General features: G+C 40.3%; 11 protein-coding genes across 22 annotated transcripts in view; 4 read left to right on the top strand and 7 right to left on the bottom strand.

Moving 5' to 3' along the window:
• The window catches only part of kcnip1a (Kv channel interacting protein 1 a), a 36,782-nt gene extending 6,260 nt beyond the window's left edge, over positions 1-30,522 (bottom strand). The window contains exon 1 of one of the 2 annotated variants that reach the window (XM_077532568.1): positions 30,311-30,522. In XM_077532568.1, coding sequence (XP_077388694.1) covers positions 30,311-30,398 — 88 coding nt within the window. In that variant the 5' untranslated portion in view covers positions 30,399-30,522. Of the gene's footprint in view, positions 1-19,049; positions 19,365-30,310 lie in introns of those variants that run through there. The other variant, XM_077532569.1, reaches the window with a different exon arrangement.
• A 6,585-nt stretch (positions 30,523-37,107) lies between these two features.
• Positions 37,108-65,815, bottom strand: LOC144025511 (janus kinase and microtubule-interacting protein 1-like). Of its 6 annotated transcripts, none has more exons than XM_077531634.1 (25): positions 65,406-65,815; positions 60,640-60,942; positions 58,466-58,798; positions 58,111-58,272; positions 57,495-57,707; positions 57,151-57,306; positions 56,807-56,953; positions 56,457-56,621; positions 56,018-56,077; positions 55,090-55,218; positions 54,834-54,962; positions 54,328-54,411; positions 53,393-53,455; positions 52,895-52,993; positions 52,006-52,107; positions 51,855-51,908; positions 51,704-51,769; positions 51,512-51,580; positions 50,428-50,505; positions 49,553-49,762; positions 48,896-48,961; positions 48,683-48,759; positions 48,095-48,602; positions 47,583-47,781; positions 47,306-47,423 (listed from the first exon to the last, which is right to left on the bottom strand). In XM_077531634.1, the coding sequence occupies exons 2-22, from the start codon at positions 60,724-60,726 to the stop codon at positions 48,709-48,711; spliced, it is 2,523 nt and encodes an 840-aa protein (XP_077387760.1). In that variant the 5' UTR covers positions 60,727-60,942; positions 65,406-65,815; the 3' UTR covers positions 47,306-47,423; positions 47,583-47,781; positions 48,095-48,602; positions 48,683-48,708. The 6 variants fall into 6 exon arrangements, with proteins under 6 accessions (XP_077387759.1, XP_077387760.1, XP_077387763.1 ...); XM_077531637.1 differs by having other exon boundaries at positions 60,640-60,901; XM_077531635.1 differs by lacking the exon at positions 65,406-65,815 and adding an exon at positions 61,617-61,890.
• Positions 65,816-69,977: 4,162 nt separating this feature from the next.
• Positions 69,978-76,287, top strand: wfs1b (Wolfram syndrome 1b (wolframin)). The gene is made up of 10 exons (XM_077532141.1): positions 69,978-70,191; positions 70,804-71,091; positions 71,322-71,398; positions 71,504-71,648; positions 71,722-71,895; positions 72,766-72,846; positions 72,943-73,100; positions 73,174-73,410; positions 73,506-73,624; positions 74,068-76,287. Exons 2-10 carry the CDS (start codon positions 70,806-70,808, stop codon positions 75,602-75,604), a joined length of 2,814 nt encoding a protein of 937 aa, XP_077388267.1. The 5' UTR covers positions 69,978-70,191; positions 70,804-70,805; the 3' UTR covers positions 75,605-76,287.
• A 110-nt stretch (positions 76,288-76,397) lies between these two features.
• On the bottom strand, positions 76,398-94,648 carry LOC144025809 (serine/threonine-protein phosphatase 2A 55 kDa regulatory subunit B gamma isoform). 2 transcript variants are annotated; one of them, XM_077532147.1, is made up of 11 exons: positions 94,442-94,648; positions 93,846-94,168; positions 90,280-90,427; positions 84,996-85,093; positions 84,603-84,768; positions 83,896-84,008; positions 83,267-83,444; positions 82,555-82,719; positions 81,185-81,354; positions 79,040-79,131; positions 76,398-77,846 (listed from the first exon to the last, which is right to left on the bottom strand). In XM_077532147.1, the coding sequence occupies exons 3-11, from the start codon at positions 90,359-90,361 to the stop codon at positions 77,549-77,551; spliced, it is 1,362 nt and encodes a 453-aa protein (XP_077388273.1). In that variant the 5' UTR covers positions 90,362-90,427; positions 93,846-94,168; positions 94,442-94,648; the 3' UTR covers positions 76,398-77,548. The 2 variants fall into 2 exon arrangements, with proteins under 2 accessions (XP_077388273.1, XP_077388274.1); XM_077532148.1 differs by lacking the exon at positions 90,280-90,427.
• Positions 94,649-100,476: 5,828 nt separating this feature from the next.
• LOC144025807 (uncharacterized) lies at positions 100,477-104,130 on the bottom strand. 2 transcript variants are annotated; one of them, XM_077532145.1, is made up of 5 exons: positions 104,035-104,130; positions 102,853-103,144; positions 102,682-102,764; positions 101,827-101,917; positions 100,477-101,722 (listed from the first exon to the last, which is right to left on the bottom strand). In XM_077532145.1, exons 1-5 carry the CDS (start codon positions 104,113-104,115, stop codon positions 100,800-100,802), a joined length of 1,470 nt encoding a protein of 489 aa, XP_077388271.1. In that variant the 5' UTR covers positions 104,116-104,130; the 3' UTR covers positions 100,477-100,799. The 2 variants fall into 2 exon arrangements, with proteins under 2 accessions (XP_077388271.1, XP_077388272.1); XM_077532146.1 differs by lacking the exon at positions 104,035-104,130 and adding an exon at positions 103,409-103,522.
• Positions 104,131-104,903: 773 nt separating this feature from the next.
• mif (macrophage migration inhibitory factor) lies at positions 104,904-107,196 on the bottom strand. The gene is made up of 3 exons (XM_077532154.1): positions 106,974-107,196; positions 105,259-105,431; positions 104,904-105,156 (listed from the first exon to the last, which is right to left on the bottom strand). The coding sequence occupies exons 1-3, from the start codon at positions 107,079-107,081 to the stop codon at positions 105,090-105,092; spliced, it is 348 nt and encodes a 115-aa protein (XP_077388280.1). The 5' UTR covers positions 107,082-107,196; the 3' UTR covers positions 104,904-105,089.
• Positions 107,197-108,332: 1,136 nt separating this feature from the next.
• LOC144025805 (uncharacterized) lies at positions 108,333-113,456 on the top strand. 2 transcript variants are annotated; one of them, XM_077532143.1, is made up of 5 exons: positions 108,333-108,536; positions 109,513-109,831; positions 110,707-110,966; positions 111,356-111,467; positions 112,080-113,456. In XM_077532143.1, the coding sequence occupies exons 2-5, from the start codon at positions 109,540-109,542 to the stop codon at positions 113,111-113,113; spliced, it is 1,698 nt and encodes a 565-aa protein (XP_077388269.1). In that variant the 5' UTR covers positions 108,333-108,536; positions 109,513-109,539; the 3' UTR covers positions 113,114-113,456. The 2 variants fall into 2 exon arrangements, with proteins under 2 accessions (XP_077388269.1, XP_077388268.1); XM_077532142.1 differs by having other exon boundaries at positions 110,704-110,966.
• Positions 113,457-113,937: 481 nt separating this feature from the next.
• On the bottom strand, positions 113,938-138,069 carry LOC144025810 (endonuclease domain-containing 1 protein-like). Its single transcript, XM_077532149.1, has 7 exons — positions 137,751-138,069; positions 137,427-137,478; positions 123,335-123,482; positions 121,911-121,989; positions 118,163-118,538; positions 115,671-116,123; positions 113,938-114,955 (listed from the first exon to the last, which is right to left on the bottom strand). The coding sequence occupies exons 6-7, from the start codon at positions 115,974-115,976 to the stop codon at positions 114,350-114,352; spliced, it is 912 nt and encodes a 303-aa protein (XP_077388275.1). The 5' UTR covers positions 115,977-116,123; positions 118,163-118,538; positions 121,911-121,989; positions 123,335-123,482; positions 137,427-137,478; positions 137,751-138,069; the 3' UTR covers positions 113,938-114,349.
• On the top strand, positions 117,927-124,266 carry LOC144025806 (E3 ubiquitin-protein ligase TRIM39-like). The gene is made up of 6 exons (XM_077532144.1): positions 117,927-118,691; positions 119,700-119,795; positions 121,789-122,022; positions 122,128-122,150; positions 123,399-123,514; positions 123,598-124,266. Exons 1-6 carry the CDS (start codon positions 118,119-118,121, stop codon positions 124,164-124,166), a joined length of 1,611 nt encoding a protein of 536 aa, XP_077388270.1. The 5' UTR covers positions 117,927-118,118; the 3' UTR covers positions 124,167-124,266.
• Positions 128,075-138,534, top strand: cabp2b (calcium binding protein 2b). Of its 3 annotated transcripts, none has more exons than XM_077532151.1 (7): positions 128,075-128,158; positions 129,956-130,234; positions 136,603-136,633; positions 136,740-136,874; positions 136,964-137,073; positions 138,102-138,249; positions 138,335-138,534. In XM_077532151.1, the coding sequence occupies exons 1-7, from the start codon at positions 128,075-128,077 to the stop codon at positions 138,358-138,360; spliced, it is 813 nt and encodes a 270-aa protein (XP_077388277.1). In that variant the 3' UTR covers positions 138,361-138,534. The 3 variants fall into 3 exon arrangements, with proteins under 3 accessions (XP_077388277.1, XP_077388278.1, XP_077388279.1); XM_077532152.1 differs by lacking the exons at positions 128,075-128,158; positions 129,956-130,234 and adding exons at positions 133,009-133,404; positions 134,547-134,750; XM_077532153.1 differs by lacking the exons at positions 128,075-128,158; positions 129,956-130,234 and adding an exon at positions 133,013-133,404.
• A 1,054-nt stretch (positions 138,535-139,588) lies between these two features.
• crybb1l1 (crystallin, beta B1, like 1) lies at positions 139,589-141,218 on the bottom strand. Its single transcript, XM_077532451.1, has 6 exons — positions 141,136-141,218; positions 140,943-141,037; positions 140,749-140,867; positions 140,530-140,662; positions 140,299-140,441; positions 139,589-140,228 (listed from the first exon to the last, which is right to left on the bottom strand). The coding sequence occupies exons 2-6, from the start codon at positions 141,030-141,032 to the stop codon at positions 140,057-140,059; spliced, it is 657 nt and encodes a 218-aa protein (XP_077388577.1). The 5' UTR covers positions 141,033-141,037; positions 141,136-141,218; the 3' UTR covers positions 139,589-140,056.
• Between the last annotated feature and the right edge of the window lie 532 nt (positions 141,219-141,750).

Below are 141,750 nucleotides of genomic sequence, written 5' to 3'. Positions count from 1 at the left end.
GCAAGCATTATTTACTATTTACTATCGAAGTCAAAGTTGTGTGATTGTACTTTTTGTTTCATGTTTACTTTGACCGTAAACATTAGTGTCATGAAACAGCTTGAAAGCCATGAGATAGCGGAATGAGCGATGCAAGTGCACAGAGGTTGAGGTCAGCTGAATGGCTCCTCCTCTTATTGGTCCACTATTAACGAGTCATTACACTCATCGCTGCAGGGGAGGCGAGAGAGGACACATCACCACTGACTCGGACTAAAAACACACACAGCGTGGTGGTCCTTTGTACTAAGGGTTGATTTATATTAATCTATCTAAGAATCAATGACAATCTTCTAGACTGTTCTCTCACCAGTGCGAAGTCGAGTCACATTGCTCAGCACATTACAACGGCGAGTCGTTAAAGCATCTCCCTGTTCTGCTTCACTTGAGGGTCACGAGAAGACAAAGTTCATTTTGCACTTTCCGCTCCAGAGACAATTTCATCTGTACAGCAGTTTCATTAACAAGCCTGTCAAATGCCCTTACATTCGTACACTTTTTTTTTTTTTTTTGCTGATTTGATCTTTTTAAATATAACTCTGTTGAGTTTTTAACCATTTCATTGAAAGACCCTAATCATCTTTTAATGTAAAATATAAAATAACCACATTTTTTTATGCCTCCCACATGATAACTGATCTTTATTATCCTTGTCAATACACTATCTGATATACCACAATAGAGATGACAATGTTTCAAGTGCATAACGTAAGAAAACAGGCAACATACCGTACATTCGTTTGGTGTCAAATGAAATGTTCAATGTCTGCTTATTCTACAGTAATATGAAAGAATATATCAGAATCTCTGCACTGAGAAAGTACTTGCGCTCAACTTTATCGGCTTGATAAGGCTAAAAAGTGGTCTATGTTGACTCACCTTCCACAGAAATGACTCCTAAAAGGTGCAACATCTTGATTAGCCCACAGCACAGCAGAATGATGGCTATGGCTTGTAAACTGTTCTCACGCTGCTCCTCTTTCTCCATGTCTGACACTTTCCACCCAAGAATTTCCTTACATCGTCTTCTCCGCCTGCTGTTGATGCTCTCCGTGTCCAACCTACTTCTCACTACATGTAACTTCTTTCTGACTTAGTTGAATTTTCTCCTCCTCTCTCAGAAGGTGAGATCACCTGGCTCCCTCCATCTCTGTCGTTTTATGCCCCATCCCATTACAGCACTCCTCGGGGCATGTCCCGCTCCTATATGCCGACCTTGGTTCTATCCTGGTGAGTCCCACTCCGTGTCCCCCCCTCCCCTCTCGATTTCAGTCCCGGTGTCCTTCACTCTTTGGGAACATGGCTGTAACTCGAGGGCCCAAGCTGGACAAACTGTAACAATAACTAAATCACCTTGTGCTGGGATGTGTCTGCGCAATGTGCATGTGTGTGTTGGAAGGCAGCTCACCGCTTGATAAATTGTTCCCATTAAGCCTCATATTTACCCCTGGAAAACAACCACAAAGTGACTCTTTACTAACCAGTAGCCAAGAACACACGCACTGAGACAACTTCTCAGCTGTACTTTGTAGACTTCATTGTGCAATGGAGAACTATGCAGTCTGCTATGACAATTAAATGCCAGTAGAGGGCGGCACAACACAACATAAACTCTGCCACATTTTAAGGAGGATTTTTTATTTTTTATTTTTGGGGTTGTTGATATTGAGCCAATTGAGCCAAGAAAAAAATATGTATTCTTAACATCTTAATTATTTGTGATGGCATCATCGTTTCTCAGTGACATCAAATTCAGCCAAAAGAGTAAAACTGTGTAGCATGTTGAGGCCAAGTGAGCCCCCCCCCCCCTTTTTTTTTTTTTTTTTTTTTGGGACAAAGAAGACTTTTGAACGTATTACTTTCTTTTGCCCCCACAAACGCTCCCACCCCAGTTGCAAGAAAAGATATGATGTTCATGTACTGTTTTTTTTGTTTTGTTTTGTTTGTTTTTTAGCCACAATGGGTTTGATCATTCATAGTACTCCCCAACAACTAAAAAAAAAATGGTGCGCACATTTACTCAAAACTGAAATGCCTGGTGTCCTTCAGGCACATTTTTATTTTTTCTTATCCTCTTCTCATCAATAACATGCAATGCCAAGTTTTTCAGAATGTCCTTGTAGGTTAAAACATATTTTTACGACTGTACCATGTCCCGTTTCTAGGGAAGGAGTGTTCATTTTCACAGGTACTTATTTACTGCAAACAATGCATATTAAATGTTCTTCCAGTATATGGCAGAAGGTAGAATTAAGATGCCATTTAGTAAACATGATAGAATATATATATATATATATATATATATATATATATATATATATATATATATATATATATATATATATATATATATATATATATATATATATATATTTTGATATATGTTGGAAAACACTGATAGTGGGTAGACAAGCTTCGGTGTGTCCAAGTAGCGTCAACAGGGGGCTCTGTTGCATCAGGAGCTTTCCCCAAGTGTTGTCAATGGATGCTTTACTTCATTTATAGTGGCTGCACTGTCTACAGTTTAATGTTGCATCAAGGGCAGCATTTAATTTAATTTGATAAGCATTCAAACCGCGGTCTGTCATATAAATACCTTTTAATAAGGATGGTTAAATGCATTCACGGTTAGCGCCAATAATCATTTGCCTCTTGTTGTGACCAATGTGCAACATCTCTCTGCTGATTTCATGAACGGTGTGTGGCATGACTGCTTTAATGCACAAGCCTAAGAAAACAGTGGGATTGCTTTAGTGTGAATTGGAAAGAAATGCATCAGTGTGAATCAATTTGGGGGCTAATGTGCTTTTACGGAGGTGATGGATTGAGAGATTGTATAGTACATTGGGGAATTTAGCTGCATGGGAAAATCGAATGGAATTGGAAAGGTGAACTATTCAGCTAGCAGGGCACAACAATTCAACAATATGTAGCTTCCTTTGCAATAGAACTGTACTGCATCATACTGTTACTGTATGTGTATTATTTTTGGGTAGCTTCATGAGAGAGATCACTAGAAACCACAACAACAAAAACATTGAGCTTAATTTTCTTTGCAAATATGTTGCAGATGTCATCACTGGATCATGCAGGCAAAACTTTATAGCGGCTGATAAATGCAGACGCCAAAGTACTTAAACTTTCAGACATTAATCATCAAGTCAGAAATGAATTACAATGTCACCAAGCTCACAATACTTCCTTTCTTGTTTTGTTTGGCTGCCAATTTAAAATTCAATGGCCTATGATGCAATGTGAGGAAAGCAACACATTGGCCATTTATCTTCTTTCTACAGTGTAAGAGATGAATAATTGCAGTGCTTATATCAGGAGATTCAGCGCAATCACGAACTCATTCATGGATACTGAGTGGCAAATGCAGCACTAGTAATAGTGAATAATTTGGAATGTGATCAAGCTTTTGCTACAGCGCCATCTTGTCATCAGAGACATGAAAGCAAACATATTGCACATGCTTCTTTCCTGTCTCTTTAGATCCAACCTCCAGAAAGGACTCGGAAACAAACTAAAGCTGCTCTTTGCTGCAAAAGACAATATAAGATGCTAAGTTTACACTGTGACTGAAATTCTGAATTCCTTTCATTTGGCACCCGTTGGAGGGATTAAAGCGGTGACTTGAACGTCAGCAGAGAAAAGCCCGCCTGTCACTTCCCCAGCACAGCCGGAAGACACACCAAAGAAGATCAACACAAAATTTTGATCCATCTCAGCCACAACTTTCGGAACATTTTCCATACTGCTTGTCCTCATCGTTGTTTTTGTTTTGTTTTGTTTTGTTTTAAGTTTGTTGTTTTTCTTTGTCTTTTTTATGAATTAATATCTGATATATTGCTGATATTGATACAGTAATATGTAAATGAAAATATTTACATCAGTGTAGATTGATGTGTATGTATGTACAATGTATATATAGTTGTATATATACATTTATATATAAAATAATTATTTTTGATTTCGTTTATAATGAAAAATATATTGGGGTAGGATAAAATAATTATTTTACTTCTTTCTACTCCTTATTCAATATATTAATGAGAGATATATTTTTATTTTTATTTTTGCCCTCATTTATTTAATTCATTATTATTATTACTTGGTATTGTTTTGATTTTGTTGTGTGTTTTATGTTTTTATTTTAAAAATAAATATTTCAATCAATCAATCAATCAATCAATCAATGTAAAAAAAAAAAAAAAGAGGTTGGCTCCTTGAAAAGTTGGGCAAATTTTTTTTTTTTTTAAATGAGCATTTGTTGTCAATTGCGACTTCAAAACAATTATGTCTTTTTTTTCTAACATGCAAACTCCACATGGGAAGGCCTGAAATGAGATTCAAACCCAGAAGCTCCCAACTGTGAAGCAGACATGCTAACAACTTCAACACTAGTGCTCGCTACATTTATCTCTTTATCTTCTCCATCATCTCTTCATTTCACCTCCAAAAATCTCCACCATTTTCTTCCCTCACTGCCCACTTACTTCTTCTGACATTTGCATGAAGGGAATTAGCGTAATCTGCAGCACGAGCAGGGATGGAAACGGTTTGCTCTCACTTGTAATGGTTGGAGAAGAGAAGTGAAGAATGTATCTTAAAAATAGACTTCAGCTGCCACAGCCCTAATTACAGAATGTAAAAGCTGCGAACGCAATAACGTTTTACAGCGTGATTTTAGGATCTCATCCACAGTTTGGATGTTTACAGTTCCACTGTTGCAGGAGGCTAATTGACCACCGGCCATTCAAATATATTGTGTAGGAAAGACAGCCACTTGCTTGTGGTCACTCATCCTCAAAGGTGACCAAGTACACTATTTCAAGGGTCATAAAAACATCAAATAAAGCAGCCATGTGGATGAAATCATCTGTACGTTCAGGTCTAAGAAGAATGTATAGTACATCATGACTTGATTATCATTGCAATATGTCCTTGCAACAAAAATGGCATATGCCGAAAAACAGTTTAAAACAGCGTCAATAGATAGCGACTGTATAATGCCTTCAAGCAGATAATTAGCACTGATTCCCCAGTGACTCCTAATTTTCTATTTCCAAAAGTTATGGAATAGACACACTCAATGCCTGGTACACTATACTGTATAATAGCAGGAGACGGTGAGCACAATTATACAAAATAATTAGACGCAAAAATAATGAGTCTACAGGAAGGCAAACCTCCCCAGCAACAGAGAAAGCGGGAAAGAGTGCAAGCAGTGATGTCATCGAAACTGCTGGATGCCGTAGAACTGCACCACATCACACTGAGAGCTGTTTCTAATCGTATTTTAATCTCCACAAAGGATTTGCAGGGCTGTCATAATGTGCATTGAATAGATTCTTGTGCCACTATCCACTGCGATTTTCAACCTCGTACTTCAGTGGCACTTACGAGTTTCTTTCATTCTGTGACCACGCTCGTAACTCAAAACATTCATATCTCAAATTTCCCTGTTGAAATTAATTGAAATACAATCGCCTGAAATTCCTTTCAGCCCTGGATTGTGCTCGTTCTTGTGTGTCTTGGCCACCAGGGGGGAGTGTAATTCAGACATACACACAGAAAAAAAAAGAGTTTCACTAATGATTCTAGGCTGCTGTAATATTAGCTGATTTTCACAGAGGATAACAAATATAAGACAGCGTGTACTGTAATTGTCTGTCTACATGAGTTGCTGCATCGTTTGTATTCAAACATCTATTGCACTAGGAGTTAGAACACCATTCCATTGATGTTGTTAGCCTGTCTATGGCATTTTGCATTGTTTGATAGCATTAAGGTACTTTCCTGTAATTATCTATCTCTGTAACATTTAGTTTGACACTACACTTCAACTGTGAGTTGCATTAATCAGCATGAACTCTCGTTTTAAAGAATTTGTCACTATCTGCTGAATGGCTGCTTGTTGGGAAGTGAGTTGAGATGAGTTTACTATTGCTTAGTCCTCCAAAGTCTAACTAAAAAAATGGCAGAGCGCCTGGTCACCCATAAGTCAAGGTACCACTATACATCTGTCTCTGATGTCTCTTACTTGGGTGCCATCAAAGATGAAGGTCACTATCACATGCAGTTAATGAGGGGCAAGTCAAAATGAGCCCACTCGCAACGCCCATATGACTTTAGCACCGCACATCTTTGCTCAGCATGACTCTGCACGACCTTCTGATAGACTGACGTGACTGATGTGGGTGCTGTGTGGAAAAAAAGACATTCTGAGATGAATTATTCCATCCCTGCTGAGCTAAAGTCTGTTCACTACACATACTATATATATATATATATATATATATATATATATATATATATATATATATATATATATATATATATATATATATATATATATATATATATATATATAACACTCTAGGGCCAATTTTCAAGACTGCTTCCAAAATGGATTTGGCAAACCACCAGGTAATAAACAGGAAGGGGACACCCAGCTTAGCTCAGCCTGTGCACAACACCTCTGGACTGTGTTTGACCTTGACTGTTTAAAAAAAATAATAATAATGACAGTCAGAAGAGGAACTTCTAATTCCTGAGGCGAACGACAGGGGAAACTCCCCTTTATAACTCTAGTGACTGTCACATATGAAACTTCCTCTGGAACACATCAGGCATAGGAGATAAAAAAGAAGTTACTAATGACTCCAATGGGCTTGTGTTTGTTTGGGGTTTATACACATGGACTAAGCTATAGAAAAGAAAAGCTTCAGTTTTATAAAACTTGTCCAGGAATATCTATCTATCTATCTATCTATCTATCTATCAATTAAATGTAAACTCGGGGGACCATATCTCATAGAAAAACCCTCTAGGAATAATCAATGGCTCCATGATTGTAAGGCACGTGAATGCATTTTTACATCCATCACACAAAGGCTGTAAGCCAAGGGGAGGGCAATGACGTGATGACTTAATAAGCACTCAGAGCAGCTAATGGGAGCGTGGGTGATGAAGAAAGGGAGCAAATGAGAGAAAGAATTGAGGCCTATTCTGAGAAGTCGATAGAAAGGTAAGAATGTGATGATGGTGGATTGTGGAGTTGGCATATGAAAGGAAACACGGTGGAAAGGAGAGGAAAGGGTTGAGGGGAAAAATAGGAGGGAAGTGGAAGTCCAGAAGGCAGTGCAGAGAGTTGAAAGGTCGTGGAGGAAACAGAGTAAAATAAAGGTGTGACAGAAGAAAGCAAATGGAGCACCGCTTCGGGGAGAAACATGACAAAAGAAGTGGGGAAAAAATCACCAAGGAGACGTGAAGTGTCGCAAGGCTGCTCAGACAGATGGCAGACAAGAAGCAGGTAGAAGAAAATTGGTTTGTCAGACAAGCAGGAACAACAAGTCACAAAGAGGATGATGACACATAGTTCAGAGCACAATGATCCTCTAGCAGAGGATCCATCATGGAGGAATCTAATCTCACAATATTACAGCTGTGTTCTGTTTGTTGTAAAGCCGGATAACAAGTTATCTCCAGACAGCACGCACCACCGCAGACACACAAACCGGAAAACCGTGTTACACGAAGCCAGAAACAATCGTGCCAGCAGTTACAAATACTGCTGTATTTAAATGCCTTTTCCATTTGTCATCCCCCCCCCAAAAAAATATAATAATTCTGATAAAGAAAAATAGCACTGCATTATCAAATAAGAAAAGAGAATCTAAATCAATAAACAGGTTATATAAAGTGTAATCAATTCAAGTGTGTGGGCAGAAATGGAAGCAATGTGACCCCCTATGTTAAAAAAATATATATTTAAAATGGTTTTAATCGCGCTAGAATTGCTCTTGATAAACATTAGTGTTTATATGGGGAATTTGCACAACCGTTGTGAAGGTGCCCTCTATCAAAGTGCCGCAAGTGTTCCGAATGAGGCTGATGTTGAACCATCGATTTATTCTGGGTGTGATTTTTTTATTCCGTACTACTGAGCTAAAATAATTCACAGCAACCCCAAACATTATTAGTTCCAATATGCAGCCTATTTGGACAAATGTTGAGGTTTCTTCTTGTTCAAAATAAACTCAGCTGAACGTCACTGATTTCCCTTCAATCACAGAAAGAACACATCACATGTTGGTATGAATCTGGATCAAAGTGCAGGTTAGGGTTAAAACTAGACTGACTAGTTGACGCAAATGTGATGATAGTTGATTCAATGTGGAATAATAATTATTTTTATTTGTTTCCAGTTGTGTCTTAGTGTGATTTGTGATTGGATGGGTGAGTCAGAGGTGGGGTAACTAACTGGAAGGAAGAAGAGCATTTTTTTTCATGTGTCATTTACACAATAAATAACTAATCAACCACCATTTATCTTTGTTTCATTGTCTACATGATACAGAGTATGTTCAATTAAGAACAGACAATATACTGCACTCAATTGTCTATTGTTTACTGTTACATGTGAGCATTTGGTGAATTTTGCTGACAGCCAACATGAGGATTTAGACTGTTCGTGAGCTAACAATTGCTGTGCCGACTGACCACCTGCTGATTTTGGCGAGGCGTCCATGTTGTGAAAGCCAAAACACATGAAAGGTCAATTGATCGACTTCAAACTTATAATTGTGATTACGCATGTATTCAGATCCAGAATTTTCTTCCACTGTTAGTATCTTACCTTTGCACCTTTATCAATTCATCCATTTCTATAACCCTTGTCCTCATTAGGACCACACTACCGTTGTTCAAATAAAATACTGCAACAATCAATTATTATAATAATAATGTTATATTTCTATCTGTTTCTGTTTTTCAGAAATTGGTATTATAATACAGCTAAGTTTCATCATTATTCACAAATCTGTTTCAAACTGTGGGGAAAACAGCTTGTTGCAGCAGGGAACTGGTTGAGCTCTTATACTCTGCAGCCACCTGCTGGCCGTTTTTGTAATCACTACCATTGCTTCAACCGTTCTCTTCAGTTCAGAGTCTGCATCAAAGCCTTCTGTATGCTCTAGCATAAAAAAAAACAACAACAACATAAAAACGTATAAATATGTCGTTGAGACACTGGTAATATTTAAAATAGAACGTATGTATAAGTTTTTGGGAAAAATAATAGTTTAAAAAGTCTGTGTTCAGGAAACTTAAGTGATTTTCTCCACTTTTGTACAATTCTATGCTTGTACGTATCCAACTTTATAGCACCAGTTTTGGTGGACAAATGTAGACATGCTCCAGCATTTTGTCGAAAGTTTTCCCAGAGAGGCGTGGAAGCCATTATAGCCGCAAAGGGCGGACCAGACCCATTTTTCTTCAGCTTTCACTTCCTGTGAATAATGACCCAATCTATTTGTCCATATACAGCAGTTCTTTCACAGGTAAACTGCTTGTTATCACATTGAAAGGGGAGTCAGATTTCCACAATATGTTTGCACCTTACTGCCACCTCATTATTCCAAACAGCAACACATTTATGCTCTGCCTTTGTTAACACCCATGGGAAAGGTGTTTACACGAGTAGGAGTGAGAATATTCTAAAAGATGGAAGCAGCCATATGCACTCACTTGGAAAATGTCCTGCATGTGCTAATTTGCACGAGAAAAAAAAAAAAATGCTAAAAGCCCGCCTCAACCAATAACGATAAACAAGTGAATGCAATCAATGGACAGTATTTCCTTGCTCGGTGTGCTGCACTGGAGCACTCTTACATTTTGGATTTCTTTTCATTTTTCCACATGAATGGGCTTCACCGCATTTCACAAGACGCAACACATTCCCACCAGGCAACAGGTCCTCTTAACATTTCAGCCTCACTCATCAGCACATACAGGAATACCCCCATCGCATCGAGAGCCCCGACCCCTCCCGCCCCTCCAAAACTGACATCTTTTGTTGCCATGGCGACCGTGCTTCCAAGGTAACTGCAAGACGGAAAAGTGGTGTGTGAGCGGAGTGACAAATACCTTCGACGTGCGCGTGTTTACCAGCGCTGCCGGCGGCACGCAGCCACCAGACGGACCGAGTGACACGAACGCCTCTGCTGAAGCTGAAAACAAACGCGCGGGCGCTCTCGCTGCACATAATACACACACAGTTGTAAAACTTTATGGCATGATAAAAGGAATTGGAAAACCTGTTGGTCTATTCTGGCTAGCTCGCTCTCTCTGTCTCAGACAACTGCAACACAAAGCACCAATTGAAACATCCTTATAGTAATCTAAAACTGTTTGAGCATGTTTGTGCTGAAGCCATCCAAAGCAGCAAGTAGGCAATTAAAATTCCCATTAGTAAAAGTTTTATTGTCTTAGATGATGCTTGCCTCTCTGTAATAATGTGTGAGGTCATGCTTTCATGTGTATGCGTGTGTCTGCATGTCTTTAATAAAACGACAACGCATGCACACGTGTATACATTCTAAAACCCGAAAAGTTGACATTTGTACAAGTTTGACTGCCTTTTTCAAACATGTGTCAGGGAATGAATGACAGAGTGCGTGTCTGCGTGTGAGTGTGGTCCCTCACCCCTGGATGGCCTCCTCGTCTTGGTCTGCATGGTCAGCGTGCCCACCACAGCCCCCATGTTTGAAACGTCGTCGTGGAAACGAGTGTCTGTCCGTATGTGGCGAAGTCTGGATGCACACACACGTACACAACCAAAACACACGTACTCCTTCACCCTCTCATCTTACCTCCCCCTTTTCTCCCTCTTCCTACAGTATCTCTCCTCTCAGCACAAAACCTTTTCTAACACCCCTCCTTCTCATCATGCTTTCTCACCCCATCTCCCCATGCACGCTCCTCCTCTTTTTTTCCTCTCTCACCACTCTGCTCCCCTCATTCTCACTCGCCTGCACCCCTATTTGGGGGTCTCTCCCCTCTCGCTTCTCCCATCACAACAAGCCAGAGCTCGGCATTGGCGATTCAGAGTGAAATCACCAGGATTTTTATTCACTGAATTATTTAATTGCAGTGTTTTCGATTCTTAGAAGGCAACACTCAATGAATCACCGGGAGGCAAAAAGTTTTGTTTCACACTAACGTGACGGATATGCAGATGAGTAAAGACTTGAATAATGTGCAAATAAATTATGCAGCGTGTGTCTGTGACAAGAATTAGGAGCAGCCCCCATGCATCACTTCCTGTTTTGTACCAGCAACACTTTTTCTTTAAGGAAAAGTCACTTTCATCCATCAACATGTTACTTCGCTCCATCCATCAAGAAGGCATAGTGGGAAAACAAAATGGACGGAGAGTTTGCAAGATTAGCTCTCATGGAATAGAAGTAAGGATGGAAAATTGCCAGCCAGTAGGAGAGCATATAAAACAGGAGCTTATAGTCGAGGGGTGGCGACTGGGAGGGATTAAAAGAGGCGAGGGATTGAGAAGGAGTGAAATATTTAATGGAGTAGTAATATAGGGATGAAGACAAGTGTCAGATAAAAGTGCAAAGTGTGTGGAGAGGGTGTGCTCCTGTCTGCACCGATGAAAGTGTGACTCATTTACAAGCAAATCAATACAAACAAGGTGCCATGTTGAGGAAGATAAATCGGATGGAGGGTGGGTGGTTAAATGAAACAAGTCAGTACAAGAGGTATAAAATGCAGTCCTGAGCCATGATTGGTCGTTACTTGCACCCTGAACAACTGTGGTGATGTCATGTTAAAGGGATACTGACTCATTAAGCTATTTTCAACTGAAAGAAGATATTTTGTCTATAATTAATGTGATAAAAATATTTTTTTTCACTTTCTGTCCACTAACAAAGACATCACCTGTGCTGAGGAAACAGGTAATGACCAATCATGGCTCAATTTGCTGACCAAATCCAGAAAACAAGTGAGCCATGACTGGTCGTTACCCATTTCCTCAGCACAGGTGATGTCATCATCAGTCGACAGCAGGTGGAAAAATTTGTTTTTAAAAGTGTTAATTGTGCATGAACAAGAAAATGAAGTTATCATATTAATTCTGGACTATAACACAACATAGCATCCGGTGGAGCAAGCCAGCTAAAATTACTGCAGGTCCCAAAAAAAGACAGATAGGGAGGTTTGGAGTCAGGAAAGGCATCCATCTGTAAAACTTGTTCTCAATTTATTTAATTTTATTTATTTTTTTCACTAAGTACTTCCTTAAAAAAAAAAAAAAAAAAAAAAAAAAAAAAAAAAAAAAACACTTAGCTCCCCTATTACAATCATGATGTCTGATGTGACTAGCACTAAAATTAAAAACAGTGGCGTAACTAAGTCAAGAGTGACAAATAGGAAAAAAAAGAACAAAAAAAACATTTTAATAGAGCATTATTGGCACCAACTGAGTTTGTGAAGTTTAACAAGAAAACAAAAAATCAGTCAAGTGCTGATGTGTACCGAAAGGCAAAACTTGAGTGAGAAAAAAAGAAAAAAAAAAAAAAAAAAAGTAACAGCCTTTTTGACCCTGAAAATGAAAAAACTTGTAAGAATCAGGAAATCATGCAAATGTATTGTGATATGAACCTAATTACTTGTCACGAAAGCATTAAAAGAAATAAACTACCAATATCAATAATGTTTAAGTTCTCAGATCATTCAACCTACTGCAGTCTTAAGCTCGATTGAATACGTACCACTGGAAAAGCCACAAATACCGCCCCGCCCCTCCAACCCATAAAAAAAAGCAACACACGTACAGTTAACAGTTTGATTTTCTGAGAACTGAGCTCTCTCAAGATTTGCTGAGGGTGACAGAATCCTCCAATGTTAAAAACGACTTGCTGGCATTTTCCGCATCCAGCAGCCTGCAGACGTGACCCAGTTTACAACAGGTAGCAAATTGGAATCATCTGCTGCAAATCAACCGCAGGACGTAAACATGTTGACGCATCCCTCTATACTGCAACAAAACAGACAATTTAATAGACTTCCAACAGCTTTGGTAGGCAAAATGTCTCTTTTGACAGTTTAAAGATAGAATTCGGGAAGAAAGAGGGTAGTTTTATTGTCAAGCCACTTGCCATAATAATAACAACATCCTTGAGAGTTGGAATCTGACTTATTTTCTCTTCTTTTCCTAACCCTAAAAAATACATATAGCAAAATTTCTAGTAGGAACAATTAAGTTTGATAAGAGAAATCTATAATAATAATTACTATCTGTAAAGGCAGAATTTTCCATACAACTTTTGCATTGGAAGGTGTACCTAATATTATGGCTCGTGAGTGGCTATTTACTCACAAAGTAGGAGGAGAATGGCTTAGAAAACTCATCTGAGCAGCTTACACACATGTGGACACACGTTTCATCTTATATAAAAGGATTGTACCTCAAGGAATTCACAGGCCATCAAAATGATTTCTAACCCGCCGCCAACGTTCCTGACTTCATCCTGAGTTTCCGTCCATCTCTCTCCCCACTCCCTTATCTGGGAATTTGTCTCCCGGCATCCAGCCACTGCCGCTAACCTTTTATTTTTGCCATCTCCTCCTATAAATCTTCGCTCACAGTCTTGCTGTCATTTGGAATCCGCAAGCCAATCTTACGTCTTAATCCATTTCTGTGGCGGTATAGTCGGCCGGTGACAGGCCTGTGTCCACGTATCTCCCTTTTAATAATCTGTTTGTAGTGAGAGGTGTTGGTATTTAAGTGTGAGTGACAGATTTAAGGAAAGCGAGGGGAAAATGGGACAACGAGGAGAGTGGGAAGACACGTGGAACATATGGAGGATGAGGAAAGTAACGTTTTTTTTTTGGCAAACGAAGAAGAAGCGCAAGAAGAAAGGAGAAGGAAAGAGGCCAGGAAAGCTTCCAGGGGGAGATTAGACTGAGATGCAGGCGTGAAGAAAAAGAAACGCATGAAAAGAGCCAGAATGAAGTCAAAATAAAGCGCAATTGGGACATGTTAACATTTTATTTCTGGGGCGAAAGAATAAACGGAATTAGGGAAAGTCAGAAAATGAACATTCAAAGCTTCTAAGGACCTACCAGTTAACATGTGAGCTAACAGTTCAACATATTGCCCTTCCACATGTGCACATATAATCACACATCTGTCTATGTCACGAATATCAATATCCGCTCTACTCCTCCGTCACGTCTCTGTATCTTTATTAGGATGTGCCTCACGTACCCATCATATTATTAAAAAGGGAATAATTAATGGAAGCTCTGCTATTGATCTCTCATCACACAGAAAAGGGCAGCGAGAATGGCGAGCAGACAGAGATGAAGGAGGAGACAAAGTTTATGTCTGAGCCGACTGGTGAGCTTGCTCTCATTTTGGAGGATTTCATACAGAATGTGTGCAATCAAGTGCAACCGACAAAAAAAAAAAAAAACTGGCATGCGCTCATTGAGCGGTTTTAATTATTGAATATTACGACTTAATACACCCCAAGCCATGGTCGGCATTGGAATATGGAAATTACTGAGTCTTTTGGGTTCAATACTTTTTCGGCTAAACTGTTTCTGTGGACTCATTCCATTTTGGTGCAGGGATTTTTATGAAAATTATTCACGTTGCTGAGAAACTATTAAATTTGGAGACACAATATAATGGCTCCAGCTTTATATCATGTTATCATAAAATAATAGGGGAAAATGGAGTGGAGTTGAACTTGTGAGGGCAATGCGTGTGAATCAATCAATCAACCTTAAACAAGCTACAGCATAGGACGAAGGAAGTCATCCTCTTCATCATCACCCTACCGGCTGGATGTCTGGCAGCTATGTAAGGTGTGCCAACCCCTGGGGGCACCAGTGGATTTCAGGGGACAGGCAGCAGCTTGATACAAACTGAGAGAAATATGGGGAGTTTTGAGGCACACAATAATATGGTATTGGACATCATGGTTGTTGTTTTTTCAACATCATATTATGCTGAATGAGTGTAATTATACAGCCAGCATCAGGATACGAAATTGAATCTGCCCATCTTGCTTTTCTGTCTCCCTCCTTCCCAACCCAACACCTTTATTTCTCTAGTTTAGATGTTCATTTATATAAAGGTAAGCCAATACATTTGGTGTTGTTTATATTTAATTCATGTTAGGAAAAAAAATATACAGTATATATCGCCAGCTACTGTAAAATGTAGGAACAAAGTACTTCATTACATCATTACACTCATTTCTTTATTTGCTTTAACTTTCTACCCCTCAACTCCCACAACTTTGAGTTTTATTTCCTGTGAGCGTATGTTACAAATGTGACACGTTGCTGTATGTGACTCACTTCAATTGTCTTACTGAATTAGTTGGCAAAATCCATGCACGCAGGTTAAAGCAACAAAACAAAACAAAAAAAAAAGTCGAAACTCATCTGCTTTTCTGTCATCAGCTCTGGTTGAACAAAGGGGCCTTATGGCAAGCACAGGCTGAGCTGTCTACAGAGATAAATCACGTAGAAAACGTTGTTGATCTAGGATAAACCCAGCAAAGAATTTGTCTGAAAGTATTATGCAAATATGTAGTGGGTGGCATACTGATTTTTTTTGCATTTAATTTAAATGTGAGTTTCATGTTGCTTTGGTAATGGCAAAAAAGAAAACACTGATGTTTTTCCACAAATGATTAAATCAAATTGATGCTTCCTAAAGCACTACACACACAGTGCAGATAGAATTATCCAAAGCAACATGCTTTTAATGTTGTCATGCATCTACTAAAACTCCTTTGCTACCCTAATTGGTCCTTTTGGTGCACTTCTTTTGATGTTCGGGGACCAGAGAGAATGGTGGATACTATAAAGCTCCATTAACAATCCATAATTTCAACTCTTTAACCCTGCAGCAGTCCAACACACCGCAACACTCACCCCAAAAACACCCGTATAGGCACATTGTGCTCAGGCTGAGGCTTCAAACAGAAAGATGTTAGATTATATCCTCTGCACTTGAGTCAGAGAGGCTCCGAGAGAATCAAAGAGACAAGAGATAAACAGAGCCCAGAAGAAAATTGAATCGTCAAAGATCAAGCCAAGAGCAGCTCAGAGAAGATAAATGCAAAATCTTGAAGGGAGAACTCTCTTGTAAATGTGAGCGAGACACAGTGAGAGTGTTAAAAATCCACTTGGCAGAGAGATAGGTGAGCATGGAAACAAGACAAGGGGTAAAAAAAAAATAGTCACAAAGGTACAGGGAGAAAAGGTGTCGACAAAGGGCAGCGTTTGTTGTTTACAGCACAATTACAAGGGAGAAATGTTTCTGGCGCATGGCTTTTTTTTCACCACCACTTCCTAAACTACAAAGGAACTAGTCTATAACTATTACAAGGCTTGTGATGGCGAACGCACAGCACTTCAAAAAACACCATTTTTGACCAAATTAATTGTTAATTCATCTGTTTATACCAAAAATGCTAGATTTGGTTAAATTCCTATTTGGCTTTCTCTCCCACAAGGGGTCGTCTTCCTATTTTTTCCAAGCTTTTTTTAGGGGATGATTGCAACAGCCTACAACCACACAACAAACCATGTTGCCAAAAAACATCCATCCATTTTCTTAACTGCTTAAAACACTTGATTTTACAGAGATGCATTAAATAACACTGATTAAAATGTGACTGAAAACTGTTCAGTAAAGTTCATCTCTGGGTGTCTCCAATCATCTCAGATTCGCCATCTGTACAGTCGCTTGTCCAAGTATGTGTTTTTAACACTATAAAGCGTTGAATATCAGTCATATACAATGACTATTTTAATCAATGTATATGACTGATGCGTTTAGTAATGGATCAATGGGGACGGGTTTCTAATAAGCCATCGGCTTCTACCCATCAGTTTCGGCTTCTTCCGGATGTCAATGTTGCAAATCAAGTGATGTGATCGATGTAACCTGTAATGTGTCCAAAAGGAAAACATGAATAAAGCAAAACAAACAACACATTATCCATGTTGTTGGAGGACATAACTTCAAGCAAACTGCCAACAGTTATGGTGAAAAAAATTCAATTGCTGTTGGTTGTGCACTTTTGAGATCCGTGTTGATAGTGGTGACATGGCTGATATAGCGTCTCTAAGCAAACTGGGCAGACAGGTTTGCGTTTAAATTTGCTAAACATACAATCCACATCTTTTCTTTTTTTTTTTTTTTTTTTTTCAATCCACATCTTTTCTGACCTGAACGACATCTTTCTTGACCTCGTTTCACTTGGTCTTGGCATTGGTTACCACCATGACACTCTCCCTCTTAGTAAACGGAAAAGTACAGTCTGCCAGTCAGGAAGTGATGTCTGCCATCTAGTGGTGAACACTGTTATTACAATTTAAAATCAAATTAGATACAGTAAAGTATTTTTTGTTTTAATAATGTTCTATGCATCTTTTGGAATGTGGGAGGACGCGGCAGCACCTGGAGAACGTCCACGAAAGCACAGGAAGAACATAGACTCGGAAAGCTGGTGCTGATATTCGTATTTCGAACCCAGAACAACTTGGCTGTGAGGCAGACGTACCAACCACTAATTCATCGCACTGCTAGTAAGAATAAACTCACAATACATCTCAACATCATGGTTGAGTTAATTGCTCTATGTCATTCTAATGGGTTTTTGGCAGAATACAGATCACGTGACTGCACATGTGAGTCAGAATGATTATTAATGTCCATAAATTGCAAAAGTTTCCTTTTGGGTCTATCCCAGCTGGTCGTTGGGCTCTGATCAAGAAAGGTCCAGGCATGCAAAATGACGGTTGCCCTGCTTTCCATTCGGCCACTTTTTTTTGTAACAGCGCAGCAGATGGTGAAACACACACACACACACACACACACACACGTTCACGCGCATATACACACATGCACGTTCACTGACACTCAGCGAGCAGCCCCCCCCCCCGAGGAGCAACCTTGCCTCCTCTCTCAACTTTTCTCCATTTTTTCCTCCTTGACTCATCCCTCGCCTTGATCCAGCACATCGCCTCGCAGTGGCAACTTCAAACGTACGTGCTGTTTGGAGGTTGACACAGCCAGTGGAGAGATTCCACACAAATACACACACAAAAAAAAAAAAAATACCCAAAATACATCTTTATTTTGCTTTGCAAGCATGAGCGCGGCACGGAACAACACGGCCCACTTTCCCTTCAACGCCGTGTTGCTTCATTTATCTTCTTGTGGCTCTCACTTTGTTTTTTCTCCGTGAAAAAAAAACATCCACCTTGAAAATGAGCCTCGAGTGGCTCGTTCGACAGCCATCTGAAGCATCTGCTGAGAGCTGTTGCCATGCAATGAAATGAGGCGCAGGATGGAAATTAAAATAAACAACCCACGCAGGAAGCTATATATGCCTGTATTTCACTCAAGCGTTTATAAGGTCGGTAAAAATTTCATTTTTTTTCCCCCCCTTCTGTCTCACATTGTGTAGTCTGCCAATGTTTTGACAGACACAACACGGTAAATATGGATCACATGAAAGGAAATCTCATAAGGGACTTCTATAACATTCACAGCCTGTCACACTGGCGTGTTGCTGCACTGCATTTTGGGATACGCTCGATGAAACACGATCTGCCAAGTGACAAACATGAGGTTGGAGGTCAACAGATGTGAGGCGGAACGCCGGCAAATGCCAGCGGATCACGTGCACGCACGCTCACAGCGCATCGTCTAAAACTGGTTGCGGGTTTCAGGACTATGCATTGCTCAGGCAAATATTTTCACATTTTCAGTGTATGAAGTCAACACATCAGAGCCTCTGCCAGTTTTCCCTTGTCAAACAGGAGCAGAAGCGACAGGAAACAGGTTGGCTTGGAGAGCATAGGGAGGTAAATACTATCACCTTTTATAGACATGCCCAATGGCACGGCTCTTCCATTTCGCACACACAAGCGCACACTCCCAAATCCACAGTTCAAACAGAGGACAGATGGTCCCGTGAGGGCTTTGCCATAAACCAATAATGAATGACTATTTTTTGTCAACTTTACCACTACACATCCAAGTCACTCCCCATAATGCACTGCTTGTGCAATATGCATGAGCGCAAAGACGCACAACTTTAACCAGAAGCTACAAAAAGACACAACATGATCCGTAAAGCAAACATTGAAATATTCCAATCAAATCTTACCTCTGTGGTAGCTGACTTGCTTGGACTGCATGGAGAAGGTCCCCATCACAAGACCCATGATGACAGCTGGTCACAGAGAGGTTGCAATGTGTTTGTGTGTGCAAGTGTGTGTATGTCTGTAATCAAGGCGTGTGTCTTCAGTGGATGCGTGCGCTGTAATTAAGTTAGTCCATTAGCCAGCTGCATGTGTGCAAGTAACAGCTATCACTTCTCATGCCGCCTCCTCGCACCCACACAGCCTAGCATCTTCCGCTCGGGGCTCTATGCATGTGGGTATGAGAGTTTGTGTGAGTGAGAGTGAATTAAATGGGGGGGGGGGGGGGGGGGGGCACATGCACTCTGAAGCTACCTTTGTCGATGCTGTGACTGGAGCTGCCTCTTTTACATGCCCCTCTCCCTCTCTTTGCCTCTCTCGCTGTCAGTCATCATCAATTCCTCCGCGCCTCTTTATGTATCGTCCCCTCCCCGTCTGCGTTTTCTCTCCTCCTATTGCTCTCAGTTCCGTCTGCTAAAGAACGAAGCATTGCACACTGTTGCACAGACTTGAGACGTGGAGGGGGGGGATTTGTCGGTCTAAGAAGTTGGTGGGGAGGGGTGAAAAAAGGAGCGCGAGGGAGGATTTACATAGGGTCACGGTCTCGAATCAGTGCGGACAAATGTAGAATGGCAATTAGTTGTTGGAGAGATGCTCGTATGCTTCCTGACTACCGTCAAAGTGGATTGATTTGTTATACTAAATCGAGTTTTAGGTTGTTATTTGCACTTGTAGCACTTGAGTTAACGAACAGCCTTAATGGGGGGGGGGGGGCCTCCATTTGCTCAATGTTGTTGTTTTATACAATATGGTCATAGCAGCATTTTTGCATAGTATTGTATTCTCTTTTTGTGGCAACATTTAAAATCATATTTAAAAAAAAATGGATTAAATAAAATTGGAACATTTGCGCAGTCACTTGTTGCCAGGCAAAGTTCATAGAATTGTAGCCACTAGGGGCTGTTGGCAGGAAAAGGAGGTCAGATATATGCACACATATAAAGAAATGTTCTGAAATAAACCCTGTAGGCAGAAGGAAACAAGATATCCACCCTAATTTCAGAATTCGATCCCTAGTCTGCACTGAATGTGAAATATATCCTCAAACTCAATCACATCAGCTATCATGTGGCTGTAGATTAAAAAAAAAGCAATTCAGGTAGGGGTCAGTGCAGCCATAACATGATGGAGACGTATACGAGAAGCTATTGGCGGTAGCTGCTGCTGACCATCCGCTTGCAAATAAGAAGTCATGCAGGGAAGCAGAGAGGTAAACAAATGAAAGCCTAATGATGAAATTTGTTTGCAGTAGCTCATCTTAACACACACTTGCTTCTTTTATTCACTTTTTTTTTTTTTTAGTGAGCATGAGTCCACTTTGGCAGAGACACACTCACACAGATTCAATTCAAGCTGAAGAATCGCGATAAGGAAACTTGTGAAACAGGCATTGCAGGCTGATCCCTTTCACCCAAATCTATTAAAGTCCAGACTCCTTCAGTGTAACACTTTATATCATTTATTTCATACTGTAGTAAAACTTCACTGGGGATATCAACAGTATTGTCCTCTGAGTGTCATTGAAGATCGCTAACTAATGTCCTCCACTCAACACATACACCAAGAAATAGAAGTAAGTCACATATGTTCATAAGTCTCAAGTGAGTTAGAACCTTAAGGTTTCAAGCAAGTCCCAAGTTATTGCATGTGGCAAAAATCCATTGCATCTAAATTTCTACAAAGTGGAGTCATTGCTTGGGTTAAGAGAGTGTACGTGAAGTCATAACATCGGCTTGAGAGTAAAATGGCATTTTAAGCACTTGAGAGTGAAATTGTGTGTTCACTGCAATTTTTTATGAATATTTTCAGTAATGTTATGTGATGTAAACAAATGTTCTAGATGTGTCTGACAGGCCTTTCATTTGTTATTATTTGTTCATTTTTTTGGGAGTTTTGATCATTTAGCCTTTCAAACTTAGTATGCTTAACTTATCTGTTTTCTTACAAAATTTGTGAAATGACATCACACTAATCCATCTTCCATCACTAGAATGAAGGGTAAAAGTATATTGTGGTTATATTAGCTTTTGGTGGCCATCAAATAAAGTGACACTTCAGTGCAAATCACCAATGCAGCACTAATATAACAGTATAATTTCATAAAGGTTCAATGGAAGGTTCGGAGGGCCTCGGGCATCATTCAAAACATTTCATTGGGTTGAGCAAAAGATCACATTTGGTTTAAAAGGAGGAAACGTATTCATCTTCCGACGTGCTGAATCAATAATTTCATGCTTTTCACCAGTGCAGACAAAAGAATGAAATGTTGTAATTGCTTCATTTTGCGGCAGTTTGCCGAGGCATCCAATGAATAGCTTTTGCTGACTTCATTTTTCATTACAATGATTATTGTGTTACATTGTTTATTGTACAGAAATTGTTTACCGATTTTATTAATTTTCACAGTGCTCATGCTGAGAAGAAAAAAACATAATTGACAGCACAGATTTTGCATTTTTTTTTTTTTTTTTTTTAGTAAAAGGCCTTTTAAAAATTGACATAAGTACAGTGACAAAGTTCAAATACTTCAATACTGTACTTAAGCAAAATTCAAGTCTGCTAAGTTCGTGTTGTATTGTATGTTTACCATACTTGCAAAAAAATGTGACAATAAACCTCAAATAATCATTGAGAGCAACAGGTCGTTATCCTTCTTACACTTCCAAGACTTCTTGTCCCGGCTTTTGGGGATCATTTTGGGCATGCTGACTGAGTGAATGACCTCTTTCTCATCATTTATTAACCGTTACACAACAGGCCTTTTAACTGGATTGAACAAGGCTGCCTGCCTTTCTGGGTGAATGAATGAATGAACACGTGAGAGTCTGGAAGGTGGATGAGAGGAGGCAGTGAATAATAAATCTGTCTTCTCCGATCTGACAAAGGTGGGATGTAATCAGTCATATTGACGAGCGCATAGAGGTGAGGAGCGCGATGATGAGATGAGACGCGGGAGGGGTGGGGGGGCAAATTGGAGGTGGAAGATAAAAAGGAGATGAAGATGGAGAACATACAGAGACAGGAACAAGGATGTGCTGTGTTGTCTGAGTCATCAGAACCAACAGATTGATTTTGGTGATAAGGGGAAGGGGGGGGGGGGGGGGGAGTGCGAGGAGGGGGCGAACTCAGTGATAACCACACGAATCGGGAAGGAGATGATTCGGAGACCTGCCAAGATTTCCTGCTAAGAATCCATCTCATGTCTTCTGCACGAGCTCTGAAACCACAATCAATGTGGAAATGTAAACAAGTACAATTTCCACTTCAGGAGACAATTTAAGGATCATTCTAGTCAGAAGTTCATGTTTTTGCATCATCATCATCATCATCATCATTATTATTATTATAACTTAAGGTTTATTACCCTTGTGCTGTAATTTTTGGTCTATTCGAGTAGGCTTATACATATAATACTGATAGGAATTTGCCAGATTTCAGTTTCATTCATTCATCGTATTAACAGCTTTTGATAAAAAGAATTATAAGTCATAATTATTCATTATTGCAATAGCTGTTCATAACAAGGCTGTCTCACCATTCTCAGGTTCAGGTGTGAATCTCAGCCTTCCTCTTTGTTTCCCATGTTTTCACTGTGATTGTGTTTTTTTTTTTCTCTGCTTCCTCCCACATTTGCAAAACATGCATGTTAATTTCATGACTCAACGTTTTCCGTGGGAGTTCATAGTTGCTTAATTGTCTATATTTATATTTGAGATATAAGAAAAATATCTCCAATTTCTAATACTAACTAAAATAGTGGCATAAATGCAGCCTTGTAACGGGTTACAAGATTATTAAATCGATTGAGAGCTGCGTCCCTCACAACGCACCATTTGCCGCATCAAGGCTGCTGCTCTCTCTTTGTCCCGGAATGATTCTGTGCACAGAATCACCTTCTATATACTTTACACCGCCTGTCAGGGAAATGGAAAAAGAAAAACTCAACTTCATGAGCACCATCAAGTATCCTCATAAAAGATTGTGTTTAGAAGGTGATTTAAAGTCTTTGCTGAGAGCTCGGCGACATTTGAAGTACAACAACAAAACGAGCAAAGAGGAAGAAGTTGAACCTGTTGGTTGCCTGCAATATTTACGGTTTACGGTATAACGGTTTTCCTCCTGCTCCAAATGATTTACGCACGGCATCACCTTGCTTGTGTTATTTCTGCGGTCCCGCTGTTTGTCTCTACAAATGCACAATTTAGTTAAGGTGGCACAAAGTCATTATCCTTCCAGGTGAAGTATTGTGTTGTGTTGTGCACAGCGCATACAAACGCCTCCATTGACTGGTGGCCCCGTCTCGGGCTGAGTGATGGAGGTGATAATCATTTCACAGATGGGAAGCCGCTTCACCATTTACAGTATTCCATATCCTTCATTTCAGCTTAAACTCCATGAACTATAGTGCACTAGCACAACAAACAGTCCGCACTAGTAGAATGACTATTGTGCTAGTAATGTTTTTGTTTTGTTTTTTATGTTACTAATGTCACTTTGGGCACTCTATTTTTTCATTAAACTTAATTAATAGTAAATAATTGTGCTGCACTATTTACCACTACTAGACCCAACTAGTAGACAGGTGTTTCATACTAGTAGCCTGCTGGAACAAAATAGTAGCAACAAAATGTCCACTAAAAACATTGTTGTCAAAGTTGTCCTACTAGTGTGCAAAAATGTCAAAGAGTGGTGGAAGGGTCTACTAGTGTGCCCTTGTCATTCAACTAGTGTACCGAACTGTTTCACTAGTGAGGAGAAATAAGCCATTTGAGCATTTATTGTTGATATCCAGTTTAAGGTCCATGCACTAGTGCACTCACTACAAACATAATTTATGATTTAGGATAATCACTATAGGTGCACTAGTAGAATAACTGTCTCTAGCAAATAATGTTTTTTTTTCTAGTTTTGTTCAGATACCACTACCGGTACCGGGAGAGGCCCCGATACTGCATTAAAACAGTGGTATCGGCATCGGCAAGTACTAACAAGTAACATGCTAATAAAGGACTTTGGATGCAGCATCTTTTGTCTTGCTCGTGCACGACATTCACTGAAGTGTGACATGTTCACTGGCGCCAAGCCAAGATATTGGTCCTAAATGCTCTGAACCAATGACAGGCCAGCTTTTTCATGTTGAGAAAAACAAAAAACTAGGTATCGGTACCGCAAAACTGGGTATCGGAATCGGTATCGGGGGTCCAAAAAAAACGACATTGGAACAACACTAATTTTTTCCACTACTTGTGACAGTTACTGTATGTCCCACTACTATGCAAGACCCTACTAAAATGCATATGTCACACACTAGTAGCCTCCTGGACCCTACTAGTAGTACCACTAAAATGCCCACTAGTACTTTTGCTTCACTAGTAACATACAGTAGTTGTCCAAACAATTTGCCGAAGAAGCTGAGCATTTATTTGATATCGTCTTAATATCAACTAGTGCGCTCTCTGTCCTCACTACTATGACAATTCAGAGCACTAGTAGAATGACTATAGGGCACACTAGTAGAATGACTTCTTACATTTATGCATGATACTTAGTTGATACATGATACTTTTCTTTTTACCCATTAATAGCACATTTGGTTGACTAACTCATTACTACTATTTTGCTTACTAGTAAATAAATGCACTACTACTACTACAATGCACACTAGTAGTTTTGCCCCACTGGTAACATGTACTGATATTTGTGTACAGATATATTGTATAATACAATACAGTGGAAGGCAATAATGTGTACTACTATGTCTATACAGTACTGCCCTTTGTTCTCTCTAGTTGGACAACTGGCATACTAGTGGCATCACACCATCCTACTAGTGAGGCAAAACATTGCACTAGGTGACTGTGTGCTATTACTGTAACTCATTTGCTCCCCAAAATGTATACAAATGTCCTATTATAAATATTTTCATGGTCCCAAAAATGTATGTACCGTATATGTTTTTGTTTTTTTGCTTTTTCTAAAGCATACAGAAGGTTTGGATGCAGGGTCTGACCTGAAGAGGTCGCTTTAAGCAATGGTAGTTATTACAAAAAACGGCCAGCAGGTGGCAGAAGAGTATAAGAGATCAACCAGGACCATGTTGCAAGAAGCTCTTTTCCCCAATGTTTTCAACAGATATGTGCATAATGATGAAACTTGGCTATAGTCTAATGCTGAAAAACTGAAGTAGAGAGAAATATACTTTATTTTCTCTGATGAAAGAACTCTTATCTTTCTTTTGGTAGGTTCCATGTTTTATAGAACACAATATTCTTGCAAAATCAGTCATAATCCAGTAAAACAGCCGGGAACGAAGGGGGTTGCTTCTGTGAAAATGGCTGGGAGTGAATGCGTTAAGTAATACTAGTGACATAAAATAAAAAAAAATCTACCTGTTAACTAGCTAACTAGAAATACCAGTATCACACATGTCTGCTTGTGCACAATTTTTGTTTTATAAGCATTTACAAGAACAGCATTTTTAAACCAAGCAAATGCCAGTAGATGTACACACATACATACTAATAGTCACATAAAAGCACAATAGCACACGTTAGCAATGCAACACAGTTTAATCCTCCCATTTGTCTTTCTTTTCCTCCATGTGCTCGTTTCGCCACATCGTCGCACTTTTCCCTCCTTGGCGGAATACAAAAAGTGCAATTCAGTCCCACAGGACTGGGAGGGAAGAGAATATTTGATGGAGAAAGACACTGATGAATATTTCATGTGGCACTTATGAAACGAACGTCTTGTCGGGTAGACCCTCAGATCCACGTCGCCGCCCGCTATCCTGTCGTCGTCCATCCCAAGATTTCAATGGGTCACATGCAGGAGGTCAACCTGGTGACCTCTGATGTAAAATATGTTTCTCATGAATCCTTAGTATATGGAATTTTAGGGAAGTGGAGACCAGTCAGCTCAAGCTTATTCTTTAAAAAAAAAAAAAAAAAGACCCTTTGAAGACTGTCCTGATAGCGTATCTTGATTTTGTTCCTCTTGAACACTTTTTTTAATCACGTCTGAAGAAACTCCATGAGAGTTAACAGTGCTCTCCAAAAGATAAGGGTAAATTATTTTAGAGAGAAAGAGAAGTGAGGGAGAGAAAGACCAAATATTTTCAAGGATGTTCTGAGGCCAGCTCAAGACAAATACAAGTTGAATGAAGGTGATATATCATGTTTTGATGCATTTCTATGCAAAAAGGTGTGTTGAGTGATAACAGCCGGAGGGAAGGACCCAAGGAGAGTTTTCTCACAAGCACACTCAGGACAGAAAAGTTTTGGGGAGAGAAATGAGGACTGTGACAGCCAGTGTGGGTGAAAGTAAAAAGACGAGCGTGTGTTGATGGGGATTAGGTCTAATCGGTGCCTGCAGCTTGACGAAGGCAGCAGAGTTAAAAGAAGAAGAAAAAAAAAATCCTCCACGCTCCAAAGTGAGCTCAAATTGTTTCTGCTGCAAGAGGCTGTTTTCTGGCAATTTGGCCTTGACCACTCAAAATAAGGGTTACGCAAATAATATAGTGGAGGCTGTCTCTGGAACAGAATCAATTTGAGAGAAAGTACAGGTCACATTTGTGGGAAGACAAAAGTTGATAACTGCAGTAGTTTGACAAATTCACCTCATGGCCACTCATGGTGTCTAAGGAGAAAATAAGGTCATGGTAACGAAATCTGCATAATCATCTTCATAACCAGGGGCAGACTTGCCTAGATTAGGCAAACACGGACAACTTCAAACTTCTCAATATCAGTGACTTTTAAAAGTTTTCTTTGATTAAAATTAATTAGAGTATAATTGTTTTAGTCACATGCTTAAAAAAAAAAGATTAATCTATCATGATCTTCTCTTCTCATGCAATTCCATTTTTGTTAGAGATGTTAAGTTATGTAGTAGTTATATAACTGAATTGAAAATATGTGGTTTACATTCTTTGTTCAGTCCTCAAGACCATTTTTTCCCTCAAATGCACCCTTTTTAGTTGATGATTAAATGTTCAACATGTTTGCATTACTGAGATGTTGTGGGTCACATGACCGGTTTTGCCTTGGGCTCACAAATGTCTAAATAGCCCCAGTTTATAATAATCCCCATTCTCTGCATACAGTAAATGAAGCACAAGTAACGTAACAGAGCCCCCTAGCTGCTAAACAACTGAAAGTGCATATCCGACAAAAATGTTTTTTGTCAAGCGATTTCACATGAAAGTTCATGCTCCCAAAGAACCGCGTTAAATAAAACATCAGTGTGTTGCAGGGGGAAATAAATTGCACAAAAATAGCTGTTTTTGAGTGTCCAAACAACATTTTTTTTTTTAACTTTACTTTGACCTTCAATTTTGCAGATGCGATTAAGAATTTATGGACGTGCTGGAAGAATTGCTGTGATTTTTCTTTCTGGTAACTGCATGTTCTGAAAGTAACCAGCAGAGGTCAGCATTGCTCTACTTAAGCAACTGTTTGAATGCCTTAAGTAAAGACAATACAATTAATCTCGCCTCGTGGCGGTTTATAGATGTAGTTGGGTATTTTATCAGACTCAGCGACAAAAGACACATTAAGAAGATGGATGAGTAGATGGACATTAGTTTAAAAGGGACAGATGGTACTGGAAAACTGATTTTTGAACTGTTTATAGTTGGGTCTGTGTAGCATCTTCCCAACCATCAAGTAAAAAAAATTAAATAAATAAACATTTAATCTTCTTCTTAAATTATGTGGCTATTTCTCAGCACATGAATCCAAAGCTGCTTTCAAGCATAGCCAGATGACACTGTCGAAAAAAACTATCACGCAGAGTCACAATCTATATCACTAATTGCCTTTACAAAAACGAATACTTATTTCTTTAAAGCTGCAAGCCAGTACTATTTTAGTGTGTTTGCAGAAAGCTGGCAAGAGGATGTTAAATAGTTTTGAGTTGTACGTCTCCAAGGAATTTAATTGGCTTGAGGAGATTGGAGGGTGCCGTTAGAAAGATGTTACTGTTTTTGAAATACGTGACTCGAGATGGAACTATTCGTTTGGGATGTCCTCACATCTGCCAGGTTGTATGACCAAACTTCTTTCATTAGCCTTCCGGAACCTTCATCTTAAATGGTAATAGTAAATCCCTGGAACACAGCGAAAAGAAACACCACTTCACCACTGCCATAAAAAAATTGATTAGGTACCAAGTGTGAATAAAGTTAAGATACAGTACAATGCTGTCATATTGGATATTATTAAACAGTACAGTGGAAACTCTTAAAGCAGCGTGGTAGTCAATGATTTAAGTGTTACTCTCAAAACAAGAATTGCTTTTTTTTTTTTCATGTGAGAGAGTAATGGTAATATTGTTGTACAAGTGTGCACACCCTCTTAAAACTTAGATGTGGCTGTGTTGAAAACTAACTTAACTCAAACTCGTGTTAAATGGAATCCCCACAGTACCACACACCTGCCACCTATTGTTGGGAAAATAAAACTTCATGAAGCATTTGTGATATTTTTTTTGACTCCTCAAGATGACACTATTGGTCTAAAGAGGTATTGGAAATGTAACAAATGATCACCATCTAGAGTAGTGGTTCTCAACCTTTTTTCAGTGACGTACCGCCTGTGAAATATTTTTTCAGCCAAGTACCCCCTAACCTGTGCAAAGCATTTCTGATTGTGAAAAAGACTTAAAACCGAGTGTCTGTTTTATTAAACTTTGGAACTCTATTAGTATTTATTTACGTGGTCTTTTGAACTATTTAGAAATAAAAAGGTTATAACTAAAAAACGAAATATATAATTAATTTAATTATAAATAAACATTTTTGCACATGAAAAATATGATCAACATTAAGTTTGAGATCATATAAAGTTTTGTTCTCAAAGAAATATTTAACTGAATTTCAAATAAAGTTTACAAGTGATTGACAGGTGATTCGAGGTGGCAAATGACAAGTTGGGTCAAACCATTCCGGTATGGGGGAGATGCTCGGTGTCTAGGATACTGAAATTGAATAGCCTACTGAATATAAAATGTGTTTTGTGAACTTGCATTTATCGGAAATATTTACATATACCGGTATTTTAAAATCACACGTACCCCCTGGAGTGCCTTCACGTACCCCCATTTGAGAACCACTGATCTAGAGGAGTAAAAAAATATCGCAAGTGTATCATGAAGCTTAATTTTCCCCTTCACTACAGTGCCACCATTTAAAGTGCCTTTAATTATCCAGATGATCTATTAGTTGTTGTTTTTTTCTCTCTTTCTTGCACAGACCTGAAGACTTTTACTGGAACTGATCAAAATCCCTTCCTCTGTCACTAACATCAAGGTTTTTTGTTTTGTTTTTTTAAATGATTTGTCAAGGTCTCATTTCTTTACAACACAACAACCTGGCATTCGTAGACTTTTCATATGCACTGTATGTACAGTGGGCGTGCATACTTGAGAGAAATAGATGACGAGAGAACTTGAGGGCAACTGAACAATCTACAAAATGTTTGTGCAAGCCTGTTCTCAGTACTGTGAAATGAAATACCACGTGCATATGTGTATGCATGCGTGTCATCTTTGATGTTCCCCATGCCCACAAAGTGTCCAGTGGCTCTAAGTGTGCGTGCGTGTGCGCGTGCATGTACCTCAAGGCAGATCTTTTTGTGTGTAATGTCCTGCTTCCACAATAAAAGCGCCACAATGTGATAAAAAAAAAAAAAAAGACCCGTTAACTACACACACACACACACGTACGCACACCCCTATGTACAACTGCGCAAGACCACCAACAACTAATGAATAATAAGAGTCCCACTACTCCCTCAGCATCCAGTGTGTGTGTGGCTCCTTTTTTTTTTTTTTTATTACACGCATTCATCACAAGTGTGCCCTATATCAAGTTTATCTCTGCTCCTCTGTTACTTGGCCGCTTTCATCACTGAACAACGTACAGAGGAGAAAAGAAGGAGGTCAGCCGCACACAAAAGGAGGATGAAGGCGAGCACAAAAAAAAATATAAAATGTTACATGTGGTGTGCTTGAAAGATGATAAAAGGATTGGACCCCTTCTTTTAAATAACTAATTTCTCTTAACGCCATGCAACCAAGCCATGTTAAATATATTTCACAGTTTGAATCTATGTGTGCAAGTCTTTAAAAAACAAAACAAAACAAAAAAACAGATTTAAGCACTTACCTTTAATGAGGGTTCCCGTGAGCAGTTTGTGAAGGGACAAAACAAATTTGACAACAGCCCGTTTGCAGCGCTTGGCACATCCAGCCATGCTGATCAGAGCAGAACCAGCCTTCCACTTGCAGTAGGAAAGTAGTAAAAGTAGCGGCAGTAAATGGAAATCGACTTGTTGTGGAGGGTGGAGCGGTCTTCTCTGTATGGGTCCTACCGCACTGCTGGATGGAAATACAAAAAAAGGAAAGAAAAGAAAGAAAACTCTGTTTCCCTGCCTCCTCTCCCCGCCCCCTATTGCGTGAATTTGATCACATTAGAGAGACTGTATGTCAGCGCTAAGAAAGTAAGCGTATGTGACCAAGAAATGCGAGAGTTTGCATGTAGATAGAGTAAGAGATGCTCCACAGCATCATCAGTGCAGCTATAATAGTACAATTAACTCATTCACTACCATTGACGGAAAAAGACGTCAGATTTTTGCTAGGCTGGCAGTGAATGTGTTAAGGGGGAAAAAAAAAGAAGAAAAAAAAACTTACAGTAGTCAGCCTGCAGTCCGCTTCAGGGTGAAGTCATAAAACGTTTCCTTTTTTTTCTCACTTTTTCTCCTTCTGCTGCCATCCCCCTTTAAAGCAAGAAGGAAATTATCTACTTTCAGCACCAGTGGAAATGGACAGCTCCGCACAAAACGTGCAGCAAGCCAAGTCACATGGAAAGCCGTTTGTGCATATTTCCAATATTCTTGATAACATGAACTAGTTTATGTTTTGTGCTTACTAATAAAACAATTAACTCTTTTACTGCCACACGTTAGGGGAAAAAAAAATAAATAAAAAAAATAAAAAAAAAACCACAATGCCATTTCGCTGATTACGAGCATTCATCAGATTCCGTCACATTTCATTGTAATTCCATACACCAACATCCCATTGAAAGAGACACAATGCTGCCCTCTGCTGGCCATAGTTAGGTGGTGTTTTTGATTCCACAACCCATTGACCAGGCAGCGCTGCAATTAGACGTTGCTCCGTCCATTTAAGAAAAGGAAAGAAAAAAAAAAAACGTAGATGACGTAATTTCACGTTTATGGCAGCATACATTGTGATTTTACTAATTGTTATTAAACGTTTTTGGCAGTCAAAGAGTTAAGTGCAGTAGTAGAATAGCTGTGTCTTACTGGTAATGTTTTTGTTTTGTTTTCTGCTACTGCATTAGTGCACTAGTTGACATGTGCTCCTGGTGAAGAGCTAGATGTGTTATGTCACTAGTAGCAGTCAGTTGTGAAATAGCTTTAGCTCACTAGTAACGTGAAGTTGTCCGGCTTGTATGGCAAAGTTGTTCAACTAATGAGGACAAAGAGCATCCGGAATTAAAGTCAAACATTTTCTTTGCAATATCTAAGTGCCCCCAATAGTCTAAAGTGGTCACAGTTTTTGATTAATATTGTGTTTGTGGAATGAGAATTAACCAGAAGAATCTTACCTCTTTTTATCCATCTCAGGAGGAGTTATTTTGTCCTATATTGCCACCTGCTATTGACTGATAGCCTGGCCAAGATCACATGACCAAACCTAGAAGACAGGTGAACAGTTTAAGTAATCATCCTTTTGACTTCATTGATTGTGTTGACCCTCATGTCTGCCCATCAATACAACAACACGCAGTCATGAGGATGCCAATCAATGCATCTGCACACATTCGACACATCTTGCAACGCACATTTCCGTTGACCTTTACCAGAAGAGTCGACCTGGATTCATCCAGGGGAAAGTGGCACATAACTCGAGAGAGGTGACGTCTAAAAGAGGAACACAAAAAGAGAGGAGGTCATGTACGTGATGAGAGATAGAAAAGTAAGATCATCGAATGACGTTCTTCCACTCTATTCTTAGTTTAGAATCGGAGCAATGACTGTTGAAAATGCAAGGGGGAAAAAAAAAAGAGCAGCTAAAAGGTAATAGAAAGAAGAATGAAGCAGCAGATTAACACAGACACTGGAGGGCAGGGAAGGAACAATGAAACAATAAAAATGCAGATGAAAGTGGAGAAAACAAGCTCCCTAAAAACACAGAGTTGATAGAGGTGAGGAGGGAAAGTAAACTGAATGTCCGATGGGATCTAACTGACTGTTTGGTTATAAAAGTGAAGCTTGGCAAGAGACTGGAATCAATACTTGTGAACATTCACACTTCATGTGGACAAACGGGGCCAAGCCAAAGCAGCGCATGAAAGAGATGACGTAGGGAAAAGAGAAGTTAAATAGTTGAGTGGAGGTAAAAAAATAATAATTGTTTGCCCAGAAGAGATGGTGGTATGTGCGCATTGCAAAGATTTGCATAAACTTGTTACTTTTTCACCACCCCTATTGTTTATGAATAATGAGATTAGGGTCACCTTGGTGCGTGGCTGCTAATTTCTAGGCTCCTCTTAAATTAGAAATGTTTCAAGGTTGATATCAAAGTGTTTTTCATTAAGACATGTGAGTGAGGGGTGGCTAGGGGAATGCGGAGTGACATCTTGGTGCCAAGGAACTGTGTTGACATGAAAAGCGATGAGTCTGTCCTCTAGTTAAGTGACTATTGCAATTGTAGAGTATTTAATATTTTTTCGCACATCTAAGAAAGAAATTGCATCTAAATACAAACATCTAGCTTTAAAAATGTGATTATCCGTTAACTCATTAGCTCCCAAAAACGTATAAATACGTCATATTTTAAATGTCTTAAGTGTCCCAAAGACGTATTTATAAGTTGTTGTTTTTTTTTTTTTATGCCAGAGCATAGAGAAGGCTTTTATGCAGTCTCTCTACTGCAGAAAATGGTTGAGTGGCAGCAGAGTATAAGAGATCAACCAGGCCATGTTAAAACTCCCACAGTTTTCCCACAGTTCTAAGCAGAATTGTGAAAAACGATGAAACTTAGCCATGTTCTATTGCTAACTCATTCACTGCCTTTGACAAGTATACTTGTCAATTGTATTTTTTAGAGCGGTGCTAAATGGGGGCGAATCTGAGCATGCTCCACTGTAAATATCAAACTTGGAAACAACTTTACTGATGCCCAACCACCGGTAGATGACATCATTGCCCCATTTTATAGGAAATAAACACAGTTTCAGAGTCCATGGGAGAAATGGCTGTATTTTGGCAAACCTACATTTTTCTGCTGTCAATTATAAAAGAACGGGACGGGACAAAAAGTAGGGAGTCTATTCTGTTATTTGGTAGATTCGGTTTATATATAATTATTGAATGTAATATCACTTGAGTATTGGAAATGTAAAAAATTTCTATAATGACTGGCAGTGAATGAGCTAATTGCTGCACAGTGGAAACAGATAGGAATATACTTTTACCCCTGATAATAGAAGAGACTCTAATCTCTCTATTGGTATGTTCCATATTTTTATAGCTATAGAACATAATATTTCACCTTGAAAAATCAGTCAAAATCCAGGAAAACACTTAAGTGAAAATGGTTGGGAGTGAATGAGTTAATTGAATTAAACCATATGCCCATTAATGTGGTTGCAGTTTTAAACGGTGTGTGCGTGTGTATTACTGAGCTGCAAAAAGGGCAACGTTTGACAATGCTGGATATACAATATATGGACGGGGGAGGGGAGATTGGGAAGACGGGGACATGGAGAGAGAAAAAAAAAATGGTGGTAACACTGTGGAGATGTCAGAATTAAATCACAAGGCGACCAGCTGTAAGCTTAGATAGTGCTCGGTCTCTAAATATAAGGCGCTCTCCGCAAGATGGGCTGATACAGCTACAACACCATAGAAAGATAGGGGGAATATAAATTGGCTCCACTTTGCCACAGAAAGGAAGATACCAACCACTTCTTACCATGTGAATTGAAAACGTAAATATGAACTCATACGCTGACATACTCTAGGAAGTGTATGTAAACGTAAGAACACAACTGTATGTGTATGTGTTTTCTAGATGGAAATGCACTTTTTCTACTTGGAAGTAATTTGCAGCTATTTGTGTGTTGTGCAGATGAAAGTGTTGTATGTAGATAACTCCATGCAAGTGTCAATTTACTATTTACGAAATTAAATACAATGAAATTTTATGACTTGGTTGGGTTTAAAATAGCACAAATAATGTACAAAGTTTACAACATTCTACTCTGCCACAATACTCAAAACTTGTTTGAAATTAGACACAGTCCTTATGAGATAAAACCCAAAACAAGAACAAAAATTAAGCAAAGGTGTGTCTCCGTTAAAGGAGTTAATTTGTGGAATAACTTGGGAACTGACCTGAAAAGATGTAATTCACTTGTTGAATTTAAAAAAATGTTTAAAAGCAAAGTTCAATATTATTATTTAAATCAGACATGAGTTAGGAAAAATTGTAGAAATTATTTATTTATTTATTTATTTACTTTTCTTTGATGTATCAATATGAGTGTAATGAGAATTGTATACATGAGTATGTTGTGTTGCTGTATTATTATTATTGTGTATTTCTATTCATTTTATTTGCATACGCTATATGAGTAGGATTATATATTTTCTTTTATTAAAATGTAATCTATTGTATCAAATATGAAATAAGTGATAGGATACGAAGAATAAGGGGTAGGACTGTTTTCAACTTCTTCCTACTCCCTTGAACATATAAATTGACATTTATTGTATGTTTCTTTTATTTTACTTTTAACTTTCTTTATTTGTTTATGTGTTTATATATATATATATATATATATATATATATATATATATATATATATATATATATATATATATATATATATGTTCGAACTTCAAACTTCAAGTGTAAGTTTCATCAGGCTTGGGGTTAATATGTTTGTTTCGTCATGATTTGTTACATTTGTCTTGTAATTATAATTAAATGCTAATTAGTGCAGCTGTCATTCTTGTTTACACAAGCAGTCACCTAACAGCTGAACAGACTGTTCAGTATGCTAAAGTGGGTGTGTTTACTTCTTTCTGTACAGCATTATAATAAGGAATACCAAGAGACTCCCTGTTACAGACATATCAAGCCTCACGAAGTACAACCATAATAGTCTCATGGTGTGTACATCCTGTAATGTTTGAAGCTATTCATGAGCAAGACCCGCATGGACATCCACTGCACCAGCACACTAGAGAAATCAACTTATAAAAGTGAGGCTGTGCCCTGGAGGGTCTAGGGAGTCCACTCCTTTATGCCAGCTGACCTGTAGAATCAGTTGGGAGTGACGGACTGCTTATATCCCCTTTGGTTATGAAAACCTCCCGTCTTCTTTGTTTCCCCCTCTTCTCGTTCTCTTTCCCAGAACAGCCACCCGATAGAAAACCTGCTGATTACAACTACAACACTTGATCATAGTTTGCTTTCCCTTCCATCTTCAACCTCCTGCCTGCACCGCTCTCCATCTCCCATGTTGGCATTATTAACACCCAGCATGAAAACTTAATTAACCCGCAGGCATGAAGTTATGTAAACAAGCCGTGAAAGTGCACATACACACACACACACACACACACATACACACACATACGCGCGCACAAGCAGGGCGGAAGAATATGTCATGGATGTCATAGACTGTGTTAATAAGAAAGGTGGGCGTCCCTGGTGAGTGGAATGGGAGTCCCGCAGGGTCCAGCTGAGTTTGGAGTTTACTTCACTTTCAGTTTGTTCATGGCCAGTCTGTTTTTAACCAAAATCTACTTTTTTATCACATTATATGAACTAGTCATTTGTTTTTACATTTTGCATGGATTGTTTATAGAAGGTGCTTTATCCACACAGTTTGTCATAAATCAAAAGGAAAACAATTATGGATTTTTTTTTTTTTTTTTTTAAATAAAGTATGTCATAAATTGTGTTTCCGAATCTAAACTGCAGAAGACATTATTTAAGATATAATTGGTTTACTTGATTTTGCACGTACTATTTGATTAATTTAGTGAGAGGTGAAAGATGAAGAGCATCTGAGGAAGAAAAAGGTCACAAAGGTAGAAGAAGTTTAGGTGAGCTAAGCACCTTACGCCTCAACTTGAGTTAACAAACCCGGTGGAGCAATTCCTGCTGAGCGTCAGCATTGACCACACCAAAAGTGTCGAGCACAGCAGGTGATTCATAAGCAGATTTTGCCACTGCTCATTTTTTTTCTTTTTTTTTCAATTTCAGGGCTGTTGGATACACTGAATGTAGAGAAGAGCAATTATTTGTCCTTGTTTTTTCTTTATAAATTAGCACCATTACACCATTTGCTGTACCACCCATAGATTAGTTTTTAGGACTGCCACCCGGTGTTCGCTATTGTAACTGCACCGTAAAAGTAGCATATCCCTGAAACCAGCTGTCCAAACCAAGAGATCATTTGAGCTTGTATGGGTACAAACTTGTATTTAAAATAGTCAATTGGTTTTTGCATATACTTACTGTACAGCTTTTCTCAATATTAAAAAGATGCACACAAAAAATGAAACTTAAATACAGCCTCTGTTACATTAAAAAAAAAAAAAAAAAAAAAAAACTAAAAAAATAGTACTACATAATATTGTACTGTAAAAAAAACATACAGTAGTGGCATAATCTAATAGAATTTAAAGAAGTAAAATCATTATTGCCATTTTTTTTTTTGCTTCACTTCGTCTTACATTAAACTTAAATAGGGGTTGTCAGTCAATAGCAGTTTTTATTTTTTATTTAGAATTGTTCACTATACCCAAAGTGCTGCTTGTTATGAATTGAGAAGAGTTCACACACCACTCATATCTGACATTTTTGCTCACAATTCAAATAAATGTTGGCTCCTTCACATCAAGGTGCACACACTTTAGTGACATAAACATTTATTCTCTGTACAGCTGTGAGGTGTCAATGGCTCGTAAACAGTATCGATCGCTGTTAGAAAAATACATTTGCTGCACCGTGGTTACTCTACACCCATAAAGAAGAGGCAAAAAAACATGTTAAGTGAATTTTCAGAAACAAGGAAGGTACAGTGTCATGAGCAAACATGACATCTGATTGATCTTTCAAATACAGGGTTGTGTGCAAAATACTGAAAAACTCAAATAGAGTCTGGTTCATAGCCACCAAAAAAATAGTCTTTGGAGTCCAGTGTCCTTGCTCATATTTGGCTTGTTGGGTAAAAATGAAGGTGATTGAAGTGCATGATGCAGTTTGTGCCACTTTCATAAAGAGAAAAAAACTTTCTTGAGCATCACCGCATCCGGATGCAGCAACAACAGCAGAGCTTCGGTGAATTACTAAGACACACAACGTCCGTTTGTGTTGACCCCAGTGTAAACATGTGCAGCAGATGCCAACATTTCCCGGTAAGTCTCTGATGATCATATTTGGATTTTGCAAGGATGCGATCCATTTTTTTTGAGGATTTAAGTGAGTGGCTGTAAAAGATCAGCTGTTAAATCCAGCAAGTGGCATTCCTGTGCAAAAAAAGGCCCTTCCAATAAAATATGCTGACATTTATTGTCACCTGTGTTTACGCAAACTGTGGAAAGGATCCTGCACCTTCTTGTTCGGTCTTCAATGAATCGCTTTGGGGTCCAGTGTCTAGCAACAAGTCCCCAAAATGCTCATTGGATGGTCAAGAACATGTGACAGCATTATTGGTGAGGTGACCTGATGTGATGACATCATCACTCTTGAGAAGCGAGGATGCTGTTCTAGGGCTGCAGGTAGAGAAAGCATAAAATAATTGTTAGTATGTTGCAGAACAGTTTAACACCACAATAATTAATACACACGAGTCTCATTAAATTAGTATAAAGTAAAAAATAAAAAATAAATAAAAAAAATTAAAAAAAAGTTCATTTCTCCAGACAAGTGAGGAACATCCGAGTCACAAAATGTATGTACAGTACATAATTGTAGTCTTACATTCTTGTATGATGAAGTCAAGATGATTCGAGGTGACGCGTCCAAGCTGGAGGCACATACAGAGTGTGTACACTGTTTGAACTCAACCCATTGGAGCCCAATGTTTGGACGCCGATCTCAACTGGGTAAAGCAGTTCCACGTTTTCCAGGACACACTGTAAAGTTCAGTTCAAGTTCAGTTCGTATGCTACTGGGTGGATGTTGTTTGGCACACGGAGAGTTGATGTAGCACTTCAAAATATTTGCGTATAACTCACTATCTGGAATAATTTAGAACACTGGGATAATGGATAAATCAACCCTCATTCAAAGAAAATAACCATTTTAATTACATTTAAAAAAAAAAAAAAAAACAATGATTCACACACCTTGGTGCATGCTGAGCTCATCACCGACTTGTAGAAATTCCCATCCACAAACACCTGAAAGCACAGAAATTTGTGAGATTACATATAGTCACCCATTCTGTTACAGTACAAACCTGGCTACAAACTGGCTATTATTGTACGAACAACTGTATTTTGATGATTTTGCATTTCAAAATCCCATTACACCATTCGTCCTCAAGACTTAAATGATTAAATTAAAATGTAGGCTAGTGTACGGAAGCATATTGCATTCACTTGAAGAACATTTTTATGACTCATTTTTGGGGGGGAGCTTTGTTTTTTTTGTGTAATTTTTTTAATTAACTGTTTTTATGTAATTTTTTTCCTGTTTTACTGCATGTTAAAAAAACAAACAAACTGAAAAACAGCACCAGCTTCTGTTTTTCAGAGTAATGTTTTCCTGTTTTTTTTTTTTGTTTTTTTTTTGTTTTTAAAAAAAAATAATTGTCCTCCTGTTTTTTCAGAATATTTTTTTCCCCTGTTTTTCTGAATAATTTTTCTTCCAGTTTTATTGAATATTTTTTTTTTTTTTTTTACCCAGTTTTCCGGGCTGTTTTTTTTTTCTCCTTTTTTTTTTTTTTTTTTTTTTAAAGTTAATGTAATACACTTCCATACTAGTGTGCATAAAAGTAAAAAAAAAAAAAAAAAGTACAGTACCAAAATAAATGTTTGAAAACAAACTTAAATTATTTTTTATGTCCAATTAATACCTTTAAAAACTAAATTTTCCACTTGATGTCGACTAAAGATGACATCACCTGTGCTGAGGAAGTCGGTAACGACCAATCATGGCTCACCTGTTTTCTGGGTTTGGTCAGCAACCTGAGCCATGATTGGTCGCTACCTACTTCCTCAATACAGGTGATGTCATCTCAGTCGACAGCAAGTGGAAAAAATATTTTTTAAAGGTATTAATTGTACATGAAAAATAATGAAGTTGTCAAATTAATTCTGGACAAAATATTAACTTTTTACTGCTGAAAATGGCTCAATGAGTCAAGTATCCCTTTAAACATTTAATTCAGTATTTCTTTCTTCTGTCAGATTGAATGAAGTATATTGTGCCTACCCTGTAACCGTACACAAAGGTGCCATGACTGCAGCCCAGCTCATCCAGAGGAGGCCTTTCCCAGCCAATCAGGAGACTGCTCTGACCCACTAGTTTGATGACCTCCACGGCGCGCACCTCGGCTGGAGCGTCTACAGAAGATCACACAATAGTCAAGGAAAGCAGCAAACAGTGTACATACAGTTCTATATTTTTTTTTCACTTGCATTGTTCTCATAACATGAAGTTTCAGAACAGCTGACTGAGAGGGGAAACAAATACACAAATCGTGAGATTACCTCCACCAAGCATTACCTGGCTTGGGTCTCGAAGGTCTCATCTTCTCTGGTGCAACATGGGACTTATTTGATAATCTCACGGGAGATTGTTGAGCAGAACGCGACTTGAATGTAGTGAATTCTCGGCCGTCGCATGCCGGAGGATCAGCACCATTAGGTTTTATCACCCTGCTGAAAACATCAGCTTTGTGGGCAGTCGCTTCAGTCGGGGCAGTTGTGTCTGAGGCAGTGCTTTTGAGATTTGTGTCAGAACACATGAAGACACCGGTGTCAGTACTTTTAGAGGTCATTAATGGAGAGGAAGTGGAATGTTCAGCACCAGCCACGTCAGGAGAAATTAGCCTTTTCGGTTTTAGGGCTGTCGGTACATTGGAGTCACTGCTTGAGGTCGAGTTGGTTTTGCTTGAGGCAGCAGTGCTAATCAGTGAGTTAGCAGCAGAGCTTGTTGTGGATACGGCTCCTTTAGAATGACGGTTCGCCCACAAATGAGGTGCAAATGGCATGTTAGCACATCTCGCGGTGACTGCGTTAAAAAGTGTTGTTGGCTGATTTTTTGTAACCGGTGGGGTTTTCACCGATGGAGGCTGCTTGGCCGTGCTTCGGAGAGAGCAGAGTGGGAGGGGGCCACTAGGTGGAGTAATAATGCCGAGGCCTTGCAGCTTTTTCTGTGAAGACAGGTTCGGGGATGCAGGAGCTGACAATGACGTTCGTCTGGAATTCTCTACTCTTCCCACCACATCCTTGGAATTAAACTAGAAACAATAGTTGACATAAAATAAGAACACTTATCAATTCAATCTGATAAAATACTGGCTCTAGATCTTACCTTACAGCTACTCAGCAAAGTCTGATGTAACTGTTCTTGGAGGTTGAGGATCTTCTCAGGACTGCTCAGTCTCCTGCGATGGTCGACCCAACATGGAGACGCAGGACTCTGAATAGGCCTGCTTGAGTCGCAAACGTTGGATGAACCTGGGCATGACTCAGGTCTTATATCCAGAGATCTTTTTTCATGTTTGGCGGCAAAAGGAGAACGCTGTGAAGGTAAAAGATTACAAAAATAATGTTATTTGTCAGAGCAGAGTAGCACTGTCAAGTTTTTTCAGTAATGTTCCTTACAAGTCACTCAAAAAAAAAAAAAAAAAAAAAATCAATTCACGCCAAAAAAAAAAAAAATCTTTTCAATGATATGTTCTTTGGAATCCCACAAGTCAAACTACAATATTCTGGTTAATATTGTGTTAGTGGAATATGAGTTAAACAGCAAAATCCAGCAGTTTTTTATCAATATTAGAAGGCGGCCATTTTGCCACTTACTGTATCGAGTGAAAATGACATCACAGTTGCTGAGGTCTCTGGTAACAACCAATCACAGCTCGGCTTAAAAAAAAAAAGGTGAGCTGTGATTGATTGTTGCCTGAGCCCTGAGCAATTGTGATGTCATCTTCAGGTGACAGAAAGTGGCAAAATGGCTTCCCCCGAAGATGGATGAAAAGGTCTGGATTTTGCTTCATAACTCATATTGCAACAAATGTAAAATTAATCGGAATGTCTTGTTTAAACAAGTGAGGTCACATAGAACATATTATTGCCAAAAAATGTTTAAGGTTGACTTTCTTCTTAATAGCAAATCAGTGAGTAATTGATGCCCCTCCCCGAAGTGTTTTTAATCACCAATAGTGTCCACAAAATGGCAGCAAAGAACTTTTACTATGAGACAAATTAATGGCCTGACTAAATGAAGATCCTTCAATCATTCAACATACTTCCTAAGCATTAAAGCAATACTTGACGCAATGAGACAAAGGAATTAATTGTTCATGAAAAATAATGAAGTTATCACAATTATAGACAAAATATCTTCTTACTGTTAAAAATGGCTCAATGAGTCAAGTATCCCTTTATGCTGTAGCAATATGAAGCCACAGAAATATTTTTATACGACATGACTTTCTTATTTTAAAAAACAAAAAACAAAAAAACAAAAGGTCTTACAATGGCTTGTTGGGCACTCTGAACTTCTTTCTCAGGTTCAGATGATGGCAGCACCCGTTTGTCCTCTTGCGTGGTTGGCACAGGCAAGTTGGCATTTTGCTTCCTTTTTAAGGTTGGCGCACTCGTGACATCACAACTACAGTCAGGGACGTTTGTCGTTGACTCTCCCAAAGGGTGTTTTCCTCTTTTCTGTTCTCTGCATTCTTTGTAGGACTCATTCTGCGTGTGTCCACTTGTGTAGTAGTTGTGGAATTTGGAAACAAATCCCGGCGTGAGGCCACTCTCCGGGCGCTTTGCAACGCTCCCAGGTGCGAATGCAGCGGTGTACTCAAGCAGTACCGTGTCTGTGAGCAGCTCATCAGCCCGCTGCGTGAGTGTCGAATCCGCAACACCGTGCCCATGCAAGGCTTTCATCATCTGTGCCAATAAACGGTTTCTCTCTTGACATTTCAGCACCAGGCAGGAAAGCTTGGCCTATGATTGGGTGATCCATCTGTCAGTCATTATCTCATAATGACAGAAGTACATTCTGTTCAAGCTACGCAAGATTTTCCTCACCTTTAAAGGAACTACATCAACATCTGTCTGGCTCTTTGTTTTTTGGAGTGCATCATACTAGAAACAAAAACAAATACTGTCTCATGTATGTCATATACTGTAGATTGGGACTAAACTCACGTAACATTTGCCCACCTTGGCTCGGACTTCATTGTAACGTGTGCGGAGAGACATGAGAGCGCTGAGGTCATCTTTGTTGTCCCGCCCCTTTTTTAGAGCAACATACTCAGCGTTCAGCTCCTCGAGAGCCACCGTCTAGTCGAGTCAGACACAAGTCATATACAAATACGAAACACCTTCTATAATGTTACCTTGGCTTTGAGCTGAGCTGTGAGGTTGTTGTGTTGGTCCTCAATTTGTGACTTCAGTGACAGAGTGGCAGCCTTTTCCTTGGCAAGGATGGACACTTTGCTTTGCAACTCTTTCACCTGCAACAGACAACAGTTTTGGCTTCCAGAACTTCAGAACTGGATGAGATGCTTTTCAATAACAAATAAATATATTATATAAGGTAGTACTCCAACCTGTGTGGTAAGATGTCCATTTTCCTTGCAGATTTTTTCTGTTTGAATGACGATATCGGTCAGTGTCTTCACCTCATCAGCCGCTAGAGATGATTTCCTCTCTGCATTTTCCCTCCTGGCTTCTGACTGACTCAGCCGCATGTGGAGCTCTGCAGTCTGCCCATATGTAATGTACACAAAAACACATGTTAATATTCCATCTAAATGTGTATGAGGAGAAAAAAATTGTTTCAAGTAAACAGACCTCTGCATGTTTTTGGTCCAGTTCTTGTTGTGACTTCTTCAGTTCTCCTCTGACAACTTCAATCTCTCTCATCAGTTTGTTTTCCTCTTGGGTCTTCATCGTGTGTGAGATCCAATCATTAGCTGTGTTGTGTTGTGTTTGACTGTGAGGGTAAGTTTGTTCTTTTTGAGACTGCAGTAATTTCATTAGCTCTGCTTCCTCCTGTTTCAAACATCTGACTGAATGTTCAATTCTTTCTTTTTCATCCTTCAAACTGTTAATTGACTTCAGCAGCCCGTCACAATCTCCTTGTAAATGACGACACTGTTGATTCTTAGCTGTTGACTCTTGGAGAGGATCTGTTAGTTTGTCAGTTTCCATTTTCAAAGCAAGCACTCCATTGCTTAATTGGTCCTTTTCTTTCTCTAAATGTTGCACTGTCTGTGCAATTTGTTTGACCTCCTCCTTTCCACTTGAGAGTGACTCTAACAGTTTGGCTTTTTCTCTTTCAAGGACCGCAAACGACTCAGCGAGCTTCTCTTTCTTTTCTTTCAGACCACTCACAGACTTTGAAAGACGAACCTGCACATCCTTCAGTCCACTGACAACCCGGATTATTTGCTCCCTCTCCTGTTTGAGACCATCCAGAGATCGAGCAATCCCGTCCTTCTCCTCTTTGAGTGCCCAAATAGTCCGAGTTAAGTGCTGTTTCTCCTCAGTCTGTGTTTGGACTTCCTTTCTGAGAGTTCCCACGCAGGCATACAACTGCCCTTGCTCAGTTTTCAGGCTCTGGATGGACTTGGTAAGCTGTTCCACTTGATCATTAAGTGAGTTCATCAGAAGATGCCTCTGTGGGTTCTTTACAGATGTAATCGTGTTCTCTGGTGGTCGACTGGACAGCAATTGGAGTCCCCTACTCTCCATCAAACTATCCAAAGATTCTTTTGGGTTGTTCTCATGACACCTTCCTGACATATTCTCATTTTGCAGTCGACTTATTTGTTGATCACAATTCTCACACTCTTCTAACCTTTGCTGCAGCTCCATGATGGTGTTGAGATCATCCTCAGTCTTTCTGGTGAGTTCCGTGATAAGACAACCTTGCTCCTGCGTCTCCTGCTCCAGCTTAGCTTTGTCTTCCTGCAGACCCAAAATGCTCGCCCTCAGCTGCGATCGCTCGCTCTTCATTTCTTCCTCATTGAGCTCAATGTGAGCCAGCAGCTCCTCAATGCGCAGAGCCAAGGCTCGGTTCTCCTGATTAAGGGCATGGAGAAGGCCGTCGTGGTCGGTGACATCATCTTGGTCAGGAGACGATTGGCAAGCGTCAGCCCCATTACTGGTTAATGTTGCGCTAAACTGAATACAAAAATCAGCGCTAGAGTTAGTTATGTTTTTAATTGAGCAATACATACATTATATGACACTACAATACCTTTTGTAAAAAGGACTCCTGCTTCTCCTCTCTTTGGTTCCTGAGTTGTAGTTTCAGTTGCGCATTCTCCTGAGCCAAGACCTGCAGCTGCCGCTTTGATTGCTGAAGGGCGGCCTCGAGGTGTTCACATTGCTCTCTGATACCTTCGAGGTCCTCGCCTAAACCTAAGCTCCTGTAAGCCTCCCTCAGGGCTTCGGATTCTTCGCTGTGTGTGTCCTCCACATTGAAGCCCCCGGGGGAGCTCCACTCTATCGTCTCGGAAACCAGGTTGAAAGTTTGGAGACTGAGCTGAGGAAAAATGCTCTTTTTGGATTGTTGCAGAGGCCCATGTTTGGCAGTTAGAGTGGGAGATGGGGTGGCACTCTTGGAAGTCGCTGCTGCAGCCTGGTGGTGGGCATCTGAAAATGCATCTTGCAAATCCAATACCTTGCAGGGCAGAAAGAAGGCAGAGTTAGTGGAGCAAATTGTGCTTTAGGGCAATTAAAAAAAAATAATAATAAATAAATCAAATAAAAAATAAAAAAAATAAACTCTATTGAACCTTCAGTCTTCAACTGACCAATCTTGCATGTTTCCAGGATGTTAGGAAATAAAAACCCACACAAGCATGAGGAGAACAGGCAATCTACACACAGGAAGGCCAGATCTGAGATTCAAAGAGCAAATCTCAGAATTTTGAGGCAGGAGCGAACTACGAATTATGATGCTGCCACATTGAATAAAGAGAGAATAGAAGATGTATTTTCCTGTCCTCCACTCTTGATGTGTCAAAAGAGCTATTTTACGCCAAATAACCAAAATCTGTCTCGAGCACAAAAAAAAAAAAAAAGAAGAAGATTGTGATGAAGGAAACAGTGTGTTAGTGTTAGTCTAATGTACGTTGGCCCAAGGGAGAACTGAGGTACACTATAACTGAAACATATGCAGCATTTTTGTGATTCATTCATTTCTACCTTTCATCTTCTGGGTTTTTGTTGTTTTCGGTTTTCTGCCTTTTTTGTCAAATTTCTGACATTTTTGACAATTTTATGGACATATGGTAATTTTCTGCCTCTTCTTTTTTGACACATTTTATGGTGATTTTCTGCTTTTCCTCTTCCTTTTTGGACATTTTGAGGTAATTTTTAAAGGTTTTTTTTCCTTTACCTTTTTATCTCTCTTTTTCTGACAGCTTAAAAATGTGGATTGACATTTAATATTTATTTATTCGTTTTTTTTTCTCTAAATCATGAATTTATTAGAGATATTAGATATTTTATCTAAAAATAATGAGATATATATATATATATATATATATATCCATCCATCCATCCATTTTCTTGACCGCTTATTCCTCACAAGGGTCGCGGGGGCTGCTGGCGCCTATCTCAGCTGGCTCTGGGCAGTAGGCGGGGGACACCCTGGACTGGTTGCCAACCAATCGCAGATATGTATATATATATATATATATATATATATATATATATATATATATATATATATATATATATATATATATATATATATATATATTTATTTTTATTTATTTATTTTTTAAAGAGATCCACAGGGACCGACAAGAGAGTGACTAAAGAGCCGCAGGTTGCAGACCCGTGGTCTATGTAGTATGTGGAAGTGAATATGTTGTTGGGATAGGCTCGAGCACACCCACAACTTGTGTTATATAGAAAAAAGGACAGATGTACTATAACGCAAAAGTGATTTACAGTCAATAACAACACTCTATCCTAGCTGAACAAAGCATGTTTACCCTCATGAAAAAGAATCAGGCACCTTTTCAGAGCTTCCTTCTGCTGTACTCGCGTCAGAGGCACCAGAGCAAACATCGGCAGAAATTGCAGATGGCTGACTGGGAGTTTGTTTAGTTGAATCCTTCAGGTCATGTTTGAGTCTGTCGTTTTCCACTCTTAGTTCTTCCAACTCCTTAGTCAGGACACTTTCAGACAAATTCAGCTGCTGTAGCTCGACCGTCATCTTCTCCACCTTGCAGCACAGGAAAAGGCTGTTTTCCTGGGCCTCCTGGAGCTGCTCTATCAGCCTCCTATGTTCCGTCATCCCACTTTCCTCTCTCTCTAGCAGCACCCTGAGATCCTCCTGAAGGGTCACGATGAAACTTTGTAACCTGACCTCATTTGAGGTCACTTTGTTGTCTGTACTCCTTTCATTGTCATTGTCCCCCTCCTGCCTTCCATCTCGCTCTCCTCCATCGTTTGTCTGCCATTGCTTCTTTCTGCCTTCATTTTTCTCTTCTTCACCTTCACACTCTTCTCTAGCACCTGGCTCCTGCCACTGTGCTTCGCTCCTGGGCACGATTCGGACCGCACTCAAAGCCGAGGCATCAGTGGCCGCGCTCACCGTCATGTCCAGTAGCTGCTTTTCTAAAGTGTAGATCCGCTTCTGCAGGCTCGCCTCCCTGTCCCTCGCCAGGCTGAGCTTGTGGTGGAGTTGCCGTTTTAAGTCGTCAAAGTATTGGGACTGGTGACCCAACTCATCTTCTTTGGCCTTCAGCTGTTTCTGACAGCGCTGCAGTCGCTCTCGCCATACGCGTTCCACTTCGTCGCGAGTCTGGACAGAATATTGTACGTTAGTGTTTGTTGTATTTTGTCTTCCACATCCTCAAATTACCATTAAAAAAAATATAACAAGAGCTCTGACTCACCATGACCACCTAACCTCCTATCTTAGCATGCAGTGTCTCTGATCAAGCCTCCTGCTGAGGGGGGAGTCACAGACAAGCAACTCTAGCTGCAGGCTCCTCCCTGCTCTTACTCTCTGATCTAACCATCACAACACAGAAAAAGTCACAGTGTCACCCGATTCCGCAGCCTTGTCCGTTAGCATTTAGCAAAAAGGAGCAAATTGGTTCTGTTCGTGTGAATTAAACTGACACAATAGTTCCACGAGAGCAAAGACAATGTCACCAGATCCCCTCTCACCTGTTACTCAGGTTGCTGTCTGACTGGATGGTTGAACTTGGGAGTCCCGTCGGAGACCCTAACTCTCTCACATAACATACAGGTCCTAGTTGGGTCCAGCTGTTCCCATGGTAACGGCTGTTTTCACTTCACCGGAGTTCTCACAGGGTCACGTGAACCGTCTTTCGGTTTGCTTTTGTTCTTCTGGCGACTTTTTCCCCTGTAACAGAAGAAACAAAAGTGTACTTAATGTGTATGTATCACACAACAAATTATTTTTGCTAAGTGTAGACAGTTGTTCTTCTTTGAATATTGATTGCACTAATCTATTATTGATATTGTTAACAGCTTGGTAGCAAGTTGAATAGGACCGCTATCTCTCAAGTTACTTCAACTCCTCTTCTGTGCTGAAATGTTTTTCCCCAATCATCCCAAACTGCTAACAAGCTTAAGGCAAAAATATCTGGCATAATTACAAAAAACAAAATTATGAAATTACACAAATTATACTCAAAGTCAGGATCTGTAATAACCTTGTATGCTGCACTGCACAGACTGTAGTTTCCTCTTCTCCACGCAGCTACGAGTCAGCAAGTTCATTCGAGTGGATTTGTGAACGTGTTGCCCTTTTGTTTCCTTAGAAACACCAAAGAAGTGATACTTTGCCAGAATCGTTAACTTGCCGCCCCCTCCCTCTTTGCTCTTTAATCTTCTCCTCCCGTGGCTCTTTTACCATCCGTTGCACTTCTGATCCATAGTGTTCCTCCAGAAATCCAAGTTGGGTGCGTCACACAGTGGCGTCATGTTTTTGTTCCAGGTCCAAATATCAGCATAGCAGTCATTTAGTAGTCATTTATAAATAAATCTTGCATCTCATGTATATACTGTATAGTTATTTGTTTCACATGTTTGCAGGTGATTTCTTCTGCAAAAAGTGCATTTATCAAAAAAGGCCATTGGGTTTTCATGAGCTGTCTACAAATGCATAAAAAACAATTATGTGTTGTTTTGTCCTCTCTTGCCTCTGCAGCAATTTAACACCTGAAAATAAAGCAACAGCAGATGTATTATTGCATTAAGAGGCCTTGGGTGAAAAGTAATACAACACTCGGTGTGTATACCTGATGTGGTTCCACAGTCATGTTCATTAAGGCCAAAGAATAAAGGCTAAAGAGAAGAACAAAAAGAGGAACAAAAACTAAAAGAACAAAAGGGGTTCAAAGTTAACGTGTCGGGAAACAGAGAGAACAAACGTAGTCGTCAGAACAAATGTTGAATAATAAATGGTACTTTTTGACAGGATACATTTTGCTTCACTATTACATAAGAAATACCTTTTCTTCTATTTCCTTTATTTGCCTCTTTTGCAAGTCGATCCTGTCCTCCAGTTCTCTAATTCTCTGCATGGCAAAAACACATGTAGTGAGACAGTCAACATTTTAGCACTGACCACAACAGCCACCTACATTTTTCCAAAGTAAGTTTACAATTCTGGTTAATGAGTAATTATTCACTACTAAAATTTGGTTGAGGTGAAGTTGTTTTTCCTATTGTGGATACTTCTTCCATACAGGTTATTTTCATTTTCATTGTCTCTCCAGTTGATTTTTGACTCAGGTAGTCAAAATGCATCTGATTAGTTAGTACAGATGAGTAGTAAATTATTGATGGGTTTTGTGGCTTGAGGGTGCTCGCTGTTAGTGATTAAAATGAAATTTAAGGGGCTGTAGTGTTTGATGAGCAACATACAATAAAACTAGTGTGTGAGTTGTCGAGTGGACAGATGCTGAAGGAGTAGGGCAACACTAAGACGAGAGGGGGTATCATCACAATGAAACAGACACACTCGCAGTCATTCTGTAGACACATTTACAGGTAGCGTAAGGGATACTGCATCTTTTCATAGCACCAGAGATTTGGTGATCTCAAAGGTCACAAGGGTCAGACTGGAGAAGGGCTCTGACCTCACTGGAGTTTGTTGTCAGCCTTACCTGTTGGGCCTGCTGTAGGAGCTCCATACGCTCCTGTAAGATCTGACTGTCATACTGCCGGCTCTGCCGGAGAATCTGACGCCGCAGCTTGTCCACCGCGAGCCTCAGCTCCTCCCTCTGCCTGTCTGTCAGCGACTCGGCCACCGCCTGGCATGACGGCTGCTCCTGCTGCAGAGCGCTATACAGCGTGGCCTCCAGCTCCTCGATCCTCTGCACAGGCAGCCACATACACCACAAACACACGACGCAAACATAACGGCATGCGCATGCAGATGGAAAAGAAACACAAAGGCATGCAAAACAAATTAATATGAGGCACACAAGCACACACCAATGTGATCATGGCAGATAATGGTAACACTCTTCTTTCTTATGCTTCACCCTTATATGGTAACTAAACACTTTTTTTTTTTTTTTAAAGTCTCCTGCAGATCTTTTTTTACTACTTGTTACTGGAAAAACTACAATTTGTGTAAGACTCATTTGTGCAGTGATTGGTTTTGAATGTGTATAACCTCATTGTCACATTTTAACACATTTATTTTTAGATGACTTAAGTGAAAAATGCTAGAGGGTAAACAAGTGACTATGAGTACAGAAAATTCTGCAAATTCTGTGATATTAAAATCTTTTTGAATTCAGTGGTAAAAGATGCAGTATCCCAACACAATGTGACAAATTTAGCCTCCATGGGAAGTGTTACATTCAAATGTTTCATGCTGAAATGAAAAATGTGCACCCCAAGATTCCTGATTGACTTTACAGTGAACTATTATTGCCTTGAAGAAAACTTTGGAAAATGTTAAATATCTGCCATCTTTAATGTAAATGCAAGATATGCTGCAGGTATATATTTTTTTGGTCTGGCTCCATACCATGTAGGCCTGGTCCAAGGCCTGCTTCCTGTAGTCCAACTCCTCCTCAAGGAAGCCCTTCTGCTTGCTAAACAGCTCCTGTGGTAGAATGTCATTGATTGACTGACTGACTGATTTAGAGTATGTTGGAAATGTAAATAAATACAGTATAGGTAATAGAATGACATGAAAGTTATATGATGGCTAAAATAACATATCAAGTCAAATCTTCTCCAACTACAACTAAAATAAAGGAATTTGCCTCCATATCCAGCAAGATGGAGTGCTTGAATGCAAATCCATCTTAAAAATAAATAAATAAATAAATAAATAATACAAATAAATAAAAAATGGCTCACCTGGGCTTCTTAAAAGTCAGAAATTAATCATGCGTAACTATCATTAAATAATTTTATGTCATGTCTAATTATGTGCACGGTGGCTGACTGGTTAGCACGTCCGCCTCCCAGTTCTGAGGACTCCAGTTCGAGTCCAGGCTCCGGCCTTCCTGGGTGGAGTTTGCATGTTTTCCCCGTGCCCGCGTGGGTCTTCTCCGGGTACTCCGGTCTCCTCCCACATTCCAAAAGACATGCATGGCAGGTTAATTGGGCGCTCCGAATTGTCCCTAGGTGTGCTTGTGCGTGTGGATGGTTGTTCGTCTCTGTGTGCCCTGCGATTGGCTGGCAACCAGTCCAGGATGTCCCCCGCCTACTGCCCAGAGCCAGCTGAGATAGGCGCCAGCACCCCCCGCGACCCTTGTGAGGAATAAGCGGTCAAGAAAATGGATGGATGGATGGATGGATGTCTAATTATGCATCTTAATCAACAAATAGTTCTTTTTGTAACATATCCTTGAATTTTCGAAGGAACTAATGACATATTTCATCATTCAATACATTTAGGTTAAAGAGTGTGTATATTAGCCATTACAGAAACTTTAAAAATGTTCTTTTAGAGAAGCTGTGGCTTAAAACTTAAATTGGTGGCCTCACAAATTTAAGCACTCTAACATCCAAAAATGTTGCCAATATATCATTAAAAAAAAAAATAAATAAATAAATAAATCATTATACTATCCAGTAAAATCAATGAAACAAATGTTCACCTTGTCATTTTCCAAGTCAATCATTTTCTGCGTTAGAGCGGCCTCTGTGTTGTCAACCTGTTTCAACCACTGTAAAGCAAGAGTGTGAGAGCGAAAATCGATTCTTGGATGTTAATAAATGCATTTTAATTTAATGGCAACAGTATGGACTAAGTGTACATATGATTTATTGTCAGCATTCCAAGAGCTCACCTTTTCACACAGCGATATAACTGTGCCCGCCTGGATCACTGCAACCTGCTCCTCATTTCGGAGATTCTGCAAACGCAGATAATAAGGATGACTCCTTCGCAAAAGGTCAAGCGCTGGAGCACATTTCAATCAACAGTATGCTCACACGCACCCCGTTATCTCCAAGGATATCCAGTTTCTTCATCAATTCTGGAATGACTACATCCTGAGCAGATTAAACCCAGACAGTGCATTTACAGTAAACGGTTCGGGAAATGGATGGATAGTGGGTTTTAATAGATGTTTAAGTGGGTGTGGTTTACCTTGACTCCCTCCTGGCGGCAGTAGACCTGCAGGGCACTGCTACTGTTCTCAGGGAATGCTGACATGTGAAGATTGAGGGCTGGAGACCTTCGCTCTCTTTCCTACAGATGCACATTCAAGGTTAACAATTGCATACTAATAATCCATTATTGAAGTCATCATAGTTTTGTAAATCAGTTAAAAAACAAAAACACATTCATGAAGTATATGTAACTGTTTGATACAGCATATAGACATAATGACGGGTTTACTTACGATACTGAAATATGATCTAGAGCGGCCAAAATGAAGAAGGTGGGACAAATAAACACATCAAACCAACAAGGAGTATATAAACATGCTGAAACTCAAAACTGACAATGACATCTGCCTCTTTGCCTTCAGCGAAAAAGACCTGGAACATAAATAGATGCACACTCAACAAACAAGTAAATGGTACAAGCAAAATTACTCGGAATGTAATATACAAAACATCCATGAGATTATTGTTATGATCCATTAACCTCCGCTTCATGGAACATGTAAAAAAATAAATAAAAATTCAAGACACGCATGCACAAACGAGAGGAAAAAGTGAACAAAGATGGCATAAAACTTAAAAAAATTTATTCAAGTAAAATTATATTCAACCTAAAACACAACATTCATTTATTGGACATTCTAGAACAGTGCGGAAGTATGCACAAAACCGCCATGCAAGACAAGTTGACACGGGTGCATACTTGGACAAAAAAAAAAAATGGCTTTCAAAGTGGAGTACAGTATTTACTGTACTGTATATACAGACAGTACATCAATGAGTCACTGTATGTAAGCATGTAAGCATCTGGAGCTGAGATTGTTGTTGTCGCCTCCTGGTGACAGTTTGACGATGGTACACTCTCTTACTTCCAGTTCCAGCACCCGGAATTCCAGCAGCTCGTTTTGGTCCCGAGCATCCTGAACCTCGGCCTGTAGCCGTGACTCGGCCTGCTGCAGTGCACACATCTGCACACAACAGCAGGTCATTAGTATATGTGCTTTGATTTGTCACGTTCTCAATGCACTAGGAATTGTCTAAAAATGAGATTTCATTCTAGACTCCTCTATAATGGTACAGAGACATTCTAACAAATAAGTTTAACACTTAAATATGTTGTTGGAGGACATAGTGATATCAGGTCAAAATAGGCGTCATAAATGATTACAAACTCTTTGTAAGCGGATTCTACTCTACTAAAATTAAGATAGTTGAAATACCTTGTAAAAATCCAACGTATGGGCTGAATTATTGATATTCCTCTTGAAGTAGTTCTAACTCATCTAATCAGTTTGTGATTATCTTGTGATGAGCATCATGTTAACGCCAATTAATGTATATATATACACCAGCAGCATGTAAACTACCTTTTCGTGAAGTTCCTGGTTCGTCCTGAGTAAGTGCTGCTTCTCTTCCACCCACTTTGAATCCTGCCACAGCAACCAGACAGAATATGAGAAATAAATGACACGCACAGGGAGAGGTGAGCAGAGGAAGAGTGGTAAAAGAGAACATGTACAGGAATCAGACAAAGCTCCCAGAGGTTGGTGCCTCTGATTCCAAATGATGCATGCAAAGTCGACATAGACACAAAGACAGAAGGACAGAGTGGTAGCAAAAGTTTATTGATCCAGTGAAAGAAAGTCCTCTTATGAGGTAACGAGGGAAAGCATGCCGATAAAGCCACACTCGTAAAGATGTTTACAGTGACAGAAGGCATTCAGAGGAGAAATTCAGCAGAGCATCAAATCAGAATACAGAGCTGGATCATCCATGCATGCAGGCAGCAACACAAAAGCGCTTACACAGAAGAGATGAACTTTACTAATATTGTATAATGGCCATAAAAAAAACACCTGTCACAATGTTTTGTGAATTTCATTCAAAATGAAATGTGCACACTAAAATTAGCATCATTAGGTGAATTAGTCAAGACTTTATTAAATATGCATTTGGTTTTGATCTAATATACAATATAATGTAGTACCAGGTTTAGCTTTTGTACATATACCAACTAATATAAATGTAAAAATCTAAGCTTTAGGTTAAGAAAAAAAATGTCAATGAGGAAGATCCAGATCCACTAATTTTCCTGGTTATAACACTGACAGGAAAGCCCCACAACAGGCATGATAGCGGACAGCATTCAGGCGCAGACATGCAGGAAGTGACATCAGAGGAATCTGCGGCAGACCTGGTCGGCATAGCGCCAGCCCAGGAGCACGGCGGCCAGACAAACATGCAGGAGGGCCAGTGACAGGAGAACGCGGGAGCTGCGGTCGCCGTCTCTCGTCTTTGTTACCTGCCCCCGTTCCACCAGAGCCTTCTCCAGGTCCACGATCTTGGCCTGGCAGCCACTGAGCTCTGCCTGCAGTTGCTCACGTGTCTAAAGGTTAAAGGTCCGAATGGAACAAGATAGAAAGGTCATCAAGGATTCTCAAAGAATCACTGAATCAAACATTTGATAAGCCTAACACAATTGTATTCAACTTTGAAGTGCTATACAATTTGATTTGCATTTAATGTTTTACAGCTAACAATTATTTAGGTACATTATTTAATTTGTGAATACATTTGAATTGACTCATTACGTATTGGTAAGTAAAGTTTTTATTTTCCTACATTTAAGTTTTAATTAAATAATGCAAAAATATATATTAATAATAATAATAATAATAATAATAATAATAATAATAAATACATAATACAAATAATAAATAATTTCATTTTTATGTTCAAGATGTGAACAATATTACTGAAGGTTCCAATCATATTAAATATACTGATGAGATCATTGACAGTACACACCCTGGCTTCCCTCTCAGCATCAAGAGAGCCTCCAGTCTGCTCTTGCAGGAGGGCATAGGCTCGCTGGAGAGCCTGGTATTCTCTGGTGAGCTGACGAAAACGCAGCTCCGACTCCTCCCGAGAGACACTCTGTGAAACGAGAGCATTTCTTTCAACTTCACTGACAAAAGACATCTTCCCTTATTTCTCCGTTACCAAAATCTTTGTGTATTAGCCTTGTTTCTTGCAATACAGAGAAATTGAGCAAATTCCTAACCTCCTCTAATTCCTCCTCTGGAGTGGCAGGTGTCCGGTCAGTGAGGTCAGTGTTAAAAGAGGTCAGAGAGGAAGTCTCAGACTCTACGGATTCCTCATCAAATCCAAAATATGTCTCCACAACATGCCTCTGTGGAGAAGATTGGAGGGGGAAAATTACATACATTAAAAAAAAATGTCCTTCTACTTTTGCTGACCAGTCCAAAAAAAAAAAAAAAAAAGTCAAAACTAGGCCATGTATTTATGTCTGCACATTTTTTTTCTTTTAATTATTATTCATAAAGCCCATAGAGTTCTTACCATCGTGTTTATAAGTCATCTCCTGGCAACCAGAGAAGTAAAGGCAGACCAGTGCGCAAAGACAAATAAAGGCGGAGAAGTAAAGGATGAGAAGAAAATACTCCGTCATGTTGCCATTGGGCCAAAAACAAACAACACAAAAAGCTACTAAAAGATTGCCTCACAACATGTCTCTTATCCAAGAAAGTCAAAGAGCCAAGTCGCAGCACCCAATATCAACCTCGCCAAGGCAACAACTACTTCCAGTTGCGGGTGTGTGGGATAGCCTGTCGACGACGGACTCCTCCTCCTAGCAACATCTCTCATGCATAAGCCTCAACATGTTAGGCATAATCACAACAATTACTTCACCCAGTTATGCATCCTCAGATCAAAATCTCCTCAATCACATACCCATTAACATTAAATGTAACTGTTTCCCAAAATGTCATTCATTGATTCAAAGTAAAGAAAAAATATAGAAAATTACATTGCATGCTTCAGTTGCATGGTTTTCATCATGAGGAGAATTGTCATCATGTCTCTTGAGCCCAATTAAGCAAACACTGACGCAGAGAGCAGTACTCAAATGATCACACAAGCACAGATGTGATGGTTGATCAACTATTTCATCAACATCCTGTACTTACTTTGGTTAATTTGAGAGGTTTTCGCCTCGCCTTCTTGCCCATCACCAAACGCTCACGTTCCTAAACACAAACATGATAGTTGAACAGTCAAATTGTCTGCAAATACGCAGAGCTAACAAAAAATAAAAAATAAAAAATCTAAATCGATCATTTTTGACAATTTTATTTTGTAATTGATAGACGGAGATAATATAGATAAGTGTATTGGAAATGCTGTTCACTACATACAGTATAAGAGAGACATTGTTTTCTCACCTCCACAAGCATTAATCAATTAATAATAGTACCGGTACATGTTAAATGATTTAACCAACAAATCACTTGTGACCAATTTTGCCTTTGAAACACTTTTAAATCTCTTTATTTTGTATTTACATTCAGAACGACACATTTTGTGTGGTCAGATAACAGGCTATTGAACCGTGTTGAAAAAGTTGACCTGAGTGAGTTCGTCGATGATGCTGCGTTGTTCTGCAATCTGGAGCTTGAGAAACTCTACTTCCTGCTCCTCGTGGGCGTGGCTTAAGTCTGTCAGGGAACTGGGCCGCTTCAGTTGGTTTGGGTGGGTTTGGTGCTGCAAGGGGTGACGGGAAGCTTTTTCCTTCTACGGGAGGGAGAAAACAGCCAAATGAAAGCTCTCCAAATAGTCCATGTTTTTCCTAAAACGTCCACAAGAGGTCATCTATGAGCACTAATGTATAACAACTTAAAGGCATAATAATCATCTGCTCAACTGCACAAAAATTTCATTAATCTTTCTTTATGGGTCAAAGCAAATTTGAGTCTAACCATCTCAGCGTTCTCGCGACTCAAGTTTTTAAGTTTCTCCTCCATTCGCTGCAGTGTTTGCAGGAGGTCATCGTTCTTCTTGGAGAGGCGCTTCGTCTTTTCAAACATGGGCTTCATCTGGCTCTCTGCCTCTCGAACTCTCTTCAGCTGGAAAGTGAACAGAAACAGAACACACCCTCATCATGTTTAAGTCGACTATGTTTCCTTTCCAACACGAATAGCAATAAAATAAAACGTTCAAATAGGTACTGACTCCTAATCGCCTCCCATTTATTTTGCACTATAATCTGCGCTCGCTGTCAGTGTCTGCGAACGGATGTGTACTATGAATGCGGTGCCCTCACAAGTTCATTCCTCTCATCAGCCAGCAGCGCATTTCTGTCTTCCAGCTTCCTGATGACGGAGTGGAGCTCCGCTATCTTCAGCTGGAACCTCCTAGTGTCACGCTCCTCCATCTCCTGGGAAGCAGGGGGGAGAGGGGAGGAGGAGTAGTACAAAAACTGAACAAGGGGAAGACGTGCATGCAGGCAGGCAGGTGGAGGTTCATGGGAAGGAGGACGTGACGAAATGAAAGATGAGAACTGAATGCATTGATGCCACTAAGAGTTAAGAGGCAGTATTTGTATACTTGTAGTATTACAAATGTGGCAGTGATGCACCGTTTTAAATATAGGTTGCTAAAATATACCTGGTTGTTGAGCAGGTCCGTGTTGTCACCAAGCCCAGGCACCACCTCTCTCTTTGGGCTGCCATGATTGTGCCTTTCGGCCTCCCGCACGTGAACCAGCTGCTCATCCAGGGCTTCCTTCTGCAGCTGGAGTTTCTGGGTGTAGCCGGCCTGCATGCCCAGCTCTCTCTCCAAGGCGCACACCACGCGGTCCTTGGCCTTCAGCTCATCCATCTATGGGAGAAGATGGGGAGGAAAAGGGTAGTGGGAAGTCAATTAGAAAGATAATTTCAATGAAAGCTGAATGAAAGTTTCAGATTTTCAGAAAATGTAAGGGTTAATGACTTGAACCATTCCTTGTGCAAACATCTCTTCTACTGGACACCAAAGACTGCATTTATTGAAACCTTGCAGTTAATGAGACACTGCAGCATTTATTACTGACTATCACCACAAAGTCCACACAGTGAGGCAAAGTCACAGCAAGACAGCAGTATTTATCCTCTAACCATCAGTGAGATAATCAAAAGCAGGAAACCAGATGCTGGTGAGTGAAGAGAGCTTTGTCGTTCCAGTAAACGTAAAACTAACAGATGTTGCATGTGTCAAGCTTCGCAATATGTTTTTGTGGCCTTACCAGTCGACGGATGTCTCTCTCACAGTCACGTTTGATGCGGTGTACTTCATCCTGGTGCTGCTGGTAAGCTGTCCTCAGATCAGATGCTTTGGCTTTATCGGCTTGTAACGCAGTGGCCAGAGCCTCGTCAGCCTGCTTCTTGGCTGCCTTTAATTCCTGGATCTAACAGAGAGGTCAGTATTCACAAATTTGCAAAGAGCAGGTCTATTCCACTGATGCGTGGTCACGATAGAGGCATAGTTTCTCTGTGAAACAATAGCTTGGCAACAGGCTTTTCCACGCAGCATCCTGTTTTCACTGAATTCATAGCATCCACATTCCTCGTCAACAAAGCTGGACCCGTGCTGAAACGTACCTCTTGTTGCAGCTTCAGTCTCTCACCATCGAAAGCTCTCCTGGCCTCTTCTCGAGCCTCTCCGAGAAGAGCGTTTTTCAGCTTGTCAGCGGCTCCGTCTCTCAGGGCATGCACCAGTCCCTGGAGCCGCTGTACTTCGTTGTCGCGGATCTTAATCGTCCTGGCCAGCTCCGCTTCATGCTGCCGTGCGAGAGCTTCACGTGTCGCCGCAGTCTCGCGGAGTTTCTCCTCGTGGAGTTTGGCGCGCAGGTCAGTGAGAGCCACAGCGTGTTTGTGCTGCTCCAGCTCCCGAGCCTGCCGCTGCTCCTGGAGCCGCTCGCGCAGCTTACATACCTGAAGAATGCAGTATCTGTTAACCGTTAGTCAATATACACTTATCCGGTCATTTCATTACAGTACAGTGGTGAGAAAAGGTTTTTGCCTCTTTTCTTCCTCTTTTATTTTTTTTTTAATGACTTTAGGTTTTTGCCTCCTGGCTCCTTCCTGATTTTTTTTTTTTTCCACATTTATCACATGTTTTAATATCATAACGTCAATTGGAAAATCTCAAGTTAATATAAAATACAGTTTCTAATTGGTAATAGAAATTGGTAATAGTTTTTACATATTTTACATATTTTTTATGTATTACACTTTTACTCTTCTTTACGCTATAAGCCCAAATGTTCATTAAAATGTTCTTTCCCATTTTTAAATCTAAAAATATACATGAAAAATGAAATGAAAAAATTTTTGATTAAAATCATAATCGCTCTGAATGTCTAAAGAAGAAAAAAAAAATGAAGATTTTCTTTTTTTTTTTTTTGGCTGTTATCGGCCAGCCCTAAGAGTTTTCGAGTATGAACTGTATTTAATTAAAAATGCTAAATGATAAATGGACTGAATTCTACATAGTGCATTATCATCACCATATGGCGCCCAAAGTGCTCTACAAAGCTTCACATTCACACACTAGTGGGAGGCTGCTGCCATGCAGGGCGCTGCCAGGTCCACAAGAAGCAAGTCAGAGTTGCTCAAGGACACTTCATTATGGTCACAAAGGTCGAGGATCGAACTCACAACCACTCTACTACTGATCTAAGGTTATACCCAGCATCTCAATTGGATTTAAGTCCAGACATCTGACTTGGCAACTCCAAAACAATTCTTTTGGATTTTTAGAAATTATTTAAAGTTGGACTTGCTGGTATGTTTGAGGTGTTTATCCTGCTGTAAGCCAAGACCGCATGAGCTGGACGGCAAAAAATGATGGCCAAACGTTTACCTGCAGGATGTTCTCTGGTAGATATCAGAATTCATTGTTTCAATTATCACCGCACGGCCTCCAGGTCAAAGTCAAGTAATTGCTCTTGTCTTTTGTTTATTGTTTTTATTTTGCGGTAACAAGATTAAGTAACAACTACAAAGCAATTATCCACTTAAGACTTTTATGTTTTGTGAGGCTCTGTACAAAGGTGAGGATGCAAGAATTTATGATAATTGCCCTTAGAATCACTATCTTCTGCCTATTAAAACCATCGTCATCCTCATCTACTTTTGTAAAAGCGGCATTTGTAACAGCCCTTTTATGAGATCTCAACAGAAGAACAAGTTCTAGAAGCAGTCAAATGTTGTTTCTGTTTCTGGTGCAAGCATGAAGCAGGAGTTGAAATTTACAAAGATGCCTGTAAGTTAGCGTGTGGCTATAAATTAGGCTACCATGAGCGATAACTCGAACAATAATCATGCAATAATTGACTTGAACTTCTTATTATATGAGCAGTATGTAATCAGAAAAATAAATATTTATATACTGCTCAGTCAGCATTATCTAAGCATTCCTTGTCATGAATGCTATGCACCAGTTCTCAGTTTATACTGTCATTACAATACAAGTCATAAATATAAACCAATGATTATAATTTCCTTATAAATTGTGTTTCTGCTCTGTGTGGCCAAGAGAAGATTTCACACTTATTTTTCACGGTTGTGGTTGTGTTTTGTTTTTTTGTTTTTTAGTGATCAGTTTCTCCCCACGATAAATAACAATTGGCTTCGCAAAGAAAAGCCCCCCTGGAATATATTGTATAATAAAAGATATTTCAAACATCCATCCATCAATATGAATATGGGTCAAAGGCAGACGGCTCAATAATACCACATTTTTTCAAATGTTCATGTCTGTGCCTCCGTACCTTGCCACGCTCCTGCTGCAGCTCAATCTGGATGTCCATCATTTTGCTCCGAAGCTCCTCGTTGGTGGCCTGAACCGGGTCAGCCATCACCTACAATTTCTCCTGCTTCCTACCCTTCCTAAGGGGTGGGGCCACAGGGGGTATGGCGGACGACATGGCACTTCCAGCCAATCGGGGCAGCCATGGAGAAGCAGATGTGGTGTACCAGGAAAGGAGAGTCAGTCGCTGCTGCTACCGATGATGATCTTGATGGATCCAGATGCTGGTCAAGTCATCATTGTAGGGGATGCAGAGAAGAAAAATCTATTGTAAATGAACCACAAACAAATAAAAGATTATAACATTACATATTAAGTGACCCTATTATATTGCATGTACTATACAAATTGGTGAATAATAAATCCCACGCTAGGTACCATATTTCCTCATATCGTGGCTGGGGTGTACCATATGTATGTAGTTGAATAGTGTTAATGAGAGCACTCTATTTGCCAAACCAGAGGTGGACTATTCTAATCATTTCTTAAAAAAAAAAAAAAACACACAAAGCAAAGTGAGCATTTACAACCACATGCAGCGCCATCTTTAAGCTTGTTGGCATTGCCAAACATTAGTACAACACAAACAGATGGCTGCAACAGTTGCCGCGGAAACCCTTGCTCCCTCAAAGTCTTTTGCTCTCACAGCAGGGGATGACCAATAGGCACAGTTTCGGATTGGATTTAAGATTCTCAGACAAACAGTACAAAGGCTGCACATTTAAGAAGCAATCATTCGAGCACTGTTATCTCATACAATCTCCAAGATGAGGTTGACTGAGAGGCAAAAATGCGGTGATGCTTGAGGGCGAGGAAGCGTCCACGCGCTGTATGCATGCTAACCTTGGCAAGCAGTACAAGAAGGAAGCAAGACAGACAAAGGTTACGGCTTGTATCAATAATAGAGAGACAGGAGGAAAAGCCTGAAGAAAAACAAACCTTCAAGCGGCTCCACCGCCTTACATTCTCCAACCCTCACAAGCCGCCATGGCGGTAGAAGCGAGCAGAGGCAATCGGAGATCTCACGCTTGTCCACAGAGATGTAGAGAGTTCATTCAGTTGCAGAGTAAGCAACGACACAAGCGCACATTATTTGAATCTTTACACCGAGTTATCAGGGAGCGACACACATTCACTCCAGCACCAGAAGCAGCCCTGTGTGTGCACTAATCCTCATTAAAAGTACTTAGAATGATTCATTAGATGTGACTTACAAGCATGTGCATGGGAAACTGCTGCTAATAACTGCAAAGAGTGGGTACACTAGTTGAAATGACTGCCAGATGGTTACACATGGTTTATCTACAACAGGGGAAAGGAGGTGCAGATTTCCATCCTACCAACTGTAATGTGTAATTTTCACATTTTTTTTTGAAGTTGGAAAATGCAATACCAAATAACAAGGGGCTCTCACAAAGCCGTCTGGAGCCACATGCTGCCTAGATGACAGCCAGAGGCTTACGCTTACAATGTTGAGGTTAAAGGACATTCAGGAATGTTATGAGGCAAACTGGAACATTTTATAGGGGAAAACCACAAGAACATTTAATGTTCACAGAAGCAAACAAGAAGTGCAACATCACAGAGCTTAAATTACCTCAGCCATTGAAGGAAGAGCCAGAAAGACTTCAAACTTTATATGTATATTTTAATCTTTATATAACCAGAAATGTCCCAATGAGATTAAAAACCTCTTTTCCAAGGGAGTAATGAGTTACTACCAGAAAAGGTTTAGTGCTCAGCAATAAAAGTGGATAAAATGCATCCAATAAGTTCACTTACTATCTGCCATTTGAAATTACAGTTTCAGCTCTTCTCCATAATACAATTCTGTGTAATCACCACTATACGACTAACCCTGAAAACTATGAACAACATACTACAAGCTGAAGAAATGTGTTTGTAATTATTAAATACACTTATAGGGGCTTGTTTTTCCTCCTCCTCCTACTACTACTACTACTACTACTACTACTACTACTACTACTACTACTACTACTACTACTACTACTACTACACCATTAATTATGAAATAGTTTAATGCTACGACAAGTAAAATATAATCATATAAAAAGCCATCGAGGCGGGTTACGCCAGTAATCAGTCAATCTCACACCATATATAGGCAAATTACCATTTTACAATCATGCACAATTTAAGTCTTCAATTTATGTATGTTTTTGGAATGTGAGAGGAAGTTGGAGTGCCCAGAGAAAATGTACACTAGCATGAAGAACATACAAACTCCACTGTCACAGAAGGGCTTGAGCCAAGATTCAAACACAGAGCGTCTTGACTTTCACTCATGAAAACAGTAACACCATTTTCGTTCCATGAGTACATAATACAGAGGTCAAGTAGGAAAATCCCATTGGGCTAAGACAGACAATTTCATGATGTTGTCAAATGATGTTGTATAATGGATTGAGATAAAGTCCAGTTTATATTGCACGTTCACTACAAGCGTGGCACACATGAGCACACTTTGTCATTGTAATCCTATCAGCATAGTGGAGACTGTCAGAACAGGTCTGGCCTCACTCCAGTGGATAGCCACCCAGCCACACAAATGCACACAAGCAAACTGATACAGAGACACTGCAAATACACTATTTGAATCCCATTGAGAGTATGTAACACAGCTGAGTGCAACGCTAGTGGACCATGAGGCCTACAACTACTCTGCCAGGAGAATGATGCATGTTGGATGACCTCAATGACTAGTGAACCTAAACACATACTCTTATCGAGCTTTGTGGTTAGAATCCAAAAAACATCAATATCTTTGAGGACATCTGGTTTTAGCCTATGAAGGTATGCATAGTGTTAGCCACTGTCAATGAGGAGGTGTTAAACTCAATAAAAAGTCATCTCATTTTAAGAGGTTAACAACGCTTCTCACCTTCTTTACTACAAACCTTGTTGAGGTTGTGCCATTTTTTCAGATTGTGACAAAAATGATACAGCTGAGTGCATCAGAACATCTTTGTTATAAAGTGTCGTTTGCCACCATTGGAAACTACAATATTAATAAACATCAATACATTCTCCTGTACTGCTTATATCAGTAATTACGGTAATACTTTTCTGACTGTGAGGAATACTGGGTTGGTTTTGATGGCAGATTAAGTGTGCAGAGGCACCCAAAGAAAAGTCCTGCGAGTGTAGTCTACTGGGATTATGCTGATAGCTGTGCCTAATCGTGAATTAAGAATAACAAGAGAAGATTAGGTTAGACGGAGGAGAGGAGAGTTGAGGAGACAAATTACACTGACCAGACTTGACAACATTTTCATTATTATCTATTTTTGCTTTAGAATAAGAGTCAGACTCAAAGCTTGCAGGTCAGATCGGTCCTCCACATCATTTTAAGTGGCCGGTAAAATTTTGCAAATTTCTCCTTGACTTCTGCTCAAAACTAGCCAGCAAAATGCTAACAACCAAAACCAAGTGGAGGAACAATTACCATATGGGTGGTTGTTTGGGTTATATGGTTTCACCATTACAACTGGCCCCCTAAGCACAACCATGCTGTTACAAATCTGACACCACTGCTGCTTTCTAAGACCTGTGGCCTTGCTCATTGTGGCCTTTGCTGTCAGATCAGCTACAACACACATTTACGCAGCATTGCCATGAGCAGGAAATGGATGTGCAGCGCATGCTAGCTGTCGACAACATTCTGGAGCGCTACGACAGGCTGACTGCAGGCGTTGCAGAGTACGGAAAGCAGTTTAAGCATTTTATTTGATAGTCTTGATATCCATCTTAAAGTCTATGTATTTTAGAGATTTGTTATTGTCGTCACTGATAAAACACTTCATTACACTAGTAGTTTATAGTTGATATCGAGTGACTTACTAGTGATGACAGGAGGACAACTTTGCCATATTAGTAGGACAATATTTACTAGTGGACATTTTAGAGACGGTGCAGCATAGTATCTTACTAGTATGAATTAGGTACTCATACTCGTAAACCAAAAGCACTTATAATGGCAAATAGACTCATTCTGTGCACTAGTCATTTTACTAGTCATCAAGAATATAGAAAAAAATACTTTGTTTGCACCCTTGACATAAATTTTCTCTTTACTAGAAGGACAACTTTGATGTTAAGTGTGGATAAAGATTGTACTAGTAAACAGTTGAGATCAAGGATATGAAATACAGTAAATGTTTAAATGGCTTTCCAAAGCAGAGGTCCAGAAGACAGAAAGGCAGTCAAACTCGGGGATTAAAGTCTGCCACTGACATCAACCACGCCCCGCGGAGACACATGCATGAGTCTGCAGCAGCCGCGGCATCAACCATACAGCATCCATACAGCATCCATACAGCTCGGCTGTCCTTGCAGCCTGCAAGGTCTCCCGATGATGTGCTCGTGAAATGCATGCAATCATTTGCGTGAACCTTGTCATGTCTCACAAGTGTCCTCGCTATGCGTGGGGGTGGCAAGACTGCACTGCTGCACTGCACTGCACAGGAAGTGGAAGAAAAGCGGCAGACAGACAGGTTCTTAAAGAGGAAACATCATCATCAAGCATGATTCTTCCGCCTCGGGACAACAGCTCCGGGGTGCAACGGTGTGCGTTTGATACACTGGCTGTGTCAAGTACATTCCTTGATGGCTATACGAGTACGAGCCGACTGCAGCTTTCCTTGGCAGCTAAAACCCAACACGACGTCCACAAACAAGTTCTCAAGCATTACAAGCGCCTACACTCACCTGAATTAGACGTCCAGTGATGTACAGGCTTCACGTCCACGAGGAAAGACTGCAGCTTCGGCGTAGGGGGGGTGCTCACCTCATTCGCCACCTTTTATCCACACAGTAAGCTTCAACACAGGGTTCACTTCACGCGGGTTAATTCATTACATCCACAGCACTCCGAGGCGGTTTTATAACCCGCTAGCTTAGCTGCTACTTGTCCGCCTCAAGGGGCGGAAGAGAGAACACGCGATGCCAGCACTCCCCGGTGTGTTTCCACATCCTCGCGCGCGCATAAAAAAAAAAAAACTAAAATAAAAAAAAATAAATAAAAGTGCCTCGACGAAGAAGATGCGAGTGGGAAGCGGGGCGGGCGTCGCCGGTAGCGTGATAGAAGCGCGACACCTGACTGCGTGTTCAAGAATGACACCGCCGGTGAGGACGGTGACGTCATCATCATCATCATTATTTTTTTGCCCCCCTAATTATTATCATGTCTTGTTCGTGTCATTTTGTTTTTGTTTGAGTGTCACAATAAAGCTATTTTACTTTATTTATATCGACCACAGTGACCACATTGACCCACTTCTAGCACATGGCAAGAACTGATGACTTTTTTAGAAGTACTTCCTGAAAGAAATGAACGAAAAGTCAAGCTTGGTATTTGATTAATAATCAGCTTCTAATTATAGCTAAATTTAATATAAATAAGCTCATGGGAAATGGGCCATGCTTTGCTGCATTCACTTACAAGTTCAATGTTATATTATTCACAAAATTAAAATGTTTTTTTTAATTATTTTTACTTATTAGTAAAATAGATCATTACAAACTATTTACTATACAATTTACTCCCCTAGCGTCATGTTATTTATGCTTGTATGTAAAAGCTAAATAAGTGTGATTTAAAAAAAAAAAAGAGGTGATGATTTAATTTATTAATTTATTTTAATTTATTTTGACTGACACTTGGCACTTGAATAACAGCAACAACACTAATAATAATTTATCCTGTTTCGTGCATGTGCTATAAACCTGCAAATTGATACATAAATTGATACATAACTTACACATTTATATCATGCAGCTTTTTTAATTGGCTTTCATTAAGTTGTGCAAATTCCTGCTGCAGTCTTTATGCTGACTGTTAGCGCAGGAAGACACTTAAGTTGCCATCAAAGATCATCATCATCATCACCACCACACAATGGTGATCAAAGAATGCATCAAGCATCAGACTTATGGTTTTAAGTCCATTTTCAACCATGAGAGTGATGAACCCACGGAGACAGCGCCTCAAGATAGACTCTCTCTTCACTAGACAATGACTTACAAAAACAAAAAAAACAAACAAAAAGAAAAAATAAGTAGAAATATTGTAACCATATAAAAGTGCATGCACTGATAGTGACCCAGTTTCCGGTGGATGCATTACTTCCGCACAGCTGCTCACCTCTGCCTCGCCTAACACTGTGTCTGCATGTCTGCCATTCACAAGCATATGCGGCCAATGGCTGCAGGGCAAAACAGGAAATGCAAGAGCCCACTTAGAGAAAGACGATTTCTTGACTACTTTCCATCCTGATTGCACAACTTGTGTCATTCATATAATATGCGTCCCTCACTATGTGCACTGTTTTGCATCCCTCCGTTTACATGTATACTGAGGTCAACCCACGTGAAGGCCTGGGGTGAAAAATCACTGAGGTGGAAGGCAGAGAATGCTGGTTTGTTTTGGCAAAGTATTGACTCAGAGAGCAAATGTGTGTCAGAGCAGTAATGAGTAACTCGGTTGATTGTTTTGCCTAAGGTATTTTTATGGTTTCCTGCTATTTTGTGGCTACGACAAACCTGCCCTTTCAAAGACTTGTGGCTTTTTTACAATTCATGCATGTCGTACCCCTTAAAAAAATAGAAAAACAAAACATGCAGCAAGTTTCAAGTACCAAATTGATGGCCTCAAACACACATGTCGTCAGTGGAAAAAAATCTGATTCTCTCTTTGGTAAAATGTCAGTAAGCCTATTTTCCAGCTCCTTGGAATGTGAGGACTGTTTCCATAAGAACTGGCCATAATAAGCTTAACATATTCATGACGTCTGGCAGATTAAAGGTAGCCTAATAACATTTGGTATTCAGAGGGGACTTGGAAACCAAATAAGAGGAATATACATTATTAGTAAGTACACGGCCATCTGTAGAGCACAGTGAAATAAAAACATAAACATAATTCGAACTTTAAAAACAAAAATCTGAAAAAAAATGTTCTAAAAGAGAACTTTTTTTTTTTTTTTACTGTAAGCCCACATCCTTGTACAGCTGAGGGCAATTATCCAGTGCATGACTCACAACTATGAGTGTCTAAAACATTGAGTAGTCTGTTCCATGTCCATTCCCAAAAACACAATATAAACAAAGCAGCATGACAACCTCATGTAACAGTAGAAAAGGGTCTGAGAAGAAAAGAGATGCACCACTTGCTTTTCAGTTGTGTACACTTGTCAAGAAATTAAAACGCACACCACTGAAAATGTACTCGTAAAAAAAAAAAAAAAAAAGACCATGTGCCAACTTCTAACTGCATCTGGAAGAGTGTCTCAGAAAAGATATTGATCTACCATGTGACGCAAGCTTCTTCATTGCTGTGTATATGTCCATTCTCACACAGCCCTGGTTGCTATGGTTACTGACCAGCACTCCTCCACCTCAAATCAGTTTGTTGTGAGAGCTAGTCATTACATTTGGTGGAGTACATTTATAGAAAACCTGCAGGGAACTGTCACCTTGCACTTCCTGACATTTTGATTATGGTACTATCCAGACAGATTATGACCATCCATCCATCCATGCATTTTCAATTGCACTCATTCTCATTAGGCCCTTACGATGGAGCCAATACCAGATGACTTTGGGTGAGAGGAAAGCTGTCAATTGTTGAGCACATAGCTGGAGAAAACCCATGCAAAACCAGGGACACCATACAAACTTCACATAGGTGGGCCTTAGCCAAAAATCAAACCCAGAGCCTCTTAATTTGGGCTTATGTGCTCACCGCCACTTTCAAACCATGCAATTACCAATATTTGCAGAATTACATTCACAATACTTGGATTGCAAATGAGATTGTTACAAATATCTACAGTTTCATCTCATTTAGAGGAGAGCATGTGTCCATTTGTAAAATAGATTGACTTTGGTCGCTCCTTATCCTCTCAACTGGATCATGCTAATCTACTAATCAAGGATACATTTACATAACTGCCTCATGGCAGCCGCAGTTAAGCCTGCCCTCAATTCATTTTTATGCCTGCCATTGACGCTTAAATCCTGGTAATTTTAATCTTAGTATTTCGCCAGAGTCCAGAGTTGTTTTAAATTCCCCAAATTTCATGCTTTCAAAGTTTCCCTATGTTAGTCTATTTCCTAGGGTTGCTCTGAACAAAATATTATGCATGGTACCTGTCTCGCTCTTTTTTTTTTTCTTTTTTCTTTTTTATCTTAGGCCTACTACGATACTGTATTTTAATGCGTATGGACTCATGGACTGAATTTATAAAACACCTTCTGCACCATATGATTCACCCATTCACACACCAGATCCTACTGGGAGCAAGTTAGGGTTCTGATGGTCGTGCATAGAGAGGCAAATATTTTATTAGTTGCCACTTGGTGTTAAAAAAATAAATAAATGAATTTTGAACCACTGTGCTACAGTATCTAAAGTATTTAACCCTTACAGGAGTCACCAACATGGTAACCCCCAAGGACCACATGAGTAGCACTCAAGCCTATTATAGAAATAGCTAACCAGTTATGATACATGTGAGTTCCTTGAAATACATCCATCCATCCATCCATCCATTTTCTTGACCGCTTATTCCTCACAAGGGTCGCGGGGGCTGCTGGCGCCTATCTCAGCTGGCTCTGGGCAGTAGGCGGGGGACACCCTGGACTGGTTGCCAACCAATCCTTGAAATACAATATAATATAATATAATATAATATAATATAATATAATATAATATAATATAATATAATATAATATAATATAATATAATATAATATAATATAATATAATATAATATAATATAATATAATATAGATGGTTGTCTGTCTCTGTGTGCCCTGCGATTGGCTGGCAACCAGTCCAGGGTGTACCCCGCCTACTGCCCAAAGCCAGCTGGGATAGGCTCCAGCTCCCCCGCGACCCTTGTGAGGAATAAGCGGTCAAGAAAATGGATGGATGGATAATATAATGGAAAATGTTTGCATTTTTTTTTTTATCAAAGCAATGCTGCCACCTCCTGGAAAGACGTGTTCTACAAACTTCAAGATAATTTGACAAACGATAACTCAAAATACACACAAATGTTTTCATTGTTTAACACTATGCAACTTTTTTTGTGCATTCACATATATAAACTATTCAACACGTAACAAAATGTAAGAATGTGGAATTTCACTTTCCATCTACGATTGATTGCTTTTGCCTGAGAAGCCAACTGTAAACTTCCAGTTTTTTGTTTAGTAGCCAATGAAACCGCTTGATGCAAACGTAGCTATCATTTCTGTCCAATCGCAAGAGAGAGGTTTTATACGAGGCCGGAAACAGCTGTTAGAGCTACGTTAGTCGGTTTTGCTGGTGACAATCGTTGCGGGTGGAGCTTCATCTAAGTCCATCCATCGAAAGGACAAAAATGAATCTGGACATTGTGTGACCAAGAGGGACACTTCTTGAACGTAGTTGTTTTTTTCTTTTTCTTTAGGGAGGCTGACACACAGAACACTTTCTCTCTCTCTTAAAGGTGAGCCGATCAGTAGCATTAGCAACGAAACCGCTCAACCTGATACATATTATTACATCCATGCATCGATTTGTATCAAATATTCGTAAAGGCACCATCGTGATCGAAATTGTTGGATAGCTTTCAGGTCAATTGCACCTGCTAACTTTAGTCGAGGTCGTTTGGAGCTTCGAGTGGGGATTCCCAAAAGGACAAAGTAGGGTTAAGGATTGAAGGATGTCACCTTCTCGATTTAGCATTCCAGTCTATAACAGATTCAGACTTGTGATGCTGCTGTACGTGCTGAATTTGGCTGCGACAGATGAACGCAACATGGATCATCTGCAATCACACTTACCCAAGAACTAAAATACAATAGAAACTCTGCAGACCAGTCCAAATCTAGGCATTTATAGGATGAAAAATATTAGACATGTTGCTAGATTACCTTTTCTCTCATCAGGAATATTGTCAAACGATTCAATATAATATCCATCAGCAATATTAAATTACTTTTTTTTTTTTTTTTTTTTTTTTTTTTTACACCACAGACCGATTCGACTGTGTGAGAGCCAACTAGAAAAGTTTTTACTGGTAGTTTTGGTATTTATCACTTCCTTGTTTTCTTTTCAGCTATGGACACATCATCACCATCAGGCATATCAACTCCCAGCAGTTCTCTTCCCGCTGCTGTTCGGTCAGAACCTCCCTCTCCTAAGCTCACCATGCCGAACACTCCAACCACGCCGCCGTCCTCCTCGACTACCTCCTCCCAGTCTGCGCCTCGTCCTTATCAGCGCTCGTCTTCGTTCCCCACGTCTACCGCTTTGCCACACCGCTCGCCCGTCAGGACCCCTTCTCAGCTGGCTCGAGCTCAGCTCAATGCGGCCTCCTCGGCCACTGCCGGAACGTCAGCCACAGGTCCCATCACACCTGAACCAAGTGACAGTCTTGTTAATATAGTCTTTGCTCTGTTTTAAATATTCAGGATCATTGCTACTTGTTGTGGAGAAAAGGAAGAAAGAAAACAATTTGGAAGATTTACACTAGTACTTAACATGCCACAAAAAAAGAAAAGAATTAAACATGTAGGTAGGCATTTGACATTTTTTTTTTACAAAAAAATGTTTTGGATTTTCATCTTCTTTCAGAGGAGCCAGAGGAGGAAGTCAGTCTTGAAGAAGTGGCTGAGAAGGCAAAGTCAGGTGATGCTAAAGCGCAGACCAAGGTCAGTGTCAAACCAGATGGTGGACTCACTGTGCCAGGGACATATTAATGAGAAAGGTCCGGCCGTGGGACGGCTAAAGTGCCCTTGTGTCATGTGTCCCTCCAGATGGGCCGTTTCTTCCTGGCTCTGGCTCGAGAAAGAGACGAGGAACTCAACCACTGCACTGCGGTCACCTGGCTGGTCCAGGCCGCTAAGCAGGGCCGCAAGGATGCCGTGAAGCTGCTGCAACAATGCTTAGCCTCCAGGCAAGGTAACAAAGATGTCCTCAGCCAACACGATATTCGGGTTAGCTGACGTGTGCGGCGCTGCGTCCTGTTTTCCAGGCATCACTCTCGAGAACTACGAGGAGGTGAAGAAGCTGTGCATGGAAACCCGTTTCGAGAGGGGGGTTCGGAAAGCGGCCCTGCTCATGTACTGGAAGTTGAACCCGGAGAGGAAGAGGTCGGTGGCCGTTTCGGAGATGCTGGAGAATGTAGAACACGTCCACACTGACCAAGGTATGATGCAGCGGCAGTGTTGAGTACAAATTCCACCTAATAGGTGTGGCGTAAACACAATTTAGTGAATGATAAATCAAATTCCAACAACAATAATGCAAACAAATTAGTATGGTTCATGAAAGAAAATGTAAACATTGACCAGCACATCTAAACTCATTTGCTCCCAAAAATGTATAAATATGTTCTATTTTAAATATTACCGTGCTCCGTTACTGTTTATACGTCTTTTTTTTTTTTTTTTTTTAATGCTAGAGCATACAGAAGGCTTTGATGCAGCCTCTGAACCGAAGAAAATGATTGAAGCAACGGTAGTTATTACAAAAACGGCCAGCGGGTGGTAGCAGAGTATAAGAGATCAACCAGGGCCATGTTGCAGAAAGCTCTTTTCCATATAGTTTTAAAAAGAATTGCTGCAAAACAGAAACAGATTCAAATATACTTTTTTTTTCCCCCTGAGACTCTGATCTTTCTTTTGGTAGGTTCCATATTTTTATAGCAATAAGTCAAACTTCTGTAAAAAAGCCGGGAGTGAAGGCGGTTGCTTCACAGTGAAAATGGCTGGGAGTGAATGAGTTAAATACAAAACTTATCTAGACACTATATAAATGAATGAATAAAAATATGAATGGATGGTTACATCTCTTGATTTGAATACATTTGATGTTGATCATTGTTATACAGATTAATTTATTGATTATCAAAAAAAAAAATCAGAAGAGGTCTTTGATAAAATAGTCTCATTAAATTGTGAGCATAAATGTATGGGCCAAAAAAGAAGCTAAATTTGTTTAATTTTTTAAAATTGTTCAGAGAGGTTAACTTACTCTCTTTTACATAATCTGTTGTGCTACTTCCATCCCTTTCCAGACAAACCAGCCTCCCAAGGCCCACTAAACAGCTCTGCGAAGAAACAGAGGAGAGTTCTGCAGACAATGGTGACTAGCGAGTGTAAGTATAGCATCGCTAATTCAACTTGAAATCATTATTAAGATTCTAAACAAACTATTCAGCAGGGATACAGTTTGTACTATTCCGTCTTTGTAGCCATCACTTTTGTGGGGATGGATGAATTTGTGGAGATGACAAAGAAGTACGCTCAGGGAATGGCGCCGCCTCCTGAAATGGCGGGCGTGTCCGGCAGCGACGAAGATGACGACGACGACGTGGTGAAGAATCCGGACGAGCTGCCCTTACACCAAAAGGTAGGAGCGCCACAATCAGGGGTGGAAAGTTCCTACGACATTGTTCCAATTTCTCCGTTTGGACTGCCACCAGATGTTGAAGTTTCCACTTCACGCTCTGCTGGAGATCAAGGAGCACCTCATCGACTGGGCATCGCGGGCGGGCATGCAGTGGCTCAGCGCCCTCATCCCCACGCATCACGTCAACGCGCTTGTCTTCTTCTTCATCATCTCCAACCTCACCATCGAGTTCTTCATCTTCCTCATTCCCTTGCTGGTTTTCTACCTCTCCTTCTTCTCCATGATTATCTGTACGCTGCGAGTATTCCAGGTCAGACCACCATTTATTTATACATATCATCATATCATAACACATCTTTTAAGAGTGCCCCCCCCCCCTTTTTTTTTTTTTTTTTACCCTGATAGAATTCCAAAGCCTGGGAGAACTTTCGGGCCCTAACCGACCTGCTGGCTCACTTTGAGCCTGGTCTCGATCTGGAACAAGCTGAGACCAACTTTGGATGGACACACTTGGAGCCCTACCTGTAAGGATAACTTTATTTTCAATCATGGAATTCAAGATGGATTGGTCACGTGATGTTCGCAAGCTGAGCCGTGATTGGTTGTTACCCGAGCCTTGAGCAACTGTGATGTCATTTTCACCCGACAGCAAGTGGCAAAATGGCTGTTCCGTTTTGCTGCCTAAATTATTATTTTTTTTGATAAGCAGTGTAATACTACTAATATTGATGGTCAGTTTATAATCAGTATGATTACATTTCTTTATTGTTCATGATTACCTTTTATGATTACTACCTTCTTCACTGATTGGCTGGGATAAATCACATGGTTCTCATGCCTGAAAATGAGGCCTACAATGCGCTACCATTAAAAACCATGTGTGAAATATAATCATATTGCATTATTTGAAATCTTCATCCATTTTATCGTTCATTAGATTGACAAGAAAATACTTGTTTTACCTCAGGTACTTCTTGCTGTCGGTGGTCTTCGTGGTGTTCTCCTTCCCGGTGGCCGACAAGTCGTGGATCCCGTGCTCCGAGCTGGCGGCGGTGGCTCTCTTCTTCACCGTCACCGCCTTCCTCAGCCTCCACGCCTCCGCCAAACTGTTCGCTCGCAAAGCCCTACTCACGGAAGTCCTCTCGGGGGCCTGCTCCCTCACTCACCTGCTGCCAGAGTCCTTCTGGCCGCTCAGGATCATCGGGCGGACGTTCGTCTCGGTGCCTCTGGGCGACATCGTGGCGCTGAACATCGGGGTGCCCTGCGCCCTCTACAGCCACCTGGTCTACCTCCTGTTCCGCATGGCGCAGCTGAGAGGCTTCAAGGGGACTTACCTGTGCCTGGTGCCGTACCTGGTCTGCTTCACGTGGTGCGAGCTCTGCTTGGTGTTCCTCAATAACGCCTCCGCCATCGGCCTCATGCGGACTTGCGCCGGCTACTTCCTCTTCCTGTTCGCGCTGCCCGTTCTCTCCCTGGGCTTGGCGGCGATGCTCGTCATCCAGCTCCTGCAGTGGTTCGTGGCCCTGGAGATCACCAAGATGGCCGTCACGCTGACCGTCTGCTTCGTGCCGGTTGTTCTGAGGCTTTGGACCCGCTTCAGCCTGAACCCCGTTGCGGTGTTTCGCTCTCTGTCCCGGAGCAGCATCGTCAAACTCATCCTGGTGTGGCTCAGCGCCGTGCTGCTCTTCTGCTGGATGTACGTGTACAGGTCGGAAGGCATGAAGGTGTACAACTCCACCCTCACGTGGCCCGAGTACAGCAACATGTGCGGGCCGCGGGCGTGGAAGGAGTCCAACATGGCGCAAACGCAGATCCTCTGCTCGCACCTGGAAGGCCACAGGGTGTCCTGGACGGGCCGCTTCAAATACGTGCGGGTGACGGATATCGAAAACGGGGCGCAGTCGGTCATCAACCTGCTTCCCGTGCTGGTGGGGAATTGGATGCGGTGTCTGTACGGTCAGCCGTACCCTGCGTGTGACAAGACGCAAGAACCCCCGTTGGGGCCTCACCCTTTCCGGGCCCCGCCGCTCCAAGACCCCCTCTGCAAACTCAAACAACTCGCCAAACACGAATGCCACGTCAAGCGCTTCGACCGCTACAAGTTCGAAGTCACCATGGGCATGCCGCAAGAGCGGAAGACCAAGAACGGGACGGTGGTGGAGGACGAAGACGCCACCAAGGACATCGTCCTGCGCGCCAGCAACGAGTTCAAGTCGGTGCTGCTGCACTTGAACACGGGCAGCCTGGTGGAGTTCAGCACCATCCTGGAGGGACGTCTGGGCTCCAAGTGGCCCGTTTTCGAGCTGAAGGCCATTCACTGCTTGTCGTGCGGCAGCGCCCGCCTGTCCAGCCGCAGACAGTACAAGATCGAGCACGACTGGAGGCGCACGGCCCAGAGCGCCCTGCAGTTTGGCTTCGACTTCTTCTTTAACCCTTTCCTGACCGCACAACTGCGACAACAGTCTGAAACCGAAACCGACGCTGTGATGGAAGTGACGGGGTAGTATACGGAAATCTAAGCAAGTGTGGCTTCTGAAACAAAAAAAAACAGGAATAATCAGCTTTTGAGTGAAATTTCAGTCTTCTTTCATGTTTATGATTCGTGCAATATACTAAAGGCACCACCAATACATCCTTGGTTGGTCTTGTGAACAATGTTTTCATCATTTTGGAGATGTAGTTGCGCTCACTGCATTTGTGGGACAGCAGAAAATGAAAGTACGTTTGTTATTGTACAAATGATGGGAGCAAGTAAGGCTTTAATCAAGTGGTTGATATTAGTAAGTTGGTTTCAAGTGCCTTAATTGCATTTTAGATACACTAAACAGTTCTGGGATCTTTATCATTTCAAAAGTCATTATATCAATTATTTATTGTGCCTTCTGTTCCTATTACGTCCATGTTTAAAGGCCTGCTGTGCAGGAATTATACATGTTAAATCTTATCTGCCCCTGAGTGATTGTCTGAATTGAGATCAGCAGTATTTCCTGTTCTGTGACCCTAAAAAAATGACAGAAATATGTTTGTATTCATTTAGAAATGCTGAGCTTTATAAGGAATCGACTAACCCTGATTTGAATTTGATAAACTCGTGAAAAACAAGAGATTGGTTCTGGTTTTTTTTGGTATGCTCGCTTATTTGCATGTTTAACAGTGGAGAATGGGTTAATAAAGATATATTACTATATTATGTTTTGATGAAGTACTGTGTAACAACAGTAGGTGGCGTATAATCCCGCAGTAACGCTGACTTCAACTAGAAGAGAAAAAACGCACCTGAGCATATATAACAATGGATGCAATTGTTGAAATCTTTATTCAAAAAAAAAATAAAAATCCTGCCTGGTTGACAGGTTTGTCATCAACGTACATGAGCACAAAAATATGCAAAAATTGACATTAGTTTGGTCAGCATATGGAGAAAACGATTTTTTTTTATTCAAAAAAGTGAAATAAAAGAATAAATTGTTCTCCAAAAATAAACAATTCTGCACATTAGCAAAGTAATCAGTGAGGAAGGCTGAAGAGATAAAAAGTAGCATCTCTCTGCTGTCGCTTTGGAGGCAATCATCTTGTATTGAGTCCACAGTCGGTTTATGGATTGGGGGAGAAGGAAAAAAAAAAAAACCTCACAAATGCCCGAAAAGAGGGTTGATACACACAGACACCAATTAGGCCCTTATTTTCTTTTAGAGTATAACAATAACCCAAAACATTTGTATTAGCTCTCCTTTGCACTGGGTGGATTCATTCCAACTGGTACATGTTAAGCGTATGAACCGAACATCAGTAAACATGCGTTAGCATCCACAGACGCAAAGGTAAAGAGAGTTCGGTCACCAGTGGTTTCTTCGTGCTGTAAGCATTTTGTACAGCTGGGTCTAAATGATTTTTAAAAAAAGGCAGCCAAGTCAGTTAGTCAGTCTACAGTAGGCTAAATCCGTTTGACATGCAGCATATTCTTGCTTAATTGCTGATTAAAAAACAAAACAAAACCGTTTTTTTTTTTTTTTTTTTTTTTTTTTTGCTTTATCAGCCACAGACCAGAAGCAGAATGTGTGTCCACACTTCTGCTTCTGTCTGAAGGAATGTGAGTCACCCCTGAACCGGAGAGATCTTGGATCGAGAAGGACGTTTCATAACCATCATCGTTTTGTCATTGTCGTCAGATTATTACAGAGAAGGGACAAAAACAAAAATTGAGGAGATGGTTTGAAATTAAACATACCAGTAACATCAATGCCTCGTTTATCGTAACTGGTGCTGGTAGTCACAAGTGGTTTGAATTGGAGTACACAATGTCCATGGATATAAATAGAAGAGGATGAGGTGGAAAAAGAAGGACATGTAAACATCTCTCCAGTCTGAGGTTTCTCTTCTTAATCCCATCATGGCCTCCTTGAGGTCCTTCCACCCGCATATGATTGCGTACATTCCGCCGTTGTTGCTCACGAATGCATCTCCGAGTTGAGTTTGTCCTGAAAGATGTACAAGTTGTTGGTGGCGGCGATGGCGATGATGTTCTCCGTTGGGTGCCAGGCCGTGTGCAGGATCTTCTTGGTGAAGTCCAGGCTGTCCACGCTGATGTCGTCCTTGCGCCGCTTGCCGCCGGCGGCGCACACTCGGCGCGGCTTGAGCACGGCTCGGGGTTTGCTGCTCTCCCGCGACGCTTCTAAGGTCACGTCGCGCTTGGTGTTGCGGTCGAACATGCGGAAGAAGTTGTTGTAGGCTCCTGTCATGATCACGCTACACACATGAGAGGAGCGGGGGGATCCGGTTATAGTGGGGGATGATGTAGCGGTTCATGGAGATGAATTTCATGGAGGTTTGTGATCAGTTCCTACTTGATGTTCCGTGGATGGGTGGAGGATGAGCAATCAAAAGTCAATGATTGGTCTGCTAACTTTTTTACTTTTCTTTTTCTGGACCAGATGTAATTGATTAAGGTAGTAGTATAAAATATGTACTGTGTTTTTTTTTTATTTTATTTTTTTTTTATTTTTTTATTGTTTTGGATTTTGTTGTGGCGGGTTAAACAGATTAATGGAATTTCCATCCATTTCAATGGAAAACGATTTGAGATACACGTTTTTAGTTATCAGCGTGCTCTACAATTTTAGTATGATAGTCATGCAGACAGAAACAAAGAAGAGTTTCACAACTACTCAGTAAGCTCCAGTAATAGCCATGTTCCATGGGGGATAAAGAATATATGCCTGTGAATTAGTGATAGACTGATAAGGGGTTTTTTTCAGGGCCAATACCGATTATTAATAGTCAAGGATGCAGATAACCGATATTTCAAGCCAATATTCAGTTGCAGTAAAATATAAAATATGAGTGTAAAAAATAAATAAATGACGGTAGAATAGACAGCTTTCTTAAAAAAAAAGATAAAAAATAACAAATAAAATAAAAATTGCAGGGATCTTCCCAGGTCATCACCATGTGTCAAACAAAATTAAAAACAAAGCAAGTAAAAAGCTCCCTAAAGTGTTCTACTGTAAATAAAATGTTCCAAAATTTCAACACTATTTCTTAATTTTTATACAATTTAAAAAATAAATAAATAAAAAAGGTGCCGGGCATTCACAGTGTCAGCATCATGAGTAAAGTGGGAATTTAAATAAATACATAAATGAAAAGTTCCCTGAAGATCACTAAACAGCAAATGCATTCTAGCAGTATGATTATTGGTCTGTCCCTACTGTGTGTATTGTTATATCATGGTTACATCATATGTTATTTGATCATTTGTATTCATTCGTGTTAAACTATATGTGCTAGCTTTAGCATAGTGGATATTAAGGTAAAGCTATGTGGTTATTTTAACATGATTCATGGTTAGTTTGACAGTGTTTTTCATGGTACAAAATTATCAAACAAAACTTCTCAACGCACTTTGGCTGTGGCGAGTTTATAAAGAATAAAAGACAGACCTGTCCGAGCCGTTCCAGGCGCATTCAAACTTGTCGAAGATGCAGTCGTTTTCATAAAGGGAGCACAACTTGCTGCGGAGGTAATCGTGAACCTGGAGGGGAGGAGCACATCAATCAAAAAAAATGAATCTAACGCACATCTGCTTCACTTGGCTATTGACTGCAGGTAAACTAAAAATAGAAGATGAAACGGAGGACACCCACATAGAGGAAACACATTAACTGTGCGCACTTGTAACACTAAACCTCCCCCAAGGCATCGCTAATGAGGCAACAACTGCCCTCAGCAATATGAGGTACCAGGAGGACATTTTAATCGAAAACGTCATTAATGTCTGACTATTATCACACACCAAGGCCATGGTAATCGAGATACGCACACACATTTACTAATAATTCTCCCCCCTTGTGTGTTTTCATGCAACCTGCGTGTGTCAGCACTGAGGGTCTGAAATGTACACCTTCTCCTGCCACTATGCTTTGCACTGAGCTCTCTTTCCTTATTCTACATTCAGTCAGCAGTCAGCTGAGGTTGCATTGTTGCTGTACGTCAAACCTGGTGACACTTTTTTTTGTTCCAGGGCTGTCTTTCTATGGTGAGGGTTACTGTGTCATCTCAGTTTTAAAGTATATTCATATGTATGCACGTTCATTTATTAAAAGCCTTATTCTCTTGGGGTACTTAAAGGGGCTGTCTGCCGGATTCACTCAGGAAAATGCACTTTTTAAATACAGGATGTATACACTTTAACTTTCTCTCAGTCTACACATCTGTGTTTATGTTAATCTTTGGTGGTGATTTCGTCCTAAACCCCCACCCCCAAAATGGCAAAATACAGGCGGGGGGGGTTGTTTTTAGGACGAAATCACCACCAAAGATTAACATAAACACAGATGTGTAGACTGAGAGAAAGTTATAGTGTGTACATCCTGTATTTAAAAATTGCATTTGCCTGAGTGAATCCAGCAGACTGCACCTTTAAATGGACCTTACCCGTTTCCTCAAGTCACCTTGCAACAGTTACTATCATCTTTCTGCCACATCCTAAAAGTCTTCCTCTCACTTCCTCGCCTTGCCAGCACTCTTTCCCTCCCCCTCTTCCTCTTCCTCCTCCACTGTGCTGCATTGCAGATCTAGGTGTCAGGCACTGGGTGAAGTATCCCTTCTTCCTGTTAATCTTCATGAGACTGTGAAAAGCTCCTCATCGCCCACATATTGCCCCCCTCTCTACACTCAGGCATGGAGAAATTGTGACCACACATGATATTATTAATACAGCATTTAGAAGATAAATGATTGCAGATGTTGTTGTTTCACACTTAAGTGGCTACTTTGAAATTCTTGATTCAACACACACATTAGGTTAGAGGAAAACACATTTGCAGGAGAAAGCAGAGAGAGATGTGAAAGTAATGGGCCGCGAAAACGGTGCTGTGGCGCCGAGGCGAGCCGAAGGGGATTCCGTGCCTTGCTCAAGGGCATCTTGACAGTTGTGAGGACATTTGTCAAGATGTATATTTAAAAGGCATCTGGAAGCATCCATCGAAACTGTATTAAAGTGTTATAATATTGAAGCAGGAACTATTGACCATGGACCAACCCGAACAGGGACACCCAAAATAAATGAAATATTCAGTATTCAGGCCCAGCAATGTCTAAATGCATTTCTACTTGTAATTCAATGCCCATGTGCAAATTTCTAACTTTAGCCAATGATTGTTTTTTAGTTTTTTTTTGTTTTTTTTTAATCCATCAATAACAAGTTTGTACTTCCCAGACAAGCAGTGACAATGACAGTAATTGAATATGTTATATCTAAAGCTTGGAAAGGAAGATGATCATTCTAATCTATACTATTCTTAACATAAGTTTTGATTGCTTCCGTTGTTGTTTTTGGTCCTTGTGCATGGTCATTTTGATTGTTTGGTGTCTTATAAGCCCATGTGGGCTGGGTGTATATTTTAGTATGCATGACACAATAATAATAAGAAGAAGAAGAAGAATAAAACATGGCACAAATGTCAATGTCAATGTGACACCTACCGCACCCCCCCAAAAAAATGTAGTGGAACAACACTTCTGCATGAAATAAATTCCTTGTCCCCTTTCATTGGAGTCAAACATGAAGAAAAATATTCCTCTACCTGGTAGGTCTCCAGGGGCTTGCTCTCCATGTTGAGGTCCCACACTTTGGCAGTCAGGTAGTCTCTGGTGAGCAGGTAGCGCCCGCTGTGGCTAAACTTGACGTCGGACACAGAGGAGATGATCTCGGAGAAGAAGGAGCGAGCGCTGGGGTCCTCCGGCTCCTCAAACACTGGAGGCGAGGCAAAAACATGACAAACCTGATAAATGTGTGCACAGTCACACTGCGTAATTGAGACAAATAGATGGACACAGGTGACAATAAACAAGGGACTATCATTAATTTGATCCTCAGGTGCTTTTGTCTAGATGTTACAATGATCAAAGAGCAGCAAATTACGACACTGAAATGCGGTGCCGAACACATTTACTAGCCCAACCGTCACAAAAATTAGAAGAGACAATCCATCCAAACACGAAGTGCTTATAGTACTTTAATACGGACTCTTTACTCGTTTTGAACTTCATTGTTCTATACCAATATTTGAGACGGACAATTGGGCTCCTCTGACAGTCTGAAACTAACATTTATTTAATAATACTACATTTTAGTGTTGTCAAGTCAAGTCAAGTTTATTTATATAGCCCTTAATCACACAAACGTCTCAAAGGGCTTCACATGCCCACAGTTGACAAATAGGAAAAACTAAAAAAAAACAAAAAAACAAAAAAAAAACATCAGGGGAAAAAAAAACAAGTTGCTGTCAAAGTTAAAGCGTTAACTAATTAATTAATCACAAAAAATTAGCGCAGTAATCTTGTATTAACGCAGATTAATTTCATTTTGATCGCAGATGATCATTTAGCTGACAGCGGGTTACGTTAAATGTAGCACAGGTTGTGATTGAGCAATAAACATAACTCCATGCATTAAAGTAAAGCATTTAATAAATGTTTGCGTATGACATTCAGAATATTTGTTCATGTCCATTTTAAATTATGCAAGTAATTAACTGATTAGAAAAAGAGGCGGATGAGCGTGTGCAGTGGATAAAAACTTTTGAAGACGTCCTCATAACGTTAAATGTCTAAAAATTTAACACAACAAGTGCTTCTTTAAATTTGGTGGGTAAAAAATGTTGATTAAAAAAAGCCTTTTTATTTAAGCGATTAATCAAAATTGTAAGATGTGATTAAAAAATGGAATTGTTTGGCAGCTCTACTACATAGTAACTGTTGTGTTAGTGTTTGGCACATACATTCAATTTCTTTGATAAATGCCCATTCACAACTGGAGGGGGAGCCCAAGAGCGAAAGTGAAACTGTTGTTCCATACTGCTACTTTACATTGTTTGCTTTGTCCTTCACAAGCGACTGTACTTTATCTGACAGTTTTAGGACACCAGTAGAGCATCTCAGCAGGTTTACTCACATTTGGAGTGTCGGTCGCACAGCGCCGCCTCCCTCATGTCACAGAGGCGCAGGGTGCCTTTGCTGCTGCTGTACACAAACAGGTTACAGTGGTGGGGGTGAAACTCCGCCGCTGTGATCACCTCTGTCAGATCCTCCATGTTGGCCGGCTTGATGTCCACAATGTCTGAGAGAAAAGGCGGCATTGCTCAAGGAAACAACAGTCGGCTTATTTTGCACTTTCTTCCATTAATCCACTGAACTTATTCACAAAATGAGTCCCTGGGAAACTAATTAGAAATTCACTCGTCCATAATAAATACAAGCAGTGTAAGTATTATGTAAATGGAGAAGCAAGAAAGTCCACATAAATCATCAAAATCATTACAAGAGAAAAAAGCAAAAGCAATATAAATATAGATTGTGAGAAAATGCATTTGACAGTCCGATCATTTGTAATATAATAAATCCAGTCTGGGTCAGGAATGTGGCAATACTGTAACCTATTGAGCTGCAATAAAGCTCAGAAAGGGTCTGAAATATTTATGCAGCCTTTGAATTATTCATTACGATACATTTTCACTCCCCAAGAATAATAATCCCCTCCCCCAATAGTGTTTCTTTGTGCAGCAAAGTGGCACTCAACGCATGTACATTAGTAAAACATTAGTTTACCGCATGCATCTATTTTACGCTGTGCCCGTTTGTCTCCGCATGAAGTCAACAAAGGATACTGAAGCTGCGGTCGGTGATGTCCAGATGCCACAGGTTTATCCTCAGGTCATCGGCCGACATGTAGGTTTCATGGTCGGAGTTGACCGAGATGGAGTTGACATGATAGGTGTGGGCGTTGGCGAACACCCGCCGCGGGCTCACCTCCACCATTAAGTCCATGGGCTTCAAAACAGGCACCTGTGAAGCAGAGGGAGGCATTCGCTATCAGAGGTGACATATTAGGAGACGACAAATGGTATAAATACAGACAGTGGATTCCATTTAAGCTATTTTATTGTATTGTAAATTAATATTTAACCGTCTGCCTCCATTGTCATTTATAATTCATGCCAGCGCCCAAATTCATTTGCTTGATGGCGCAATGGAGTTGCATTGCTGAGCTTGATGGAGAAAAGCTCGTTTGGCTGCTTTTCTATTACCACACAATTTGTGTGTTGTTGTTCTGAACCTCCGCACAATCGTTCCCATGACAAGTTAATGCAACCAGAAAGAATTTGACTAATTCACGCAAAGTACACAGATGTCACACTGGATGTTTGTTTGCACACCTTCTGTTCTCATGCACACCCTTTGTATCGGTCATCCACATCCGGACGAGCAAAGGTGAACAACACGCAGACAGACTTACCTGTAGGGAGGTAACAGTGGAAATGTCCTTGATGCGACCCTCCTCATCTTTCAGGTTGTATCCCTCCGGACGTTTGTCTCGTTCACTCACCTTCCACAGCTTAATGGTTTTATCTGGTAAATGAAACAGAATAAATATGATTTATGATGAGCTTAGATTTTTCTGTGCCTATTTATGTGTACAAATCTAAGTGTTACCCTCTATTTTTGTTTATTCAGTATTTATTTATATATCTCCATTCATATATATATATATAAAATACCGCTCAGTTGAAAATTAAGCGATCGGCCCAAATTTCTGATCACATGATCGGATCGGGACAACTGTATTTTACATCAATCAATAAATATTAATAATGCACTAGTCTGATCTAAAAGATGAGGATTCATCCAAGAAAGCCCACATACTAATTCAATACAAAAATGACACACAGCACTTGACAGAAAATCCCCTTGCACAACGCAAACCTAATAAATCTCTTTATCTGAGGGGAAATCTACTTAGGTTTTGTAACCCTGATTCGAATGTAACCTTAATAGCATTTATCCCTCTAATGCTCTTCACTTCGTCACGTCCACTGAGGCACCGACCTCAGATACTGTCTCCTGGAGTTAAACGTCTCAGGGGAAAATCTTTTTTTAAACTGGTGTGATGCAATATCTAGACAACTTGTTTTTGCTGCCACCCGATTTAATGGCAAAACTCACCATTAGTGGAAAGGAGGAAGTGTGCCGCGTTCTGCTGAGGCAGCCATCGGATCTTATTGATCTTCTCCTCAATCTCCAGACTCTTAAGGTAGTCAAACTCGGGCTCATGGCTCTGGAAAGTGCTGTAGACGTTGTACTCTCCCTGGGAGAACAGCTCGGTTTTGCTCTGTGAACAGAAAAACAAAAACAAAAAAAGTGGTTGATGTGTGTAAAAACAGTGAGGAGAGCTGAGGAGAGGCATTTTATTGGTCAAACATCAGTGTGGTGCCGACTTTGCAAAACTGTAATGATACACAACTATTTCGAACAACTAGATTCTACCTGGATGGCGCGCAAGCTTGCGGATAAGGTGAAACTACTCTTCAAATTGTGTGCGTTCTGTGGTGTGTGTACCTCAGGTTCTCGTTGAAAGATGACCACCCTGCCTCCCTTGTCCCCAGTGGCCAGCAGCTCTCCCGTGTGGTTGAACTCAACAGTGGAGATGATGTCAGCTGCGTGGGGACAGAAAGAGAGACAATGATGAAGGGGGGGATGGAACAGTGAGTGGGGTCGTTGGGGGGTGTTGCATGAAGCACAAGAACAGGATTCATCAGTTGAGCATACACAACCACCTTGCCCGCATCATAATTAAGCAATATGCACACACGCCACAAATTTGTGTCATGATGATTCACACATTGAAACCCCGCAGCCCACAAGAGTAGTGTCACTTGAGTAATCATCATAAGCACTTTTTTTTTTTTTTTTTTTTACAATGTTCTCTTTGCCACAACAACAAGCTGAAGAGCGTTTGTAATTATCCTTCACTCAAACTGCATAGTTTGATGTGTTCATTTGCATATTTCTGTCAGTGTCTCCACTTGGCATTTAGAGACTTTTACATGTGCAGAAAATGTAGTCAATTGTTGAATGAAACACCTGAGGCTTGAATATGGTTTTACGTTGCCTATATTAGAGCGCGACTATACACATTTTATATTGCTTAATAGACTCATTGGAAAGAACGACAAACTAGGAAAAGGAGAGTTTGCAAGGGGAAAAAAAATCTGTCCTTAGACTTTTTGCCTTGTTTTTGATGGTTTTGAGCAGATTTTTCAATGCCCACATATAGGTCGAAAACCAATGTCAGGCTGATGACAGAGGCAGAAGCATTTTCCACATACTAGTATGTGTGTCTACCCCCACTTTGTTTGTTATTTTTGTGTAATTTTAACTAGAGATAGGCAAGTACTGATACCGGGTATCAATATCAGGCTGATATCCGGTTTTATTTCAATGTATCCTTACTAGCGATGACCGCCGATATCAGTTTTGTCTGCCCTCTTGTGACTGTTTTATGATCAGGAACTAGAAATTAGAAATCAGAAGAATAGAAATTTACTATTGAGTTTATGTAATTTTAACTCACTTGCTCCCAATGACGTATAAATACAATCTTTTTTAATGCAAGTGTCCCAAAGACGTATTTATATGTATTTTGTTGTTGTTGTTTTTTTTATGCTAGAGCATACAGAAGGCTTTCATGCAGCCTCTCAACTGCAAAGAACGGTTGCAGAAATGGTAGTTATTATACAAATGGCCAGCAGGTGGTAGCAGAGGAAAGTAGATCAACCAGGGTCATGTTGAAAAAGAGCTCAATTACTCACAATTTTAAATAGATTTGTGAAAATTAATTAAACTTAGCTATATTCTAATGCTAATTGCTGCAAAATGGAAACAGATAGAAATTACTTTTTTCCTGATAAAATCAGAGACTTTAATATTTCTTTTGATAGGTTCCATGTTTTTATAGCAATTGAACACAATATTCTGCAGGCCTTGAAAAATCAGACAAAATCCAGTAATACAGCCGGGAGCGAACGGGATTGCTTCTGTGAAAATGGCTGGGAGTGAATGAGTTCAGGACAAATGCTATATTAAGATACATAGGTCTTTCTTTAAAAATATTTGTCTTTTTGGGGAAATTCGTATGACGAGCAGTATCGGTACGACATTGGTTTTGATATCGATGACTACTCGAGAGTTGAGTACTCCGGTCTGAAAAAAAGTGGCATCAAACATCTTAAAATTAACCAATCTGAAATGGTGAAAATAGCTAAATCTATATACGCTCTTGAACACAACATTTGAAGTGAGAAATGCCTTCTATTTCCTCGTTCTGTGGAAGAAAGCCAGTAATTTTCACCTACTGTATATTTGAACAATTCAAATGGCTTCTCCTGCCTCAGTAAGAGTTGTAAAAGAAAGAGAAAAAACAAAGCACAAAGTTACCAAATAATCCAACAATGGATTGAAATAGGTCACAGCTGAGCTTTCCGCGCCTTCAACAAAGGAATCCACAGAGTTTTGATAGAAAAGAAAGCAGCCCTCAAAATAAGCTGTGGTTGTAATAAAAGCAGAGCGCAGAGGGAGCATTTATTGAGAGTGTTGAGATTCAAAGCTGAAGCGCTGCCAATTTTGTGGCGGCCTTGACTGAGACTGAATTTATGATGAGGGCAAGCATTGGTTCCATCTCCAGACACAAGCGCCACGCCGTCTTGATTCTGACTCTCACACACCACTACTACATCTTCTACATTAGACAGTGCACTGATTGTCATTTAGGCCACATTCCGCTCCTTTCTCATCTTTGTGGTTGTCTCTCCACATTCAAGTCTGACTCTCATCCCTCCCCCACAGCACTTCGCAGCCCGGCAGTACACTGACTGGTGGTGGTGATGCTGGCAGTGGTGAAATGGGAAAGATGGAGAGGGAAGAAGGGCTTGGGCGGAGGTGGTGGAGGAAGGGGGGCGGGTGGGGTGTCCTCCAATGAGCGAGGGTTGCCTTGGTAACAGGCTGAGCCAACGAGTACTCGACACGGTTAGCCGTATATGGCATTCTGGAGGAGGAGGAAGTGGGATTAAATCAATCCAGGAAGAAGGGGCATGGTGAAATCATTGAGCCACTTCAGTTTCGCCCACAAACAAACTAATTAATTAATTCCGGGAGACAGACAAACTTATTGCAGCTAATTATTAGAATGCAGGCTGTGAATGTGCCTGTGTGTAAGAGCGAGACAACGTTGTCTTCGCAGACAGAAGGGCTAAGCTAAGCAAAAACTGCCAGAACAGCACAAATTGTAGCAGCATAAAATATGCAGCGCACATTCTTCTCATTCTCCCTTGTTTGACAAACCTCTCTGTGAGCGTCTTTCCAACTTATAACCTCATTCATCTCTCTAACTTTTGAGCAGTCAAGGTGCAGAAAAGACAAGTGCTTCATCATCCACTGTGTGTGCGTTATGGTGTACGCATATCGGCAAGGTTATCGCTACTGTGGACGTGTGCGCTGTTGCAAGCAAGCTGTGTCGGCCTCCCACAGACCGTCATTTGCATCAGCAGGCAATCACCGCCATACTGCTGCGTCCACACATGCAACAACACTCAAACAGGATTGAAACCAATAACATGGAAGCAAATTCGTCAGCTAGCCTGTATTGTGAATTGGGCAAAGTCGGAACAATGTTCCCTAGCTACGTTGGTCATGGTTCACCTAACTCAGCCATACTATAATTGCAGATATTTATGTGGAATGTACAGTGAATATAAAAAGTCTACACACCCTTGTTTGACTGACATTTTATGATTATAAAAAAACAAAACAAAAAACAAAACTGAGATAACTAATTTCAAAACATTTTCTACCATTACAACTCAAGTGAATTTTTTATTCATTTCTTTTCAAGTGAGGCTGTAAAAATAAGCAACTGAAATATGACAGAAACTAAAAGTGTCTCTGATTAACTCCAAATAAAGTTCAGATGCTCTAGTAGGCTTTTCATGACATCTGTCTTGCTTTATATCAGACACTGATGGTTTTTATACAAACGCTGATTGGTATTTGGAACATAATTCATAATTCCCTTCACCTCGTCTAAAGCCCCAGCTCAAGAAAACAGAACCAAAGTTTGATACTGTTGTCACCATAACGCTTCACTGTCGTTATGGTGTCCTGGTGCCACAATTCTCCAAATCTTTGCTTCGATTTGACTTTCAATTTTAGAGTCCCAATTCGATTTGCATCTCGATTTTTTTTTGCTTTTCTTTTTTTGCAATTTTTAGACTATTCTAGTCTACGATCATTGGTACTTTTTATCATTACATTTTGTATAGTAAATATCATTACATAAGTTCAGTCCATTTACCATTTCAAAAGATGGGTTGCATACAAGTAAGGCAGTTTCCATTATTCTTGTGTAATGTATCACATTAGGAACTAATGAGAAGTGTCGTGTTTGTGCCAAATATACCTTTTGGACTGTAAACAGTTCAACCTTGGGTTCGTCGAACAACAAGAAAACCTCCCAAAGGTAGGAAAATGCATATAACAAAGCCTGCTCTAAAAACGTTAACTGAATTTTAAATGCAAACATCAAAATGAAATAAAAAAACATGATGAAAAACCTAAAACTATTATAACCCTTGTGAGGGGTTAATTTTTATTTTTTTTTAATGGTTTCTCTCTCTATAGAGGATTTTCACCTATTGTGGGTGTGGCTGGACTGCTATCCCCCATAATAAATGGGGGCTCACCATAGCCCTCATGAGGAGGACTATTAAGAAAAGAAAATCAATGTTTGGGGAAAAGAGGTTGGAGGTGGAATAAGGGGGAATTCCTTTTTTATGAGAAGAGATACAAGAGGGACAGGGAGGGGAGCAGACTTCCCACTGTCCCAATTACGGATATGTCAGCTCTGGGAAAACATCGACCATTAAAGCCCGGCCAAAAACACACACTCCTTAAAAGCCAGGACAAGACGCCGCTCAGCAGGACACGTTTGTGTATGTCGGCGAGTATGTGTGTGCAGCATGTGCACCCGGCATGTATCATCAAGTGTATGTGTGCACCACTGTGTGTACTTAAATTACCCAGTAGGGGGGAAAAAAAAGAAATAAACAGGCTGGGAAGAGGAGGGGAATGACTGTCTGAGGTTAAATTGATCCCTGCCCTGCAGTTTAGGAGATACCTGGGAAAAAAAACAGCATGCGTGTGTGTTGGAAAAGCAGATTAATGGAAAAAAAGTGATTCTGGGATGGCACAGCATGGGATCTTTAGACACAGAGGAGCAGAACTGGTGTGAGCCTAATGGTCATTGACACAAACAATTAGAAGCGGCATGCTGGAAAAACAACTAATTCTGCTGAGACAACTTGGTCTGCTGTGCTAAAATTAGTCATGAACAAAAATACTTCAGATTTGTCAGACAAAAAATGTGGAGCTTGGGGATTTGCACCCAAGTTTAGCACCCAATGATAATGAAAACTGTGATTAAACGTTGACATAAATACGTAAATGTAATCCTGTGCATCTTTGACTTGGGGCGAGGAAGCCTGAAAAGGATAATGAGCTTCGTCTGGTCAAGCTATTTAAAGGAAATCAATCTCACACACGCACACACATTTGTACATCACACAGTCTGAGATAAAAATAACATGGCTGGTACAGAAATAGTGGCACACAAACGGACTGATGCAGACTGACAAACTGAGGTATGAAATATTTGTGACGTTCAGACTCAGATGGAATAATTCCCCCGACACACATACCCTTGCATGTCTCAGACTGATGTCATGTGACGCGACTGTTAAGGCGTACTGTACATGTGACCACCGGGGAGATAAGAGGATAGAGCACACACCTTCAGTATAAGAGGCAAACGGCTCAGGCTCCAGAGAAAGGGTAGTGATGTCGGAGCACAGCACCTGGATGGGGCTCAACATCCTGGGGGAGGACTCCAGGGTGGAGAGGGGTGGGCGGAGCTCTTCAGGCTATAGCCAGGAGCAGCCCTGCAACAGGAGCAAGGATGGAGGAAGAAGAGGTGGGTTGCACAGGGGAAGGACAGAAGGAAGTGGGGAGTGGTTAAGGTGGGGTACGGGTTACTACGTCACCACATTGGGCCATGAGTACTCACCAAATAGATCAGAGAGGTGATGTATTCATGAGCATACTCTACATCTATGACACATGTCCTTTGGGGTGAAGTTTTGCAGGGAGAAGGAGTCATGCAGGGTAACACACACAGAGCTAAATGAACATCAGTGAAGTTCATTTGTCAAGGGAGACCCTCGCTTAAATACAAGGAAAAGGAGAAGGTTTATTTTCCAGCGTAATTCCCCAAATGTTGGCCTCTGCTCTAATATATTCTAAGCCTCAATGAAATATTGGGTGCAACTCTGATCAAAAAGATGACTCATCCCTGCCGGTAAAATAACTTGTTGTATGTAACAACCTTTTATTATCATACCTGTATTTGATACAACCATGAGTAGAAGTCATCAAAAAGAACACAGCTGTGGTGTAGTTATTTGTACAAATATTATTTATTTGATGATAGTCACACTTTATTGAAATAAGACTGACACTCTGCAATTGAGTAAATAAATAAATGATATCTAATACAGATTATTTTGAACACCATTTTAAATCAAGTATTTCCTTCACGCATATATTTCAAGTTCATGCCTTTCATTGTGATATTAATTGCTGAAAGGCATTAATGTTTAAAAGTTAACATAACCCACAATATTTATTCACAATAATATGTTCTATGCAGTACCACTAATATAAGCACGGTATTCTAATTAAAATTATCTTTTTGGAATATGAGTTAAGCATCAAAATCCACCCATTTTTATCAAACCCATGGGGCGGCCATTTTATCACTTACTGTCAACTGAGAATTACATCACAGTTGCTGAGGTCTCAGGTAACGACCAATCATGGTGCACCTGCTTTCTGACGCCGAGCTTGGCTGTTACCTGAGCAGCTGTGATGTCATTTTCAGTCAACAACACGTGGCAAAATGGCTGCCCCTTATGATGGATAAAAACGGGTGGATTTAGCTGCTTAACTCTACGCGCACAACATTAATTTGAATGCTGTGTTTAGACTAGTACATATTATTGTAAAGAAATGTTTTGGGTTGACTTCCCTTTTAATTTCCATACAACATAGCACTTGAGAGCCACTAAAATGTTTTGTTAGATGAGCTCATTTAAGTGCAACTTTGTGTTAATGGGCTGATCCAACACTTCAGCAACTAAGACAGGCGCACAATCGTGAGCCTTTTAAAGAAATTAATCATAAATAAGTTATTCCCAAAACCACGGGGGAAATAGCAGAAGGCAAGGCACAATATTTGGATGACAAATATTTCATGAGTATTAAAAAGCAAAGCCTCATCCATCCCCGGAGACAATTCTACTCCAGTTGGAGCTTTGTGTAACAAAGGGAGCTAGTGAAGAGAGAAAAGGGAATAAAAGCGAATAGGTAGAAGAGATGGTGAGAAGTGGGGAGGGGAGGAATTGTGAATTGTGGAGGAAGGTTAAGCACCCCTCCTTTGTAGGTTTTGAAGGCCAGGGAACTCCCCATGGAAAGGTCTTGGGATGTACTTTTATGTATGCACACGCACACATTCATACAACCTGAGTGAACAAAGACGCACAGGATGTTCTCACAAACAGGCAAAAATATAAAAATGCCACAGAGCCGAAAGGTGGAAAACAAAACACTTTTAGAACCACTCACACACCTCCCATTCAATTTGCCTTTAGCACTGACGTACAACCATTCAACAATGTTGGCTAATTATTTGGCCACTTAAGCAATGCTGCAAGATGCCTGAGAGGATGTTGGGGAATGGGTAGGGAGGCGGGCATGGAAAAAAGGTGGAGGAAGGGGGAACAAATCTTCTTTTTTTTTTTATATATATATACATTCGTGACAGAAGCTAACTGAGGGGGTCCTCAGACATCGACTTACTTATTGTCCTGCAACTATCTGTCAGCAGACGATGGGTAATGTGTTGCACTCTCTCATCTCTTTCTGCAATTTGTGTGCGTGTGGCCACCGTGTTGAGAGCTCATCAGTAATTCGACCGGAATAGCGCCTGTCTGAGGGGCGGAGAATAATTAATCCTGCCATTATTGGTGGGCGGAGACAACCTGTCAGTCATACCGGCCAAGCATGAAAAGCAGCATGTTTTTATCACAGACTGTTGCTATGGCAATAATGCATACTTGCTGGTGTCGGATGTTACCGACGACTTCCTGCAGCTCTGTAGCCTCTCGGACAAAAGCAGTATTACGAAGGAAATATGTCAAAGAAAAGGTCAAAAGCAGAAAAAAAAAGCGGCTAGAAAACACAACGGGGGACTTGCACGTCAAAAATGAACACCTTCAACAGGCTGCACTGCAGGTCTCCTCTGACTAATGCTGACTGAAGGTAATTATTCCACAGCAGAGACTCAGAACACTCAATTCAAGTGACAAGGAGGGAAAAATCCATCATAAAAGTGAGATGAGCATTGTAATTGTGGTTAACAGAAGGTGCAGAAAACAAACTGAAATTGTTTGTGTGTACAGCTGGACTGGCTGTAATATCCCCCCTGCTTCAAATCTGATACACCATCTATTCAATTTGACACCCTGCTTTATTACATTTGGGAGAAGATGGTGCACATGTGTCTTACAGAGGCAATGTTAGAGACTAGGGGTGTTATTTTATTTTTTATTTTTGTCCATAGACAGTGCATTCGCTCGGGCATAAAAACTGGCGCATCGTGATTTTCATACAGGTGCAAGCCTCACTTTAGCCTGTTTGGCAATTTGGCAGCGAGAGCTGCGCAATGCCAGGTGTTCCGGCGGAGTGAGGGTTTTTTCTTTTACATGCCCCCGGCGCACCTGACAATTTGGTATCTGAAAGTAGACTCATCTTTAGACCCACTAAAAGCAGGTCTAAGTTGTGGCGCAGGTGGTGTATGCGTCAGATTCTGAGCCACTTCCACTCGCTGGAAAGCAAATTGGCCATTTCTAACCGCGCGCATCTGCAAAAACACCAAAACAAATATGTACCAGACTTACACTCAGTACAAAAAACAGGGCTCTAGCTCTGCAGTTACAAAAACAAACATGCAGGGCAGATCAATTCTTCCCTGCAGAGTATTACACAACAGAAGAGGGCAGTTACAAAAGCTTAACAAAAAACGAGGACTGAAAGAAGAAGCGTACAATCAAATAAGAAGGAGAGGAAGACTCGCCAAAGACAGTTCAATTTTGTAAATTGAAGGGCTGTTACTACGTTTTGCCGCCCTGTCAGCACTTCATCGATCAGTACAGATTTAGAGAACGATTACGGGGCAGTCCTGCACTTCTTAGTAAACACATTATAAGTTGCAGCATGTCAATCACTCTCCAGTTTGCTTACCTTCAGTCACATAGTTGTGGTCGGGGAGGAAGCCGCGGTGGTTGAGCGTCGGGGAGGCGTCAGTGTCTTCGCCCATCAGCGGGGCTTGGGGGAGCGCCCGTCCTGGGGGGGCAGCGCGGTGGTGCTGAGGGTGGCAGAGCGGTATCGGAGGGGGTGGTGGGGAATCCGGCCAGCGCAGCGCCCATTACTGCTGCTCGCCGACGCCTCGTCAGCACAGAGCCGCAGTCATCCTACAGCTGGTGAGGATGAGGGGGGCAAGAGTGGGCCTGCCCCAATGGTTGTGCGAGGGTCCTAACACAGGCAAGCAGGGACGAGATGTAAACCTGTAAAGGGTGAGAGTATGTGGAAGTTTTTATAATTTTATTGTATTAAAGCAAAATCTTCATTTAAGACACCAGCCTGGCAATAACCAGACATTTCGAGAGGACATATAAACAGAAATAATCAAGCATAGTCTATTCATGTATGGATAATCCAGGGGAGGGTGTGGGGGAAGGGGAGTGTTTGATGAGCCGATGGTGTCTCCGCAGTGCCGATGCTTCTGCAGTAAACTCACAAGCATGGACACACACATTAAACACCACAAAAACACCCACCTGCACTTGTCTGCAGACACCTGGAAACTCCTTGAAGATCCTCCAGAAAATAGAAAAATAAATGTCACTCCTTTCGCATTAGCCGATAACAGTCCCTCAATTCTCTGCTCGTCGAGGATGAGGAAAACCTTGCTGGTCCTGCTGCAGTCTGCACTCTGGTATGCATACAGCAGAGCGAAAGGTAGAGAGAGAGAGGGAGGGAAGGAGAGAAAGTCACTGTGGTTGTATGGTGATGCATCAGACCGGGCCACGCCCACTTTGCAGCACAGCCAATCATGAAAAAGACGGGATCATGCCTTGACCACTGAGCACAGGTTACTAAAGACCACAAATAGGAGTGCGCAGAGGAGGGGACTGTCTTTAAGGGGGAATTAACAAGAGATAAGGCAGATAAATGAGTGTCACCACACAGACTCGTAGTCACATGGAGACACGACATGGCAACTAATTAATTCTCTCCTACTAGCAATTACAAAATGAAGGCTCAGTCAGAAATAATCTGAGCGACAGGGAATATTTTACGAGAATAATGTCATACAATTACCGTGGGACATATTTTTGGTCATATTTCAACTATCAAGGGCTCGAGTCATACAAGTACTTTTTTTTCTGATACTGAACAAAAGTCAATGACACTCAGTGCATGTGACCTTCAACCAAGATTGAACAATCCTAAAAGTGGCCATCAGACATGAGACTGAAAAGTAAGGTGCCAGGTAAAAATGTTCCACTCTTGTTTGTGGTAATGTGCAAAGTACCACACAGCTCATCACCGGAAGGTGTGATTGGTTAATTCTGAACACAGCCACACAATAATTAGGGAGTGAGCACACTTTAATGTGCATCTACACTATTTCAGTTACCTCAATTCCAATGGCGTTGGAAGAATACAAAGATTTACAAATTATTGTCGCCCTGTATTCAATTGAATGCACTACAAAGACAAGATATGCAATAATGTCACACCTGCCTGTAACAAGTTCCAAAAAACCTGGGACAGGAGCAGAAAAAGATTGGGAAAGTTGAGGAATGCTCAAAAACACCTGTTTGGAGTATCCCACAGGTGAACAGGTTAATTAGAGACAGGTAAGTGTCAGGTTGTGTTCACAGGCAAGGATGGAGCAATGTTCGCCACTTTGTGAACAACTGAGTGAGAAAATATTCCATCAGTTTTTAAGAATGTTTCTCATCATCAAATGTTTCAGAGAATCTTCGCATGTAAGCGACAAGGCCAAAAACCAATACCGAATGTCCATGACATGACCTCACTGCCATCATTCGTCAGAAAACCACTGTCAATTAACTTAGTTCATCACTACCTCTACAAATGCAAGTTATGGTGAAAAAATGCTTTGCGGTCTGATGAGTCCACATTTCAAATCACAGATACCATGACTTCCGGGGCAAAGAAATCCAAATTCTTATCAGCGCAAAGTTCAAAAGCCAGCATTTTTTAAATTATTTATCTGGGTCTCATAATTTGAAAGGGTGTAGACCTTTTTCATCCACTGTATGTAGTATATATGTAGTTGCATATGCCTGCGAAATAATGAAACAACCAAGAAATGACACCTAAGCTCTCATTTTTAATCTTGAGAAGCTGTCAAACATTAATCAATTTCTTGATGTATGCCCAGGTAATGCCTTTAGAATATTTATGGAATATGAGGTTGAAACGACACATTTCAACATGCCTTTGAAATGCAAATGACTCTCAAAATCTACCAGATTTTACTCGGAATATCAATTAGATGCCGTCAGTTTAGATTTAGCAATGCTTTGAAAATAGATAAGAAAATCCCTCATTAGTTTGATCAGTCGTCCTCCAAACCACTGACAGACTGCAAACCCTTCACATTAGAGCAACAACGCACACCCACACTGAGGCTTCCACCACTGTGGCAACAGAGTGATGGCTGCCAGTAACAGTTGGTACCATCACTGACGCTGGCTGACGGCCACCGGGCATTAAACCCCGCCAACCCCCACAGCAGGATACGAGTAGAGCTGTTTATCTGACTTCCTCAGCATGGCGGCATTGCCCTCCCCCTAACCACATATAGCGACATTGTACTTCGTTTCAGCCACCTATGCGGCTTCAGCTATAAGATAACAAATCCTGCTCTTAAATCTGTAATCCCAATGCCGTTTTTTTTTATTCTTTTTTTTCACCTGCTTCTTTTGCACTTAAAAGATGGCTAAGTAAAAGTGTTCAAACCCAAAGAGGATCAAAATCAATTCTGAAAACGATCCAGCTATCATAATGAACACGGTCATCAGAACATGTAACAGGTTTGTAACAGTAAATCTTGTCCTTGTTGACCCAGCGTGCCTGACCTGCCTATCTCCTGTCGCGCCCAAGCCATTAAGTCTAGGACTGGTGTTGTTACCTTGGCGACAGCACTCTGCCATCATCACTTGGACATGGATATGCCCTGGAGTGAACATTGTGCGCTCACATAATTTACAAGCTCAGATGCATGACTCTGAATGTTGTGTGAGTTACTTTAACAGTTTTTTTTTTTCCTGGGGAGAAAAAACATTCAAGTGGTTTTAGCTTAATGAAACGGTGATTCACATCTGCTCTGTTGATTCACCAATGAGTTAGGTTTAGTGATTAAAGTGCTCGCTGACATTTTACAGTCAACACCTTTTCATTTATGTGCTGCAGTTGATGTCAAGATGAGTTTCTGACAAATACAGATAATACCAAGTAGAGGTATCCACATCCAGTCCATGTGATAACAATCAGCATCCTTGATCAGTGGCATTGTGTTTTGTAGTGCTTGTGACCTTGTGCCCCTGTTGACCAGGTGCTTGTTCTCTTTGCCCCCCCCCCCCCCCCCCCCACTACACTGGTCGCTTAGCAACCAGTGACCTGCTGATAGTGTGAATGCACTGTGCACACACTTCCTGGAGGGAAAAAAGGAGGTATCATCTACAGTGGTGGGCGGATCAAGCCAAATTGCGATATTATCGATACCAAGTCAGTATCGATATCGGATCGAGACTGACACTAGAATATCGATCTAGTAGTTTAGTTTCAGTTTGGCTCTTTCATGCACTGCTGAGGTTTGGTCAAACAGATAACGGGCATATCTGATTGCATGAACACAAACAGTATTGTACTTAAACATTTTTTTGTATGTCGTTTTAATTTTTTTATATTTGTTGTTGCATGATAATCTTTAACATCTTGTTTATTTAGGCTGAGGAAGATAAAGGCAGCATTTTTAGTTATTTGTTGTGTTTTTAGTTTCTGAACAGTACTGTATATGATAAAGTATTTGTTTAATTCTTTTCCTATGATCACTTTGTGCACTTTGTTTAAAGCGTTAAAAAATATATTTTGTTCTGGTTGGAATAGTTCTAAACATGAAAAAAGATGAAAACATCACAAAAACACTTAAAGGTAAATTTGATTGTGAATAAGCAATTCAATGATACAGCTAGCTTACTTTAAAAAAATAATTCTATACTATAATTTTCAAAAAGTATCAATTTCAGTATCGGCGATACTGGCCCTGTATTTACTTGTTATCGTATCAATACCAAAATTTGCAGTATCGCACACCACTAAAATCTAATCCAGTTAGTGTTCCTGAAATAGTGCTAATATCCTATCTACATCAAAGTGTATAAACATACATTTTTGGCTCATTACTCATGAAATCAATATCACTTTTTTTTTAATTATATGCAGAACCCCTCCAGTCTTTTATACTAATAATACTGGCACATTAAGTGAGTGGTTAAATACCAACTGCATTAGATCAATCCAATGCCCTGAGCGGGTACGTTGTAATCCCTTAAAAGAGAGGTTTCACGACAGTAATGGCGACTCGCATGAAGACAGAGATTACGATCAGAATTCCCTGAGCACCGGCAAAGGCTCACGACATAAAATGCACCAGAGGGAGAACATGTAACAAATGGAAATGGAGATGATGTGAGCAATGAGCTGTTTCCTAGTGCCTCCTGTAGAATACGGGTAAATATTCCCTCACATTTTACAACAGCATGACATATTTCAGGAGAGTGGAGCAATAACTGGGGTGTCTCGGGGATCACTTTACTCCTGGGGGATTATAGGATGATGATGGAATGACACTATGACCCATAGACAGGAGGTTGATTTTTTTTTCTTTTTTTTTTTTTTTTACTTCCCTGGTGAATTAAAGCAGCTGCCTGAGGGTGGGAGAAATAAACTGCAACATGGACACATAAAAGGTAAAGAGCACATTACAGCCTAGCCAGACATGGCAAATAGGGATTACGACATCTATTGTGAGCACTAACATTAAGAACTCATTTATACCAAATCAACCTATACTGCAGGAATGGCCTGTGAAGCCATTAAACCGTAATTTATATCGTCTGCTTTTACTCAATGTCTGAGAGCAGAAAGCAGATACGTGTGTTCATGTGTGTACAGTGTTTATAATATACCTGCATCATCATATGCATGAATTTGCTCTTTTCAGCCCCCACACAATTCAGTCCTCCATGGTCAGCTGTTCATTTGTTGCCGTTCCTGCTGGTGTAACTGCAAAGCTTCTTAGAGCAGAAAGAAGATTACATAAAAACAAATGTAGAAACAGAAAACACTACAAACCACAATGACCCAGTTTGAATATTGTACATATAAATACATAAAAGTACTCCAGTACCCAAATCTGTTGAAGGAATTGAGTCTTGATTTGGCTTTTACAAACACATACAACAGGGAAGGGCACTTGGCAGCCTGCCAGACCCTTGATCAATTGAAAGAGAAGAACACAAGAAAAACCTCATTGTTTTGTTCCCCCCCAGAAAATTGGAAAATAAAATACTGATAAACAGCCAATACACTTTTTCCACAAAACATGGGGGTAAGTGGAGGGGAAAAAGTACTAAAAATACAAAAAAATAAAATAAAATAATAAAGAAATCTGCAGATGCCAAACTGCAAATCTGCAGGGAACGTCTGTAGTTTTAAGATGCAATATCAGCAGTCACCACTAGATGGCAGACATTAATTATAGGCACTTACACTGGGTCTTAGAACACAACGTCAGTAGGCCTCTATATATATATTTATATATATATATATATATATATATATATATATATATATATATATATATATATATATATAAGAATAATAAAATCACAGTATGAGGTTAATTTGTTTGGTTCATTCCCTTTGTGGTTGGATTACGATAGTCCTGCACTGAGAAAAGTATTATCAAGAATTAAATATACAGTAGCACATATTTTGCATGTATTCGTGTATTTTGTCCATATCCCAAATATATGGTACATTGCTGTGCATTAAATGGTTGAAAAACCTGTAACTTTAAACAGCAGCAATTCAAATCCTACAATGATGTACAGTTGCAGTCCTCACACATATTGCTGTGAGTCATCAAAAAAAAATTTAAATTAAATAAATCAAATATGTTTTTCTCACTTTTGAGTTGTTCTTTTCCCATTCCTCTGGACAGATAACTATTTAGGAGACAGGTGGGGCCAATTGGACTCTGCAGACTAGGAGAGAAACATACAGTTAGTCACAATCTATGCCCAAGTGAAATACACATCCCATTGCTACCAGTTGAATACATACCTAGAGGCTGTAATTGCGACGTGGTTGCACCAGGACTTATTTTTGTAAGTTTAAAAATAAATAAATAAATAAATAAATAAATACTTTGTCAGTACAGTATTCATGTACTGTATATGACATGAAGAAATCAAGCACACAAACAATGATTTGGTCTTGGACTTTCTTCAAGACTAACTTCAAGAGACATTTGATGCTGACAATCGTGCAAATATATGCAGAGGTCAGGGAAAAATATCCGAAAAATAGGGCACATAGGGAAACATGCTGACGGCAACATCTGCAAATTAAATACGGGCTGAGAGTCATTGTGCTTGTGTGTTAATGCTGCCACCCAGTGGTGACAGCGCTAAGGCGGTCAGTCAACAACGTTTCAGGTTGACGTACAATAATATTTACTTTAGGACTAATTCCTTTTTTCAACAGTCTGTGAAATTAAATCTATTTTATTTGTACAATAGTACTCAGTATGTTGCACATATATTTTACCAACATTTGCATGCTATTTGCCAAAATTAAGTAAGCAACAGTGAAGTCGCTAGGTACTTTCTTTTCACAAATGGAAGAAGAAATGAGACTTAATAATGATCCAGGTGGAACAATGGATTCCATCCAATAAAGTACAATTAAAATGAAACCTAACGGGAACATTGAGAAGACTCCAGACAACAGGTACATTGATTTTGTCAGATTTTAAATGTAAAATAATATGAGAAAGTCAGTCAAAGTGAACAGATGCAGTTTGGTTTGGTTTTAAGTGGGGGCAATGTCAGGTTCCCGCTGCTGCTCCATGTAGTACGAATCACCTTGGTGGACTCTGTGATTGTGCACCCTAAGGTTCCCTCTGTGGGCGAACCTCTTCCCACATTCGGCACAAGCAAAGGGCCTCTTGCGCATGTGAACGTCCCGTTGGTGGGCTCGCAAGTTGCCGCTACGGGCGAAGCGCTTGCCGCACTGCACGCAACCGAAAGGCCGCTCGCCGGTGTGCGTGCGAGTGTGGACGGTGAGCTCCGAGGGGGTGAGGAAGCTCTTGTCGCAGAACTGGCAGGGATGCAGGCGGACGCCTGTGTGGCGTAACAGGTGTCTGCGTTGGTGGGAGGGGTAGGTGAAGGTTTTGGCGCAGTACGGGCAGGCGTAAGGGCGACCGCTCCCTCCGCTGGGAGCTCCACTACGGCTCAGGAGGCTTGATTGTCGCGTTTTCATTGACTCTGAATTGGACTGCCGGCGAAGGGGGTCTCTGGTGCTACATAAGGCTTGCCTAGTGTGACAAAATGAGCCACTCCTGTCATCACTATGCCTCCATGGTGAAAGATGCTGCTGAGCCTCAGTTTGCTCTATCTTTAGGCCAAGCTCTGACTTTTGATCGGCGCTGTGTTTCTCTGGTTTGTGCTCCATGGATACGAAAGGGTCATTTTCCTCAGTGATGCAAGTCATGTCAGCGCTGGTACTCGTGCCAGCTGTAACAAAGCAGCTGGTGCCTGTCACCTGCAAGCCCTCCTGATCACACATCCTACCTCGAGCGTCATCCAAAACAGGCAAACATTGCCTAGGCTGGGACAGGCTGGTTTCATGTCCTGGGGAGCAACGACCAATCTTGGAGGTGGTGAGAAAAAGGGGGGAAGCTCTTTCCTGTTGTGGTTGGTGGTCTTCAGTAGGCCTCTGATCCAAATGAGGCACTACGGACAACACAAATGGGAAAATGTTAACTGAAACAAAATCTTATTCTCGAAAATACTATAATCTGATGAACGCTTTGACAAAGATTCCAGTAGCTTCTTACATTTGGTTTTAGTGTGTGCGTCAGTCAGCGAATCAGTCGTCCTCTGGTCTGTGATGACACATTCCTCTGAGTCTTGAGACCCCAACGGAGGCTGAGATTCATCACATAAAAATGTACAAGATGTACATGCATGTTATGGCTACTAAGAAGTTGCCACTTAGGAATAGATAACAAGAAAAGGCGAAAACGCATTGGCCATTGAAAACCAATTTATCCCACAGCGCATCTTCTAATTGCGTAATACATATCCATGTTCCAAAAGAGTTCAACAGAGCAATTTCTTTACCCATCGTCGCTGTCGTGCAAAAACTCACCATGTCTAATTATGGTTAACATCACATTTTTTTCACATAGCGCCATTATATTCCGCATCATGTCTGAGAAGTGAACATTCTGCCTCGTCCTCACTTCAAAGGAGCTGTGTGGCATTATGTCACCTTGAGACTGAAAGTCTGTGTTTTTTTAGACAAGTGAAAATAATCATCTTAGAATAGATTTAAATAAAACTGCTTCAGTGCAGAAGGAACTGCACCAGCCAGGAAGGTAAATTTGGTACAGATTTATTTTGCCCATTACACTCCTCACTCACCTTATTTTTGTATTTATTGCATCACTCATAGATTTTAAAAAAAGTTTTTAGTAAATGATGCAAACAAAGTTGCTTTTGTGAAGTACTGTATTCCAGGTTGTAGTCTGGTCAGCGGTCAGCATGGACGCAGACTTTGATGAGCGCGATTGGCAGGATGTGATGTGTCTAGCATTTTAACCAATGGAAATTCAGATTCCACAGGGAAATGCAGACGTTTATTCAACTTGAAACTCTTAAATGTGTTACTATAAATGAGACAGTCAAACCTCTTGTTTTACTGAAGATATAGAATCTGTGGCCTCCTTCGACTCACTCAGGATGTTATTGTCAACACCATCTGGCTCCTTTCCTGTGTAAAACACAGCATTTCCTTCTATAATTCCAAAGAGAACATGTAGGTAGCAAATCTTGGCAGCTTCTGAATTCCTGTAGGCTACCTGCTTCCGTCAGGCGTTTTGGCCTCAAGGTGTCCCCTTCCTCGCCAGCCGAGCCCCCTCCTGCCATGGTACTCTGCCTCCTCTCTACTTGCTCCAGCTTGGCGATGAGGCTGGATATCTGCGCCTGCTGCTCACATATGCTGTTCTCGAAGATCTTGGCGATTTCGCACACGGCAGCAGCAAGCAGAGACTCCATGACTGCGGCCAGTTTAGTATGGAAGACGCTGCGCACGCTGTCCATGGTGTCAGGTGATTGACACCTCGAAGATGAGGTGATCTGACAGCTGACAATCTGCCACGATACGACGTTGACACACTAAACTAGGTCATTTCCACCATCTTTTTTTAAATTATTATTTTTACTTTTGTTAACCAAATTCCAGTTTCATTAAATCTATTTAACACAATTTATACATGAAGGCATCGGTATTACACATCCAACTTTAACCAGTGGCACAATCGATGCCTGCTAGCTACCGTCGGCTAACATATAAAAAGAGAGTTTAAGAACATGAAATGAAAATACATGTATAAAGTAGGAGACTTCATAACCCACTGTTGGTTCTTTATCATCTATCGTGTCACCCTAAATCCAAAGTGAGAGCTACTCGGCTGCGTGCGTGAGCTTGCAGCCTCGAGCCGTCCGTCAAGCTAGGAAGGTTGAAGTGTGTCGCGACAGGCAAATCTCGCGAGAATATAGCTAAATTCAACAATAGGTGTCTTTTTATTATTATTATTATTTAAATATATATATATATATATATATATATATATATATATATATATATATATATATATATATATATATATATATATATATATATATACACACGTGTAAAAAAAATTAATGAAAAAAAGTGGGGTTATTTGTGGAAACTACAGTATGCTACTTCTCCAGCAGTAATAAATACAACTCTTACATTTGCCCTTCATCACTTTGTTTGTTTGTTCGTTTGCCACCAAACCCCGCGTCCTTTGTTGACCTTGTCATGACTTTATTTTTAGTTTTTTTAATTATTATTTTTGTATTATTATTTTTGCATTATCTACTGTTTGAATTGTTTCAGGGTGATTTTAAATTGAGATAAGATTATTCGTCTTCAAATAAAATGATTGTACTTGAACAGAAAGTTGGCTATTTAAGTTTCTAATGTAGTGTGGATGACTGGTTAGTACGTTCACCTCCCAGTACTGACGACGCAAGATCAAGTCCAGGCTTCGGCTTTCCTGTCCGGTCCCCTCCCACATTCCAAAGACGTGCATGGCATGTTGATTGTGAGCTCTGAATTGCTCTGCTCGAGTATCAATCATTGGACAAATGTAGGCCTATGCTTCTTTGTCCAACATTTTAAACAGTAGTAGGCTACTGCATGTATTCAACCAACAAGGCACTAACGGAGCCAAGACAGCCCGGTTAACATGTTGGCTGTCAAGTCAGACTGTGCACACACATATCATCATGGCTTGTGTCAATATCTTGTTTTAGCTTTGCAAACACCAACTGCCTTTCAAACAAATGTTGACATAATCAAAATGTGCATTGCCATTTACTAAGAGTGCCTAACTCAAATACAGTGACTTCTCTTGGGCCTTTTTAAGTTTTCTGTCCCCACGGCAAATCAATAAGTCAGGGAGAAGCACTACATGCACATTTCATTGGTAAGAATGTGACTATAAAATGTATCTTATCTCTAAGTGCTACTCAAAAAATTGTCTGTTTCATATTGTCACAACCATGAACAATGAACTGAAAGCAAAGACTATCACAAAAAAATAAAAATAAAATAAAATACCCTGCGGTAATTAACCTCTGTACGTTGCTACTAAAAACAGCACTTGTAACAATGTTTTCAATGAAAACCAAACAGAATTTGTCAGAGTGATAACACAAGTCATGGCTTCAGTCGTCAGAGGCCAATGTGAATTCAGGTTCTTATTGACGTCCACCAACACATTTCCAGCCAGTGACCTGTTTTTTACTTGTTGGTCAAAAAAACTTCACGTGAGATGAGCAATACATTTCACTCCAGGAAAGACAGTGAGCAAACACATTTCTGTACTACCAGATGTGCTTTAATGAAGAGGGGAAAGCTCAGTGAAAATCTTCATGAACTAAACAAGTGCTATAAGGTCATTCGACAAGCTATAATCAGGTGTTTATGTCCTCTTGGCCATTCTTAACTACAACTCTTCATTACAGCTGGAACCTGTTTTATTGGGGGGCCTCAACCAACATCTCAGCCAAAAGTAGAGTTGTTCCAGGCCACATTGGAAGCTTCCATGTCCACAAAATTAATATAAATCCTGAAATAGACATAAGGAGTGGTTGTGAACATAAAAAGTGAGGCGAGAACAATTGTGCATGTTAATCACCACCATCTTATGCATGATAATTGGTTTGCATACCTGTCAGGAGATACGCCCAAGTGTTTGTTGAGCAGTCCACAAAGTAGTTTAGAGTACTGCTTGTTTTGAGCAACGCCGATCTTTCCAATGCTGTGGAGGGAGCAGAGTGCACACGGGTCTCCGTTCCCTCCAAACATCATCATTTTATCTGGGTTGATTTGCACAGCAATGTACTGATGCATGAAAAAACAGACAAAAAAAAATATAGGTAGATCATTTAATTGTATCAAAAACGTGCTATGAAGTAGTGATAGAACGATATGGTTTTTTCAAGGCCGATACCGATACAGATTATTAGTAGTCAAGGAGGCCGATAACCTATATTTCAAGCCGATATTCTTTGCACTAAAATAGAAAAAAAAAAAAGAAAAATCCTTTTATACTATATTAACAGATTTGTTAAAAAAATTATAACAAAATTTGCAGTGAGCTTCCAGGGTTATTATAAGAATAAAAATTATTGATAATAATAAAAGAATAATAAATTACATTATTTTTTATTATGTATTTTTTATTTTAATTTATTAATTATAAAATAAAAATTAAAAAGCTCAGTGAAATTACCAACTTTATTGGCCTTCAGATTCCAAAAATAGCCGATGCCGATATTTGTCAAAATGCCAGATATCGGCACCGATAATCGGCCTGGCCGATAATCGGTCTATCCCTACTATGAAGCACTATAAAATACAACTTCAGCCATGAAAATGTTGTCACTCGTTCACTGTACAAAATGATAGATGGGTTTTTCAAGAATGGATGCATTTTTTGTGTGTGTGAAACTTGAAATCCATGCACAAAATACAAAAACATGCGATTGTATTAATTAGTTTTCCTGAGATAAAGTGTAACTAAAGCTGTAGTAAAAGTGATTCCTAAATATGTGTATATCTTGAACATCTCTAAAGTGTTTTTTTTTCCTCACATTGCTCTCTTTTGATAACCAACTTACTTTTCAAATGTTATCAACTAAGCTTTGAATTGACTGTTTTTTTTGTTTTGTTTTTTAATTGATTGATGATTGATTACACCAAAGATATTTTAAATAGTAATAATTATGCTCTTAAGTCGTGTCTCTCTCAACATATACTAAATCTTTTTTAGCCATCAAGGGTGACATACTCATTTTAGTTCAAGGGCCACATTCACCCAAATTTGAACTCGGACGGGCAGGTCCAGTATATCAGTGGCCCAATTAGCTATAACGACCAATCTACATGTTCCGCTTTCTTTTTTTTTCCTGAAATATTTGCCTAAAATGACTCCTGTGCATAAAGTACATTTGCTAGATGTCATTTTTCTTCCAGTGTCTTAAAATTTATTTACAATCGGGATGTATTTTCACAAAAATAAAATGTATCAATGAGACCTCCTGTGGAGTTTCGCTGCATTTAATTATTGCACGTATTAAAGACACATCTACTGTGTCTGTGAAAAGAGAAACAAGTAAGAAAGAAAAGATAGAAAAGCACGATAATGGACAGGTTGTTCGTCTATGTGTGCCCTGCGATTGGCTGGCAACCAGTTCAGGGTGTACCCCGCCTACTACCCTTAGCCAGCTGGGATAGGCTCCAGCAACACCCCGCGACCCTTGTGAGGAACAAGCGGTTCAGAAAATGGATGGATGGATGGATGGATGGATAGATGGATGGATGGATGGATGGATGGATGGCATTGCATGAGCATGTCGTGGAACGAGTGTGTCGTTGTCATACCTGCGCAGGCTTGCCAGTAGCTTTAGCCAGCTCCTCGGTCGCTTCTGTTAGCAGAGCCGACGGCACGCTGCCTTTAGCCACGTTTGTGTTAACTACAAACATCGGCATGGTTTCCACTTAAAGAATCTCACGTTTCTTCAAAAAGACAAAACAAAACTCTGACTGGCAAATCAATTGGCTCCGGAAGTAGAGTGCGACGAAGCCGTAGACGTATGTACATAGATTAAAAAAAAAATGAGTGTGTTAGCCGTTGCTGCAATACGTCAACGCGTCCACCATATTTAATGTGGCAGATCTACCCGTAATCTCATGTTATACAACCCCATTCACACACAAACTACTTGCAGTTTCATATTAGGGAAATAGCTACGTTACTTTTCATCGATGATTATATATTTTTGTTTACAGTGAGCCCAAGCACATTTCCAAATAAGCTATCTTCCATTATTGTTTATGTTTGTGCTCACTACTCGGGCTAAAGCCATCTTCTCTCATGGTGGGTGTTTTGCTGCCATCTTGTAGCATCTATAGGAAATTGCAGTTTCCATCTAACAATGTCACACTATTGCTAGGACGATAAACATTTAAATAATAGTAATTATTATTATTTAAACTACGTGTGAAATAACAGGATCGTGAAATGTGGCGCTACATTTTCACTTAGGGGTGAAGGCTATTCATTTTTCTTGCCAGTGGTTTTAGACATTAATCGCCGTGTGGTACTTTAAGGCAACAGAAAATTGACACGTTTTCACTGACTACAGTCAAGTGTCATTTCATTTGTCCAGTATTTTCCGAAGGGCAAATACGTGTTTAAAATGTGACAGGTGTATGATAGCTATATAGTTTGTTGAACTTTAATTATATTTTCGACAAAGTCCGCAAACAATGTTGACAACATTAAATTGAAAGTGGCCAAACACAATTAATACAATAATTTTTCATTTGATCGTTTTACTCCCATGAGAGCTGAGTTTGAGTGCAAAACGTTTGGTACCTCGCCAAGCAGTAAATTAATTTGTCACATCCAAGATGGTGGCGACGTCGATGTATAATTAAGCACCTACAGCGACATTTTAATGTCAGTGCAACGTGACGGCCTTTTTGTGTCTTAAAATAACTCCGCCGCAACCTCTCCATAGCGCCACTGTCCGGCGTGGGTCAGGTGACACGGCAATTTTACGATAAACAAGACACCAACAATCAGCATTATCTTAATATATGTAATTTTGTTTGTAATAAAACAAGACTTGGGCTCAAATCGACAGGAACGATATTCCCAATCAATGTTTTTGCGTGCTCTTAGAGCGATTGCTCTCGTCTGTTTGGCAATGACGTTACTGAGCACGCGCAGTGTCCCCAAGCATCTTTCCAGTTTCCACAGCGTTGAGGTAGGCGAGGGGGGAAACAGTCGGGGTGGGAAGAAGCGCAGAAGTTAGATGGCGCTTTCCTTTGTCGCCGTCTTCCTTTGCTTTCAAATTGGACTCGTCCTGCATCTAAAACGTTGAACCCAAGCTGCCTTTCTGCGAATTTCACGCATTCACCACAAGCATCTAACACAAGGTGCGTATTTGAAGGCGAATTAGCCTGCTGGCTAATTTGACCACTCCGTAACGTTACATTACGTTACGCGGTGGTTGCAGATCCTCTCTGCATGATTACATTTCCACTCGAATACTTGACGCTAGAATGCTCCGTTTTTGATATATCCTGGAATTTTTTAGTTAATGAACGGACTAACGGGTCATAAGTAATATATTGTATTTGTGATATCGTAGCAATAGACAAAACCACGTTTATGGTTGTAACAAAAACATAATATAAAAACTGTATTACTGTTTATAGAACAGTAATCATGTTTTACGATTCACAATTAGCTATTAACCGTTTTTTTTTACCTATTCCATTAGTAGCTGAAGATACACCAATTTTTGTCTTGTTGATATGCCACCAGATAGTTCCCCCCCTCAAATATTGCAGTTTAACATGCAATTTTTTTTCAATGTCCCATGAAAATGTTAAAAATTTTAATTTACTCAACACTTTTAAGTCTTATGTATTCATTACCAAATAGTAATAAAATTCAACCAAACAAGTGGGGCGTAAACAAGTCAAATCATATTGCAACAATAATGTAGGCAAATGGCTTTATCACTTCAACTTTTCATGTTTCATGAAACTATGATATTTAACATGTGGCCTGCACTTCTTAGGCACTGAACCTCTCACTATTGTAATCAATATGATACATATACATAAAAAAAAAAAAAATCCTACCGATTGACTGAAATTATGTATTTTTTTTCCCTTTTAATTTTTTGTTGATTTGATTTTTTAATTTGTTTAGCGCTACACAATTCAGTTTTAGGCTCACAACACAAAGAAAAAAAAAAAGACTAAGACTAAGCCATTTGTAAATCAAGGTACGAAACACATTTAGATGGCGTCAGGTACTTTTGTGTTTTTGCCAATGCTATATGACTGTCTCTGATTACTGTATTTAACGTTACCATGGTAACAAACACATCATCATGTCCAGCTTCAGTCCCAACCCATCCCTGCGACGATGGAGGAATCGGTGACCACGTTCGAGACGCATTTGACAGCCGTCATGGACGGCCTCATCCGGGCGTCCGTATGCGAAATCACCAAACTGTTCCAGGAGACGGTGGCCGACTACCTGGTGGAGCTTTCCCTCAACCGGAAGGAGAACGACGCTCTCAAGCTGCGTCTGAGGCTCACCGAGAACAAGCTGAGGACGGAGCGCATGTACGGCGCCGGCTGGGCCGCCAGCCGCCGCAACGGCGGACCTGCGGCCGAAGAGGGAGGGCGACACAAACGGAAAGTTGAGACGGAACGTAAGTTTTTTTCGTTTTGTTTTTTCATCTTGTGATTCTGGCAGTACGATAATTATGGTTGGAAATGGGGATGTTGCTTCATAGGAAGGCTTATAGCAAGACACTTGTTTTGTTGCAAACCATCTGGCAAGAGCTCATCACTCCCTCCCTCTTCATCCTCCTCTTCCTTCATCCTCCGCCTATTACTCCCTCTGCCCGCTTCCTCCCTCCTCTGCCGCCTCCTCCTCCTACTACTACTATTCTCCATTTTCTTTCCCCCTATGTGCTTTGACACTCTTTTCTTCTCCCTCTTCTTTCTTCCCTCCCTCCTCCTCTTCCTTATCCTCCGCAGCCTCCTCCCTCCGTCCTCTCCTCTGTGCTTTGACACGTTCTCCCACCCTCCTCCTCCTCCTCCTCTTCCTTCCCCTCCACCTCCCCCTCTCTCCTCTGCTTTGACAGTCTTCCTCACTCCTCCTCCTTCCTCCGTCCGCTACCTCCCCCCTCCTCTCTCTAAGCTTTGAAGCTCTCCCTCCTCCTCCTCCCCCACCTCCTCCACTGCCCTGCCCCCTCTCTCCTCCTCCCTTCCTGTGCGCTTCGCTTCCTCGTCACGTCTTTCGCACACTCCTCTTCCTCTCCTCCTCCACCAGCACAACAGCAATTAAGTGCTCTCTCTCTCCACTTCTCCTCTTCATTTCTGCCCTTCTCTCACTCGCTCCACTCACTTGTATCACTCCAATCCTCCCCTTTTCCTCCTTCAGTCTCACCCCACCCACACCTTTTTTTTCACTCCTTCATCCGTCGCTCCTGGCGCGCCAATCATTTCCTCCCACTCACTCCTCCTCATCCTCGCATTGCACCGTCTATCCTCTCCTCACGTCTTCTTTACTCCTCAGCAGGCAAGTCAAAGAAGGGCCCCGCAGCAGCCTATCGCAGAGGCTGGCCTGGAGGCATGTGGGAGGAGGGCGGAGGAGGAGGAGGAGCAGCAGCAGCAGCAGCAGCAGTGATGGCACCAGGACAAGGAGGGAAAGATTCCAGGCAGATGTACCTCGTCCAGCTCCCCAGGGGTGACGAGGATGAGGAAGGCATGGTGCAAGAAGAGGAAGGGGAGGGCAGCCTCAGCGGGGAGGGGGAGGAGACGACCAGCATCAAAGAGGAGGTGAGGGATGAGGAGGAAGAGAAGAAAGCGGAACAGCGACGCTGCTTCGCAACTTCACTACAGTGCGGCTGCGTAGTTAACAAATGGAGGACTAGCCATTTCATATCAGAATGGGAGCGATCCGTTTCACAACAGCACTGAGCGTCTATGTCCAAATAAAAATCCTACGCATACGTGCAGAAGCATTCCAAGCATAATAATATGCCACCTGTCTTACAATAAATAGAGCCATTTCTAAATATCAGAAGTCAGTGAAGATATCACACGCATTTCATTGACGACCTGAATAATGACAAGCGCTATAGAAAAAACAAATTCTACATGCTTCTATTTAATAATGTGGCTTGGAAAATTGTGGTCTGAAAATTGTTCTGTGCTTCTCCATGTAGTTTCCTCAGAACGAGGGATATCAGCCGGCTTCTCTCAGGCTGATCAAAGAGGCTCTGAAGATGGAGCGGCCAAACCGCAACTTCCGCGATACGTCCAGAGACCCAAGTGAAGGTAACTAACAGGATAGAATACACGGACCAGCCACAGCATTATGTTTACCTGCATAATATAATCATTTGTGGTACGAGAAGTGTACCCATTACTCATAAAAAGTTGGGCATTTTGGGTGAAATTCCAGGATGAACTTAAAATTTGATCCTTTTTTTTTCTTTTTAAAATTGACAGCCGATAATAGACAATTTTAAAACTGTGTTTACTTCAGGGAAGTCTTTATTTAAAGTTTCAGTGAATATTATTAGAAATGCTGCTGACTCCGGAATATCTCTGCACCTTGTTTGTTAAGACAAGTGAAAATTTAACATTTCAGATATTTAAAATTTTTTGACAAGTTAATTTACTGTACAACAGTGGTAGGGAACCTTGTTGATGAAATCATCATTCGAGTCAGCTGTGTTGGAGGAGGGTGACATTGAAAACAGGCAGTACAGTGGTACAGTATACAAACCCTGTTCAGTTCCAAATATCAATTATCAGAATCCTTGACCACTAATAATTGGTATCAGTGTATCTCGAATTACTACATTATGAAAATGGTCCTAGTGGTCACTGTTTTGTCTAACTTTTTGTGGTTTCTTTTCACATTCATCTTCATTTTCCTCTCAGGAGACCTGACAAATCGTCCATTGACCCTGACCTCCGCCAAGAAAGAAGACGACAACTGGGACGTGGGCACGGCGGAGCAATCAGAGGGCGGTATGACCGCAGACGAGCTGAGGGGTTTGGAGTCGGCGCTGAGGGCCGAAAGAGGCCGCGAGCAGGCCGCCATGACGGCCTCCCAGCCCGTGGGCCCTGCGACGGAGGCTGTGTTAGGCGGTAAGCTAGGCTTGCCTCCCAAGTACATCGGACTGGACGGCATGGAGCAGGACGGAGATGCCGAGCCGCAGCCGCCCACGCTGCAGCGAGAGGACCAGTTAGGCAGAGGCCGGGTGAAAGACCGCGCGAAGGGCCGCGTGAGGCCGGGGGGGTTCGGGACAGGCAGGTTTAGGAAAACGAGAGAGAGCGACTCGGCTCTGAGTGGCGAGGACGGGGCGGAGCAAGGGGAGTCTGAGCACGTGCGCCCGTCCGCCGCGGGAAGCGCAGGGGAGAGCGGCGGCGAGGAGGACGCCCCCGATCTGCTCCACTTCTGCCCTCAGTGTGGGGGCGGCTTCACGTCAGAAGCTGAGATGGAGGAGCACCCCTGCCCGCTAGGTGGCGCCCATTTACAGAACAGTGGCGGCGAAGAGAACGTTTTCCCTTGCGCCCACTGCGGAAACACTTTCAGCCACGCGTGGGCGCTCAAGAACCACGAGTGCGCCTGCGCCGCCGAGAGGCCGCACTGCTGCGAGATTTGCGGCAAGCGCTTCACGCACTCGCGTTCCCTAGAGCGCCACCATCTGGTGCACACGGGCGAGAGGCCGCACCAGTGCCCCTTGTGCGGCCGCAGCTTCAGCCGTCTCGGGAACCTGGAGCGTCACCAGAGGATCCACACGGGCGAACGTCCTTACGGGTGCGAGGCGTGCGGGAAGCGATTCAGCCGAGTGGAATACTTAAAGAGACACCAGCTGATTCACAACGGCGAGAAGGCCTCAATGCAGTGCTCTGCCTGCGGGGGGAACTTCCGCGATGTGGAGCAGCTGAAAAGCCACCAATGTTTTTAAAAAGTTGTGTGGAAGGAGCAGATTTTGAACTCAACGTGGTAGAATTTAGTTGGCTTGTTTTCCCTCAGTGGTTTGCAGTTCAACTCTGACAAGAAGATCATTAACTGACTTAAAGGAACCTATGTGGCTAAAAGCTAGACGGCAAGCTGTCATTTTAACTGAAGCTATTCATATTTGTATAAAGCTTGTACTTATTTATAAAGAAAAAAATGTAAATTTTTATGTTTGTATTGACACTTAACTCCCTTGGAAGAGGACATTTTCCCTTCACTAAAGGAATGGCTGTATTTTGTATATCTGTCTATGGTCTGCATTGAGAAATAAACATTTCAGTCCATTAGAACACTTCTCACATAAAAAAAAAAATGTCACCAGCCAATTATACGGCAAATTGAGAGACAGCCATCAGCAGTCCATGAGTGTGGACTGAATCTATTCTGCCCATGTGGAAGTCAGGCAAATGAACCACCAGTCACCTCAAGTAACTGCTGTACATGAGGGATGACGATACATGGCCTTATATAGTTCTTTATTTAAAGTGGAAGTCAACCTTAAACATTTCTTGACAATACTATGTTAAATGTGACCTCACTAGTCTAAACATGACATTCTGATTAATATTATATTTGTGAAATATGAATTATGCAGCAAAATCCAACCGTTTTTAAATATCTTAAAATGGCCGCCTTCTAAGATGGATAAAAACTGCTGGGTTTTGCCAGTTAACTCATATTTCACTAACACAATATTAACCAAAATACTGTATTTAGACTAGTGGGGCTGCATATACTATATGTGGGTAGTTTGGTTTATTGAACATATAAATGCAAAACAAATTATAAAATGAAAATATTATTGTCAATTTTGGGTGGGGTTGACTTCCCCATTAAAATTGTTTTTTTTGTTTTTTTTTTAAGAGGCGGGAGGGAGGTTACTTGGTATCATATTAGTCTGAAAAAGTGCTATCTGACATCCCTACTGTACACAGTATGAATTGTTAAACACTTTAGACTGGACACTAGGGGGCGCCTAGCTTACATTTCCCATTAAAAATAAATTTAATTAAAACCAGGGAAAAATCCTCAGAAATTGGTCGGTTGCAGTTTATTGTAAGATCAATACATATTAACAATTGTACCTTTCAGTGGTGTTACATTCAGAAAATACTTAATGATAAGCAATTCAGAACAAAATGATCATGTTGACCACATAACTTGCCATTTTCAGTTAGCATAGCTACTGACACTGGCCCTCAAACAAACTGATGGGCATGGCCAACCTTTGTGCCAGGATGCTCTCCAGGGTGTCCAGAGGCATCTCCCTTACATCGTAGCCAAGGTGCAAGCTTTTTGCTTTGGGGTTCACTGGAACAATCTCCTCACTACTGTTTCGGTCGTTTCTGCCCACCGCTGCGTAAGTTGGAAACTGTTGCCGCACATTCCGAGGGAGCTTGGCCTTATACGACGGGCAGCAGTAGGCGGACCACATGTACTCAGGGACAGACACCCTGTTATTGATCCAGTGAGTGTCATTTGCATAAGGCATGGCTCCCGTGATCACATACATAGGACCCTCACAGAAGGCCTTGAACTTGCGCTGCACTTTCTTTTCCAAGTTATTCCAGGGCCCCGAATTGGAGCCCATCTTCTGAGGGACAATATTGGTGAGGGTGAACGTGGCCACGCGGTCTTCTCTTGTCCTCTGGTGCATGCTGGGATTGAGATGGCCCTTGGTGTAGTTGGAATTGTTGTAATCCGCAAGCACTGCTTGGCTTTCTATCACGTTCTGATCCACTTGATTGTCGAATGGTTTCATTTCAGGGCTGGCACGGGAGAAAGCCAACTGAATAACAAAGTAGAGTGCAATTCATTTTAGTCATGTTGGAAAAAATGAAAACAACACATTTTAGTCAGAATAAACTTGATGACTCCATTAGATACAGTACATTTAGTATAGAAATAGCTTTTACTGTGGTCATGCATATACAACAAAATTGGGGCTCAACTCCACGTTAGTATTTCAAGACTAAAAACTAGAATAGAAAAATTAATATAACGACTTTATACTAAAAAAAAAAAAGAAGTCTAAATTGTGCAGTAAGAAAATAATGTCTAGTAAAGTCCATCCATCCATTTTTCTCGACCGCTTATTCCTCACAAGGGTCGCGGGGGGAGCTGGCGCCTATCTCAACTGGCTTTTGGGCAGTAGGCGGTGTACACCCTGGACTGGTTACCAGCCAATCGCAGTGTCAAGTAAAGTCCTGCTGCAAATAGCGAAATTTTGCATGTAATTGATACCAACTTATAAAGTGTCAAGCACTAGATGGTGGTAAACAACCACTTTGGTCTAAATGAAGCACCTCATTTCACTTCAACATTGTTTATTGTTGCAAATATGCCCCATGATGGTGGCAAGGCATTACGTCTGCCTAAATGAAACTCAACTAACTTCAACAATTTCTTGGCACAAATATCCCCATATTTATGAATCTAATATGGCTTAATTCCACTTTACATATTGTACACATATAAAGTGTCAAAAGTGTCATTTCTCTTACCTGCGGCTCATACATCCACATGCAATTGGGGCGTTTTCCATCTGCAGAGCTGATTAAATATGCCGAGTACAAAGGTATGCGATGCTGACGGTGGTACATGCTGGCAAAGCGGTACTGGTTTTCGTAGCGCTGGCATATGGGCTGGTATCCCGCTACATTTACACCCATCGGTGGCGTTCTCATATAGAAGAAATCCAGGCATTTGGAGAAGTCCTGGTGGACTTCTCCGAGTACGAGACAGTCAAACCAGCTAAAGAGCAGAAAGAGAGCTCCAATGGAAGAATACATGTTGTGCAAATGAGGCATTCTGCACAATATCTGCTGGAGAGAGATACTTGAAGGTCATCGGGTTTCATTTATATACAGACAGAAGTAACCCTATGGGTGACCCAGCCCCTAAAAGTGGTTTGTAAACTTCCCCTCTTGACCAGCAGTCACAGCGTCTTCTGGGAACTATACTGTTGAAACGCAAAAATGTGTCAATGCGTATTACACACGTCACAGGGTAAATTCTGCCCAAGACATTAAATTAAGGCTGATGTATAAATAAATAAATAAATCTAACACTTTTCAAAATCCATACATAACACTATAAGATTTTGACCAAATGTCCTTTGCCCGCATGAAACTGAAAAAAGAAAATAGTAGCTAACATTTTTATTTTTTTTTTAATATTGCAATAAGAGCTGGGAGAATCTAATCCTTCTTGTTTCCATGCATACCAGAGTTCTATTGAGCTGAATAATGCAACCTTAGCCATATGTTCTGGCCCAATTCCAATTATAAGCAATTTATCTCGGTTTCATGCTCAAGTTGCACGCAATTAACTCCTCAAGTGCCAACACTCGCATGGACGTCAATAATACGACTACAGTTATGCTCCCAACGACAACTAGGGATATGTAAACTTATGAGAACAACTAATTTGGAAGTTGCCTGATTTCCATGTTAAGATATTTGATTTCATAAGACTGTTACTTGCACTGCCATGACACGTTCAAATTGTGCCACTTGAGAGTAAAAAAAAAAAAAAATAGGAATCGACATTCAACCGTGACTCAATTCCACATCATTGATAGATTTAACAATCATACACGAGTCCCGTATATCTTGCTAAGGCTGCATGACGCAACAGTCACATTCATGAGAGGCTTGTCTTTGTCCCGTCTTGTTTCCATTCTGTGACTCTCCATATTATGTTTAGTCATCAAAACTTGCCTTGTCGTGGGAACTAGACAGCATTTTCCTCAACATGCTGGAACACTGTCTGTTTCCCGTTCTGTTATTTGTGGGGAAGTCCTCGCTTTCAGACCCCCCCCCCCCTACTTAATTTATGCATTTCTGTATTTAAAGGGCATGGGGCAACCATGTGGGAAATCACAGCCCAAGCAAAAGGACGGCATGCCCATGATGTGCCACATGAGTAGAATGTGTCATGAGTTGTGTCAACATACGACTGAAGGTAATTAGTCACATTTGACTGCTTTTACATCATCGCTGGATTTTTTTCTTTTGAGCGTTTCATGCTGTTTTTTTTTTTTCCCTTTCACAGCACCCTAACAAATGAATAAATATGTTTCAGTATATTGAAGTAATTGATTACAAAACCATTGATAGTGTACTAAAAGTACAACTTCAAAGATATGACTTTTATAATACTTGCCTTTAGCGTTTGACAATTTATGGTCTATAAAGAGCATTCTGGGTATAAAAGTGAATCATGGGGAAAAAAAACCTGTTATGATAATTTGGCATTTCCTGCATGGTGATTATGTAAGACAGGAAGAACAGAGCTTTATCATTTGTTACAGTCTGAAATAAAGCCTGCTGAATAAGATATTTTGACAGCGAAGTGTCAGCAAGTCATGCTTCATATGTCTTAGTCAGTGTTTTTGTCTTAACACTCTCTGCGGATGACATCAGGACTTCCTGAAGAGGTTTTGGTAAACGCAAGTTGCACTTGACAGCTCTGTGTCTACTGTGTTGCTTTTGACGACAAATAATGAGCATGGTTTATAATAATAATAATAATAATAATAATAATAATAATAATAATAAATTTGCAAATGCTTGGGGGTGTTTAAGTATAGCCACAATTTGCCCAACGGGCAATGACCCCCCCCCCCAAAAAAAAAAACGCGGGTTTTTAGTACACTATCAAAAACCACTGTACTGTAAATATCTTCCGCTAGTGGTTGCTTGTGACTGTAAGATATCTAGCAGCAACTGGGGCAGTCACCGTGCTTGTTACTGCAAGTCTTCCTGAGTGGGATTGGTTTAGAGGGGAAAAAAAAAAAAACATACTAGAGCTCAGACCACGCCCTTTCTGCCTCTCGCCCTGTGGTCGACTCTTGCATAGACTAGCATTCAGACTAGAGTTGCGCTAAAGGACAATTCGAGTCGGTTCATGTCCCCGAACGAGGACTATGTGCACACAGGAAGACAATTATGGCGGAGGCCGGCGCACTTGAAGAGCTCCAGTCGGAACTCACCTGTCCGGTGTGTCTGGAAATCTTCCGCGATCCTGTCATCCTCGAGTGCGGACACCACTTCTGCCAGGTTTGCATCGTTCAATGCTGGGAGGCCAAGGCGGACGAGCAGTCCACTTGCCCCAAGTGCCGCAAAACTTGCGCGCGCAAACTGCGACCCAACTCGCTCCTGTGTAACGTGGTGGACAGCGTGCGTCGAGCACAGGCCATGGACACTGCCGCCGCCGCCGCCGCCGCCGCCGCCGCCGCCGGGGGTGGGGCAGGAGCGCCGCCGCCGCCGCCCGGCTGGGACCCGGAAGGTCCGCCGGAGGAGCTGGAGGAGAGGGAGCCCGGGTCGAGCATGAGCAGCGTCGCCTCGTCCGTCGGGCACTGGCCGCGCCTGTTCGGAATGGACATGTGCGAGGAACATGAGGAGAAACTCAAACTTTACTGCGAGGACGACCAGCTGCCTATATGTCTCGTTTGTGGCATGTCCCGGGACCACAAGACGCACAACGTCATCCCCATTAACGAGGCCTTTGAGAACTATAAGGTAGCCTATCTATCTGTGTAATGTGGGGAAAAAAGTTATTAAATGCAAATGTACTTAAGTTTAATGCAACTGAACTGTACTTAAAAATGTACTGCATTTGAAAAGTGAAACGCACTGTAGGCTATATTAAATGCAAAAAGTACTGTACGGATAAAAAAAAAAAAAAAGAAAAAAAAGTCAAACTGCTACATACATGCATAGCTACAACTTCAAGTTTAATTCCAATATGTATTTAATTTAGTGATTCTTTCATGTACCACTAGAGGGAGGCCATGTGCCACTAATTGTTCTCAAATCACACTGAGAATAACATGTTATACTGCTTTTCATATATTATTGCCAGCAAAACATCAACACAAAATCATGCTCTGTAAAATGAACAGAATGTAGCCAATCAAAGAAGCACTCTGACTGACAATCAAGGCCTTACCTTTGAAGCTGATGCAGTTACTTAATACAGCTAACCACTTTTAACAAACAGGCTTACACAAATGTATCATTACTGTTCATTAGGGAAAAAACATTTAAGTTTTATGACACTTCTCAGTGTTCTCACACACACACTCTAAAAAAATTGAATGGGTATGCCATATTCTGCGCTGATTGAAAACCTGCCCTACTTTGTAATTATATTCACATGTCACTTTTGGCATTAACAAACGTGGCTTTCATAAACCGCGGCATGGTTTGAATTCTTTTCAAAAAGCAGATGAGCCAGTTTGCAACCTCCAACCACTTTCGTGTCTTGCAGGAATTCGGCAGACCAGTGTGAGGTCTTGCAACTCCTCCTATTGGGCCTCTGATAAAAAGTGACTTTTTTTTTTTTTTTTTTTTTTTAAACTGGAGCTGAATCGGCAGTTTTGTTCGAGTTTCTGGGTTGAACTTGTGTCATATGAGTGCCATAAAGGATGAGTGTTGTTCAAGGAGGAAAAGTGGGGGCCGGGGGAGCTCATCCTTTAATCCAGTTTATTTCTGCAGTATTTTGAATGTGGTTCTTCCTCCCTACAGGATAAACTGTCTGTGGCTCTGGAGAGAGTTCAGCAGCAGTCGGAGGACGCCTCACTTTTCCAAAAACACACAAACGAAAAAATCCTTCTCATTAAGGTATGTTTTGGATGGTGACAATTTAATCCTTGACCTTGTCCACACATAAGAGTCCTCACTATAAAACAGGAAAAAGCTACATCACAAGTGAATATCTCGCTATTCATTACACAACATTAAACCTTTCACAATTACATAACAGTGATATTTTCAACAAGAACGCCCTTGCAAAATGCAAATGGAGACTCAGACATGACACGTTGGAGGAAGGACATAAACACGTCAAGTCATGTTTGTCTTTCGCACACACACACACACACGGAAGCCGAAAGGACATATTTAGAATTGCATGCCACACTGACTTCAGTTAGGCTGGGCTGCTTTAAATTAGAGCTGTGTGTGTGTTAAACAGAGATATGAAATTAACTAGCACATTGACTGTTTGGAAAGTACCAGATAAGTCCACATACACTATCTTTGCTCAAAGGTACGCTTTGGAAAAATATTTATACTTGCCTTATAAAGGCTTAACACTAGTTGACGGGCCTCTCCGTCATTTCACCCAGTTTTAGTGCATCTTCACCCATTTTCACTTCTATTTCTGTCTATGTGAAAGGATGTGAGTAAACAACTTGAAGGGGAAGTTTGCCAACGCGCCTCTTCCTGTCTCTGTGTTGTTTTTTTTTGTGTTTCATGTCTGATTTGATGTTATTCTTTTTTCAACAGTAGCATTTTCCCTCAAATAATATATTGTTGTTCGTCTATCTATGCCAGGGGCATATCGTCATTTGAACAATTAAATGTTTGTCATCTAGTACAATAAACCTGTTGCCATTTATACTACTGAAAAAGTAGTGGCTTTGTGAGAGTACCAGTTTTGTGTTCAAATAAACTGGCCCAGATTTTACACTGAGTCTTTGTGAATAAATTAAGTCAAGATGATCATGTTCACAGTATAAATACATTTTCTAACTTTTTTTTTTTTGGTGGTGTGCCATGAGAAAAAGAAATGAAATGCTACTCTAAAGTCACATGACAGATGGAACAATTCACAATCATTGGTCGTGTGGTGGAGGGGGAATGTGCCCCTAAAATAGCATACAACTTTGAAGTTTGAGTCATAGCCATTAATGCCAACTTGTGAGACCTCAGTGTAGACATCATCAAAAAAAAACAATAACACTATGTATGGTACGTTTTCCTTTGGCTTTAGTTTTAATGACTTTTTTTGTGATAATTTTACTTTTCCAAAAGCTATCCATACCTCACCGTTACTATTAGAGTTAGGCCGCTATGTTTTTTGTTTTGTTTTTTCCTTCAGGGCAAATACCGATTATTATAGTGAAGGAGGCAATAACTGATATTTGGAGCCGATATTTATTTTCACCAGAAGGGAAAATATTGGTGTCAAAATTAAAACAATTAAAAAAAAATTGTTTTAACATTCTAAGAAAAAGTTCAGGGACCTCCCAATATCATTAGTATAAAATAAAATAATATAAATACATAAATGAAACAAATTACACACACAAAAAAAAATAGATCCCTATTTTCTCCAGAAAAGTTTTCCAAAATTTCTGAAATATTGCATTTTTACTTATTTATTTATTTATTTATTTTATTTTTTATTTTATTTTTACCAAAAACATAAGTTACAGAGTTCCCAGAGTCAGCAGAATCTCTTTCAAAATTAATTGAAAATTTAAATAAAAAAAAAAATTAAAAAAAAAGGGGAAAAAAAGCTCCCTGACGTCAACACGGTTTTACATTGATCTATTATTATTAGCTGTATGATTCATCAAAAAGGCCAATGTAGATATTCGTCAAAATGCTTAATATTGGTAACGATAATTGGTCTACTCTATCCCATGTTGAACTGGATGTATTTGGGCAGTATTCTGTTGGGATGTCATCACCATGTGTCAGGGCTTGAACAAATATCCACGCAATATTAAATTAATTGTTTCATTTCCCACTTGATGGGTAGGCAAGCGCCCCGGAGAAAAAATTAAAAGCCAATTAACAACTGGATGTGTGACTCCTTTCCGCTCAGGAGCGAGCAGGGGATCTGGAGGAGATGGTCACTGCAGAGTTTGGACGTCTGAAGGAGTTCCTCCAGGAGGAGGAGGACCGCATAAAGCAGAAACTGCAGAAGCAAAAAGAGGAGAAACTCACCGAGTTGGAGGAGGCGCTCACAGAAGCCACGCAGCAAATCAGCCAGCTGGAAAGCACCGCCGACCAGCTCCGCCTCAAACTGATGGAGGAAGAAAACCCTGAGCAACTCAAGGTGAGAGTGGAGATGTTTTTGTGATGTCACAATGTTGATGTGGATTGCAAGTACAAAGCAATTGATGTAGGCATTACCAACCTGTTTTTGTTTTTTTTGTTTTAGGGGATTAAAGATTTTATTGGCGGGTGAGTACTAACGCTGTAATTATATATGATCCGGCATTTTTGTGTTTTATGATTGATCACATGACATTCATCCATTGAAACTTTTTTTTTTTTTTTTTTGTCAACTTGACTTGTTGTATTGCAGCTGGTTTACCACTAGAGGGCAAACTGATATAAGGCATGGCATCGAGGACCTTGAAAGTCATGTTTAAATTGATATTACTGAAATTAATGAGGGTTCATATCCGCTCCCTAGCCTCATCATTTAGTGCAGTCTTATAGCCAATAGCCACCTCATTTTATGTGTGTGTTGGGGTGTGTGCGTGTGTGTGTCTTTCCTTAATCTTAACTTCCTCAATTTTGGAAGAGCCACTGACTTCTTTTAATGCAAGAGCAGAAGCAGACATCTCTTTTTTTTTTTCTTTTTTTTTTTAAGTTGAGAATTGAGTGAAAGGAGTCATTTTTATTTCTGGTGACAGATTTAAAAAAAAAAACTAATATTAAATTTAACAATTTAATTAAAATTTTCATTTCACTCATTAAAAAGAAATAAACAAATGGACAGAAAGGAGTCAAATTTATAATATATGCCCCGATAAACAAAATGAATGCCAGCAAGCAATCAAGGTGCTTTTGTACATTTAAAAATAAATAAATAAATAAATATATATATATATATATATATATATATATATATATATATATATATATATATATATGTATTAATTTAGCAGCATGATTTTGTGTTTTAAATATATATATATATATATATATATATACATATATACAGATTATTTATATCATATTATATTTATATTATTTATTTAGGGTATTCTAAATTAATATGATTTCAGTAATTAAAAGACTGAGTTTGTGATGGCCTTAAATATTTTTGTATTAGGGCCACCCTGATAAGAAAAGAAAAATGGTTACACTAAAGGGTTATCTTGTAATCTTATGATTACAAAGTCATATATTTTCAAGACAAATAAGTCATGTTACAAAAATTAAAATAAATTACTGTACTTATGTTTATGTCTGTGTCCAGAGAAAGAACCATACAGATTTTGATGTCAAAATCACATTAACAACCAACAGGAATGTTGACTATTGAATGCAATAGTCCTTTTGCATATCACTTAAAAGTTCCAAGACTTCCAACACATTTGTTCATCATTGGCTTTCTTATGTTAATAAACATTTACCTTCATAGTTTTTGGCCTCAATTGCCAATTCTGGTATACTGAGTCATTCTTTGTGCCTTTTCAGGGCTGAGAGCTTGTTTGAGCGCCCCCCAGAGGTGAGTGTGGATCTACAGTCAGGAGAGTTTGTGGGACCTTTACAGTACAGGACCTGGAGGAAAATGAGTGCAGTTTTTCAGCCTGGTACAAAATGCACACACACACATGCACAGCACCTCCAAATGTTTTTGATGTGAGCGTGAATATATTCTCCCTCATATTCGTAGCTGTGACCGAGGTGTCATTGGACCCAAACACGGCCTACCCTTGCCTGTGGGTTTCCTTATGTCGCACCAGCGTCCAGGTGGGTAAAATCCAGCCCAACCTGCCCAACAACCCGGAACGCTTCACTCGCTACAACATCGTCCTCGGCTCGGAGGCCTTTTCCTCGGGCAGACACTACTGGGAGGTGGAGGTGGGCTCCAAGACGGCGTGGGGCCTCGGCGTGGCCCGAGCCTCCGTCAACAGGAAGGATGAGATCAACCTCTGCCCCGAGGACGGTTTCTGGACCCTGGTGCTGAGGGACAACGGAGATGGCACCAGCGAGTATGAAGCATGCATGGACACAGAGGAGGATAGCTTGTTATATCCAGCCAAACCCCCCAGGCGGGTGGGCATCTATCTGGACTGCGGCCGCGGTGAGGTGGCTTTTTACGACGCCGGAGATATGAGCCACCTGTTCACCTTCTACGATGCCAAATTCGATGAGCCAGTTTACCCATACTTTAATCCTTGGCCTATTATTAACGGCTACAATTGGGAGCCGCTGACCATTGTCACACCGCATTGGGGATAGATGAGTCAGCACTTTTAGATTTTACAAAATGTTGAAATAAGTTTTCTATGTAAATATAATGGTGTTGAGAAAATCGTAATAATAACAAAGTGAAATCCTCCATATTTGTGTTTGGCATTTGTAAATTAGCCAATTTAGTGATTATATATGCTCAAATGAATTACAGTATTGGTTTGGCGCCATCTGGTGGCATTTTGGTGATGTGATCTAAGACGGTCTACTGTATGTATTTGGTAGAGGTGGGAATCTTTGGCTCACGATTCCATTACGATTTTTGTGTCTACGATTCGATTCAGAAATATTTTTTGATTCAAAATGATTTGATTGACAATGATTTATGCTTCAATTTATAGGTGTGCAATCATGATCTACTGAAGTCTGACTAGCTAATGCTAATTAGAGCGCTACTTGTGGCACTTTTATCAATCAAAAGAACAGCTATTTATACAAAACGCTTCAGGAATCGATTCTGAATCGTACTGAATGAGAATCACGATTCTTATGAGAATGTTTTTTTGGGGGGGCACACCTCTAGAATTTAGACAGAAGTAGTCCTTTGCCACCATCCAGTGGCACCAATAGGCAACTACAGTACAATATTAATCTTTTTTTTTTTTTTTTTTTTTTTTTTTTTTTTTTAAGTTGAGAGTGGGGGGGCATCGATTACTTGCAAGTTTTTAATTTTTGCTGATAGGGCTCAGTCCTTATCCCTCACAAATAGCTGAGTTTCCTCAGGAAAAAAGGGGGGGGGGGATAAACACAAACAAATAGAACAATAATGACAAAGGTTATACAGCACATTTAGGGCCCAAGAACCGGGTCGTGTGAAGCCCTCTTGGAATCAGTGTTATTATTGTTTTTCTTATTATTATTATTATTATTATTATTGCCTTTGGGAGGCCTTATCCTGGTGAAAAAGGATCTATTTTGATCTATTTTAGAGTTCCTATTCCAAACACGACCACCCGCAAAACTGTGCTTAAAAAAAAAAAAAAAAATAATAATAATCTACTTTGGATACTTGTGTGACAGATCGACATGAAATCAGATGGACATGTTCATCATAAGAGGACAACCGAACATTCATTAGGTATGGTGTTGAAGTTAAGAACTGAATATATACATTTCTAAAACTTTAAAGGAGCACATAAATAAGTATAATATCAGAATGGCTTTTTGAATTTTAGGACTCTTCTTGGTGCAATGTATGTGTTTCGTGTGTTTTGCAATGTTATTCAAATACTAAACTGCAACTAAATATTTTAACGCCATGGTTTTTATCATTTTTACAAGTAGTGAATTTCAATGTAAGCATTTATTCAATATCCATGATATCCAGCTTGAGGTTGAATGAATGAATGAATGAATATCATTCATTCATTCATTCATTCATTCATCCAGCTTAAGCTTCAAGTACCAATACAATTTTATTTCTCACAAGTATGACAATTCAGCGCACTAGTAGATTAACTGTCTTACTAGTAACTTTTTTTTTCCCTAGTAAATGCTCAAAAAGCTGTTTGGGGATTAATTTGATCTCCTTGATTGATTGAAGTCCACGTACTGGTACACTCTTTGTCCTCACTAGTGGAAGAACTTTGGCATACTAGTAGGACTACAATGTGTTACTGTCATTGACAACAGTGTGCTACCAGTACTAGTACCAGTCTAAAATTCTACTAGTTAACACCTATTAATTCACTAGTACTTTCTACTAGTGTGCATGTCACAGTTTCTCCTCATTTTTAACATGTAGTTGTTCTACCAAAATAAAAATTAGTAGCTTAACATGTAGCTTAACTTGGATATTGGTTAAAGCTCAAACAGCTTTCCATGTTTTGTTTTTTTGTTTTGCTACAAGATATGAATTGGTGCTGCTCTGTATATTTTGCTGCTAGAGAACTGACCAGAACTGACTTTTCACTACTTTTAATTAGTCGATCTCTTATGTAATGGGGCACAATGTTTTTTTTGGGTGTGTTACTGTTATAATGTAGAAGAGCCAGAGTTGTAACAAAATCTATTGTTGAGGTGAACCTACTACTATTTATAGTACTGTTCGTCTACAGCAATGAATATCTTATGTCCAAGTTAATCAACTGATTAGATGTCACCTCATACGTCACAACACGTACAAAGAGCTTCTTTTCCAGTGCTAGCTTGATAAACAATACAAACAAATAAATAATGAGAAGAAGAATGTGTCTATTATTCATGGCTGATTGCAGACTCCTTTTATTGGCCTCAGAGTTCGTCAAAGTGCCCTGATCTTTAATTTGATATCATTGCAGGCCACTTAACACGCAGTAACACGAGCACTTGCTACTAAATTACATCTGGCACGATGCTCCCTGCCGTTCTCTTTCAGCCTTGTCTTTATTCTGATATACACAAAAGGGATTGGAGAATGCTCTTTTTCTACTTCAGCGAGTGAAACAAGGTCCATAATGGTATACAATGTTGATTATGGTGTGGAAGAACGCTCTGGTTTTAAACGTATGTGTGTTTCCATCGTTTTCTGTAAATGTAGCTGTTATTCTTCCTCGGCCCAGGATTTCACCTCCCCCGCCTCATCAAATATTAAAAAAAAAATAAAAAAATAAAAAATAAAAAAAGAGTGAGAGACTTATGCCTAATTTGTCTGTTGATGTTACTGATTGCATTATGTGCATATACGGTACATAGAAACGTAATGATTTGCCGCTCTTAAAAAACAGTATGTTAGAGTGTGAGAACAAGCACAAAAATACGTTTACATGGTTGGCTTTGTATGATTTAAAAATAGAGATGAAACATTCACCTGTGTGCAGATTGTGCTTAGTGGTGCCTGCGGGATGAGATTATGCATGCAGGACTTCTTTGAGGTGATGTGTTTGAGCTAAAAAAAATAAATAAATAAATAAAAAAAAAAAAAAACAATAACACCATTGCATCCCTACTGCGTGTCATGTAACAAAGTGGATAGCGGACTGAGGCAAATGGGAAATAATCCAATTTGTGTACCAACAAAGGATTTGGATATGAAAAGAGGATTTGAAGGCAGACAGATGTAGAGAGAAAGGTGGAAAAGGAGAAATATAAGGTGCAATGAGAATTAGAGCTGTAAAATTTCAGGATTTTTTTTTTGTTTTGTTAAATGAATGGTATATTTTAGGAATAAATTGGAATATACCAGCAATTTACGAATTTGAAGGTTTGCCTTGATAGGAAACTTCAAGTCCTGGTTATGTGAAAATAAATTTGATGCCACCACAGAGAAGGTTGTCGTTAATAATACTATACTACCAAATTTTAATTTCCCAAGTATAAAGTTAATGGTTGAAGAGGCAAATATGAGCAAAAAAGGTATACAGAATTTGGATTAAGAGGGTGAAATAATACATCAGCCTTATTGTGCAGGTAAAATGAGTGGTATCCCTACATGGCCATGTTGAAAAAGAGAAGGCAGGTTTGGAGCGAGGTCAGCTTGCTACAGGTAGAAAAGGCGAGACGTTTAAAAAAAAACAAAAAAAACACAGGAGGTATAGGGTGTCACCTAAAAGACAGAGGGTAAGAGAAAGGGCAGAGGTGCAGGAACTTAATCCTGGGGCCAAGACAAAAGCTGATGATAAAAAGCCACGAAGAGAGAAATCTGCACAGAAGAAAAGCGCAGCAGCGGAGGAAGCACCTGGATCAAAACAGGCCGATAGGATGAAAGATGGACAAACAGTTGGATTTGAGCTTGAGAACGACTATTTGAAGCAACTGTTGAGGGAATACCGCGTCTACTGACCTTTTTTTCAACTGACTTTGTGCTAGATTTTTGCACTTAAATATAAACAGAGCGGAGAGCATCTAAGAGAGACGAGACAGGGAGAGGGAGGGCGCCAGAAAGAGAGAGAGGCTGCGTGCGCCTGTGTCACATCGAGATGTTCATGATCATTCGAGAGTCGACGGCTGCGGGAGGCGGTGCTGTAGCCATGAGCGTGCCACAGGAGAGGACCGCCAAACAGGTGCGAGTTTATTCCATATACTCTTAAACAGACACACACAATCAATGAATGTTACGTTTGTTAGCCTGGGGAAAAAAATAGATTTGATATTTGAATAGTTATATGCTGGGGGTTTGCTTTTATTTGTACCTTAAACAATGTTATGCAATATAACATTAATAATAATAATAATAATAATAATAATAATAATAATAATAATAATAACCTGATCACTATAGAAAATGGGAACTAGATAGATGGATTGTTTACTATATTAAATATAATAATGTTTCTAGCATTTAGTACATCTCATGTTGCTAAACAAGATTACCAAAATATATTGTATTATGATACTTGCTTGTTATGCATTAACAACTAACTTATTTGATTAATTAATTAATTATAAATACTTTATTTTATGAATGAGAGTGATGGACTTCATTAGATAGTGTCACTGTATCTAATTAGATATCTTTTTCTGCCAAAGTGAGTTGGTCTGATTAGTGCAGGGTTTTTTTTCCAGATTTGGAGTGGCGAGTGGCCTACAATTCTACTAGAATAAAATCATCACTGCTAAGAGCAGCAGCAGAATTACATCTTCACATTTACAGCCAAAACACGAGCAATCTAAACTGAGTTGGTCTTGACGCGGCGCAAAAAGTGGAGCAAACATTTCACGAATCATGCTGTTTATTAGGACCTTGTGAATAAAAATTGTGTTACTATTTCAGTTGAAACTTGGTGGAAAATAAAGAACATCAGGATGAATTGCTTCTCCTGCCTTGCCACCCAAGTGTAGAAAATATACTGTATACAGTATTACAATTATGGTCCGGCTGATAGGGGGGGAAAAAAACAAAAAAAAATCTCAGCTAATAAATGCTAATTCAGATATTTGTCGAAATAAAATTAAGATTAGAAATTAGATATATAATGAATTTTTTATTTTTTTTTCCGGTCCCTTAAAGCCGCTGAACGCCGAAATATCAATTTCAAATTGCTACTGCCACCTGTGGCCGAAAAATGAATCTGCACACACTCCTTCACGTACACAATTCTACACAATGCACACGTGACATCACATCCACAGGCAGAGGGCGGGAAATTCGAACCTGAATGCTTCTTAAAAAATATTGGCCAGAGGCTTGCAGGAGTGCCCATTGTGAACAGCTAAGGTGTTAATCTAATAAATAGAAGATGTTTCGGTCATAAATGGTCATATAAAAAAAGCTACTGTAAAGATAATTTTAAGCAAATTGTTACAAAGTGCAGTTTTAACTTAATTACACGCAGAATATTTGAATGTTTAACAATACGTTGTCCTCATTTACATTTGCCATTTAGTATTTGTAGAACTTTACAAAAGAGGGGGAAAAGAACGGGAAAAAAACAGCTATTTTGTTTTGATTTTGCCAATTTTTGGGGACAAGGAATTCTGAACGAGATTATCTTTGTCTTATTTTGCAATGTGCTAATGTGAAAGTAAAAATTAATCAATTTTAAAAGAGCTAACGTTGGCTGATACAGGCAAACTTCACGGGTAGCATCAAACGTTTAGTATACTGTATGCTGAGGCCTCTTAAAAAATAAAAATAAAAAAAATAAAAATAAAAATAAAAAATAAAAAAAAAATAAAAAAAAAATAAAAAAATAAAAAAAAAGAAGACAATCGAGTCCCCGAACAGGATTTTGGACACCTCTGAATTCGCGTGTGGGAATATGGCATCGGATTAGAAATGTAAAAGTAAAACTAAGCAAAGTTTGAGTATATTGACCCTAATGGGAGTCTGACCTCTCCAACCGCTTTTCTCACCACAGGTGCAGGCTGCCATCAAAAAGAAGGTCGAGAAGCAGAGGAAGCGCACCAGCGAGCAGGGAGGCGGCATCACAGCCGAAATCCAAGTGGCCGCACCGCAACTCGGCCACAATCACAGAAGCGTCCACCTCGCCAAGACGGCCTCCGAGAACGGGAGGACGCTGGAGGAGAGACTGGAGGACATGATGGAGGGAGCGCAGAGGAAAGACGGTGTCAGAGAGGAGGTGGAGGAGTTGGAGCCTGTCGACCTGCTGCCCATCGTGGACTCTGTGTTTGGACAGGTAGCAAAATGTCAGCTGCAGTGTGTGTTTCTGTCACTCCCTCACCCAAACCATAGCTCTGAATGACAAGAAGACCAGAAAATTGTGAGGTCAACCACATTTGCATGTACGTAACATTCATTTGTGAGAGCCCCACACTGTACAGTTCATATTGGAGAGAATATCAGCAGCACCATCTGCTGGTTCAAGAAGGTCATTGAAACCATTAAACCCATCCATCGTTGTACATTTTGCAATTCATCTCCCCCATCTCACAAAAAGCTGCATTTAATATGGCAACATCAACCACCTCATTTAACTTAAGTGCATTGCGGCAGCATCAACGTTAAGGATGAGATAGCGTGTGCTGGAGAGGATTTAAGCTCCTTTACTTTAGGAAACATTAGGAAAGTGTAATCCGTAACAGATAGCGCCATGCTCAGCCACCGATATGATGATACAGCCATACCGCGGCAGACATTGTTCACGTCACATTGCATCTCGTGTCACTCACAGGGTGACACAAGAGAAGCAAGAGACATGAGAGAGGGCCGCCCCATAACATATACGTTTCCATATTGCATCTGTCAGCGTCGGCTCAGAAAAAAAGTGATCACAATGTTGGAAGCTATAGAAATAAACTCAGAGGAGATTAAGATAGCGCTGCCGGCCTGTGAGTCATTCTGATTCCCTGTGAGGATGTAACATGCTCACGTCAGCAGAAAATCTCCAGAAAAAGAAAAACAGATGATGTCAGTTGTGATGCGACACGTCCAAAAATAAGACAGCGTGTGAGTGAGAGTGTCAGCACAATCGAGAAGGAGTGGAAAGAAACGAGCGTCTCTATTTAATTAGGAGCTCATTTCCTGCCTGATGGACCCTCAGCCCACACAAAAGTGAACTGAAGTCAGACAAATGCTGCCAGCAAACGTTGCACAACTCCAGTAAGTTAATAAGAAATGACGCGCAATGGATGTTCTAGCTTGACCTGGGTATTGAGCCCAACCTTGACATTTTTCTAAAAATACTAACGTTCTCTTACTTTGATGTAATGTCAATTAATTTGAACTAGAAAAGTTGAGAACACCACAAGTCCACAACTTGCTTTTTCTGAGGAAAAGAAAAGCAAGTATCTGAAGCAATCAATGAAACATCTTGCTAATAAATTAGTGACGCACATGCCAGAAAGCGCCACTAGTTAGCAAAGCTACACACCAGAAAATTCTCTCTCTAAAGCTTGATGAACTTCTGAAATTTTGGTCATTCTTTCAACAATAATGCAATAAACTTCACCAATAACCAAACACAATTGATTAATTGTAAACTTGTAGCAGACACAAAATACTGAGTACTGTCGAATTGGGGCCAGTTGGGACCCCAACATGGTCCAACATCTTGAGGTCTTTCCTTGAGTATTTATTTATTGGGAGCATATGAGGCTGTTTCAAATAAACAAGATTAGATAATGACTACATAATTTGCATCAAGTACCATGGAACCCATCCGCCCCTCATCCCTTATACCTTCTAGCTTTTGTTAGAGGACACCAAGAGTTGAACATTTGACACCAGATCAGTACCCAACGTGCACACATACAAACAAACAAACCTAATTTACATGATGAATTGAAATGTGATGAGGGAACCGAGCTGCTAATTCATCAGTCACAATGGTATCAGTTAGCTGCTGGTGTCAGTTTGTCTCATGCTCATCTGGGTGTGTGCTTAATGACAGCTGTTAATCAACCAACATGAAACGACCAATACAGTAAAACCCCCACATGACAGGAAACAATGTAAGTTAAAACAGAAATGAAGAAGAAAAAGCATAAGGAGAATCTGCAAACTCCAGTCGGGAAAACAAAAGTAGTTTCAAACCCAGAATCTCACAACTATGAGGCAGACATACCACCACCACTGAACAATGCTGCCGGTACCATCTGCCCAAATGTTGTGGGGCGCTACAGCCCGTCCTTGGTAGATTCCACCCTGGACTGGTCGCCAGTCAATCACAGGGCACCTACAGAGAGAAAATCATTCACACTGACTGAATGCAAGCTGCTTGCACCAAAGTCAGTCAATACTGCAACACAATCTGTGCCCGTTATATTACATTTAAATTAATATTTATTGATTTATTTGTTTAGATAATAATTTACAAAATATATTTTTGCCATTCATTTAAAAAAAAAAAAAAAAAAAAAAAAAAAAAGAGGGTGCAGGTAAGGATAAATGAAAGCGACCCATCCTTGTCACCATGTCATAACTGATAACACATTTAGTCTCTGGCGTCCTCTAGTGGCAATAATTGCAATCAGCAGTCTAAAAACAAAACAAAAAAAACCCCATTATGATTGTTATTATTATTATTATTGTTGTTGTTGTTGTCGTTTTTAAGCAGCTTTCTTCTATTTATGCCGGTTTCAACCCTCCTATTTTTATTTGTATCCTTTTTTTTCCACCACTAGGACTAGATGCAAATTACTTGTAGGTTTAGTTTACTGAACCAACCTGCTGCACCAGTCACCACTTACATGATGACAAAATTGTGTCAGTTATTGCGATTAAATTGAAAATAGATGTAAAGTTCTTAACCCCCCAATTTCGCCGTGTACCCTTTTCTCTCCTTATTTCATCATCACACCCTTTTTTTTCTTTTTTCTTTTTTAATCTGATACAGATTAATCCCCTTCTGTTTTTGCCCTGTTAATTCTCCTCCTAAAAGTGTTATTGCTGCGGATGAAGTCATCTGGGTGCTGATACAACATGTGTGAGATTGATGGGGAGAAGCGAGATTACAGTATTTGAGTGTCAAAAGAGAAGTTAGAGATGCAGCACTCAAGTGAAGCGTTCAGTTGATACTTGGGTTTAGAACTTGGTTGATGTGCAGTGTTGACACTTTGGGATAGGCAAAGCTGGGCGGAGTCAGTTGGCCTTGCGAATACTGGCATAGATTAGAGGCGCTTCTTTCTCATCACTTTGTGGCATCATCACAGCACGGGGGAATATTCAGTTTTTCTCCACAATGGAGTAGGTGGATTTTTTTTTTTTTTAGAAGACCAGCTCGCAATTAAGAGATTAAAAGGAAGAAAGTGAGGAGGTACTTCATAAAAGAAGAAGGGGACAAATAGGTTGTGAGGTTGGGTGATGGGCAATTGCACCAAATCATCCGTGAAAGAAAAAATGAGGAAGGTAAGAACTTGAGCTGTGTATTGTAATTGGCAAACATTGACCGTTAACAGTGTAAAAAAGGATGTTTTGATTTTATATTAAGAAATGCATGACGGGAAGTAATGGCCCAGCAGTTGCATGTTCACCATCCTTTTTATTTCCTTAATAAAGTTACCATTTTGATCCTGGACATCTTAAGAGAAATTGTATATTGATGTATTAGCAATCGGCTATTCAAGTAATATTGTCAGAATCATATTTTTCGTCAGTATTCAAAACAGTGCATTTTTTTTATTGTATTTTAGACACAATTTGACTAGTTTCAGATATGAGAAGCATCCACTCATAAAAGGGAGAGCATCAGACCCAAATGGCCGAATGGGTTTAGTTGGATCACCGACAAAAGTGCTATTGATTGGCTAGCAGGGACACTATTTAGCAAAAGGGCTTTCAATTTGTGGACATAAATGACTGGACAATTAAAAGCTAGGCAGATATGCAGTCTTGCCATACATTAGCATTGGCTAACATTACTAGCATTAGTTTCTGATAAGCATCTCATCCTTAAATGTTTGGTGAAGTTGTCGACGTGGGGGCAGGGAGTATTCGCAGACAGCGCATGTGCGCTTAGGCGTAGATGTGCCTAGTTTGGAGTAGATTGGAGCATTTGGAAATTTGCCCGAAAGCATTGTTCAGGTAACGACCAATCATGGCTCATCTGTTTTCTGCATTTGGTCATGTGACATTCACAAGCTGAGCGCTGAGGCACTGTGATGTCATTTTTAGTCAACAGCAAGAAGCAAAATGGCCGCCCTCTGAGATGGATACAAACAGGTGGAATTTGTTGCTTAACCATGTTTAGGCTCGTGAGCCCGCAGTGAACATATTATTGTAAAGAGAACATTTGACTTGACTTCCCTTTTAATCCTAGATCCTCGTGGTATTTTGTCAAAAGTGTCACATGCATGTTGTCAAGACAAGAGAACTTTTCAGTTATCTCCTTTAATAACTGCTGAGACCTTACAGTAGGTAGATTTGAGCTGAAAAGGTTCAAGAAAAAAAAAAGCTATGAAATGAAAACTTCCATGAAAGATGTTATGTTTGAAGTGTTATCAAACATGGCCGACTAAAGACAAGGCTAACAACCTGGTCTGCCTCTAAAGGGGGTGTCAGATGGGTCCCAGGGGGGTGAAGTAAAGGAACTCCGGGGTGCGAAACAGAAGGAAGAGGAACAAGATGAAGACAAGGAAGTGAAAGAGGAGATGTTCAAGGATCCGTTAAGGACGTTGGTAAAGAACAGCAACATGCTGCACAACATCGCGGGCCCCGCCTGCGTCTTCCTCAAGCAAGGCTTTTTGCTGACACTCGTACGTAACAAGCTGTGAAACCGCCCCACCGCCATCCCTGCTCATCTTCATCCCTCCATCACGGCCGACATCTATCGCATCACTGCTTCGGGGTCGATCGTTCGGCTCTACGGATGAATGATTGACTTTTAATTGTGTGCCGCTTACCCGTGAGTGGGGTGATGCGGTTTGCCCTTCATGTGTTGTGGTGCAGAACTGTTGACCCATTCCACAGTTGATTCTCCATTACAAGAACACCCATTTATCCGTTTTCTATTGTGATTGTGCTCATTTGGGTCACGGATGACCTTGGGCCGATTCCCGACTAACTAGCAAAGGTCGATAGCATCTATAGGCAATTCTAAATCTTTTTGATGGGTGCCATTTATTCACAGATTTTTGTTATTTGTGTAACACTGTAGCATATTTTCTCTTTTGGCCTCCTTTTATCTATTCAGTATTTAAAAAAAATAGCATTCCTTCAACACAAAAGATTAAGTCTTTTTATACAATACGGTGTATTTTGTATCATGAAAAGACTTTACATGCATACTGAATTTAGCATGATGACACTAACAAAAAAGGGAAAAAGATTTCAGTCGAGAAAGCAAAGTTAAAAAGAGATGACGGAATTTGTGTGTTAACGTCTCCTCGGAGCATAGCATCAAGCTGCGGTTTTGTGAGTGTGAACATCAGTTCCTGATTGAGTGCATCTGAATGTCTCTATTTCCACTAAATCTCCTAATCTTCACGTGTGTTGCCTGGCAACATCGCAAAAATAATCTGGTTACATGGCTACATGCAATTGAAGTCATCATAATGCTGCATATATATATTGATCCGTCCATACATTACATACAGTTTTTCACGAAGAGATGGACTGGGTTTGGTTCTAGATATAGACTGACATCATTGTATTTTGGTTGAACTACACTCACTGGACACTTCATTAGGTACAGCTTCACAATAATTACAGTAGATGCAAGTTTGAATTTCTGCCATTACAAAAACAATAATGCAAAATATAATCAGATTATTTAATTGTTTTTGTTTTGTTGTTTTTTTGTTTTTTTTTGTTTTTTTATAACAAATGTATAGTAGTTTACAGTGGTACCGGCCTGCAACAATATCACTATATGAGCTGGAGGGAGGACATTCTATGGACATGTCTCTGTGCCTCAAAGAAAGAAAAATTCATTTATTTCAGTCGTTCACTTCAAAAAGTGAAACTCATACATCATAATACTTCACAGAAGACCAACTCTTACCTTATTCCAAAATAAAAAATAAAATAAAAAAAATAGACGTATTGGTTGTTATGCAATATTCTAATTTCTTGAGATGGTGAATTTCAGGTTTTTCTTTGCCATAAACTACTTGACTTTGTGTTGTAATAAATTGATATGAGTTGTTTTTTTGTTTTTTTTAACTGAATAACTGAAATAAATAAAGTTTTCCAAAGAGATTCTCATTTATTACGGTGCACTTGTACATGTCATACAAAATAATAAACTAAATCATTATAATAAACTCGCTCATTTAGTGCAGTTCTACTCAACAACTAAATGAGTACCATATATCGTTTTTATCTGGTCTATAAAGATGGGAAATTACCTTTATAAATGTTTCTGTATTATTATTATTATTATTATTATTATTATTATTATATGTGTCAATGTTGATGTTAGTGAGTGTAAATCAGATTCAAAATACATACCAACTCCATTCATCATTGCATCTTTTCATTATTTAATGTGTCCTTACATCATGAAACGCTTTGTCTTAAATATGTTTCATATAAACCTGCTCATTAAATTGTTGAATGAAACCATTTCAGATGACATTGATTATCATTGCTATTTGCTTCCAACAGGACCGAGAGTTGAGACCAGAAGAGATGGACGGTGAGATTGGTTTTTGTTTGTTGCTTTTCTTTTTTGCTACATTTTGTCTTCTCCGTCAAACTCAACAACATAGCTGACTTCCACTTTTTATCATCTGTGTCTTCAGAGCTCCGTGAAGCCTTTTTAGAGTTTGATAAGAATAAGGACGGTTACATCAGCCATAAAGACCTGGGGGAGTGCATGAGGACCATGGGATACATGCCCACCGAGATGGAGCTCATAGAATTGAGTCAACAAATTTGTGAGTGGACCACAGACTCATCAGATTATTATTATTATTATTATTTTACCCATTCTAAAAATGCCAAATGTATCTACTCTGTCCTACAGGTGGAGGCAAAGTCGACTTTGAGGATTTTGTGGAGCTGATGGGTCCTAAAATGTTGGCAGAGACTGCAGACATGATTGGCGTGAAAGAACTACGTGATGCATTCAAAGAGGTCTGGATATTCTGTTACTCTGATCAGACACTGGATGGTTCAATTTTGGCAATTAATGACACTGCATATTCGCAGTTTGGAACTCACAAATTCACCTATTTGCGATTTATTTATTTATTTATATTGTTAGAGGGAACCTACACTCAGTAGTGCTTTGCCACAATATTTTTTGGGTTACTTGTGGATTTTCAGAAATGCTGTCACTACAGGAAAATTAACAGTATTCCAGTTCTTGCCATTTAGTCAGAGTGTATTATTCATTTCTGTCTTGATAAAACAAGGCAGTTAATTACTGTAATGTTTCATATGAAATATATTGTACCCTAGAAAGAATGTAAGAGTGTTTTAATCACCCAGGAGGCAGCAGATAGTGTAGCATGATGGAGGAATCCTTCTTCCATATACCTGTAACATAAAATAAAATTAATACTTAGTTAACATTAACTCTCTTCTTTAAGTTACCGACAAACACAATATATTATTACTCACATCAATGTAAGCCTATGCATTATAACTAAAGAGAGTAATATTGGCGAATTAACACTATTCTAATTTAACATTTAAAACGCCATTGACGGAATGCTAACACAATAGCATAACCATCATTTTCCCTCATCTATACGATAGCGTCAAGTCTTTCTCATGCAAGCTTCACCTGAAGCGGTTTTCATACTTACAGGCATATGATTTAGAAGCTTCAGCAAGGAAAAGGAGTGAACATTTGGGAGAAACGGCTATTTCTTTTCTTAACATCTCATAAGCAGAACTACGGCAAGGCTGCCTGGACAAACATGAGAGGTGACTGGAAAGGAAAACACACTTTTAATGTCATTCAAATGACATTATTTGTTAGGTGGTAATTGTCAGCGTTGAAGTTAAAACGGTTGCTGGGGACTTAAAATGTCTGTATTTATCCAGAAAATCACTCCATAGCATATTATATTATGAAACGTTTTTGGTGTTGTAAATTCTAAGAGAGAGATGTGCCTCCCTCAGTCATGCAATCGTCATTCTCTTTTTGGTCACAGTTTGACTCCAACGGTGACGGTCAGATCAGTTTAACGGAGTTACGTGAGGCAATGAAGAAATTGATGGGTGAACAAGTGACCAACAGAGAGATAAACGAGATTCTCAGAGACGTGGACCTCAATGGAGACGGTTTGGTCGACTTTGAAGGTGAGTCCTGAATCCTATTTGCATTATTTTTTTCCTGTGTCACGAAACACTAGATGTTTATTTTCACTTCATTTTTTTCTTTCAGAGTTTGTGAGAATGATGTCCCGGTGATGTGGACCACTTGGGCATTTATTGAACATACAAGAAACCACATCTTCTTTGTCTGCAGCTATAATATTTTATTTTTTATATAAAAATATATACATTTAATTAAAAAAAAAATCATACATAATATGACAGAAATTGTAAAACATAAACTTTAACGACGTGGAACATATATGGGGAAAAGTGTTGGAACACTTTTTTTTTTTTTTTTTTTTTTTTTTTTTTTTTATATATATATATTCTGTAATAGCAATGTTTCCAAAGGCATGCTTGGATGGAAAGAACTTGAGATCTTGAATAAACAAGTACAGATATTGTGAGAAAATACATCCTCTGACACCGTAAAAAAAACACAAAAAAAACTTTTTTTTAATTTATTTTATTTGTTACTTATTTTCACCTTCTATGGTAGTCTAGTGAACGACGACAGTCAATACATTGCTGACTTTCTGAAAGTGTTTTTATACACAAAATGTTTGAATGTAATATTGTTTTAAAAAAAAACTGTAATAAACCACATTTCATTTTTAAAAAAAATGCATTGATCGATGTGTAAAAAAAAAAAAAAAAAAATGCTGCCACTGTGATTTTTACACATTTAATTATCTTTTCACTGTAACACACCAACATTTGATGTTAAATCGTATAATTGGGACCGCGGATATCAGGCAAATCATTGTTTCAATAAGACACAATATGCTCCCAAATTCAGTAGACTAGACTTGCCCCAGCCTAAAAATGAAGATGTGTATGTTCTTATGCAGAGCGCAATGCCACTTGTCTCTGAAAATGTGGCCCCAAGTGTTTACAAACAGCAACCCTGTTTACTTTATTGCCGAAAACACTTAGCTCATTTTTGTTTTGGTTTAGCTCAGGGGTTGGTAACCCTTTTACTAGAGTGCCGCAGTCCTGCATGTTTTAGATTACTCCCTCTTCCAACACAGGTGAGGATCGTTATCAGGCTTCTTCTGATCTTGCTGATGAGCTGATCATTTGACTCACCTGTGATTACAAGATTTGTTTGAGGAATGAAGCCGGCTTTATCGCCGTGTACACAGGGCCTTAAACAACACAGGACCAAGGATGCTTATCCCTGGTTTAGCTGAAAGGAATTTTGGTTCATCCAGTTGTTAATTTGCTTTGAAACATGTTAATTGAACTGCTGTCATTTGGCGAAATTTATAAATATATTGTGTCTTTTGCATTTTTAAGTAACAAGTCACCTGACAACATCTTTGAAACAAAATATGTTTTTTTTATTGAAAACTTGGCCAGGAATCTGTACATCAGAGAGTGTGTGGAATGCACAGGGACCAGAGCAAGAGGTGCTAAAGACTCAGTTTTCCATGGTGCATTGTACCCTGAACCGTAAAGCTTGTGTAAACCAGCAATAGGTTTCTTGTTCCTTCTTCAGAGCTTTGTAAGGGAATGAAGATGGGGACTAAAAATAAAAAAAGAGAGAGAGAAAGGGGGGAAACTATAAGCTCAGCCCATAGGGGAGAAAGAGAAAAATGGACAGTGAGGAATGAAGGTCCTTTCCACGAGATGAGGTCCAGGTCTAGAAGATCCTCACCCTCCCCCCTCGCTGCCTTTCGGCCGTTAAAAGTGGTCAGGTAAGGTGTCAGACATCTCTCCCCCTTCCCCTCTTCTTGCGCCCCTCTCCCTCACTTCCGCTCTTCCTCTTTCTCTCCTTCCCCGAGCCTCACTTGCTGGACAAAGTGTAGCAGCCTTGTTGGTGCCACTGCATGTCGCGGATCCGGCGCACGGACTGCAGCTGTGGGGTGCGGGCACCGTACTCGTTAAAGTGCTTGTAGTCGCCCTTCTCCAGCAGGTACTGGCTGCCACGGTAACCGGGGAACTGATATGCCACGAAGCTGAGAAGGGGAAAACAACACATAAGTGAAGAATGGAAACACAACAGCTACTTCTGTGAGCTGCACTCACGTTCCACAGCTGACGATGATGCTGCCCACTCTGTCGGTGAATCCGTAGGAGGACAGGCTGGGGACGTCATCATCCATGATCTCCATCTTCCGGCCTTTGAACTCTCCCACCTCGTGCAGACAGATCTTGTGCTTATCAGGGTCCTGTTGGGAAAGAGCCAAAGGAAGCTTAGCATTGGTGGCTTACTGAGAAAGGGAACACAAGAAGTGAGTGATTTTTTTTTTTTGTTACCATTCGAACAGGCCTGAAGGACAGTAGGTAGTCATTCTTCTGACAGTTGCTCCATGAGTCCCAGCGTGGATATTCACCCTTCTCCAGGATGTACATCTCACCGCAAAGGTTTATCTGCTCAAAGCCCACGAAGCTGCCAATCAAACGGCATTATAGCACCACGGCAAACACACAAGTTGACACACAAGACGGGGAAGGGGTGGGTGGGGGGACACTTACGGGCCGCTTTCAACACGGAGGGAGCGCACACGTTCCATGCCCAGCTCGCAGATGTTCATCACTTCGCTGCTGATCTCTATCATGCGGCCTTGGAAGTTCTCCTGGTCGAACGCCAACATCTACGGAGGGAAAGGAAACGCTCAATCACATTTTTCGGTTTGGACTGTAGAACTTCAGTTGAGCGAGGCCTTCACCTTGTAGGAAATCAGGCCAATCTCGGACTTCTTGCTCTGAGAGGCCTTCCCATCAGTCTGGGAAGATGACTTGGATTTGTCACTAGACATGATTGCTGGGCCAAAAAAAACGGCACATTACATAATCCATCTTGTCAAAGCCACCACATTATAAGCACTCAGGTTGTGTGTCCTGTACGTGTGTGCGCCTTACCTGCTGCTTACACCGAGCCTCACTCAAAGAGTGTGAGCGGCCCGGGTGCACCCCTCCCTTTTATACGCTGGCGCCCACAGGAGAGGGATTAAGGCGAGAGAAACGAACCTGCTGAGGTCAGAGATGTGACACAAAAGAAAAGACCACATCATCAGCGGGGGACGGGCACGAAATGGGCGGTGCCAGTGTGGCAGGGTGGGCCAAATACAAGTACAGGACCAATACCAGGTTCAGTTGAGCTTACGTGTCTAAAAGTAGTCAGGTTTCTATCCAAATTCTTAAGCAAATGCTGTGAAAATGTGCAAAGCAGACATGCAACATATGCCCGTTTCCATCTGTTCTTCTTTTGCAAATAGTGAGACCGTGCCACAAGATGATGGCATATAAGTGCGTCTCTCTGACACAAGACACAAAATGGACAGATTACTGAGCCAATGAGAATTGTTTCTTCGTCTCTCCAAACATATCTTACTTTATCAGCCGCCATTTTTTTTTTATTTTTTATTTTTTTTTTTTTTTGTGACGACAAATGAACATGTGATGTATTATCTGGTCAAAATGTGCCACGTATATCCGGTCTTGTAGTCGCTTATTGGCAAAAGCTGTTTTCATAGC

This window comes from Festucalex cinctus, chromosome 9 (assembly GCF_051991245.1).
Source record: "Festucalex cinctus isolate MCC-2025b chromosome 9, RoL_Fcin_1.0, whole genome shotgun sequence".
Classification (NCBI taxonomy): domain Eukaryota; kingdom Metazoa; phylum Chordata; class Actinopteri; order Syngnathiformes; family Syngnathidae; genus Festucalex; species Festucalex cinctus.
This window is presented reverse-complemented; position numbering and strand designations above follow the sequence as displayed.

Coding starts and splice junctions, on each gene's coding strand:
- LOC144025511 (XM_077531633.1), bottom strand. Junction 42,384..42,467: donor TTGATGTAGTTCCTTTAAAG/GTGAGGAAAATC, acceptor ACCCAATCATAG/GCCAAGCTTTCCTGCCTGGT. Junction 40,951..41,909: donor AGAGTGCCCAACAAGCCATT/GTAAGACCTTTT, acceptor TTACCTTCACAG/CGTTCTCCTTTTGCCGCCAA.
- wfs1b (XM_077532141.1), top strand. CDS start 70,806: ATGGACACATCATCACCATCAGGCATATCAACTCCCAGCAGTTCTCTT. Junction 71,092..71,321: donor TGCCGGAACGTCAGCCACAG/GTCCCATCACAC, acceptor ATCTTCTTTCAG/AGGAGCCAGAGGAGGAAGTC. Junction 73,101..73,173: donor AGCTGCCCTTACACCAAAAG/GTAGGAGCGCCA, acceptor GACTGCCACCAG/ATGTTGAAGTTTCCACTTCA.
- LOC144025809 (XM_077532147.1), bottom strand. CDS start 90,361: ATGTTGAGCCCCATCCAGGTGCTGTGCTCCGACATCACTACCCTTTCT. Junction 85,094..90,279: donor GTTTGCCTCTTATACTGAAG/GTGTGTGCTCTA, acceptor GTCCCCACGCAG/CTGACATCATCTCCACTGTT. Junction 82,720..83,266: donor CATCACCGACCGCAGCTTCA/GTATCCTTTGTT, acceptor CTTTTCTCTCAG/ACATTGTGGACATCAAGCCG.
- LOC144025807 (XM_077532145.1), bottom strand. CDS start 104,115: ATGCACGTCTTTGGAATGTGGGAGGGGACCGGACAGGAAAGCCGAAGC. Junction 103,145..104,034: donor TGCGTCGTCAGTACTGGGAG/GTGAACGTACTA, acceptor GTATCGTGGCAG/ATTGTCAGCTGTCAGATCAC. Junction 101,723..101,826: donor CGCACACACTAAAACCAAAT/GTAAGAAGCTAC, acceptor TGTTGTCCGTAG/TGCCTCATTTGGATCAGAGG.
- mif (XM_077532154.1), bottom strand. CDS start 107,081: ATGCCGATGTTTGTAGTTAACACAAACGTGGCTAAAGGCAGCGTGCCG. Junction 105,432..106,973: donor CTACTGGCAAGCCTGCGCAG/GTATGACAACGA, acceptor TTCATGCATCAG/TACATTGCTGTGCAAATCAA. Junction 105,157..105,258: donor TTGGGCGTATCTCCTGACAG/GTATGCAAACCA, acceptor TGTCTATTTCAG/GATTTATATTAATTTTGTGG.
- LOC144025805 (XM_077532142.1), top strand. CDS start 109,540: ATGGAGGAATCGGTGACCACGTTCGAGACGCATTTGACAGCCGTCATG. Junction 110,967..111,355: donor CGACCAGCATCAAAGAGGAG/GTGAGGGATGAG, acceptor TTCTCCATGTAG/TTTCCTCAGAACGAGGGATA. Junction 111,468..112,079: donor GTCCAGAGACCCAAGTGAAG/GTAACTAACAGG, acceptor TTTTCCTCTCAG/GAGACCTGACAAATCGTCCA.
- LOC144025810 (XM_077532149.1), bottom strand. CDS start 115,976: ATGCCTCATTTGCACAACATGTATTCTTCCATTGGAGCTCTCTTTCTG. Junction 114,956..115,670: donor TGTGGATGTATGAGCCGCAG/GTAAGAGAAATG, acceptor TTTGTTATTCAG/TTGGCTTTCTCCCGTGCCAG.
- LOC144025806 (XM_077532144.1), top strand. CDS start 118,119: ATGGCGGAGGCCGGCGCACTTGAAGAGCTCCAGTCGGAACTCACCTGT. Junction 122,023..122,127: donor AAAACCCTGAGCAACTCAAG/GTGAGAGTGGAG, acceptor TTTTTGTTTTAG/GGGATTAAAGATTTTATTGG. Junction 122,151..123,398: donor ATTAAAGATTTTATTGGCGG/GTGAGTACTAAC, acceptor GTGCCTTTTCAG/GGCTGAGAGCTTGTTTGAGC.
- cabp2b (XM_077532151.1), top strand. CDS start 128,075: ATGTTCATGATCATTCGAGAGTCGACGGCTGCGGGAGGCGGTGCTGTA. Junction 128,159..129,955: donor AGGAGAGGACCGCCAAACAG/GTGCGAGTTTAT, acceptor TTCTCACCACAG/GTGCAGGCTGCCATCAAAAA. Junction 137,074..138,101: donor TACGTGATGCATTCAAAGAG/GTCTGGATATTC, acceptor TTTTGGTCACAG/TTTGACTCCAACGGTGACGG.
- crybb1l1 (XM_077532451.1), bottom strand. CDS start 141,032: ATGTCTAGTGACAAATCCAAGTCATCTTCCCAGACTGATGGGAAGGCC. Junction 140,868..140,942: donor TTGGCCTGATTTCCTACAAG/GTGAAGGCCTCG, acceptor TTCCCTCCGTAG/ATGTTGGCGTTCGACCAGGA. Junction 140,442..140,529: donor CCTTCAGGCCTGTTCGAATG/GTAACAAAAAAA, acceptor CTTTCCCAACAG/GACCCTGATAAGCACAAGAT.